The following is a 144,179-nucleotide window of genomic DNA, read 5'->3' as shown; positions in this document are numbered from 1 at the left end:
TGGGAGGGGCCAGGCCCATCCTTTCAACTCCCCTTTCCAACTATATGGCCCCTCCATTGAAGGGCCCCCAATCTGTACCCTTTGCTCACTGCCACTCTGAACAAGTAGTAGCATTGCTGCTGGTCTTTTCACTTTTTCTCTCCCCTTCCCTAACACACCTTGCAGAGCAAAGGGGGGGGGGGGAAGAGTCAAGAGATATCTGTCTCTCTGAGAGAGGGGCACATAAGAAGGGGGGGGGGACAGAGCTGCTGTGACTGCCCTGGCGAAGGGTCAGCTTGTGGAACTCAAGGCAGCTTACAGTGCCAAGAGCCCATGGCTGCCAAACTTGGTGGCCCCCTGGCCCCCACAAACAACAAATCCTGATGTGGGCCCCATCAAACATGAAATCCTGGCTATGGCCCTGAAGTGAATACATAACAGCAGCTACTTTCCATGCAATATATGGATCTACTCAGAACCCTACTCCGTTCTATTCTACCAGGAAAAAGAAGAATTGCACTATAAACTTTCTTTGGACTATATGTTGTAATTAACTGCAAAAGTTTGTTGTTCAGTCACACAGTCGAGTCCAACTCTTTGCGAACCCATGGACCAAGTCATGCCAGGCCCTCTCACCATCCTCCGAAGTCTGCTCAAATTCACGTTAGTCACATCAGTAACTGCCAAGTCAGTTTTCCACCATCTACCAAGTCAGCTTTCCACCATCTATGGATGGTGAGGCAGTAGGTCCCCTTCCTTGAACGCGATGACTTGGCAACTGTGATCCATGTTACGGTCACCTCGAGGCTGGATTACTGTAATGGGGCTTCCCTTGTCCCAAATCCGGCATCTCCAGCTAGTGCAGAACACCGCCACCAGGCTGTTAATGGGAGTTCCTTTACAGGAACACATTCAGCCTGTGCTGAAAGCGCTGCACTGGCTACCAATAATGTATGGGTTCACTTCAAGGTGCTGGTTTTAACCTTTAAAGCCCTATATGGCCAGGGTCCTGCATACCTTAGGGACCGCCTTTCCCGGTATATGCCCCAGCGAGCACTTTGGTCCGGATCTCATACAGCAACGGACTAGGCCCATAAATTGGAATTTAACATAATTCTGGACTTCCTACCACGCTATGGCAATTTGGGGTCCTATGGAACATCTAACACTGACTATCCAGCCATGCTGCTACCATCGAAACTTAACAGCATGATGAATCATTGTACTAGCATCCACTGTTATATTGTTTTTAACTGATATCTTAATATTGTTATATGCTTTATGTATTATCAATGTTTTTAGCTTGTTGATTTTTTACCCTAACCTCTGAGCCGCCCTGAGCCCACCTTGGGGGTCCTCTGGTTGAGTGGGGGGGGGAGGTTAGGGCGCCTGCCTTTGGGCCGGCAGGTGCAGGGCTCCTCGCGAGTAGCCCCGTGCCTGGTGTCTACTCGTTAGTAGCGCCTGCAAATTAGGTGGTTGTCTGGGGGGGGGGGAAGCCCGCGGCAGGTGCAGGGACTCAGGGGTGGGCGGAGCTGTGCTGCCTAGGGCGCAGGAAGGGCTCGGGCAGGGCCTGCTTCCACATCTTCCCCTTCTATTTGCTAAAGAATGATGGGACCGAATGCTATGATCTTAGTTTTTTTGATGTTGAGTTTCAAGCCTATTTCTGTGCTCTCCTCTTCCATCCTCAACAAGAGGTTCTTTAGGTCTTCTTCACTTTCTGCCATTAGTGGTGTCATCTGTATATCTGAGGTTGTTGACATCCCCCCCCCCCCCCGGCAATCTTAATTCCGGCTTGTGCTTCATCCAGGCTGGCATTCCGCATTATGTACTCTGCATATAAATTAAATAAGTAGGGCAACAATATACATCCTTGTTGAACTCCTTTTCGTATTCTAAACCAGTCAGTTGTTCCATATCCTGTTCTGATAGCTGCTTCTTGACCCTTATACAGGATTCTCAGGAGATATATGAGGTGGTCTGGTACTCCCATCTCTTTAAGGATTTGCCACAGTTTGTTGTGATCCACACAATCAAAGGCCTTAGCATAGTCAATGAAGCCGAACTAGACGTTGTTCAGGTACTCCCGTGCTTTCTCCATAATCCAGCGCATGTTGGCAATTTGATCTCTACCTCTCCGAAACCCAGCTTGAACTTCTGGAAGTTCCTGATTAACATACTACTGAAGCCTAGTTTGTAGGATCTTTAATATGACCTTGCTTGCATGTGAAATGAGTGCAGTTGTGCGATAGTTTGAACATTCCTTAGCATTACCCTTCTTTGGGATTGAAATATAAACAGATCTTTTCCAATCCTGTGACCACTGTTGTGTTTTCCAAATTTGCTGACATAATGAGTGCATCACTTTAACAGCATCGTCTTTTAGAACTTTGAATAGCTCAACTGGGATACCGTCATCTCCGCTTGCTTTGTTATTAGTAATGCCTTCTAAGGCCCATCTGACTTCACACTCCAGGATGTTTGGCCCAAGATCAGCGATTTCACTGTCGTGGTTGTCAAGGTCATTGAGATCCTTCATGTATAATTTTTTTGTGTATTCTTGTCACCTCTTCTGAATCTCTTCAGCTTCTGTTAGATTCCTACCGTTTTTGTCCTTTATCATGTCCATTTTTGCATGAAATGTTCCCTTGCTTTCTCCAATTTTCTTGAAGAGATCTCTTGTCCTTTCCATTCTATTATTTTCCTCTATTGCTTTGCATTGTTCCTTCAGGAAGGCCTCCTTGCTGTTCTCCAGAAATCTGCATTCAGTTAGGTGAATCTTTCCTTTTTACCTTTGCCTTTTGCTTTTCTTCTTTCCTCAGCTATTTGTAAAGCCTCATCAGAGCCACTTTGCTTTCTTGCATTTCTTTTTCTTTGGAATGGTGCTGATTGCTGCCTTCTGTACAATATCACGAATCTCCGTCCATAGTTCTTCAGGCACTTTGTCTATCAACTCTAGTTCCTTAAACCTATTCTTCACCTTCACTGTATATTCATAAGGAATGTGATCAAGGTCAAACCTGAATGGCCTAATGGCTTCCCCAGTTTTCTTCAGTTTAAGCCTGAATTTTGCAATGAGTAGCTCATGATCTGAGCCACAGTCAGCTCCAGGTCTTGTTTTTGCTGACTGTAAGGAGCTTCTCCATCTTTGACTGCAGAGTATATAATCAATCTGATTTCTGTGTCACCCATCAGGTGATGTCCATGTGTAGAGTCACCTTTCAGGTTGTTGGAAGTGGGTGTTTGCTATGACCAGCTTGTTCTCTTGACAAAACTCTATTAGCCTTTGCCTGGCTTTATTTACCTTGGTTCATAGATCTTACATTCCATGTTCCAATGCAGTATTATTCTTTGCAGCACTGGAATTTCTTTTCACCATCAGACACATCCAGAGCTGAGTGTCCTTTCGGTTTGGCCCAATCGCTTCACTCTTTCTGTGGTTACTTGTACTTGCCCTCCGCTCTTCCCCAGTAACATATTGGACACTTTCCGACCTGAGGGGCTCATCTCCCAGCGCCATATCTTTTAGCCTTTTGTTACTGTCCATGGAGTTTTCTTGGCAAGAATACTGGAGTCATTTGCCATTTCCTTCTCCAGTGGATCGCATTTTGTCTGGGTTCTCGGCTGCAACCTGTCCATCTTCGGTGGCCCTGCATGGCATAGCCTGCAGCCTCACTGAACCGCACAAGCCCTCTCACCATGTAAATGCAGCAATCCATGAGAGAGTACTTTACTATAAATTGAGTTTGACCAAGTGGGTTCTTGCCTCAATCATGTTGTGAAATTAGGGCCAATTGAGTCTCAGTCCTCTGCCTAAGTCTATACTGTTTCAATTTCTATAGTAATTAGCTTTATAGTTGAAACTTAGGTTCTATTTCCCAGGAGGCTTTAGGACACTTCATGTGATGTGACCTTCCTAGTACATATAACATTGTACATGTCTTTTTGCCTCACATGTCTTTTGACTTTTGTAATATTTAAATACACTATCAAATTCTAAACAGAGTATCAGAACCTAGCTTCCTGGACTCTTGGTCATTCTAGCTCTTTCTAGGTTTCCTTGACTCTCTTGATCCCAAGCATTAGAAAGAAAAGGAATGAGCTTTGTTGTGTACATGAGAAATGTATGTCAGATGCTCGTCACAGAGTTTATTGACAGTTACATTCGCTCCTATGGATGGAAAAAGGTACTTAAGGTTTGGATTTATTCTCATCCCTTGTTCTGAGCCAACCATCCTCAGAGCCTTTGAGTCAGAGCCACCAAGAATATCCTTTATAAAATTACTGTGCACAATGTTTATGTATTGAATTTTGATGTATGATTTCTGTATGTTTTAAATGAATTTACATTTGGGATTGAATAAATAAGAGGTTATTTTAGAACTGTCTCTCTTTCTTGATGCAGTTAGGAAACCAGCTTCTCTCCCTCCCCAAATGAACACAGTGAGGATGAGAGTGCATGAAAAGGTTCCTGCACCCCTCATTGCTCTGACAGTGCCCACTAGGATTGTGAAAATGGCCTTGACAACATCAGAACAACTGGGGGTGACTCTAACAGTGGAAGAGGGCAAGGTGTGGATGACAGGGATCATATCATTGAAAAAGATCCAGGGAAGTTTCTTTGGGCAGAGCCAGTTCTCTACTCAAACAACCTAAACAGTTGCTTGGGGCACCAAATCAGCAGATGGCATCAAGGTGGGAAGTTATTGATGGGTACTGTTTGGACTGGCCATTGTGTCCCAGATTTGTGCAGTCGCTGACTGTGTCCAAGAGGCATGAGAGGAGATGTATGCTCCCCCCCACAGGCACACAACCAAGTGCTGGAAGGACCGCAGAGGTGGAGCTCAGTTTGGACCCAGGAAGGGCAGAGGGGGAAGAGGGCAAAATGCCCTGAGCCAGCCCTATCACTGGACCATACGAGTCTCTCTTGAACCCAAACAGCTTCCTACTAATTCTTCCAAATCTACTCAGCTCTATTCCCTCTTGACTCAGAAACGTTTACTATGCATCTCAGGAGGAGAAATCTTGGAGTGCCAGGCAGCGCTTCAAATTGCTGGAAGTGTTGAACCTACGCTGTTGTCAAACTGTGGAGCTTACACACATTATCAGTGTTGTATTATTAATCAGCTTGACATATATACTTCTGGTGAGCACTGTGGTGGTTTTATAAACACCAGGGATGGAAGGGAGGCTGAAGACCTCTTGTGCGGTGAGAGAAAGAGAGAGTTCCATTGAGGGGAAAGATGCAGGGAAGCCTGCCGGAAGAAATAAGTTCCAAGGAAAGGTTGATGAATGGGATGAAAGATGACCGTTCCAAGCATTGAACTACCTGATCATCAGAACTGGCACCAGACATTTTTGGCATCTGAAGCAGAAACTCCAGATGGTCCCTCTCCATCCCTCTGGTAGAAGAAATGCAGAACACTCAATTAGAGAAGTGAAGATTGACTTAAAAGAGGAGAGGGAGTGAATGGGGTGGAAGAATTTATTTTAACCCTGGAAAGGAAGCAGGTGGGCAAAAAAGTCACACTGAATCCTGAGCACTGGAACATTGCAGAGGCTGGTGTCTCTCTCGCTCTCTCTCTCGGCTTGGCTTCGCGAACGAAGATTTAAGAAGGGTGCAATAGTCCACGTTTGCTGCAGGCTCGCTGGTGGCTGACAAGACCAATGTGGGACAGGCAGGTCCGGCCACAGCGGCTGCAGGGAAAAGTCTGATTTGGGGTTGGTGCTGTAGCAGTGCGATTCTTCCTCAATCTCCTTTTGTATCTAGTCAATATTCTACATCCTCTCAGCAGACACAGGAGTATGGTGGAAAGTGACCATCAAGTCCCAGCTTGCTCATGGTGAGGTGACCGCATAGGGTTTTCAAGGGAAGAGATGTTCAGAGGTGGCTTCCCATTGCCTGCTTCTGAGTAGCAACCCTGGACTTCCTTGGTGGTCTCTCATCCAAGTACTAACCGGGTCTGACCCTGCTTAGCAGCTGAAATCTGACAAGATTGGGCTAGCATACAAGACAACAAAGAAAACTAATGCATTCATGTGGACAGGATTCCGCTTCTCCTTTGTGAAAAATTAACCCAAACATCTTTATTTTCACACCAGCATTTCTTTCCTTATGCCAATTTCCACGTGATTAAAACAAATGCATTTTTCAACATTATGCATCAGCTGCCTATAAATTACATCTAATGTATATAAGCAGCATAAAAGAAATAAAAGGATAATTAACAGCATCAATGAACATGAGACAACCAATGGCAGCAAAAGCACACCAAATCACAAAGGAACAGAAGTAGCCATCTCAGGTGATCCATAACAGATACCCTTCTGCACTGAGAAAATACACACTCTCAGGCCCATACATTTGCCATGACTGAGATCTGCCATTAACCTCAACGTGTAGCATGAACTATGAGCTGTGAAATCCCTGGTTCAAATGTCATTTCAGAAAGGGTGATCACAGGCAAGCCATTCTCTCATCAACAGTGATATGTGGACTGTGGAACAAGCCTACTTAACTGGGTTGTTGCAAGCGGCATCAAGTAACTGCTGTCACTTTATGCAGTACTAATGATAGCAGAGTCCAGCATTGAAGCTAAACAGCTGACCTATGAACTAGAAAGTTTGAACCTTTTTTCCTGCAGTGAATTTATCCCATCCTCTTGGGCAGACCACTCTTTCTCTCTCAGACTTAGCCCCTTCTCTCCATTTGCTATATGGGGGTAATAGGACTGGCCATATCATATGAGGTTGTTGTAAAGATTATGGAGAATATGTACATGACACGCTTTAATCACACACACACACCCAATCCAGCTAGAGTTAGTTGAAAGCAATGGAGTAGTCACAATGGAAATAAAGGGCAAGGATGCTAATATTATTACAGGGGACATGGATTTCTCTTTACGCTGCAAGTCAGCCTATTCCCCCACCCTATGTCTCAACTGGTGAAACTTTTTTGTGGGTCCTCATGTACCCAAAGGTCACTGCCCTATGTTTTTCCTGAACATACAGTCCCCATGAGGTGCCACTGGAAAGGAAACCTCACTTCCACTGGTTGATATAACAAAAGTCACCTGGTCTAGTTTTGGTTCTGCCTTGGTACAGGTCCTGATGTGAAGGATCACTACTGCTAAGGGGTAGGACTGTGACTCAGTGGTAGAATACCTGCCTTGCATGCAGAAAGTCCCAGTTTTATCTCCTTATTGTTTCCAGTTAGGTAATAGACGATAAGAAAGACCTCTGAGAGCCAATGCCGTCCTGAGTAGACAGTAATAACCTTGATAGACCAGTGGTCTGACTTGGAATTAGGCAGCTTTATGTGTCCATGTGATCAGGAAGGATCATTAGTCAAAACTGGGCACGCACCTAGAAGTATGAATGCTCTTCATGGTGAAGCATACCCAAAGCAGAAAGTGTGAGGTCCTTTCTCTAATTAAGACAGGGCACAAGTCGCTGTGAAACTCTCCTGCCCAAACACCACTAAAATAAATTTACAAAAGCTGCACAATAGGGCTTGTGCAGGAGAACTTCCTGATGCCCCCTAAGGATTGGATCAGTCTGTCTCTCACTCTGGCACCCCAAATCTGTTCCTTGAAGCTGCCTCATGGTAAGGCAGTTTCTGCTTGCTTGCTGGGGAAACTGAGCCTTCCATATTTCTATGCTGTGTGTCCTTCAGCAACGAGCATGCTCAGTACATGCTTGGAGCTCATATTCCGTGCAGCTCTGCTTCATGAAGACAGCAGTGGCAGCCTGCTCCTTCGCAGCCTGTGTCCTCAGTTGCCCTCAGATGCTCTTCCATCTGTTCCAACCCTTTCCCATGAATGAGCGCGCCAACAAAAGGATTAATGGACGTGATCAATACAGACCTGAACACTGGGTAGCCACAGGGTTTCGGATACCTACATGCTATCAGTAATGAGTAGCCAGGGTGGAAATGAAAGCATGCTGCAACTGAGGGGCTTTCTGCTGTTACTCAGAATTGCCACTCCACTCCTTCCCCCACTCCAAATCGCGCAAACCCAAACCACATTATAGTCTTGCTTCTATTAAGCATTTCCAAATTATACTCAAAAGAATTGCAAATCCTGTGAGCACAGCTCAGTCTGCTCTCACCCCTCCGCCTCCTAGTTCTGCAGTCTTAATTGGTTATGTATATCCAGGCAAATTCTGGCTACAAAAATTGCCTAAGGCAGCACACATGCATGGAATCCCAGGGAGAGCATAATCTGAGATATATTTTCATGCACACATATGATTCTTGTGATACCTGCATGCCTCTTCTGGAGTGGAATGGTTTGGGGAATTTGATGCATGAGCATATGCTCAACACACTGCACATATAATAAATAATCTAAAAAGACCGTCTCTTCCCATATATCCCCGTGTGCCGACTACAGTCCTCAGGCTGCCACCTGCTGGCTGTTCCCTTACTCGAGGTCGCCTGCCTGGCATTAAACAGAGCCTGAGCCTTCTTCCCTGTAGCTCACACTTTGTAGAACAGGCTCCCAGAAGAGAGGGGGCACCATCTTTAGACATTTCAAGAGATGCTGCACTGCAGGGCCATTTTATGTCAGGGTTTTTAAAGGTATAGATTTCAGGCTTCTTTTGGAGAGAAAGTTTTATTCTGTATTTTTTAAAATGGGGGTGTTGTTAATTATGATTTGTAAACTGCCTTGAGCCAGAAAGAAAGACAGGATGTAAACATTTTAATAAATCAGGGAGGGACACTACCCCATTTTAGTAAATCAGGTACCCCATTTTAATAAATCAGTTAGGGAGGGGACACTTACAGTATTGCTAGCATGAACTATGAAACTTACGGTATTGCTAGCATGAACATGAGTGAACTGTCCCAAAGATAAAGCAACTTCTGCAGCCATAATCAGGGCAGAATGTGTGAGCTGGACCTTTCTCTCCAAATCCTTCTGATTGGCTGGAAGGCAGATGGGCATTTCCTGTCTGTAGGAAACATCTGGAATGTCAATTCATACACTCAGCATCATCAAATAGGAAGGCTTTTCTTGCATGCTACCATTCTGGCTGTAATGTATTACCCTGCAACTCCTGTCTTCCCAATCTCTGCATACAGAAAACGAAGTGTGAACAATGATCAAGTTTAAGCTAGCTTGCTTCCTGACAGCCTAATTTGCTATTTGTGAGGAATTTTATCTGATGAGAAGAAAACATGGAAACATGAACTCACTCCCTCCAAAAGCCTAACCTAGTTGAGTCTCAGGAAAAGCAGATGGTATAAAGCAGTTTTTGGTCCTGGCCAGTAGAGATAGAGGTGTGAGAATGGATGCAAATCAATGAGGAGGCTTTGTACATTTGCATATGCAAATTAATAAAGCTTTCAGGATTGTTCAGAGCAGTATGGCAATGCTCCCCAGTGTGGCCAACAAACCTCAGGCAAGAGCAGGTACTGGGGAACATGCTGGGAGGCTGGTCTCCTTTGTGTGGCTACAAATGCTGCCCAAACCAGGGGTGGCTTGCTATGCAAAGAAGAGTTCCTCTTGTGTATTCCATTTCCAAAGTAGTCAGACCTATAGCAACAAAGTGTGGCTAGACAGCTTCCTTTCCTTTCTTCTTCCCTTTCAAGTTGTATCAGGTCCCAGCTTTCTATGGTGATGCTGGTGATCCCTGATCACAACTCCAGATGTATTATTTGGCCTCAAAAGGCACTTGTGGTGCAGTAAAATGCTATCAATCAGAGCAGTGGGATGGAAGGGGAGAATAATTCTTCCTCCCATAGTTTCCCCCATTCACATGCTCCCTTCAGGGGGGAAGAAAGGTAGATTACCCATATTATGCCTCCTGTGTTCCTTTCTGGGACTTAAGGCAGCCAGAGGTGGGGCATTTTTGTTATTGCTTTTAAAAGCAAAATAATGTCTGCCCTTCCAGCCACCAAATGTCTCTTTTGTGTGTAGTTTAGCTGTAAGTGGATTGCAGGATTGCTTACTCCTCTGGCAATGGGGCTAGAGCCATGAAAAGGCTGAGTTTCCATTGCAAGAGAGAAGATGGATACAAGCAGAGGGAGCAGAGGAGAACCTGACACCCTTTTCAATTGGACTAGGTTTGAGGGGCAGCTAATGTTGCTGCTTGAGGTAAAAAGTAAAAACCACTGTGGGAGGATCAAACTGGAAGTGGCTTAGGGGGCATCTGTCAGAAAAGAGCAGGTGGAAACAACAGGTGAAGTTTCTTCCCCTCCCACATACAAACTCCAAAGAAAAGCTAAACATTTCAAGGCTCTGGGGTCCAAACTGGTAATCCAGCAGCAATAGAGCCCATAAAGCAAATTTATAGCAAGACAGACCACAAGACTATACCAGAAGGGGATTTGCTGCTTCAGTCGTGCTCTAAGTAATTTTGTATGGGACTGCACAGAAACCACGAAGAAGATGAGATAATGACAAATTCCCGTGGATTCATTCCCAGAACTCTACAAAATAAGTCTGATCAGCAAGTGCTTACTGCAAATGGATTTACTGACTACAGGTGGCCAGAATGGGGCTTTTACCCAGGATTCAGTGTGTGAACTTTTTAAAGTGTGAATTGATCAACAACTGAACTTGATTTGCTAATGGATGAATTTGTTAATTAATGAACTCATGTATTGATGTGTATTTTGTTGACGTGTTTACTAATGAACTTATGTTTATTAGCTTGTAACCATAAAGATTTTTTGTATGAAACTATTCTCAAATATTTTTGTATTATTAGGGTTAGCATTTTTGCTTCTATGCACTTTATAGTATTTTCATTTAATAGATAAATTTATTTTCATTCAGTTTGGCACTATTGCAGTATTTTCCTCTAATATTATATGGTAGACCACAGGTTCAGCCAGCTCAACATTGTCTGCTTCAGGGGTAAGCAATTTTGGAGGGGCCCAAACAGTGAAAAATGTGAAGTTGTTGGTATGCTAGCAAACAAAATGGGGGTGGGTGGGTTGTTTTGTGTGTGTGTGTGTGTGTGTGGAGATAACGGTTGTACTTGTCCAGACACACTTGGAGCTAGCTAAGCCTATGAGGTCTAGCCAGCATTCAAAGGATTTGCCTTGAACTCTCAGCAAGTAGCTGTGCAAGTCTGGGAAGTGCTGATGGGCCTGAGCCATGTCTGCTGCCATCTCCCACACTGCCTTGAGTGCTTGGGTGGAAATCTGGCCTTGGGTGCCAAGCAAAAGGTCAGTCAGCATGTGTGCTAGGGGTTGCCTACTCCAAATGGCAGCTGCTCTTCTGGGCCTCTTTTACAACGCAAACTACCAAAGAGTTTTGAAAGCAAGATACCAGGGATGAAATCTGACACCTGCAGCATGCAAAGAATGTGTGAATCAGGGCCCTGCCTTAATCAGCTGTTAATAAGCTACCTGAAGCCAAGACCTCCTCTGGGCCTTCCAATCCCGTAGGATCCTGCCTTCCTGACCTTTGCATTCCTTTCTGTATCCTACATGCCTGAAACCCAGCTGAGCCCACTCCCTGTGGAAATGTTCTTGTTTGTGAAAAGGAAACCTAGCTAACATATCCCAGGTGTCAGAGCTGAGCTCACCTTTGGGGGATTTTTCCTGTTGGCAAAAGGTACTATATGCAAACCGATTACAGCAGGCTCTCTCTGCATGAGGCTGGGTGCAGAGATCAATGTTCTGTTTCCCCTCGTCCAGTTGACTGGTACCTGAGGATAGGCTGCCACCTCCTGGCAAATATGCGGGTTAATAAGAATAATATCAGCTGAAATCCTCTGCCCAAATACTTGGGATTAGGCATCACTGAATTTAGTGGGACTTTCTGAGGAAACATGCATAGGATTGGACTCTTAGTCATGTCCACAGAAGTGGATGTAAGAGCAAAGGCATTTTCATGGGTGTCATAGCACGCTCTTCACTCATGGATGGTGTGAGCTCAGATTCACAACTTGTAGTACAAGCAGGCATTTCAGCAAATCAAATGCTGAATCACCTGCTGGTCTTACCCCTCCTCTCAAGCACTGGTGGACTTCTGGCTCTTTTTAACGTGGCAGACATATGCTTACTCTTTAAATGTCTATGCTTCACCTTGAAAAGCGCCCCCCCAAATAAAAAAACCAACTAAAACAGCTGCGCAACTGCTCCGTAGGAGGAGTGTTTGGGTAACATTGCAAGAGGTAGCCAACAGGCATCCTACAGAGTCAGCTTTCCTCCATTTCAGACTGGTCCTGCTGGAAATTTGCACAACTGGTGTTTCAGAGGCCTCCCAGAACAGAAAGGTGTATGTTTTGCTGAACACAGTGAGGAGGTATTGAAACTGGATCCACGACTCTAAATTGTTATACCTCTAACAAAAGGCCGTATACTTTTTAGACAAAGGGCATCTCTTCTGCATTACCCACCTAATCCAATAAAGCTCTACTGAAAAGGGAATAGGATCAAACACTTCCTTAACTCCATTATCTATAGATTCCTTTCTCCCTTTCTGTTTCTTAATCCTAATCAATCCCATTTTCTTTCCACCCAGGAATTACATGCATTGCTTACCCAGTCCTGTTTCTACTAGGCCAACGATAAGGGTCAGTCTCTTATCTCTCAGTGCAATTAGCTGCACCCTTCCCAATTAAGGAAAACAAACCAGCAGACCTACAGCTAAGACAACGCTTTGTTCCTCCAATGATCCATGGGAAATTCAGGGCACAGCCAAGGCCAGCTCCACTGTATGAGCATGCAAAGCAGTTCTAGGGTTGCCAACCTCCAGGTGGTGGCTGGGATTACAACTGATGCCTAGGCAACGGAGATCAGTTCACCTGTAGAAAATGGCCATTTTTGAAGGTGGATTCTATGGTATTATACCCCAGTGAAGTCTCTCCCCAAACCCTGCCCTTCTCAGGCTCTACCCCCAAATCTACAAGCCAGCTGTAGGGGAGTGGCTTATGCAGTGAGCTGGCTATCAGGGAAGAGGGGGTGGGCTCATGCAGCTGTCTCCAAGACTGCTGGACAGGCAAACACTGCCACCCCAAGACAGCTGCAGGAGGATGGGCACATAATGCCACCCCTCAAGGGGCATGAATGTGCAGCAGCAGCAGCAGCAGCCTGTTCTCCTCCCCCTGTTTTTTACCCCTCCATGGAGGGGGTCCATAGGGAGTCAGGGTCCTGACCAGCCCAGGGCAGCTGCCATAGTTGCTCAGTGGTTGAGACCACCCTTGGAAGCCAGAAGTCATAGACAGTGTTCCCTCTAAGCTGAGTTAGTGTGAGCTAGCTCACAGATTTTTAGCCTCCAGCTCACATATTTTTGTCTTAACTCAGGAAGGATGACCACAGAGCACAATAATTTATGCAGTAGCTCACAACTTTAATGCCAGTAGCTCACAAAGTAGGATTTTTGCTCACAAGACTGCAGCTTAGAGGGAACATTGGTCATAGAATGTGTGGCAAGAAGTTAGTCTGACTTAATGGGCTCCCTTTTTTTCACCTGAAAGGATCACTAAGCTTAAACGTAGCTCTGTGGACAATGGAGATTTGTATGGGATCTGTGGGTGGAGGCTCATGCTTGGCAAGAATCAAACACCACCAAGCTTGGCACAAGACATTTTAGGTCCTCAGATAGAAAAACTGCTTTCAGGCAGGGATGATTCCAAAGGCATTTGCAGTAGCAATGAGTGAGTATATGGTATTCCTCACACTCACCATTTTCTCCTCCCCTCACTCCTGAAGTGTTTTTTGCCTTTAAAAAATCAGTAGTAGGTTAATCACAACAATGACATTATGGCATTGATATTATGGCAATATACCAACTACAGTATTTCTTAAAAGCTGGCTAAAAGTCTACTGGGGGGGGGGGGGAATAGGGTAGGCATGATAAGCTATTAATAGAAAATGGTGTCAGGTGTGTGGGTTTCTCCCCCAAAAAACTACACCTTCCCATCCACACTGCAGGCAAAACTGCTATGACTCAGGTTTTTCTGGAACAGCAGCAGCAAAGCAGGTTTGGGGAAGCATCAGGCCAAACCATGGCAGGAAACTGACTGGAGGATAACACACCATGCACACTCTAGAATGAAGGCCAAACTAGAGATGATAGAACCCTTGTCGCTGTCACAGGCACATTGCTGCCATTTTGAAGTGATTTTAAAATACTGTGATCAAGATGAGGCCTGCAGCATTGTACTCATTTCCCCTGCACACACCTTTTCAAGTACTGAAACAGCCGCGGGGGGGAGGGGGGGGACAAGCCCCTTTGGCTGTTTTGGCACTTGACAAGTCACAGGAAAGGGGGGGGGGGCAACAGCATCATTACTGTGGGCCCATTTGGACTTCATGGCATTTTAAACTCACTTTAAAATGACAGTGGTGTCCTTATGGTGGCCATGATGATGTTGTCACATCTAGTTTGGCCCTGAGAACCAGGATAGAACAACTTGTCCATGTGGAAACAGCCAAAGTACAAATATGTGCTTTCCTTCTCCCATTAGTGAATATATGGCAGAAACCAGTACACTTTCATGTGCAAGTCTCATTGAAATGAATGTTGCATTACAATTGGACCCCCTCTGGTGATATCCAGAAAGACACCCCTGTACTGATTCCCAAGCCATGCACCCCTAGAATGTAATATTGCAATGTAACCCTAGAATATTAATATGACACAGCATTGCCCATTTGAATTGGAATGGTCTTTCTTGCGCATAAGGGAGACAAATCCAGTTCCTTCTAGGCCCCAAGCAGGCTGGCATGATGCCAAGTCTGGTTGACAGACTGGGCAAATGTGGTAGCTGTGCTGAAAGGCTAAAGAGCATCTATCTTTCTGCTCCTGGAAATGAAAAATTCCAGGCCCAGAAAGGGACACTTAGTGGGCAGAACTGTAAAACTTCCTTCACTCCTTCTTGGCAACCTTTTAAGTCTCAAAACATAAAAGCAATATAAGGGTTGCAACACAAACAAATGATTTGTATATATGTTCTGTTATTCTTCAGGGCAAGACAGCAGAAACACAAAGGCTAAAAGTTAAGTGGCCATCTTGTGTGAATGTGTGGTATACCTTTAAACTGGTCTCACATTTCTGCCAGGGAATCTGACTTTTAATAGAATTTCTATTTTTCTTTAATTACTACCAAGGCTATCAAAGTCAACCAATCTCCTGAACACTTGATGGATGCCTATCCATGTTGACATTTAGGGCGAAATCTATCACTTTTGGGGAGTTTCAAAGGAATCAGTTTGGAAAAACAGGGCCATAAAAACTCGTTTGGCTAGTGTGATTAAAATTCCTCTATTGGGGTATGGGTCTATGACACAATGATCTCTGATTGGATATTCAACATATGACACCCTGATTTTCCATTGGTGTCTTCCAATGCTTCCTCATTGGGTAACTGAATCGCTTGATGTGACGTAACTGAACCTAGAAAAACAGGCAACCCTACCTGTCAAGATTAGATTTTTCCACCCTCCCCTCCATCCAGGAATTTTCCCAATCTCCATGGCATCTTCCCCTCCCTCCATCCCTTCCTGCCTCCATTCTCCCCCCACCCCTCTTCTCAAGAGAAATCTCCCTCCAGAGGCCTCGTGTTTTCTCTGACTGAGCCTACTCTGCAAGATCTAGGTATTGTATCACTTCTCCCCCATCCACACATTCAGCTAACCACTGTATTCCTCTTGTATGCTTGAAATTGTTTGACTGGGATGTAACTATTTGAAAATCATTTCCTATAATAAAGTCCATTATCTCTGTAAGCATTGACAGAGATCCTTGCTCACCTCACCTCTTGAAGGCCTACCATTTTGAGCTAAGAAATATTAATATTGCCCAATAAAAGGTTAGTTGAGGTGTAACACTGGTGCTCAGTTCCCTACTTGTCTTTGTGGTCATTGATGAAAAGTTCTCTGTACATCTTCAGAGGGACTTGATCACATTTATTCAAATATTCCAGGGCTTCCTTGTGATGCTGAGAAAAAGCTTCTGCTGTTCCCAGTGAAATCTTGCCTCTACACAAAGCTCTTACCAGTAAAACACAAAAGGTGCAAAATTGTCTTAAGCTGTCTTACCAGACATTTTAAAAAGCAGCTGTCCCCCACTCTCCCTTCCTGCATTCTCTGACCAAAATCTGGGCATTAGCATCTCCTATTATCTTCTACCCATATCCCACTAACCATTTTATGGCCTTCAGATACCAAAGCAGGAAAAAACCCCCACCAGAGCTGAGTTTTTTCAACAGGTGGTGAGGGTGGAGGCTGTTGAGCAAGTGGTTTTCCCCCTCCCCACACCTTCCACAGAACAAACTTTCCTCCCATCCCTATGGGGGGGGGGTCTTCTGTTGCTATCACCCCCCCCCCCCCCACTTTGATGCCATGGGATTGCCACAGATGCTGGCCACTCTCCCAGAAGGGCAGGTGCAATGGAATCCTGTGAATGTAGTCTATTGTGTGTGGGTCTCTGGCACGAGTGCAAAATCTGACAGGACGCACAAATTGAATAAGCCTGGAGTTATGCAGGCGGGTTCTGGAAAGCAGGCCAATGTCAGCTGCAGCAAAATCTTGGGGACAGATGGAAGACATCCGTGACAGTTCTTCATCGTTCTCTCCTAGCTCTTGTCTTTATCCAACTCAAGTACAGAATCAGATATTCAGCGAATGTCTGGCAAATATTAACATTTTCAGATTGTAACTGAAAATTATTTGGTGTCATTGTTTGCCCAGGAGAAGCCTGCAAAGCTTTTTGGGAACAAACTAATTTCTGCTAGTATGGGAAACGTCACATGGTGGCCTGCCTGTTCAGTCTGTTTGTTCTTTGCAGATTGCTAGATAGGGTTGCTAGCCTCCAGGCGAGGCCTGGAGATCTCCCACTTTTACAATTGATCTCCAGCTGGTAGAGATCAGCTCCCCTGGAGAAAATGGCTGCATTGAAGGATGGACTCTATGGCATTGTATCATGCTGAGGCTCCTCCCCTCCGCAAACCCTACCCTCTCCCAGATGCACCCCCAAAGTCTCCAAGTATTTTCCAACACTGACCTGGCAACCCTATTGCTAGGTTTCCTTACCATTTGGCCAGTCAGGTGGTAGGATACTGAAAAGGCACCAGGAAAGAATGGTTGCCAGTAATGGTTGCTAATATACAATGGCATCAAGGCACAGGGAAGAGGGCACTAAAAGGGGCACAAAAAACTACTGCTTTCCTTCTGTTTAAAAAAATTGATAAGTAAACAGTTCTGCCTGAATTAGCATTAAATACAACTCCTGCCCTTCAAAACTGCTCAGGAACACATGCCAGTGGACCAGGAATCCCCAATGTGGTGCCCCTGGGCACCATGGCACCTGCTGATACCTTTCCTGGCTCTTGCCAAGTGTTTTTAGGAAGTGGGTGTGGCCAGATGTGGCTTTTGCCTAGCAAGGTTTCTGATTGGCTGGGCAGATTAAAAATTACATTGCTTTGGTAGCAGCTGCTACCACAGCTCAAGGATTTTCACTGCATGCCTGAAGATAAACTATGTGTATGCATGAAAATACTTTAAAACAATATGTTCATTTAAAAAGGCATCCTGTTAAGCAGAGCATCTGCCTGAAATGCTGACGGGTTATCATGCATAGCCTCACACCCTGATGTTTTGTGTGGTTGGCGCTGCCTCCTTTGGCAGCCATTTTGTAGTTCTGCCCACCCTGCCCTGTGTCAGAATCCCAGTGGAGCCCACAGGTTCTGAAAGGTTGGGGATCTCTGCAATGGACAGTGGATTGAAGTCATGGGATTTGGCCTCTGCAATCTGCTTTGGGGGTTCATCCTCTATCTTATTTACACATGCTGATTTATTTAAATATGTTCAAGCAAAAAGGAGAGGCAATAGGCAAGCAAAGACACTGCCACACATCTATGCCTAGCTGGGCTGGGCTCAGATTGGTCCATTCTATTTTTACCTTCCTCAATTTTCCACAGATATCAAGAAAAGTGGTTTGGGTTGACTATGTAATTTGTATTTTGTTTCTGGGTCTCTTTCATTTTTTAGTTCAGTATTTTCAAATACTGTTTTTCAGTTCCAACCCTCTCCCCATCCTCATTTCTTCTTGCAGGTTTACCTATCAGTTTCTTTTACTTTTAAAAAAGAAATGTTCTTATTCTTTTAGGATGGAATATTATGTTTTATGAATACTGGGAGCCACCTCAAGACAGGTTCACGAGCCAAAAGACTGAAACATCCTTTTACAGCTGGGGTGTCAAACTCGTTTGTTATGAGGGCTGGATTTGACACAAATGAGCCTTTGTGGGGCTGAGCCATGCATGTCATAAAATGTAATGCCAGGTAGCAGAGATAGAAACTTTATAAAGAATACAGATAAACACAATTAAATATATTATTTTTTACTTAAAATACAAACATGCTTAAAACTCTTGCAATGTTTTGTTTTAAATGGAATAGTGGGATTTGGCAATGCAATTTTTAAAATAAAACATGAAGAATAAGCACAAGGATCACAACAGAAATTAAAAATATAAAGTGCTCTGAATCTAGGAAACATGAAATGGCTGGACATTGCAGGCTTCTTCCCCACCACACCCCGGGTCTACTCAGATTGACAATAGCTCTCCAGTATAATACCCCCCTTTGGTTGTGGGTTCCCAGGTTAGAGTACTCACTAGGCACCAGTTCTCAGGTCCGTTCAGCATAGACAAGCTGGCTCAAAGCATCAACCCTTTATTTTCAAGCAGCTTCAATTAGCCATAAATGCTGCAAAAAGTAAAATTGCCTTACCTCCACCCCCTGGGTGCAGCTACCTTAATGGAAAGTCCATTCCATGTTTTCCTTGCAGCTGTGCAAGCCCAGAAGCCAGCAAAGACAAGGCAGAAGGAGTTGAAAGATTGTTGTGTTGGCAGCTGGGAGCTTCAAAGGGGGGAGGGGGGAGGAGGGGGAGAAAATTGCCATGGGTGGGTGGGCCAGGTGTGGCCTGTGGGCTGGGAGTTTGACAGCTCTGTATTAGAGGCACCAACCCATCAGGGGGAAGCAATGTGGGAGGAACAAAGAGAGGCTATGCAGAAAATGTCCTCACTCCTGATGGCCTTGGATCCTCTCCAGGAGCAGCAACACAAGAGGAAGTGCACACCTCATTGTGTATGGCTGCTGCTTTGGAATCTCCTGGAGGCAGCATCAAGGAGGCTGGCACAGCCTCTTAGAAGGTTCCAAGGTGGTTTACAGACAGCAAAAATTCCTCCACTGCACCATGCCTTGGACTCAGCAGGGACACACAACATGGGATTAAAGAGTAGAGCACTTGGTATTAGTTATTAGATTGGTCCTGCGACACCTTGGGGCTCTACTTAAAAATCAAATGAATGACATACAGATTATACTGTTTTTACTGCATTGATTCTAGTTTATAATCTGCCTTGAGTCCCGGGTGGGGGGGGGGGGGGAGGCAGAAGTCAAAAAGCATGTTGAGAGAGAGAAAAATCTAACCACCCAGTAGGGATGCCAGGTCTGTGTTGGAAAATACCTAGAGACTTTGGGAGTGGATCTGGGAGAGGGCAGGGTTTAGGGAGGGGAGGGGCCTCAGCATGGTACAATGCCTTAAGAGTCCACTCTTCAAAGCAGCCATTTTCTCTAGGGGACCTGCCAGCTGGAGATCCACTAATGCAGCTGAGGAAACTGACAAACAGCTAACCTGTTGTAATTAATTGAGCACTGGCTCCAGATATTTGAAATAATTGTGTCAGACAAAGGTTGCTACCGAAACACATCAAGATACCTAGGAAGCATGTCATTATTGCTGAAGAAACTTATCAGTACCTTCTTGGATACTTCATGTATTATAGAGCTTGTCTCTTCTATTGTGGACTTTTTGCACCATTCCTTTTGAAATAGGGAATTGGTTGCATTTTTCCAGTTCAATGTTTGTTGTTTATTTTACACTGATGTTATAGTACTGAGTGTTATCAAATTGAACTATTGTGAATCTTGTTGAATTATACAATTCTGATATTAATATGACTAGAAATATGAATATTAGTAGAGTGCATGAAATTGATTTGTTAGTGTATTTGTTTGTGTACACGGTTTTCTCCTGGACCTAAACCTTACCATGTTTTCTCGTTGGTTGCCCCACCTGGAAGCTGGCAATCCTGTTTGTTCAACACCAACTAAACATCTAGATTTTGTACTTTATTGATAATATATTGATACATTGTGATTGTATGGGCGAAAGTGGCTAACTGTGTAATTATATTTTTACTGATTTAACAGCATACTTGTAAAATGAAAAAGTTGTTTGAAAAATTAATAAAAACACTGAGTTACAAAAAAAGAATTGTGCTGGCACATGACACTGGAATTGACAGAGTTGTTGATTTTAAGGTTTTAATGTTGTGTTTTAATAATATTGTGCTGGTGTTTTTAACCTGTTGTAAATCACCCAGAGCCCTGTGCTGTCAGGGATTGGGTGATTCAGAAAATTTAAAATATGACTTAAATAAATATCTTGTATTAAACTTTGTTGGTCTAAAAGGTGCCACTGGATTAAAACTTTGGTTTGCTGCTTCAGATCAACAAGGCTTACCCAAATGAATTTGATAAATATAAAAATATGCTCTCTTTCTTTTCCTTCTAAAATATACGCTGGTCCTTGCAGGAGGGAAGCAATGAAGGCCAGGTTCTATTCTTATGTTTGAATTAATTAATTAATTAATATTATGCTCAGAAGCAATGGGTTCCTAAATGTATGGGTGGCAGGAGGGTGCTGTTATTTAGCTAGCACTTAGTACATTCTTCAAAATACTTTCCCTCCAATTTCTTTTCTCAGTACTGCTACTGAAAACAGACTGCTGAGGTTTTGGCACCAAATAAATCAGGAAGGAGAAGAACAGGCAAGGAGAGCTTATCTATAACAAGAGAAGAGAAAGAAGAAACTTGTTACCGTAAACTCTGGAAGGAAAATGAGTGGATTATAGAGGGAACTGTGTGTGTGTCTGTGTATGAGTGAGAGAGAGAGAACACCTGTGTGTGTGTGCACATGCCTAGGTTGCAGTCTGCTGGTGGGACCTGTGCTTTCTAAAACAAGAGGTGCTGGTGTTTTCATCTGTGTAGAAGATATGCCACTGTTCTGTAAACCTCCTATCTTTATTCTAAACCTATAAAAGTAGAAGAGCTTCTAGATGTTCAGTAGTGAGGGGAAAGCATTCTGCATATACTTAGATTCTTTATTGTTTCTGCTAAGAATTCTGAGCCATGGCCTCACATAACAACAGCCAGTGATATTCAGTGCCTTGAAACCCACTTGTGGATTTTTTACACATTACTTGTGGCTCTTCTGAGCATTGTTTTCTGCCCCATGTTTCAGGAAAGTGGCTAAGCTATTGCCTCCTTGGGTTTGTAGATGGATAATTTCCATCTCAAAACAACTACTGCTGGAGGAATGGTAAGCTGTGATACTCATGCCTAGGAGGGAAGGTGGATCTTTTGGTCAAGGGAAACGGCAAATGTGGCCAGGCCTGTAGCTATTGGGGGGGGGGGGGGCTGTGAGGGCCCTTCCCCCTGGCTTCCTGTTGGGTGACTCCAACCTTCCCTCCCTCACCCCTGCCACCACTGTGGGGGTGAAAGCTGAGAGTCTGGGGGCTGCCCCCATGATTTAAATTGCATGGGAGGGGTACCCAGGAGCAGCTGCTGCCCTTCCCATGGCATTTAAAAGGCCCTCAAGTGGTGGTGATAGCAGGAGGGAAGGTCAGGCACCCTGAACCGGGTGCCCTGAGTGGCGGCTGCAGTCAGGGGAGGGGAGCTGTGCCCCCCTACTTTTTACATGCCCACCCTTTTAAAATCCTGGCTATGGGCCTGAATGTGTCTCTTTATGAGCCACAGAGTGAGCACCATTGGATAGTTACATTGCTGTGCTTCAGTAGCTATACATGAGGACACTGACCTCTGAATACCATGTGTTTGTATAGCACATACCCAGGTTTGTGGAAGAGATCTGAAACAGGGATATTGTGGTTCACAATTCAGTCTATTAGAATGAATACAAATGGGCAACTAAAGCATTGTTCTGGTATATTAGCTTACTATTACTTACAACAATCCTGCCAAGGTAGACCACTAGCATAACAGCACTTAGGATGAAAGAACACTGACTTGCCTAAGATCAGTACATGAGTTGTAGAAATAAGCCATGATTACACAAATGCTCATGGGCCATAATCATTCACCACAGCAATTCACTTTCTTATGAAGTTCAGTATGTTTCCCAAGGAACTGTGAACTACCCTCACTTGGGACTCCATATTTTATGTGATCATTCATTCTGCAATGAAAAGGAGAGTAAGTCAGTCACTGACTTTCAGCTCTTTAACGTTTATTTCTTGAATATGTAAACATATCAGGGGGTCATTAATTTTGCAGAAATGCTTTAGTAAGGGTTCTTAGTGTTCCCTGCTTGCTAGTTGGCCTCGGTTCAAGATCAATGAGATCTTGTGGCTCTGTGGTAGAGTTTCTGCTTTGCAACACATAGGAGGTCCTAAATTCATTCCCTTTTAGTTCCAATTTAAAGGAGCAGGTGATAACTTATGTGAAAAGGCCCGAGATCCCAAATAGCCTCTGCCAAACTGTACAGACTATACTGAAAGACCAGTGCACTGGTTCAGTATAAGGCATCTTCATGGGTTCAATCTGAATCAAGTTTTGCACACAACTAGTTGTTGTCTAAAACTACAGGCCACTGATGATCTAGAAAGTTGGTCTAGTGTACTGGCTGTGTAATTTGGGAAGAGTGGAAGATGAACAGCATGAGGAGGATGGATTCACATCTATAAATTCACAAGATGGTCTTTCAGTAAGCTACTGTCTCTGATCTTCAAATCCAAAATTTGGAATAATACTGATTTGTATTAACTGGGGTTTACCAGATGTCCTCCTTTTAGAAGACATGTCCTCTTTGTGTATGTGTATGTATTACTATTTAAGCTGTGATAATTGCTACAAACTAGGAATATTCTTAACCTTCCTTGTTTTTAAATAACAACAATTGTAATTGATTTATTCATGCTAAATCTCTCTCGGCTTGACTTCGCGAAATCTTCGTTCGCGAAGTCAAGCCGAGAGAGATTTAGCATGAATAAATCAATTACAATTGTTGTTATTTAAAAACAAGGAAGGTTAAGAATATTCCTAGTTTGTAGCAATTATCACAGCTTAAATAGCAGGGGTATTTAAAAAGAGATTTGTCATAATGATCAGTTGTTTGAAGTCGTCAGTTGGGAAATATGTCCTCTTTTTTGCAGTTCAAAATATGGTAACCCTACAGAAAACTGTAGATTGATTTTTATGTTCAAGAACTAATTTGGGGGGAAGGGTTGGGGGGCAGAGGAAGTGTACCTTGGTTAGGATGGCAAAATACTTTGAAACAGCATTGTTTGCATTTTGGCATGCCTACTACATAAAGTATCTTTGAATTGAAAATATATGGTTGCTGCTCCCTCTGGTGGCTGATCCAGACAATAACATAGTTAACATTTATTGGCTGCTGAAACTCAAAGGCTCTTTATCACGTAACCTGTACTTGGAGCAAGGTGTAATGTTGACACCCAGATGGTATATAATAAGCATTTTTAAAAGAAATGTAATTCTCTGGTATCTACATAGAATACCATGTCATGGGGGTATTTTGACGGGTCATGGACTGCACAGATACTAGCATAATCTGGAGTTAATTGGATTTTGAGATATATCAACTGGGTTGCAACTGTTTTTTAATAACTGTTTTCATTGATTTTATGCGTATTTCCTTGTTATACATTGCCTAAAGGCCAGCATTGGCCAGGATGAGGTGATTCTTAAATTTAATAAATAAATAATAATAAATAATGGACAAAGGAGACCCGACAGATGTTGTTTACCTTGACTTCCAGAAAGCTTTTGATAAAGTTCCTCCTCAAAGACTCCATAGAAAGCTTGAGAGTCATGGAGTAAAAGGACAGGTCCTCTTGTGGATCAAAAACTGGCTGAGTAATAGGAAGCAGAAAGTGAGTATAAATGGGCAGTCTTCGCAGTGGAGGACGGTAAGCAGTGGGGTGCCGCAGGGCTCGGTACTGGGTCCCATGCTCTTTAACTTGTTCATAAATGATTTAGAGTTGGGAGTGAGCAGTGAAGTGGCCAAATTTGCAGATGACACTAAATTGTTCAAGGTGGTGAGAACCAGAGAGGATTATGAGGAACTCCAAAGGGATCTGTTGAGACTGCGTGAGTGGGCGTCAATGTGGCAGATGCGGTTCAATGTGGCCAAGTGCAAAGTAATGCACATTGGGGCCAAGAATCCCAGCTACAAATACAAGTTGATGGGGTGTGAACTGGCAGAGACTGACCAAGAGAGAGATCTTGGGGTCGTGGTAGATAACTCACTGAAAATGTCAAGACAGTGTGCGTTTGCAATAAGAAAGGCCAATGCCATGCTGGGAAGGGAATTGAAAACAAATCAGCCAGTATCATAATGCCCCCGTATAAATCGATGGTGTGGTCTCATTTGGAGTACTGTGTGCAGTTCTGGTTGCCGCACCTCAAAAAGAATATTATAGCATTGGAGAAAGTCCAGAAAAGGGCAACTAGAATGATTAAAGTGCTGGAACACTTTCCCTATGAAGAAAGGTTGAAACGCTTGGGACTCCCCATACCAAACCTTTAATGGCATAATATAAAAAATATGGAACGCTTCACGAATTTGCGTGTCATCCTTGCGCAGGGGCCATGCTAATCTTCTCTGTATCGTTCCAATTTTAGTATATGTGCTTGGGACTCTTTAGCTTGGAGAAACGTCGCCTGCGGGGTGACATGATAGAGGTTTACAAGATAATGCATGGGATGGAGAAAGTAGAGAAAGAAGTACTTTTCTCCCTTTCTCACAATACAAGAACTTGTGGGCATTCGATGAAATTGCTGAGCAGACAGGTTAAAATGGATATAAGGAAGTACTTCTTCACCCAAAGGGTGATTAACTTGTGGAATTCACTGCCACAGGAGATGGTGGCGGCCACAAGCATAGCCACCTTCAAGAGGGGTTTAGATAAAAATATGGAGCAGAGGTCCATCAGTGGCTATTAGCCACAGTGTGTGTGTGTGTGTGTGTGTGTGTATATATATAAAATGTTGCCACTGTGTGACACAGAGTGTTGGACTGGATGGGCCATTGGCCTGATCTAACATGGCTTCTCTTATGTTCTAATAATAATAATTTACCTGAGAGAACATAGCTTTACTGGTTGTACTGGCATACTGGTTGGACTGAGTTGTCTGAGATACTGGTAAACACCATGCTGAACATATTTCCTTTGTAGAATAACTGAAATATTAGATGACATATCAGAGTCAGCCCAAGACACTTTGGAGCCTAATGGAAAATCCAAATGGCAAATCTCTGGTCCCATCTGTCAACTTCCATTAAATAGCATAGAGTGCAATCTACTGAGAGTCCTCTTGCTTGAGTGCATGGGCATCTTTTCAGAGGTGCTTGTGTAGGGCAGCCTCACATCCAGCCATGTTCCATGCATCAGATGTCTCTCTCTCCACTCTATGAGTCTTAAAGGTTTGCCAAATCTGCCACTATACATATGAGATAGATGTATAATCAATGTTAAGTTTATAAAATGGTGTGCCATAATGTTCCATTGTGTTCAAGTAAACAAAGCATTTCTTGTCTGAAGACCATAATGGTTTATATGCCCCCCCCCAAAAAAAGATTAGTACAGCATCTGGAAGTCTTTTTGATGTTCTAAGTCATTGTAGTCTCTCTTAACAATATGTGCTACTTTGGTCAATTAATAAAGAAAAACACAAATGAAAGTTGTCAGATGTAGAATTCCACACTAAGATTGTAAGAAGAGCCCTGCAGGATCAGACCAGTGGTCAATATTGTCCAGCATCCTGTCTCACACAGTGGCCAACCAATTACTCTGGAGGGCCAACAACATGGCATAGGGGCTGAGGCCTTTTGTTGTCTGCTGGTACTGGCAATAAGAATTTTACTGCCCCTGAATGTGGAGGATCCCTCCATCAACTTGGCTTTTGCTTTGGACCAGTTACTTCCGTTACAGTTACTTCCTTACAGATACATCCATCCCTGGCACCAGTCTGGTGGAACTCTCTGCCAAATGACATCTGTGCCCTGCAATACCTAATGCAGTTCTGCACAGTCTGTAAGACAGAGATGTTGCACCAGGTGTATGGTTAAAGACAGCAACAGCTGACATCAAGCCTGGCCTCTTTTATCCTTTAATCTTCATCACCCTGCTCCTCGAAAGGGTAGGATATAAATATTTTAACACCATCTTGAATCATTTGATTGTTGTTTACATTTTTGTTTCCATGATTATTTACTGGAATAATAGAATATATTTATTGAATGTTGTGAACTGCCCTGAGCCCTACTTGGGGGAGGGCAGTCTAGAAACCAATCCAATCCATCAATAAAATGCAGAATTTGCTGCCAAACCTATCCCCCATGAATCTGTCTAACCCCCTTTTAAAGCCAAAAACAGAAGCCATGGGATACCTTTTATTAGGAACACCAACCAAAGCAAAATTGTGTTTACTTTTTGTCTTCTTGATGTTCAGCTGTAATCCTGCTTTGATATTTTCTGCTTTAACCTTCATCAGTAGTCATTTCAAGTCTTCATTATTTTCTGCCAGCAATGTGATATCATCTGCATATCTCAAGTTTTTAATGTTCCTTCTGTTAAACCAGTTTTATGATAAATTCTGAATACAAATTGAACAGATAGAGAGATAAAATATATCACTGTCTGACACCTTTGCCAATCAGAAACCATTCTGATTCTCAATATTTTGTCCTGACTTCACTTTCTAAAATCGCAGGTTCATTTTTAAGATTCTTCTTGGAATCAATCTGTCCTCCTTTCATCTCTTCAGTAGAGTTCTTTGGTGTATTGTTCCCATCTTTATTTTTCCCTGTTCAGTTAAAATGCTTCCATGTTGATCTTTCATCACGCCTAACCCTTGGTTTAAATTTGCCTTTTAATTTCTTGGATCTTGTGGAACAGATCTCATTATTCATGCTTTGGATGAAGGAACAGAGGAAATGCTTATTAAATTTGCAGATGATACTAAATTGGGAGGGGTTGCAAACACAGAAGAAGAAAGAAACAGGATACAGGATGACCTTGACAGGCTGGAAAACTGGGCTAAAATCAATAAAATGAATTTTAACAGAGACAAAAGTAAAGTTCTGCATTTAGGTAGGAAAAAATCCAATGCATGGTTATAGAATGGGGAGACTTGTCTTAGCAGTAGTATGTGCAAAAAGGATCTAGGGGTCTTAGTGGATCATATGCTGAACATGAGTCAACAGTGTGATGCGGTGGCTAAAAAGGCAAATGTAATTTTGGGCTGTATCAACAGAAGTATAGTGTCCAGATCATGAGATGTGATGGTATTGCTTTACTCTGCTCTGTTAAGACCCCATCTGGAGTATTGTGTTCAGTTTTGGGTAGCACATTTTAAGGATATAGACAAGCTGGAACGCGTCCAGAGGAGGGCAACGAAGATGGTGAGGGGTCTGGAGACCAAGTCCTATTAGGAAAAGTCAAAGGAGCTGGGGATGTTTAGCCTGGAGAGGAGGCGGCTGAGAGGTGATATGATTACCATCTTCAAGTACTTGAAGGGCTGTCATCTAGACTACAGGATGGTGTGGAATAGTTTTCTGGGCCCCCAGAAGGTAGGACCAGAACCAATGAGTTGAAATTAAATCAAGAGTTTCTGGCTCAACATTAGGAAGAACTTCCTGACCGTTAGAGCGATTCCTCAGCGGAACAGGCTTCCTCAGGAGGTGGTGGGCTCTCCTTCCTTGGAGGTTTTTAAACAGAGGCTAGATGGCCATCTGACAGCAATGAAGATCCTGTGAATTTAGGGGGAGGTGTTTGTGAATTTCCTGCATTGTGCAGGGGTTTGGACTAGATGACCCTGGAGGTCCCTTCCAACTCTATGATTCTATTCCCTTTTTGTTCTCTTCTATTTCTTTACATTGGATACTGTAATAGTTCTTTTTTGTCTCAATGTGTAATGCTGCAATTAGACATCTGATTCCATTTCTATAACCTCTTGGTTCTTATCTATCTTTAGCAATTTTAAGAGTTTGATCAGTCATGAATCAAGCCTTTTTATTTCCTTTGGCTACAGGAAAAATCTTTGTGTATTCTTTCTTGATAATACATCTGGTTTCAACCCATAGTTGTTTTGGTTCATGTTTGCTTTGACTTAGTAAATGTTTTTTTTAATAGAACAAAGTTTGAATCTATTGGCATCTTTAAGGCCAACAAAGTTTTTTCAAAGTATAAGGGTTCATGTGGCTCAGTGGTAGAGCATCTGCTTGGTAAGCAGAAGGTCCCAGGTTTATTCTATAATTTATATTCTATAATTATAGGTTCAATCCCCGGCATCTCCAACGAAAAAGAATCCAGGCAAATAGGCGTGAAAAACCTCAGCTTGAGACCCTGGAGAGCCACTGCCAGTCTGAGTAGACAATACTGACTTTGATGGATAGAGGGTCTGATTCAGTATAAGGCAACTTCATATGTTCATATGTTGTATGTTAACTCCAAAAACCAACATTTTCAGCAGTCTCCTTGGGAATGGCTGTTTTGAGCCATGTTGTCTCTGCTGAATGGACCTGAGAACAGGTGTCTGAGCGAGTACTCTAACCTGGGAACCCACAGCCAAAGCCAAAGAGGAACATTAAACCTGGAGAACCACAAGCACTTTGAGTGGATGGTGGGGGGTGGGGGGGAAGAGAATCTTGCAGTGCCCAGCCATTTCATGTCTTCCTAGGCTCAGAGCATTTTATATTTTTAGTTTATATTTTTAGTTTCTGCTATGATCTTTGTGCTTTTTCTTGCTGTTTTATTTTTTTAAAACTGAATTGCCAAATCCCACTCTTCTCCCACCTCTCCATTTTAGGCAGGCATCTTTTAAGGGGGGTGGAGGCCTGGGACCAACCACAGTTAAAATATAGAGTTCTACAAACTCAAGGAATTTTGCAGTATTACTTTTAACACACACCCTCCTGATATGGGGGTCTAATGCAGAGCAAGTGCTGATGAGAACAACTAAAATTATTATTTCATATTAACCTGTAACACCCTCCCCTCCGAAATCCTGGAGAGCTACAGCCACTCTGAGTAGACCTCCTGGAAGGGGAAGCCTGCAATGCCCAGCCATTTCATATTTTCTTAGGCTCAGAGCATTTTATATTTTTAGCTTATACTTTTGGTTTCTGCTGTGGTGCTTGTGCTTTTTCTTGATGTTTTGTTTAAAAATTGCATTTCCAAATTCTGCTGTTCCCCAACCCTTCCATTTTAGGCAGGCATCTTTTACAGGCAGGTGTCAGTTATCAAGATTATTAAATAAACAAGACATAGCAAGAATGTTATTGTTTTAAGCATGTTTGTATTTTAAGTAAACAAATAATATTTTATTATGTTTGTCTCTGTCCTTTACAAAGTTTATTTCCATGCTGACACTACATTTTATGGAACGTGGCCTAACCCAACAAAGTCCCATTTATGTCAGATCCGTCCCTCATAACAAATGAGTTCAATACCTCTGCTATAGATAGAGGGTAAATTATCATACAACATAATGAAGATGTTTAACAGATTCAAGGAATAACAAGCTTAGTTTATATGTTTGTTTGGGGTGTGACATGATGTGCAAAAAATAAATATGTCAAAATTGGATGAGTGGATATATCTTTATTTGTGGAATGCAGAGAATAATTGAGACTCTGCCATTATACTCAATCCATCTCAAGCATGGAGGCACTTTACAGTATCTTCTTGTGGCCGTTGGCTGAGTAGAGTATCTCCACTGTCACCATACTAGAGAAATACATTCCAATCTACCATCCCAAATTTATTCTAAGTTTCTATATTAACCATTCATGGTCTATACCACAATCTATACCATGGTCTATACCATGTCTTGTTTTAACAGAGGGAGTAGAACTTCAGCTTCTTGATCTTCTGCTTCCAATTATGTAATCTATTTGATTTTTTGTATTGGCCATCCAGTGATGTCCATGTAAACAATTATCTGGTCAGTTGCCTGAAATATGTGTTCACAAGGAAGAATTTGTCTTCACAGAATTCTCCTGTTTTATTTCATGCTCATAGCCCAAATTTTCTTACAATATTTAATTGATTCCCACTTTTGTGTTCCAGGCACCTATGATTAACAGCACATCTTGTTTAGCTGAATGATCAGTTTTTTCCAGGACACTTGCATAAAAGCTTTCAATTTCTTCCTTTGCAGCATCTGTAGTTGGGGTATAAACCTGAATGACGTGTGGATAGGTTTACCATTAAGTTTGACTGATAATATTCAATCAGACTTTGCTTGTGCTATATCTCACCTCATTATTAGAGCAATGCTGTTTCTTCTGTGTTTGTAAATTTCAGAGTAAAACTTTATAATTGACTGAAAATGTCCTAATCCAGTCCATTTAGGCCACATTCCCAGGACTGTAATATTTAAAAGTTCCATTTCTTGTTTTACAATTTCAAGCTTACCTTGATTCATACTTGCCATGTTTCATGTTCCTATTATATGTGTTGAACAGTTTTGGACTTCCCTTTTGCAACCACTCATATAAATAACTGAGCATCCTTTTGGCTTTAATCCAGTTGCATCATTGAGAACTGTCCATTCTCTTCTGCTGATTGGCTATTTATTCCTGAAAGGGATGGATGCGGCTTAGTTTGGTGTCTAACCTCTGACCATTCTGTCTTGATTAACTCTGTTAGGAGTTTAACCTCTTGACAAAGTCTAAATTCCTCACAGTATTGGTTTTAGTTTTGCTGACAGATACAAACCCTCTCACCACATTAAGGTGCGCATCAGCTTAGGTTGTAGTGGCCCGTATATGGTTTGAGACCAACATACCTGCCTACTGCCCTATGAATCTACCTGATTGTTATTGTCAGCTTTTAAGGCCCTCCTGAGATTAGGTAGGTGGTGACCTGGGAGAGGGGGACCTTCTTGATTACAGCCCCAAAACTATGGAACTCTGTCCTCAGAGAGACTTGCCTTCTGCTGCTGTCTTCTGCTAGCAGGTGAAGACTTGTTTTGTCTGGTATTCCTTCAGTGATCCCTCCAATCCTATGTTTTCATTGCTGTTGTTAGGGTTTTGTATGTGCATTTTAGCTTGGTTTTCATCATTTTAATGATGTGTTTTTGTTTGGTTTTAATTGTTTTTATGACATATGCTTTTAATCTATTAGCCACCTTGGTGGCCTTAATGAGGACAGAAAGGCAAATCTTGTAAATAATTGTGGTGTCCTGGCCACTTTTCCAGCTTGGCACTGACTTTCAATAGCTGTCAATGTCCTGTGCCCCCATGAGTTTGCTTAGTCTTCATCTTTTCCATTTAATTTACAAAGACATTTTTTCCTGCATACCTCACTAACTCCCTAAATACGTAACAACTCCTATTTTGTTTGTGGTTGACCTCACCTTGCTGCTTATCCTCACAGATATTTAGCTGGCCACTGAGTATGCTACATTCCTGGACTCAGCTATGGACATATTCAACCAAAGGGACCTCAAGGACTTGCAGGGTGCAGTCTCATTTTCCCCTCCCCCATTGTCTCATTTCCTTTTCTTGAAAGCCTCCATTACTTTCCCCTTTTTCCTGCTTCCTTCCCTACTTTTCTTCCACCATCCAGTCTACCTTTTATGTGCTCCCCATTTTCAACTATAATTATTTACTTCATTTATTCCCCACCTTTCTCCACAACACACCTTACATAATTTTCCTCTTTTCCATTTCATCCTCACAACTACCCTGTGAGGAAAGTTGTGCTGAGTGTGTAACTGTCCCAAGATCACTCAGTGATCTCCCATGGCAGAATGATGTTTTGAACCTTGCTTTCCCAGATCCTAGTCTGAAGTTCTAACCTCTGGACAAAACTGGCTTTCCTGTAGTGGCTGCCCTGTTGAACAGCAGTACTGCCAAGCCTGGATAAGACTAAGAAGATGAATGGTGTCAAGGCAGTGGTTGGAGCCAGTCCTGACCCAGACAAGGGAAAGCAAAAGTCCCCTCTGCAAGCATCAGTCGTTTTCGACTCCGGGGTGACGCTGCTTTCACAACGTTTTCACGGCAGACCTTTTTACGGGGTGGTTTGTCATTGCCTTCCCCAGTCATTACACTCCCCCCCCACCCAAGCTGGGTACTCATTTTACCGACCTCGGAAGGATGGAAGGCTGAGTCAACCTCGAGCCAGCTACCTGAACCAGCTTCCGCTGGAATTGAACTCAGACCGACAAACCGTCCCTTTAAAGCTGTAAAAGCCCTGGAACTAGTGGACTCTGGGACTGACTTTCAAAATTAATTGAGATTGCAAACGATCTCACCAGAGAATCTGGCAATGATCTATGAGATCTCCCTCATAGGGAACAAGGGAATATTAATTTTTATCTGTGTAGACAGTTTTTGGCAGGGCGGGGAAAGTTGAAGCACCTCTTCCAAAAGCTGATAATTGAGAGGGCGTCGAAAAAAACCTATGATTTCCATTAAGGATATCGACGTGATGACAATGAACTACACACGCTAAACGCTCTGCATGAAGATAAGATACTTGCCCCCACCCCGTGAAGTCGCCGACTCCATTTTTTTCCTCCGCGCAAACAAACAAGTGGGGGAGGGGGAGCACAACATGGGCGGGAAACCATCCTTGCTTCGGATTGGTTTAGAGAACTGTTATTTCAATAGCACAGCCTACTACACGGCAGTTTCTTTCTATTACTGGTCAAAAGGCCCGCCACTCCAAACTCTTCCCACCCGCACGAGCAACAGTTTGTCCCGCCTCCCACTTCTCTCGCTCTTACGTGCCGTGTGCAAAGAAAGAGTGGGGGGGCAAAAAACAGCCGTTAAACGGGCCGCGGGGCGGGACTTATCCGAGGAGGTAAGAAGCCGTAATTGGATTGGTCAAGGCGGGAGGTTCAAACTAGCATGGCTTGTTCTGATTGGCTCGCCGTGGCCGCGGCAGGCCAGGCTCCCTCCTCGCGCTCAGGCGGGTTATTGTCTTTCGACTTTCTGAGGCAGCTCTAGCGCGGAATCGGGACCGGACCTTACAGGGCAGCGTCGGAACCATGGTGAGGGCAGAATGATAATGGCGCGCAAGGTGAAGCGTTTGAGAAAATAAGCCCAGACGGTCAAGCAAGTAGTGCTTGCGGGGCTCTCACTTATTTCTAGCACCGGCAGTGAGGGGACGATGTCCAGCACCGCTTGGGGCAGCTGTGTGCTTCTCAGTGCGTAGTCATATCTCTTTCTTGTCTGGATTGAGGTTGAATCTTTTCCTGTCATGAGATGGAGTTGAGTGACCTCGAGCCCCAGCTTGTTAAGGGAGTTGGGTGGAGGTCCGGGAAGTGGCCGGCTGGGACATCCTACCTCTTTACAAGGCGCTATCGAAGCCCCCTTGTCTCGTGGACTTTTTATGTATTCCGCGCTCATGTATTCATTTAAAAAGTAAAGTGTGAATGCGCCAAAACGTGTACCATATGGGTCAGGGAGCCAGGTTTCGGTTGCGGCTTTCCCCTCTGGCAAGCCCTGTTTTAGTCCTGTGTCTAGAGAACCTAGAGCCATAGGGAGTCTTGTGGGGCGGGTGGGAATTGCGCGCGGATAGGTTTTTCCTTGGAAGCTGTGCCCGTATGTCACTGACATGGCAAGGCCTTCAAGCGTCCCCTCTTCTCCCAAAGGGTGGCTTCGAGCGCTGCCAGCAGGCTTGCGCGACGCTTCCTCCGCTGCGAAGAGATTTCCTAGCAACAGAATATGGCATAAATGTCAACTGCTTCCTCACGCGGGCGTCAAGTGAAGTCTGGAGGGTCCCACCAGGAGCAGCTCTCGCTGTGACAGCCTTGCGCCCTATCGCCGCTACTTCGCGCAGTAGCCCTGCCCCCTTTCCGCTGTCAGTTTGCTCTAGGCCGGTTCTCGCGAGTGTCCCGTAAAGATTTGCGCTGCATATTTTCTTGGAAGAATCTTCCACTGGCTTCACTGAGACCTGTTTCCGAGTGACTTAGTGTAGAATTGCGGCTTTATCATTGATCCTGTGCACGTTAACTCAGATCTAAACACACTTCAGTTCACTGAGACTTACTCGCGAGTAAACGTGCACAGGGTTGGTCTGCAAATGGGTATTGCTCTAGTGACTGCCCGTATGCATGGAAAAGGTCTGCCTTTCGTTTTCCATCCCAATTTATCGCCATTCCCAAGAAACACATTCCAGATGACAAACGTATTCTTTACTTATGTCAGGAAAGCATTCTTAATATTGCTGGTTACTGCAGAAATTAAGGGAGTTGGGTGGAGGTCTGGGAAATGGACCATAAACACCATTTCTGACATTTCTGTATTCTATTAAACTGGTGGTTCTTGAGATATCCACTTAAAATTTATTGTCCTTTTGCGTACCCTATGTTAAATGTACTTTAATTTTGGGACCTACTTGCAAAGTAACGTTCATTCTCCCCCAGTGTAGTCTCAAAATTGTTAACACTGAACAAGTGTATAATAGTTGTTACATATATGGCATTACTGTATTTTATGGTCATTCTATGCATTCTGTAAATGCAAACCACATATGTCTCCCACCTCACCTTGTTTCACCTTTGGGCTTGCAGCTCACCTGTAAAAGTTACATGATCAGTACAAGCTACTAAATTAAATAACTTACCTTGCCTGTTTCTTACAATCCCATCCTATACAAAGTTAGAGAAGTTTAAACTCTTGAAATAACTAGGCTTAGATATGCCCAACTTTGTATGGAATTGTAGCCGTAATGAAAATTCATGTGAGATTCAAAAGTGATGTGTTGCCTGAATTTTTCTTTCTCCATGTACAATAAACACAGTTTTTTAAGGTATGAGTTTCACTGAATTCTGAGACATTTCATAATACATGTACTTTTAAAATTGTACCCTGCCATTTCATTAAATGTTTAAAGGTATTTACATAAACAATTTAAACTTGTAGAAATATAAATTGGCAGAAAATGCTTGAAATAGGCATGTCACTTTAAACACTACCCAGTTTAATCTTACTGTAAATTTCAGTGCACAAAACCGCTTTTATTTTCCTAAAAACAGTGAAACATACATTAGATATATATCTGGATATATTATTTAGCAGACATTGTTACTGTTGTGGTGAAATTTATACAAGGGTGCCGCAGCAATAAAGGCCCAGTCCCTGGTAACTACCACCTAATTTCAGGAAATCCATAGTGGTATGGCTTCAGCTCGAGATCTCAGGGAGTGGACAGATTCACACAGAAGAATTTGATTATACTAATGAAAGTGTGTGCTAGTATAATATCTTATTGCTTTATCCAATTGAATGCTTAGGATAAGGTCTACCAACATGTTCCCCTCCCATGACACAAAATACAGTGTTAACAGCAGCAAGGCAGCTTGATCTGTTCATATGCAGGACTGGTAATTTCATGCAACTCAAGATGTTGCATTTGGAACTGTAGTCTGTGTAGTCTAGGAGTGTACTTAACTGTATATTCTGTGTAATGTACCGGTATTTAGCAGAGGGGCTGTGGCTCAGTGGTAGAGCATCTCCTTCTTGTCATGTAGAAGGTCCAGCATCTCCAGTTGAAAGGACCAGATAGCAGGTGATGTAAAAGATCTCTGCCCGCGACCTGGGAGAGCTGCTGCCAGTCTGAGTAGACAGTACTGACCTTGATGGACAAATGGTCTGATTCAGTATAAGGCAGCTTCATATGTTTCATATTCCAGCAATGGCCTATCTGAAAGAACTGACATAGAAAATATATTGAGAGCAAGAAGAACTGAACTTGGCAGCTGGGACAAGTTGTTTCTGTAAACCAAATGTGTCTTCTGACTGTGCAGGACTTGTGCAAAGTAAAATGCATATTTATGAAAGAAAAAGAATATTCATACTTTGATATAGATGTCTTTTGTTGGATAGGGAAAGAACTCTAGAACTGCAGCTAGCTTTCAAAAACTTATTGAAATAAAGTATAATTTGAGAAATATTAGTTGATCATTTGAAATCTTGTGCCAATGATCTGAGAGCTTTGCTTGTCCCATTTTCCTTCTATCTGAATTGTGATAGTAACACTTTGCAAAATCAAATTAGGCTTGTATTTGGTGACAGGCAAGTTTTAAGAATGAGATGCAGCCCTAAGATCATTTATAGGAAGGAAAGCCCCATTGAACTCAGGGATACTTCTTGCAATTAACTTGATTAGGATGAGACTGTAAGCATTTTCTTAGGTGAGAGGTCTTGGACTTCTTCTGTTTTGGTATTTCGTGTGTGTGCGTGTGCACTTGGAAGTCATAGTGACCTCTGGTTACTGACCCTAACTAGGGGCATGGAGGATTCTCAGATAGATAGCTGAATAAAGCCTGCCCCTGGCTCCTAAGTCTGGTATTCCAAGGACATCTCCCATCCAAGTGCTGGACAGAGTTGACCCTGCTTAGCTTCTGAGATCTGACAAGATCAGGCTTTCCTGGGCTATCCAGATCAGGGCAGGTCTTGAACATCTTGAATTGCTGATCAATCTGAAATGGTTCCTAGTGACAGTAGTTTAAATCAGGGGTGTCAAACATGTGGCCAAATCAGGCTACCAGAGGGCTACTATCAGGTCCCTGAGCAACTGGCTGTCATCTGCTTCCTTCTCCTGTCTTGCTTCCTTCTGCATCACAGAATAGCTTACTTTGCCAGGCTCTCTCAATCACACAGCACAGTTACTGAGCCAAGCCTCTCTTCCTTTTATTGGCTGAGGCTCCTCCCCCCCACCTGGTCCCCTGGGGAAGGAAGGAAAGAACCAGAGCTTCCTTTGCTCAGTTCCCTGGCTTGCACAAGACACAGTGAAAGCACCTTTAAGAACAACAAGTGCTAAAGTTTTAAGCATGTTTTATTTTAAACTCTAAAAAAACTTTGTTTGTCTGTATCCTTCATAAAGTTTCTATCTCTACTACCTGGCATTACATTTTATGACACTCATGGCCCAGCCCAACGAGGTCTCATTTATGTCGGATCTGGCCCTCATAACAAATGAGTTCAACATCCCTGATTTGAATCTTATTTTACTAGTATTTCAGCATTCTTTAGCAGACATTGTTACTGTTGTGGTGAAATTTATAATTGAAAACCTCACAGTTCTGTCAAGCTGTTTTGCCCAGTAGTCAGTGTTCTTGTGGTGGTTGCCTTTCTTGCCTCTTAACCTTTAAGGTCCATGGAGATGCAGCATTCACAGTGAATACCTAATGCAAGGCTTCCCTTCCTAGGTCAAACTGATATGAGTGAGCACTTGGTTAATTGCACCTCTGAAAAATCTAGGCAATACTAATAATCCTCTGAAACTGTCAAAACCTTAGCTACATCTGTTGAACTTAATTCTTAAACCTTTCAAGCATGTTTTGTTGTTGGAGGGAATTAGGAAAGTCAGCCTTTGAGTTGTTAAAGCTCTAACTTTGTCCCTAGAAATATGAAGTTTTGTGTGTATGTGTCATATGAGAACACAACATGGAGATGCATATAAGAGATGCTTTCTTTCTGTCTTGACATTATTCAAAACTAGACTTGTATAACATGAATATGAACTTTACAGTTTGATTTTTGTCTGAATGGAGTGAAGGACAGGATACAGTTGCAGTGTAAGTAATGGTGTAAAAGTCTGAATTCCAAAACAATGATTAGGAAAACACCCTCCTCCCAGTTTATGCAAGTGTTTATATGCCATGCCTATCTCTACAGTATTTAGGTAGGTTGCAAGCATTTGTGCAGCATGCTGCTTTTTAGTTATGGTGTAGGTTAAGTCAAGCACTGTATTAAGTTCTGTTGAAGGGAAGTGGTTCCCTTGCTGGTGAAATTGAGTACAGGCCTGTTCCTCCTGATTTGCAAGTAGTCTGAATAGGATGAGATGGTTACTGAAGGGATGATTACTGAATGAGATGGTTACTGAATGCACCTAAGCTGCATGGTGAATATAATAGTTGTGGCATCTTATAAATATAAATCCTGCTGCATGGTGAATATAATAGTTGTGGCATCTTATAAATATAAATCCTGGACACACAACCATGTATCATACAGTATGTCACAGTACACAGTACAGTACACCACCTCACATTTTGTAAATATTTAAGTATATCTTTTCATGTGACAACACTGAAGAAATGACACTTGGCTACAGTGTAAAGTAGTGAGTCTACAGCTTGTATAACAGTGTAAATGTGCGGTCCCCTCAAAATTACGCAATACACAGCCATTAATGTCTAAACAGCTGGCAACAAAAGTGAGTACACCCCTAAGTGATAATGTTCAAATGGGGCCCAAAGTGTCAATATTTTGTGTGGCCACCATTATTTTCCAGCACTGTCTTAACCCTCTTGGGCACAGAGTTCACCAGAGCTTCACAGGTTGCCACTGGAGTCCTCTTCCACTCCTCCATGATGACGTCACATAGCTGGTGGATGTTAGAGACCTTGCATACCTCCACCTTTCATTTCAGGATGCCCCACAGATGCTCAATAGGGTTTAGGTCTGGATACATGCTTGGCCAGTCCATCACTTTTACCCTCAGCTTCTTTAGCAAGGCAGTGGTCGTTTTGGAGGTGTGTTTCGGGTCGTTATCATGTTGGAATACTGCCCTGTGGCCCAGTCTCCGAAGGGAGGGGATCATTCTCTGCTTCAGTATGTCACAGTACATGTTGGCATTCATGGTTCCCTCAATGAACTGTAGCTCCCCAGTGCCAGCAGCACTCATGCAGCCCCAGACCATGACATTCCCACCACCATGCTTGACTGTAGGCAAGACACACTTGTCTTTGTACTCCTCACCTGGTTGCTGCCGCACACGCTTGACACCATCTGAACCAAATGAGTTTATCTTGGTCTCATTGGACCATAGGACATGGTTCCAGAAATCCATGTCCTTAGCCTGCTTGTCTGCAGCAAACCGTTTGCAGGCTTTCTTGTGCATCTTCTTTAGAAGAAGCTTCCTTCTGGGACAACAGCCCTGCAGACCAATTTGATGCAGCGTACGCCGTATGGTCTGAGCACTGACAGGCTGACCCCCCATCCCTTCAACCTCTGTAGCAATGCTGGCAGCACTCATACATCTGTTTCCCAAAGCCAACCTCTGGATGTGACGCTGAGCACAGGCACTCAACTTCTTTGGTCGACCATGGTGAGGACTGTTCTGAGTGAAACTTGTCTTGTTAAACTGCTATATGGCCTTTGCCACTGTGCTGCAGCTGAGTTTCAGGGTCTTGGCAATCTTCTTATAGCCTAGGCCATCTTTATGTAAGAGCAACAATTCATTTTTTCAGATCCTCAGAGTTCATTGCCATGAGGTGCCATGTGGAACTTCCAGTGACCAATATGAGGAAGTGAGAGTGATAACCTGCTCCCCCTTCACACCTGATACCTTGTACCACTAACGAGTCACATGACACCAGGGAGGGAAAAACGGCTACTTGGGCCCCATTTGGACATTATCATTTAGGGGTGTACTCACTTTTGTTGCCAGCAGTTTAGACATTAATGGCTGTGTGCTGCATAATTTTGAGGGGACAGCACATTTACACTGTTATACAAGCTGTAGACTCACTACTTTACATTGTAGCCAAGTGCCATTTCTTCAGTGTTGTCACATGAAAAGATATTTACAAAATGTGAGGGGGTGTACTCACTTCTGTGACATACTGTATAAGGCAGGTTTTATGGTTTCTTCTAATAAAATACATGGTGGCCTATGGTCTTTGTACTACTCCTGTCTGTTTTGCTTCAAAACAGATAAAAAATAGTTACCGATGCTAAACAGATAATGTGAATAGGTCTGTAGGTTTCCTATAAATTGATCTGAGCATCTGGATTGGCATAATAGTGTGTAGTGAGAATTAAAAATTCCAAACACAGATGCAAGGCCACAGCTATCATTGTTAGCCTCAAACACACAAATTTTGCTAAGGGCAGAGAAAAAAAATCAGATACCCATCCAGCCCATGGAATATGTGATGGCCCTCTGAGTATACTAGATGCTAATGTTAACATATAAAGAGCCCCATGGCGCAGAGTGGTAAAGCTGCAGTACTGCAGTCTGAACTCTGCTCACGACCTGAGTTCGATTCCGGCGGAAGCTGGTTTCAGGCAGCCGGTTCAGGTTGACTCAGCCTTCCATCCTTCCGAGGTCAGTAAAATGAGTACCCACCTTGCTGGGGGGAAAGTGTAGATGACTGGGGAAGGCAATAGCAAACCACCCCATAAAAAGTCTGCTGTGAAAACCTTATGAAAGCAACGTCACCCCAGAGTCGGAAACGACTGGTGCTTGCACAGGGGACTACCTTTTTAATATTAACATAATCCCTTGTTTATACTACTGTACCTGAAGCACATCTGTTGGATTGTGCTGCCTGTTACATTTTATAACTACCAAATCAGGGGGCACAGACAGTACAGGACAGAAAAGTAGTAGTAATTGTATACTGTGGTAATATCCATTTTCAACAATGTCAATTGCAACTAAACTCTAGTTATTAAAAAGAATTTCAATGTGTATATTTTCAAACAGCCTAACAATAACACCAGAATACTATAATCATGTTAGTAAGGTACATATCATTGCTCAAACATAGAAACAATTTTATAAAATATGAAAATGTATCTGTAAAAGTCCAATTAATTTCACTCGATACTGTGAAATTCCACTCTCAAAAGTGTGTCATAAGAACTGCTGACAAGAATCCTAGGTCCATTTCTTGTTGAGTAGAATCTTTATCAGAGTATATCTTCTTCAACAGCACAATGACAATTTAAACTGGAACCAACAATTTTACAAAATTTTTCTAAATCCCAGCCAATTATGAACTTCACCAAGAGTAAACTTTGTCTTCTGTCTTGATAAAGTTGGCTATAGGTCCTCATTACAGCAATGAAGTAAGTCAAGGGCAGAAAAGTTAAGGTGGGACACTGGCATGATATGAATAATCGTGTGTAGTTTTATGTCCTGTTACAGCTTACTGTAAGACTGTTATCCAGGCAGCTGGTCATGGCATGAACTGCTCTTGTTAGTTGTTATGGTGTCTTAATATTAGGGTTGTGCTCAGATTTATTGACAGTTTTCAAACTGTATTACAAAACCAAGCAAAATAAAAATCTGTCAACTTCAGAAAACCTCGCAGCACAGTGTATTTCCTTGTATTGCCACATAATCAGTTAGCTCATTTTGTGAGCAGTGTTTTAATTCTGAATTCAATGGTAAATTAAATTCCAATCATTGAGGTTTCAGATTACGAAGTATTCCAATTTTAGTATATGTGCTGCAGAAGGGAGCATATTGTGAAAGATTTGAACTTAATTTTGTTCTAGAAGTTGTGTATGTTCATTTATATCCTACTTTTCTTCCTATTTATGCCCCACATATCTTACTTTTCTTCCAGAAGAGTTCAGGATGGTGCATATGGGTTCTCTTTTCTTATTAAATCAAGATGTCTACATTACAGAAGCATTATATATTAGCTATAGTGTTCCAGCTCATGCATCAGAAAGGACCTCAATGCCTAAATAACTACCATTTAAAAAGGACAAAATTAGATTGAATGTGTACATTTTACTTTTTGTGCAGGAGAATCATTTCTTTAAAATGGGCTAGATCAGGGTTTCCCAAACTTTTTATTTCCTGTGGCCTGGTTATTTTTACACTTCTCCCTCAGAGGTTGTCGGACATCTCTGTGGGTTATTCCTACTATTCCTTCAGGGAGGCAGGAACACTTTTTTCAACTTCCTGTTGGCGCCTTCGGAATAACCCCGCCCTCAGTTTTGTTCCTGCCTCTACAGGGAGCAGCAGCACAAGGCTAGGCTCAGCCTTTTTTCTCTGTTTCTTCTTCTCAATTTCCATTCCATATCCTTTCCTTTCCATATCTACTTATCCCTCCTTTTCCTTCTGCCTTTGCTGATCAAAGACTACCGAGGAAACTTGTTCTGGGTCGTTTTAGAATGGCCTGTAGTAGGGACGGTTTCCTATCGGACGAGGAGGGAGAGTCGCGCGCCGCGCTTCTAGCAGCGCCGACTCACGTCGAAGGAGCCGACCTGCCTTTGCGGCTTGTTCGCGCCCTTCCTGACGCGGCCGCAGACGAGCCAGCTGCCAGCGCCAAGAAACGGCGCGTAATGAAGGCCCAGGCTACGTCCCTCGGGGCGGCAGCAAGCAGCGGCGGCCATTTTGGAAGTGCGGAGCGTAGCTCTCAGACCTTCCAACCCCCAGGAGCAGGCACTCCGGAGACTCGGAACTACCTGCAACCGCGCATCGAAGGCTTCCAGGACGGGGGTAACGTACAAATGGGCAACCCTCTGAATCCAGAGGCTATGCTTTTTATTAGAAGAGCTATGCAGGAGGAAATGGGCTCCTTTTGCGCCCGGCTGGGGCTTCTCCCTCAAGGATCAACCTTTCCTGCAGACCCTCCCCGCTCTTTCTCCTGGCCCACTAAGGCAGCGCGAAAGGCCCCAGTGCAGTCTTCCCAATCCTTAGAGCTCGAGACTATGGCATCTGACTCTGACCAGGAAGACAGGGAAGAGGGGGAATGTTTCTCTGAGGAGGAACAGGAGGAGGTTAAAATTCCTGAACAGGCTAGTCGTTTCTTCCATCAGGAAGATTACCAGTTCCTTCTAGCCAAAACGCTTTCAGCCTTAGAAATTGAGGAGGGCCCTATTGATGAGGAAATCAAGGTAGCTAAATCTAAGAAGTTTAAGTCAAGAACCAGTGGTAATTCTGAGTTCTTGCCCAGGGGGGAAGCTTCTGAACAAGTCTTCCCTTTTCCAGAATACTTTGAAAAGCAGGTTAGAGCAGAATGGGAAAAGCCAGCTTCCCTTAAGCAGTTTCCTCACTTAGTAAAGAAGTTATATGCACTGCCTGCCTATACCAATGAGTTGTTACAAGCTCCAACTGTGGACGGCCCAGTAGCAGCTCTACAGTCTTCGGGACTGGTTTCAGAGCACGGCCAGGGTTCTCTTAGAGATCCCCTGGACAAAAAAGCTGAGGCAACCTTGAAGAGATTGTACGAATCTGTGGCCATGATAGTTAAGGCGTCCTCCGCGGCCTCCCTGGTCTCCAGGGCGTCCATTGTTTGGGTACGTAAGTTACTCCAGATGTTACCAGAGGACAACAGACGCATGTTAGAGGGCGCCTCACGCATCCTTAAGGCAGCGTCATTCACAGCTGACGCAACCTTAGATATACTGACCTTTGCCTCTAAAACAATGGCTTCCGCTACTGTGGCTAGACGCCTCCTGTGGCTTAGGGCTTGGCAAGCTGACTTCCTCTCTAAATCCACAGTGGCAGCTTATCCCTTTCAAGGGGATCGTCTCTTCGGGGACGCTTTGGACAAGATCCTAGTAGAGACTAGGGATAAAAAGAAGGCCATGCCCAAATCCATTCGGAGGAATGAAAAGAGGGGCCCTCAGTCCTTTCGGACCCAACATTCCTTGGCCAGATATCGTTCTGAATCAAAGAAGTTTAATTGGGAAACACCAAAGAATTCCTTCAAAAGAGGCTCATTCGGCTCCAAATTCAATCGTAATAACTTCTCCAAAATGGACAAGCCTGACAGAGAGGGCAAGTCCAAGCAGGCATGACTACGGTCACGTACCGGTGGGAGCTCGACTACTCCACTTTGCAGAAGCCTGGGAGGCCTCTCAGGCAGACCAATGGTCTTTAGAAATTGTAAAAGAGGGGTATTCAATAGAGTTTCACCGCATTCCACCAGACAGATTTGTCAGATCACCTTCCCCCAAGCAGAAGCACAAACGTCTCATCACCTCAAAAGCAATTCAGCATCTTATCGACATTCGAGCAGTCGAACTAGTCCCAGGGTTGGAGAAGGGGAAAGGCGTATACTCCATCCTTTTCACCATACCCAAGAAGAATGGCGACTGGAGGGCCATCTTGGATCTCAAGTTTCTAAATCGCTATGTCAAAGTACGTCACTTCAGAATGGAAACCTTGAGATTCATTATGGACTCTCTATTGTCAGGGGAGTACCTCACTTCCATAGACCTGACCGAAGCTTATCTCCACATCCCTATCCACCCTTCTCATCGTCGTTTTCTAAGGTTCGTGGTACTGAATCAGCACTTCCAATACAGGGCCTTACCCTTTGGCCTGTCAACAGCGCCCAGAGTTTTTTCCAAAATGTTAATTCACCCAATAGCCCAGCTGAGGAAGCAGGGTATTCACATTCACCCCTATCTGGACGACCTCTTGGTCAGATCCAACAGCAAGGAGAAATCCCTTCGGGGGACAACTCTGGCCATTCAGTGTCTTCAGTCTCACGGATTCCTGGTGAACAAGGAAAAGAGTTCACTTCAGCCGAGTCAGAGGTTGGAGCACCTAGGCGCAATGATCGACTCCACTTGCAATTCGCTATTTCTACCTCTGTCCAAGGCCAGGGCCATCAAGGATTTGGCTTCCAGGGTCATCCAGAGCAAATCATCACCTCTGATGTTGCTTGCCAAACTAATGGGACTTTTGATATCGACCATAGACATGATTCAATGGGCCAGATTCCATTCCAGGCCTCTTCAACTGTTCCTACGACCATTTCAACTTCAGATAATGGAGAGAAAGGCCATAAATCTGATAATTCCGTTGTCAGTCAAGAGGAGTTTGCGATGGTGGACGGACTTGTCTCATCTTCGCCAGGGCAAGTTGTTCCATCCTCCCTCATACCTGGAGGTATTCACAGATGCCAGCCTGGGGGGCTGGGGAGCTTCTCTTCAGGACAAGCCAGTCCAAGGCAGGTGGTCTCAGTCCGAGAGTCTGCTTCCCATCAACCTGCTAGAAATCAGAGCCATACGTCTAGCCCTGGTTGCATTCAGGACCCAATTGTTCCAGAAGCATGTGCTTGTCAGAACGGACAATATCACAGCCAAGGCGTATCTGAACAACCAGGGGGGCTCCAGGTCTTCTCAGTTGCACCGGGAAGCATCAAGAATTCTGACATGGGCAGAAAAACATCTGGCCTCTCTAAGGGCGGAACACATCAGAGGCCAGGACAACATACAGGCAGATTGGTTAAGCAGACAGGAAATCTGCGAGGGCGAGTGGGCCCTCAGCTCAGACATATTCGACCTCATATGCCAGCGTTGGGGTCTACCAGAGGTGGATCTTTTCGCTTCAAACACAAATGCGCAACTACCAAGGTACTTCACAAGGTTCTCCCATCCAGAAGCCGAACAGACAGATGCCTTGACAGCCATATGGCCTCCAGGTCTCTTGTATGCGTTTCCTCCGGTCCCTCTAGTTTCTCGAGTACTGCGGAGGGTGAGAGCTCTACAGGCGGAAATCATCATGGTAGCTCCCTATTGGCCACGGCGTCCGTGGTTCTCAATGTTGACAGAGCTATCAATAGACCTTCCAATGTCACTTCCAGTTCCTCCCGACATGCTTCATCAGGGTCCGGTGTGGCACCCCGACCCGGGGTGGTTTCATCTGACCGCGTGGAGATTGAGCGGGAGACATTCAAAAATCTAGGTTACTCTCCGGAGGTGACGGACACTATGCTAGCATCAAGAAGGCCCTCCACAGTTCGCATATACAACACCACCTGGAAGGCCTTTGACCGATGGTGTCGTAGGAAAAAGGTTCCTTCGCTTTCCCCTTCCATTGCGGAGATACTAGCGTTTTTACAGGAGGGCCTGGAGTCCAGGTTAAAACCAGCTACGCTGAGAAGGCAGATAGCTGCCCTGTCCACTGTCTTACCGGTCGTTGGAGGGTATAGGCTATCTCAACATCCACACATCCAATTATTTTTGCAGGGGGCAAAATCGAAATCTCCTCCGACAGTCCATCGCTTTCCGTCTTGGCGGCTCCATACCGTTTTATCAGCGCTTACCAAGAAGCCATTTGAGCCCCTTCGAGAGGTGGACTTAAAATGGGTGCGAATGAAAACTCTCTTCTTAGTAGCCATCACGTCTGCACGTCGAGTCTCGGAACTGGGGGCCTTATCAGTGAAGGCGGGTCTTTGCGTGTTCCACAAAGAAAAGGTGGTTCTGCGCACGGATCCCTCCTTCATTCCTAAGGCTGCTTCTAGGTTCCACCGCTCACAAGAAATCTACTTGCCCACCTTTTGTCCAGAACCCAAACACCCAAAGGAGGTAGTCTGGCATACGTTAGATGTGCGCAGGGCCTTGAAGATTTTCATTCTACGATCTGAGTCAATTAGAAAAACTGAATCCATGTTCATCAACATCTCTCCTCCAAGAGTGGGAGACAAGATGTCTAATTCATCCATCAGTGCAGTGCTGAAGGCCTGTATCAGCGAAGCATATAGGGCATCAGGGTTACAGGTACCTGGAGGAATCACGGCACATTCTCTTAGGAGTGCCTCCACAAACGCGGCACTGCTGAATAGGGCTTCAGTCGAAGAGGTGTGTAGAGCTGCTACTTGGTCCTCTCCGTCTACATTCATAAGACATTATAAGATCCATTCCATGGCATCAGCAGATGCAGCATTTGGGAGAAAGGTATTACTGCATGTTCTGGGGGAGGTCAGCGATGAAGACCCACCCGATTAAAGGGGACTGCTCTGATAGGTCCCACAGAGATGTCCGACAACCTCTGAGGGAGAACGGCCCATTGGACTTACCGTGAGGGGTCCTTCTCCTCAGAGGTTCGGAGGACATCTCGCCACTCCCAGATTCATTTCATCGCTTAGGTTTCTTTCTATAGCCTATCTCCCTTGTACTGTGTTACTTTCAGTATTATCGGAGTTCAAGTTTACAGTTTACATGTTAAAACGAGTTGTTAGTTGTGTTTATAGTCCTTCTAGTTAGAGGGAAGACGACACTGCTTTCGGAGTCCCACAACTGAGGGCGGGGTTATTCCGAAGGCGCCAACAGGAAGTTGAAAAAAGTGTTCCTGCCTCCCTGAAGGAATAGTAGGAATAACCCACAGAGATGTCCTCCGAACCTCTGAGGAGAAGGACCCCTCACGGTAAGTCCAATGGGCCGTTCTCCTTCATGGCCCACTAAAATTTGGGAGTGGAGCTAAGAGACTTTTTGGGGTGGAGCCGGGAGACAGGAATTTCCTGTGGTGTCAAGGGCCCAGTGATGTCACTTCCGGGGCACACTGAATCAAAACTCCACCTTTTCCTGTGATGTCACTTCCAGGGCACTCCCTCAAACATGCCTCTTCTTCTGAAGTAACTTCATTTTCAGAAAAATCTCTCTGAAACTCATGCTGAGCCAAAATGGGGGTGGAAAGTGGGCGGTCCTCTCTTTCCACTCTCACACCTGCATGCACCTAACTGTTCGTGTGTTCTTCTCCAGCTTGCAAGCACTCCTAATGCCCATGTTTAATTGCCTGCACCACCTACACACCCTTCCTCAACAGTACTGGCCAGTGTATGCAGCTGGGAGTGCTGTTGCCATTGCCATCAGGAATGCCAGCACTATGTATCACCCACACTGGGCCCTGGCAGCTGCTCTACCTCAAAATATGCTGAAACATTTAGTAGGCCCTTCCTTCAGCTGCTGCTACTGGAACCCTGACTCAAGCTATAACCAAGCTTGCTTGGTTTCAAGAAAATCATTTGACAGCTATTTTTCATGCTTTTCTTTGGCTGAAACATGGAAATTGCTGTGAAAGGTAACAGAGAATTGTACTGCAATTAAGGAATTAATTTCAAGTTATATGAAGTTCATACAAGCTTTTCTGCAGTTAACGCAAAAAAAGGATATTTATGAGGCATTTGCAGCTTTTTACTGGTTGTGTTTCCCATGCCTTTAAAAGCAACCTGTTTTGCAGATATTTAGCCAGTGAACTTCTTTCATCCTTTTTAATATCTACAGGAGGAGTTTAATTTTGGTGTCAGACAGCTATTAAAAGCAGGACCAGTAAAATGGTGCCAAGTTCATAGTACCATCACTTCCAGTGCTGTTGAGATATACTGCCGTAATCTCCAATAATCTCTTTCTGCCCCACACCTCTCACTCTCACTCACACAGAAATCTCATAGAAAGGCCAGCTGGCTACAACTGGGGGTGTCAGCTTTTTATGGGCAGAGCTCCTATGTCTGCAACAACAGTATGATGAACAGAAAAGTTTCATCCAGTAAAAATGGAAGGAGAGAAAGGGAAAGAATGAAATGGAAGGAGAGGGAAAGAAAGACATGGAAAGAAAGAACATAAGAGGAGCTATGTTGGATCAGACCAGTGGGCTATCCAGTACAAAATTCTCTCATACAATGCTCCAAAAGCACCAGAATGTCCACCAGTGGGGCCAGGGCACTAGAAGCCCTCCCACTGTTGCTTCCCAGCACCAAGAATACAGACAGCATCGCTTGCAGGAAAAGGAAGGAAGGAAGGAGGGGGAACTTCCTCACCATCAGATGATCCCAGCCAGCAACAATTCTCCCCAGGGGTCATTTGGGAAAAAAATAGCTATTGGAATGCCCACTTGCCGCTCAGACCTCCCGGCGAAATCTCCCCAAAAGAGCATACTGCAAGGCACATGAAAGTTCATACCTTGAAGAACACTTCATGGGTCTAAAGTGCCAGTGGACTCCAGCTTTTCTCTTAAACACTGGGAGGAGGGAGAAGGAAGGAGAAGGCAGCCCAGCTCCTCTCTGCACAACACAGAGATGGGGGAAGGAAGGAAGCCAAACAGAGCTTTGCAGCCTATTTCAGTCTTCAAGGCTAGCTTTTCTCTGCACAACTGAGAGGGGAAGGAAGGAAGGAAGCAGACCAGAGGTCATGCTTTGCTGGGGGCGGGGCTAGCTTTGGCTTTTCTTGTGATCTGGTAGTGAGGCTTCCGTGGTCACGACCCTGCAAACAGGCTAGATGAAGTTGCTGTTCATGTAAAATATAACATCTTTATTAACCCTAATGCAGTTTTAAAGATTTTTTTTTCAAGTCACAGTTGTGAAAGAATTGTGGATTAGTTTGCTTAACATAAAACCACCATCTTCAGTTTTAGAAAATGTATTTCAGTTCTAGCTCTAGTAAATCAATATGAGACATTTGCTACACTAGAAAGTGCAGCAGCATAAGAGGCTACAAGTCTAGTTTATGTGTTAAAACTGTTTTAATGTCTCTTTATAAATTATACAGGTGATGATAAAATGGAGCACTCTTAAAAGTATACTTGACTTTAAGATTTGAAATTAGATACTATCAAGTTTTGGAACAGATATACGTTGTTAGTCTTATTTTTTAAGTTCCCCCTGTTTTTATGGCCTTAAAACATGGAAATTGATTATTAAAATAAAACATAGTTTTGGCTGTTGAAATATTGATAGTACTTTAGTATCTGCTTTAAGTAGAATGAATGAAAATGTTTTAATGTTTTTGTACATTAGGTATGTACATTTTTATTTTTTATTTTTATTGGATATATATCACACCCTCCTTGCAAGTGGGCTCATTTTTTAACTCATTTAACTATATCAAAATATTATCTTTGGAATATTTAAACATTAACAAACTTCAACAATGGATAGGAGGTAGGATTGCAGATCCAGGTTGGGAAACTCCTGGAGATTTAGAAATGTAGACTGGGGAGGGCAGGGGTCTCAGTGGGATATAATGCCATAGAGCAGAGGTGGCCAACGGTAGCTCTCCAGATGTTTTTTTGCCTACAACTCCCATCAGCCCCAGCCATTGGCCATGCTGGCTGGGACTGATGGGAGTTGTAGGCAAAAAAACATCTGGAGAGCTACCGTTGGCCACCCCTGCCATAGAGTCCACCCTCTAATCTAAAGCATCCATTATATCTCTGTAGCCTGGAGATGAGCTGTAATTCCATAGGATTCCCAGGTACCCAATGGAGGCTGGCATCCCTAATAGAAGTGGAAGAAACAAGAAATTTCACAGGTGCCCACTGAAGAAACATCAAGGATTTTCTTAAGAGTAAATACTGAGGCCATCACTCAGATATGAAGCAAGTCAGCCTGAGGATTTCAGATTATTGTTTTTAAATGCACACATTAATCTTTGGTTTGAATTTATTTATTGATCTCACACTTAACCAGTTTAGTTCTATGCACAATTATTTGAGAAGAAGCCCACACTTACTTGGGATAAGAAAGCAGCACGTGCAGCAGGTGCACTTTCACTCTGAGCATGTGCATGTCTTCTGTTCCTTTCCTTCCCCACTAAGAGGAGAGCCAATGAGGACCAGGAACTTGCTTAACTATATGTTTAAACATTTACAGTAATATATAAATGATAAACAAATCTTTACTATTTAATCTTTTAGTATTTTGCATCCTTATTGCAAATCAAAGCTCCTCTGCCATTTATTCTCAACATTTAAAAGAAATCACACTCCCTCTTGTTAACTCGAGAAGATGGACAAATGTACATTGCACAGGCACTTTGCAAAAGTGCTTCAACTGAATGCTTGCATATAATACACCACTTGCTTTAAGCTAGAGACAGGGTGGATGAGGGTTTCCAGTTATAATGTCAAGCAACCAATGACAACTCTATAATATCTAAAATTTGAGAACTTTTTTCTTTTAATAATGTGTTATTTATTCTTTTTAATTCACAGAATTTATAAACCCCCCTTTTTGCCTTCATCAGGACCACCAACATGGCTAATACATTAAAAACATACATAATAAAATCACATATTTACATATTAGACTTTAGTTCAGTAATAATGGTGGAATTCTTTATTTATCAAGTGTCAGAAAAGAAATGCTCACGCATAAGTTAAAAAAAAAATCCTGCAAAGAGGATTCATGGTAGGATTCCATTACTTGAGAAGAAAACTTGCCATATCTAAACACCCAAACAAAGTCATCTGTAGATTTAATTCTTGCTCACAGAGTGCTTATCCTTTTCTGCAAGGAAAGTTAGTGCATTTGGGGGAAAGGTGGACCGAGTTGGTGGCCATATGTAACTGTTTGCAGGACTACATTGCAATCCTTAATGGAGTACTAGAAGGGCGTTTAAAAAGTGCATGTAGGTCAGCTTTCATATGTGAACAGGTCACTTATTTTCTCCATGTGAGCATGGGACCCATGCTCTTTAACTTGTTCATAAATGATTTAGAGTTGGGAGTGAGCAGTGAAGTGGCCAAGTTTGCGGATGACACTAAATTGTTCAGGGTGGTGAGAACCAGAGAGGATTGTGAGGAACTCCAAAGGGATCTGTTGAGACTGGGTGAGTGGGCGTCAACGTGGCAGATGCGGTTCAATGTGGCCAAGTGCAAAGTAATGCACACTGGGGCCAAGAATCCCAGCTACAAATACAAGTTGATGGGATGTGAACTGGCAGAGACTGACCAAGAGAGAGATCTTGGGGTCGTGGTAGATAACTCACTGAAAATGTCAAGACAGTGTGCGTTTGCAATAAAAAAGGCCAACGCCATGCTGGGAATTATTAGGAAGGGAATTGAAAACAAATCAGCCAGTATCATAATGCCCCTGTATAAATCGATGGTGCGGTCTCATTTGGAGTACTGTGTGCAGTTCTGGTCGCCGCACCTCAAAAAGGATATTATAGCATTGGAGAAAGTCCAGAAAAGGGCAACTAGAATGATTAAAGGGCTGGAACACTTTCCCTATGAAGAAAGGTTGAAACGCTTGGGACTCTTTAGCTTGGAGAAACGTCGACTGCGGGGTGACATGATAGAGGTTTACAAGATAATGCATAGGATGGAGAAAGTAGAGAAAGAAGTACTTTTCTGGGGGGGCGGAGCGTCGCTGGTGCATGGCAGACGCGTTTTGAAGAGGCTCCTGAGCTTCCCCCCTTATGTCTAATAATTAACGACACCAGACTTTACAGTTGAAGTCCTCCTGATGGGACAGCAAACAAAAAACAGAAAGAGATCATCTTCCAAAGGTGGAAAATCGGTTGCTGACTTCTTTAAAGCAGATAACTCTGAAAAGGTTAGTCTCCCCCGTACTAGATCAGTTTCAAACATGGCCGCCAGCAATCCTCCCTCCCCGAGATTGAGCCAGGAAGACGAAGAAGCGCCTCTATGTAAGAGGGACCTAGATGGCCTGAAGGCTGATATCCATCGTTTCTTCACAGAATCGATGGAAAATTTTCTTAAACCTATTCAGTCCCGTGTGCAGGAACTCTCGGAGGAGCTGTCAGTAACAGCCAAACTGGCTGAGCAATCAGCGGAGGCCGCCATGGGGCTCAAAGAGGACATTAAAGCTATGAAAAAATATGAGTCCTTGCTGGAAAACAGAATTGCGCTGCTGGAAAACCGTTATAGAGCAGCTAACCTCAAATTTCGAGGCATAGAGGAGGGGGAGGAAAAAGGCACAGATCTACCCATATTCATAAATAAATGGCTGACAAAGGCCTTAAAAATGGAGGAGGGGTCTTCCGTCGCAATAGCAAAGGCCCATAGACTTGGTGTAATGGTGGCTGCAAAACGCGGGAGACCACGAGACATCTTAGTGAGTTTTGTTTTCCCAAAAACAAGAGACATGATTCTGAGAGAGGTGAGGCTGAATGGGGCACTTCTCTTTAAAGGAAAAAAAGTGTTGGCTCTACTTGATTTACCCCCTGAAGCCCTGATGAAGCGAAGGAGACTCAAGCCCTTTGTTGCAAAGCTGCACTCAGCAAATGTACGCTTTAGATGGAGTCCGTCGTCGGACATTTTAGTTTTCAAAAATGGCGTGATGCACAAAGCTTACAACGTTGAAACTGGGAAAGAACTAATGAACTCCTTAGCACTAAAACTGTCTCCTGCTGAAGAAGAAGCCCTATCAAATGAGGAAGACTCTGGAGAAAATGCATCAAACGAAATATAACTGACTTAAATTGTACTTTTGTTTTAAAATAACATCAGCAGTCTTTATTTGTTTTTGGCGCCATTTCCGTTAATGTTTGATTTAGGAGAGACGGTACTTTGGCGCCCTTTGAAGCAGCGCGTTCGGCGGCTCAGCACTCATTTTTTTGAATATTTAGTTACATGGTGCCTAATCGGTATATTAGTATAATAGTGGCAGGAGTGCCAGTGATATGTTTGGGCATAAGTAAGAAAGATGTAATATTCCTTACTGGAGTAACTGTAGTGGAGTGCTATGAAGGAGCTTTTTATGTATGGTATTTTTTGATTGCCTGACTGTTTTGGGTCTGAAGTCTGTTTAATTAAAATAGTATTTTGTGGGTGATGTTCTGTGAGAGATGTGCGCGTGGGTGAATTGGTAACTGAGGCTGTTAGGGGGGCGGAAGTGAGAAGGTGTGACTGGCAGGATGGTGTTTATATGTGGTATAAGGTGAGGGAGGGAGTGTAGGATGAGAATGCGTGTACTGAATGAAATGAATAAGTGTGTAGTTGAGTGAGTGAGGGAATTCTTTATGTTAAAATAACTAATGAAATATCTGGGGTGGGATGCTATTAATGAATTGCTCTTTATATCTAGACACTGAGAGGGAAATCTGCTAAGCATATACTGGGTGGAGTTTGAGTGAATGACTATGGTTATGTGTGGCTGGTTTTTATCCTGATGATTGCACTCTAAAATATTCTTTTTAAAGCTTTAACTTTCTACTCTGTATGCTCAGCATCTTTAGAAGCTCCTGGAAGATCTGAGCCAATGTTATTTCTTGGAAGAGAACCTTGAACACTGTTGGATATTGTTTGCTGTTCATAATCTGACCACAATGTCAAAGAAGTTTGGATATGTATTTTTCTTTTCTTTCTCTTTTCATGGGGGGGGGGGGGTGACGGAGCTTTAATACTTAGATTGTGTACGTAAATAGCTATACTTATTGCTCCCCAGTTGGAGTTAAGCAGTTTCACGTTAAGGGAGTACCTTGCGTACTTCTCCCTTGTTCTCCTAACATTGGGGGTTGGTGAAACTACTCCTCTGAAGTGGGGGAGTTGTGTTTCTTGTTATATATATAATTTAACTGTTGGGTGAAGCCCTTTTTATTTGGGTGCATTGCCTGGTTCTTTTAATATTTAGGTGTTGGGTGCTTTTGAACCCAGAATAGAGGGTGAGAGTGTATTTGGACTCATTACTTATTTAACCTCTTTGAAACCCTCTCTATTTAAGTTGGGGGGGGGGGGTAGGGAAAATTTGGAATATTTTTGTGTTTCCCTTTTTGTATTAACTGTTTGTTAAGAGTTGGGCTTTTTGACCCAGGTTAGTTTTGTATGGTTAGATGGCTGGTCACATCAAAATAGCCTCATGGAATTGTAGGGGGTTTAAAAATCCTATAAAACGTAAACGCATCTCTAATTATTTGGAAAAGAAAAAACTCAATATTGTATGTTTACAGGAAACTCACATCAAGGAAAAAAAGATCCATATCCTTAAATCGCGGTGGTTTGTCCAATCCTTCCAGGCTCCAGGTACCTCGAAAGCGAGAGGGGTAGCTATACTAATTTCAAAACACACTCCTTTTGTCTGCTCTCAAACAAAGCTAGACCCTAAGGGAAGATTTTTATTCGTCAAAGGGACACTAGATGGGGTACCTACTACAATCGCCTCAATTTATGCCCCAAATTCTGGACAGATTGACCTTCTTGAGAATGCGTTCTTGGAGCTGCAAAACTTCCAAGAAGGCAATGTACTGATTGGTGGGGACCTTAATTTGGTGATAGATCCTTTATTAGATAAATCAAACCAGCATGGATCTGTCAAGAGACATACCCCCTATTCTCCAGCCCTAGGTACGCTTCTTAGTAAATTTAAGTTAGTTGATACCTGGCGTAATCTACACCCTACGGTGAGAGACTATTCTTTTTTCTCACCGGTACACGACTCTTATTCGAGAATCGACTTCCTACTTGTATCACAGTCAATAATCAATAGTATTGTGAATGCAGATATTGACATTAGGAATATCTCGGATCATTCTTTGGTGGAATGTGAAATACTAGCCCAGGATTCTGATGGGAAGGGACCCAACTGGTCTTTGAATAAACTGTTATTGTCTAATGAAGAGGCTCGTCTGAGGATAGAGAAGCAAATACAGACGTATTTTGACCTCAATGCCAACTGTGGGGTTCCCCAGACGATTGTTTGGGACACTTTCAAAGCGGTTATGAGAGGCAATCTCATTTCCCTTTCCTCAGCATGCAATAAAGCTCGTAGGAAAACCATCACTGACCTGACCTTACGTATTGCAGAGCTCCAAAACAAGCACCAGAAATTTTGGGGGAAAAAAACTTTAAGAAAATTAGATCAAGTAAGGAAGCAATTAGAGCTTCTAGAGTCTTCCTCTGTTCAGAAGAAATGCATGTATCTTAAGCAAAGATATATAACTAAGTCCTCCAAATCAATCAGATTCTTGAAATTCCGTATAGCACAAAATAAATCCTCAAACCCTATTCATGCTATACGTGACTCCAAAGGAGTCCTTCATTCTTCGTTGAAGGAAATTTCAAGGGGTTTTTTTGAATATTACAAAAATCTCTATGAATCTGGAAATCCCAGTTGTCAGAATATTGAAACATTTAAGATCTATTAATTTCAACTCCATTCTTACAACTGATCATGCAGAATTTCTGGACAGACCTTTTAATTTGACGGAGCTGACTGCAGTTCTTTCAAAAGTTAAAAACAATAAAGCCACCGGTAGGGATGGCTTCCCATCAGAATTTTATAAATTGTTTAAATCCTCATTATTGAACCCCCTCCTTGAAACTTGCAATACAGTCTTGAAGGAAGGGAAGCTACCCCCCAGTTGGTTGGAGTCCCGAATGATTCTTATCCCCAAACAGGGCAAGGACAAGCTCAATCCGGCTTCTTATCGCCCCATTTCAGTTCTAAACCACGACTTCAAAATTTTTTCAACTTTATTAGCGGAACGGTTAAAAAAAATCATCACACACTATATACACCCTGACCAAGCAGGATTCATACCTGGCCGTTCCATTACGGACAACATCCGCAAATCTCTAAATTTGATACATTGGGCAAAATTGAACACGTCCCCCTCTTTGATTCTTTCGTTAGACGCCGAGAAGGCATTCGATAAGGTGGAGACTAACTATTTAAAAACTTTATTGCAATTTATGAATTTTGGCCCAGGTTTCCTTAGAGCAATAACTGCAATATACAGTGCCCCATCGACTCAAATACTTACAAACTCCTTCAGATCGGAGGAATTATATTTATTTAGAGGCACCCGTCAGGGATGTCCCTTGTCCCCATTATTATTTGCTCTTTCCGTAGAGCCCTTTGCCTCGCTTATTAGGAACTCCCCAGAAATTTCCGGCATCCAAATTGATAAGTCTGAATACAAAATAAGTCTTTTTGCCGACGATATGGTTTTCTATTTAACTAACCCCCTTTCTTCTTTAAGGCACCTCAGAACTAATTTAGATAAATTTAGTAACCACTCTGGCTTTTCTATTAATTTTACCAAGTCAGAAATTTATCCCATTAACCTCCCCACAAGTCTCCAGGTACAGATTAAAACTTCTCAACCCTTCAAATGGGTAACCAAAACATGGAGACACCTTGGTATTCAGATCCCATTACACTTGGAAAAACTATATCAAGCCAATTATGGTCCCCTTTGCAGCTCTATGGCCGATACTTTAAGAGAATGGTCTAAATTAAACTTTTCATTACTAGAGAAAATTGATCTCCTTAAATCTTTTTTATTACCGCGGTTGCTGTTTTTATTTCAAAACTTACCAATTCCGGTACCCAAAAAAGAACTCTCCAAATGGCAATCGCTCTGGTCATCCTTTCTGTGGAGCAACCGTAAACCTAGAATTGCTCTATCGCTGTTGGCTAAACCCTATAATATGGGAGGTCTGGCTGTTCCACTAGTGGATAAATACTTTTTGGCCGCACAATTGAGAGTTATTGTTTTATATGCTTCCCCATACTCTAACCCGGCATGGGTACAAATTGAAAAGGCTAGCATACCTAACTTACTCTCACATGAGTTCATTTGGTGCTCGAGAGCAGACAGAAGAGAGTATACCATCTCAAACCCTTTTCTGAAGTTCACCCTACAGCTTTGGGACCAATGGAGGAATGTTATCTCTCCAGCTTCATCACCAGTAATGGCATTCCTAGGCCAATCTTGGTTCCCCCCGGGTAGAGACAAGACTCAATTTAGAATTTGGAGGGAGAATAACATTTTTAAACTCACGGATATTACAATCAATGGGAAATTGTGTTCTCACCCTCAATTGGAAAATAAAATCAAGGCCTCTATTCCGTGGTTTCAGTATCTTCAGGTGCACCATGCATTGCATCAAGTAATACCTATTGTAATGCACAACAGACCACTAAACCCGGTTGAGAAACTGATAAAAAAAGGCATCTCCTCTATTAAAGGTGTTATTTCTTTGCTATATACCCTTTTAAATCAAAATATTTGGAACTGCTCCTCCAACCAGCAAAACAATTGGCAAAAAGACTGTCTAATTTCAATAAATGACGACCAATGGAGTAAGCTCTGGTTATCTCCTTTATTTAAATCCAAATCACTTTATTTTCGACTTCAAAATTATAAAATATTCGCAAGATGGTATGCGACTCCCCATAGACTTTTTAAGGGCAAGGCAAAGGCTGATCCATTATGTTGGAAAGGTTGCGGTCAACTGGGTACATTCGTCCACTGTTGGTGGGAATGTCCGATGGTAAATAAATTCTGGAAATCTATCCTGGAAATAATATCGAAAATAATAGGGGTTAGTATTCCATTTACGCCCGCAGTGGTTCTATTAAATCTATGGCCTGACCAGGAGCTTTCTACCTTAAAGCAGGAACTAGTCGCATTACTTTTACTTGCTGGTAAGATAACTATAGCCACTTATTGGAAACAACCTAATTGCCCCCCACTCCAGAATTGGTGTAACAAGGTGTGGGATGTACTAATCCATGACAAGATGATAACAACTATAATATTGCTAGACAATGTAAGGGCGGGTGACTGGTTCTTACAAAAATGGTTTTACTTCCTTGAGTACGTGAATAGTGCTGATACCATATTTGGGAAACTACCGGCTAAATATTTGAACTTTATGATTTATTAACCTTTGACTGTCTGTAACCCTCAGCCTAATGACCTACTGGCATTTATACAGCATTTGTTGTATTTGCATCCAAATGCTAACTAGAAATATCTGATGTGACGGTTCATACAAAGTTTTTGTTGTGATTCCCTATGATAGGGAATGTTATTTGTAAAAAATTCCTTCTTTTTTCAATAAAATTTAAATTATAAAAAAAAAAAGAAGTACTTTTCTCCCTTTCTCACAATACAAGAACTCGTGGGCATTCGATGAAATTGCTGAGCAGACAGGTTAAAACGGATAAAAGGAAGTACTTCTTCACCAAAAGGGTGATTAACATGTGGAATTCACTGCCACAGGAGGTGGTGGCGGCCACAAGCATAGCCACCTTCAAGAGGGGTTTCGATAAAAATATGGAGCAGAGGTCCATCAGTGGCTATTAGCCACAGTGTGTATGTGTGTGTGTGTGTATATATATATATATAATTTTTTGGCCACTGTGTGACACAGAGTGTTGGACTGGATGGGCCATTGGCCTGATCCAACATGGCTTCTCTTATGTTCTTATGTACTGAGTATAAAACCATGTAGATGTGCTGCGTGAACACAGGCTATATGTGTATACAACCAGCAACTGCTATTTACATCATGGCACTGATGTTTCTGTGACTGCCATGATTATGGAAATGATCCTCATGACCTTGTACATGGAAATTAATGCACTTACAAAATAAGCAGTGAACTCATGTGTATGAACCATTTCTAATCACTTTTGTTTGTATTTTTATCACATTACAATGATGAGCTTTTTTGATAAGTATTGTAAGAAATATACAGATCATAGATTTTTGAACATCTTGGTGTTAGCAAGCTAAATTTAACTTGCTAGACAAATTGCATTAGGTAATTTATATGCTGTGAAATTTAGATCCGATTAAAATTCATTAGCAAAATCCTAAAATAGTTTTTTTTAATACATGAAACTGAAGGTGAAATCTATTCTATGGTACAGTTGAAAGTAAACCCTAACATGTATCTATATTCAAGTTATGTACTGCCTGGTTTTGCTGGTAAGTACATATAAATATGTAATGTCTGGGTTCTTTTGAAATAGTCTTGCCTTAATTCTCTTGTTTTGATAAGAAATTTGGGGTACATTCCTTTAAGAGCATTTTTGAATCTGAAATAGTCCCTAAAGACTGCATATGATGATTTCATGTTTTAAGTTTGTAGAAGTGTGGCTGTTAAAATTGAGCAGAATTTTCCCCCTCCCCCCTTACACATTGGATCCTTAGTTTTGGAATGTCTTCTCTGTCTGACTAATGTCTTAACATATAAACTTTGTGTGTGTGTGTGTTTTTAGGCTGGAGGCAAGGCTGGCAAGGACAGTGGAAAGGCCAAGGCGAAAGCAGTGTCTCGCTCACAAAGAGCTGGACTTCAGGTAATACAGTCAGATTTTATTCAAATTTCTTGAGCAGTATTGCTACATTGTTTTTACAACAATTGTAACATTGTATGCTCTGCTTTATATAACTAGAAGTTTGCATAAACAGGAGGTTCTGATTCATAAGTCTTCCTTTAACTCCCAGGTAAATCTGGGAGTTAATAGCAGTGCTCACTGTTATTAGCAGAGTAACAAAACACAGGTTTCTCCATTAAATGGTGGACTCCCCAAGTATGCAAAAAAAAAAGCTTGTAAATAAAAAACATCTATTTTAATGTCAGCTAATAGAAGCATGGAGGGAAAATTGGTCTGCTAAAGTCCCTAGCAGTTGCGGGGGGGGGGGGGTTGATGACATGCATCCCCTAACCTTAATTCACCCTCTCTGCCAGTCGAAGATACTGTAAGCTTCTAAAGACTCTTGCCACTGTGAAACCAAGAATCCCAGTTAAGGAAGTAATTAGGACTGGAGGAAATGTGTTGGGATGGTGTCATGACTGCATACAGTGTTGGGAGGAGCAGGTTCAAATCTGAATCTGCCTTGAGTGACCTTGGGCTCTTCTTTTTCTCCCTATTTTATTCATTTTTCTTTTATTTCAGATTCTTAACCTAAAATACCTTTTACAAGTCGTCATTAAAGGAAAGGAATGGGTGCCTTTTTTCAAGAGGGGTGGGTGGGTGGGTGTGTATGTAGCAACCTCTGAGGAAAGCTACAAAAAGATTACATTGTTTGCTAGCACCCCATGACTTCCAATTGAGATCAGTGCTTGAAAAAAATCCTCATTTTTTGTACAGCTGATAATTGTATGCAGATTTTTTAAAAATTGACTTTATCCAGAAAAAGCCTTATGAATACAAATGTTTCTTTGCTTCTAAAATTTAGCAACTACTATTCTAGCAGCAATGATGCCAGACACTCTCTGTTGTCCTGAATTATGTCTCAGGGTTGTTGTCAGGATCCCATGTACATTGTCATGAAGGAAGGGTAGAATAGTCTGGAGTCAAGCATCTATCTAATTGCAAACACGCACAAAGACTTTTTCAGTTATAAAGAAAGCAGAGCTTTGCTCTTTTGTACTGTTTTAACTGTCTTGCAATCGGGACTGAAAACAAAATTAGGGTGCATGCTGTGAAATTCTGTCTCCCCTCCCTAGCTCCCTATAATGTACTGTTCAAGTCCAGTGCTAGATTAGTTTCCTCCAGCAGTTAGAAGAACTGTTGTTATAATAATATAAGATGGCTGAAGTTCAGGGCCCAGTGAACAAGAAGCAACTTGTGTAGTTGAGCAGTAAATAGTACTGTTGTGCTTCCCCCATCACCACCTTGTGATTCCTGACAGACTTCAATTTGTATTTTATTAGCATACATCAGTGTTTTATAACTAGTTAAATTGTAGTGGGCTTATTCTTTACTGGTCTTAACTATGTTTTTCAGTCAAGAGAAGAATTTCTAGGAAAAAGAGCAGCAACAAATGGCCAATTTCCATGGAAAATTTTCTCTTCTTAGCCAGTTTATTTATTACCTTGAGCTCTCCCAAGCCAGCTTAGTAACAGCTTTTAAAAAAATGAATTGGTAGTTTAAAAAAACCCAAAAAACCAAAGGAATAGCTGAGATGTCTCCTCCTCCCCCCCCCCTTTTCTCTGCTCCCTTTCCATAGTTAGGCATAGTAGGCCAGGCAGTGTTTTGTTTTTATAATACTCCTATTTTGATTGCCCTAGATTTGGGGGAAATTCATGAGGGGTGGTCTGATTGCTTACTGGGGTGTCCAAGCTGCAGCAACTGCCAGACTGCAGGCCTTTTTCATCTGGCCCTTGCAGAAAAGATGCTGGAGCTGGAAGAAGTCAGCCAGGTGTGGAATAGGTTCTAGTGTAGATTAATGCCCATTTAATTTGGGCTGCTACTACTTTAGTGGGCCATATTCACTGGCAGATGTCTGTAGAGCCACAACCTTGCCACCAGTCCATATGTATGGAAAACACTATCAAGTGAACACCTGATCTTCAGCGGATGCAGCTTTTCAAAGGAAGGCACTGTAGGGTGTCCATAATTTGTAACCGTAGTTAGGCTCTTTAAGGACTCTCCATCAGTACAGTAGGTTTTGTAAATTTCAGAGATCCCCCCCTTCCTAGGGAGTTTAGCTTACCGCTGCATTGTGTTGGGGAACTGCCTGATCTACCCATATCATTGGCAGGTACCCTAAAAACCTGGATTGCATCTGGCTTTCTTCAGTGTCTTGAAGGGTCTCCTTAATGCCAGTATCTATTCTCTGTATGGAGAGTGGCTGCTTTTACTTTTCACTGTTAAACTGTTGTTTTCTTTCTTCTATTAGTTTGTGTTAAGGAGTTACTGTTGTTGTTAAAGATTCCTTTGGTTTGTCACAGAAGGAAGTCCTATTCCCCTGGAACAAAGCCTATTGTCCAACTAGGGGACTTCCTTCAGATGTTAAAATTGTCCTGCTCCAGATAAGAATAGAGATGTATAGATAGGTTAACAAAATCCGGATTTTTGCTGAAACACTTTCTTCTTGGGAAGGAATATGTTTATCACATTACAGAAAATGAATAGTGTATCTGTTACTATTCATTATAATTCTCTAAAGACTGCATCAGTATTACTTATTTTCACCAGCTTATGAAACTTCAATAACTACTTGTTGAATTTCATTGGAAATATATTAATTTAACATAGTACGTAGCTCTATGGAAATTATTATGTGCCTTAGAGTAATGGCACACAATCTTTTTTAGCACTGTGATTAATCTCTTAGAGGTCAATGTTGGATTGGCCATCATTATTGATAGCCCTGCTGTCAGGCAACCCTGGGCTCTAAGAAAGACTGAAATTTTTACAGCCATTCTTTTCTGATCTTAGTTTTAGGAAAGCATAGGCAGTAACAACAACAGTGCATCACTTGGCACTGGAGAGCCAGTTTGGTGTAGTGGTTAAGTGTGCGGACTATTATCTGGGAGAACCAGGTTTGATTCCCCACTCCTTCACTTGCACCTGCTGGAATGGCCTTGGGTCAACCATAGCTCTGGCAGAGGTTGTCCTTGAAAGGGCAGCTGCTGTGAGAGCCCTCTCCAGTCCCACCCACCTCACAGGGTGTCGGTTGTGGGGGAGGAAGGTAAAGGAGATTGTGAGCCACTCTGAGATTCAGAGTCTTCTTCATTGACTGGTCTGTAAAAACTATAGTTCAGGTCCTAACTACAAATTACTTATAGGGAAGATTACCATATTAAGTGTATCATTTTCTCTATAAAAGGTTCACAGATTCACTGTTCAGACCTTGTAGTAGGCTCTGACCATAAATGCTGAACAGGTCTGTCTTCTTTCAGTTCCCAGTGGGCCGTATCCATAGACACTTGAAGACTCGCACCACAAGCCATGGACGGGTTGGTGCTACAGCTGCTGTGTACAGTGCTGCAATTCTTGAGTACCTTACTGCTGAGGTAATAATCTGGAGCCCTGCTGGCACTTCAGAAGTTCCATCGTTCAGCTGATCTTTTTTCCTTAAAACCTGGATCAAATAATTGTTTGATCCTTAATAGCTAATAAACTCTAGTATGGGTTGTTTGTATACCTTCTCTTTAATCAGGCTTGATACAAAAGGTAAATGACTCACCAAATATTCCATGAAGCCAACAATGCCATATTGAATTATGACAGTAATCACAACTGCTTGACCTACAACAGAGTGAGGGAAAGCTTTTTTCTGTTTTTCTTTTTTTACTGACCATAACTTCAGGTTTCAAAAACAGGTAGACTTCTGTTTTTTAGCTGCTTTTACTTGCCCCTTCTGGTTTAATCTCATTTTTAGGTTTAAATTAACTTTAATGTTTCTGAATAAAAGTTTTTTTGTAAAACTATTAGGGAATCTTTTCTTTCCATCTGACTAAGTAAACAACTATCATACCTCTCAACAGAATAAACTATCTTGTGCACTTCAGGAGAAGGCAGAACTTCCTTCAGGATCACCAGCCAATTTAACCTAGAGAAGACACTTTACAGTTCTAAGCATAGGATCCATTGTACTATGAGCAGAGCCCTATTATCCAGCCTGTGAAGTCAATCTTTGTCCTCTAAGACCTCTGACATCTTTGGCTATAAAGAAATTCTTTGGGGAAAGGAAAGAAACTTTTTCCCTAGAAAGAAAATAGTTTTTAAAAATTTTTATTCAGAATAACACTGAAGTTAATTTAAACCTAAAAATAAAATTAAATCAGAAGAGGCAAGTAAACCCAAACAGTTACTTAAATGTATCTTATTTATTTTGAAACTAATCATGTTATTTATTGATTAACTTAGGATGTAACTTTTATTTTATAGTGGTACATTCAAGTATTTCATGTTACTAAGTGTCACTAAATAATCAAGTTTTCAATAGGCAGCATTAAGTTTTCTGGGTACCTGTTGGAGCAAAGGAGAAATGTCATTTTAAAACACACACCAGGAAAATTAATTTTATAAAATCATGATATTTAATGTTAAACAGAACATTTATAGTAAATTGTAGTTGTAGATGTATTCTAGTGTATATGTTTTGATTCCAAAAGCCAATAAAAGGACTGAAATAAAAATGCTTTTAGAAGCTATGCTAATTCAGATGTGGGCTGGTGAGGGATGAGATTAATTTTTCCTCCATTGGGTTTTGCCATTCAAAACAAAATCCTCCCCCACTTGTTAGCATCAAAAGGAGAAGAGAGGCAGTTCTGCCTGTCTGTTTTCCTTTAAGGGCTAAAAGTAAAGGGTGGTGGTTTCAGCTGGCAAAACTTCATCAGGCAAAATTTAAACCCCTGTTCTTCTCCTTGCTTTCTCCCCCTGGCATGGTCTCATCTTTGGAACTGTACCGATAGGGAGTAGTACTCAGTATTTGTTCTGTCTAACTGTGTCTTCCATTGCAAATTGTAATGTGTTATTCTGTTGTTTTACTATTTTACTCAATCAGAATCTATTATGCAACAAGCTCACTGCATGGTTAATATGTTTGTAGCAGCTGTAATATATCATCTTGAACCTTTAAGATAGATATTTGTTCTAGAGGCCTAAAATTATTCTAGATATTTGTTCTAGAGGCCTAAAATTATTTTAGTATCTCAGTATAAGAAAGTAGGTCCATGTTTCAAATAGTACAAGATAAGCTTTGTTTTCCAAAAACAGATGAAGTTGTACCCTTTAAACAGCTTCCTATTTCAGTCTCTCCTTTCTCCTGACAGGTTTTGGAATTGGCAGGTAATGCTTCCAAGGATCTCAAGGTAAAGCGTATCACTCCTCGTCACTTGCAGCTTGCTATTCGTGGTGATGAGGAATTGGATTCCCTTATTAAAGCTACAATTGCCGGTGGAGGTATGTAGTCAAAGCATTTCTGAAATGATTAGATTACTGTTGATTACAGATTATCAAATGGAAGTTTTTCACAGTATACTTGTATATACATGGTAAAATGCGAATCTGAAACATCCTGTCAAAAAGTGAGAAGTTAGTTAATTCCTGGATTTTTGTGTATGTTGGGATGTGCATAAAATTCCCCTCATTACTTGACAGAACAGTAGTTGGTTTAGCTGTGAGAAACTGCTCAACTGTGGTAAATGATTGCTGTTTGTATTTGACTGTATGACATAGTTATAAATGGTCATACTTATTAACGTGACTCCAAGTCGCTGCTTCAGATGCAGCTTTGTGACAGAAATGGGTTGAGATGTGTTCTTTGCTGTGAGTTTTTCAAAATATGCTAATATGTTAAACAGCCATTTGTTTCTAAATGGTGTTACTCTTGACAGAAAAATAGAGTCACTCTCATGGTAATGCTTTTTGCATCACCAGTGTCCTGCACATCAATCCTTGAACACCTTTTTACAAAATAATATTATTTTTAATTAGGGCTACCACAGTAGATCAGGGAGTGAGAGATATATTTTCATGATACATCCCTCACAGCCCAGTTGTCTGCATGTCATGAAGAAAACCTAACCTGAGAAGAAAATCTTGTTTTGTTTTGTTTTTTTAAGTTTGTGTAGTAATTCTTCTCAGTTGTGTATTTTCTTTTGACAGAGCCAGATCAGTCCCAAAAACTAACATTAAATGAAAGACAACTGCTTGTTACTTTCTGTGATGTGTTCACACGGGATTTTGGTAGACATTTGCACTGTTGAGAGTATAACTTGAACACCTCAGAGCTTGCAAAATGTGGTGCTTTTAGCTTGTGAAGGGAACTGGAAAAGAAGGTAACAATGTGAATGGCTGCCAAAAGTCAACTGCTAATTCTGATCCATTATTCTCTTTGCAGGTGTAATTCCTCACATCCACAAGTCTCTGATTGGAAAGAAGGGACAGCAGAAAACTGCATAGAGAAGAGTTTTAAACAGCCCTCTTCCTCCCTGTCATTGTACTGTAACTGGGACAGAAGAAATATGGGGATATGTGGAATTTTTTAAAAAATAGTTAAATGGAAGAGCATAGACAATTGACTGTAGACTTAAAACATTTGTATGTTCTTTAGATTCAAAGTTGACAAAAAAAAGTACCTTGTTATGTGGCAGCAATTTGTGTGTTGATTGGCTAGGTTTCTCCCATGTGTTTTATACAAAAATGGAACTGATAAAACCATTTTTTACAAAATTTGTTTTGTGTGTCATTCTGGTGGTGTGACAAGTCAATGTGGTCGAGACTCCATATCTTAGCTATAAAGCTGGTGCCTTCAAATCCTGTTGAGCATTGTTTTTTTAAAAAATAAATCTCTTCCCAATTTGCAGTCTTTAACATTGCCACATTTATGATTGGGTTGCCTTTTTCTTTGACTTAGGTAATTGAGGTAGCCATATGGAATCAACAGCTAGAATTTAATTTAACCTGGAAGAATGTGCAGTTTAATAATAATGCAACACTTTTACAGAGGTATCAGATAGCAAAAGGTATGTTCCAGTACATAACATGTTGGTTTCTGCTTTAGTTAATGCTTAGATGTGCTATAAATTATTTATAGTTCTCAGTTACTCAGTAGTTATAAAGGCACTGGTACATAAATTAAAACCATTAAATGTATCCAAGTTATTACTTCTGCAACAAAATGCTACACTAGTGATGCTGCCATTATAATGGCAACTTTATTGTTATTTGATTACTAGTATTGGGTTTTTCAAAATATGCTAATGTGTTTAACAGCCATTTGTTTCTAAATGGTGTTGATCTCGACAGAAAAACAGAGTTTGAAAAAACCCAATACCAGTATTATAGTGGCAACTTTATTGATATTTGATTACTGGTTTGACCCTACACAGTATAATAACTTTGGGGCAGGGTATACATATTAGCAAACTCTGAATTAATTTTCCTGCAGATGTTGTTAATCTGGCTAGTTCATACAGTACAATTGCAAGCATACTGGTGACACATTATAATGGCAGAATTAGACTTGTTTTATAAATACTTGTGCTCAAGTTCCCCTGGCATGTCAGTGTCTGTCCATAAATAACTGTATCAACTCATGAGTTATTATTTCATATGGAAACTAATGTCCAGAAGCACTTTGACTTAAAACTACTATAAGAGATGCAGTTTTTAAGTTAGAGACTTGTCAGAAGTTTTGGGAAGGAACTTTCTGAATGAATTAGGCCATATAAAGTGGGGCTTTAGCTGCATCTCTGTTGCTCACTATCTTAGATTTCTGTCCACTATCTTCTGTTATAATAATGATCATTTAAAATGTATGCCAGGTTCTGGTCAAGGAGGACTAAGGATATACCTTGTGAATACAGATAAAGATTTCAGAATCAGCAAGCAGAGGCTGGTGGTGGCACTTAAGATGAGAAGAAGTTATATTCTTCCCATGGCCCATTTTTTTATTGGTTTGTACAAGACAACAAAAATGATCACTTTAATCAGTGTTTTCAGAAACTTCTTTTACTAAAAGGTGCAGTGGTATAACAAGATGATAAGATAGAAAAGTGGCATATTCAATTAGGGAAGTGTAGATTGTAAAACGGTATTTATTGACTTGAGTTTCAAGAATGGCACCCTGCGGAACAATAAGCAACTATAAGACAGACAAGACTGCTTGTCTGTCACCAGCCTTCAGTAATAAGCATCCTACTTTCAGTCTGTCTCTGACAGACTGAAAAACAGTGAATTCATTGCTTATTAGGGACTGGTTCTCTAAGAAGTAAACAAGAAAGGAAAACTCATGTTGGTGTGCATCCTTACGAAGAGAAGATTGGTGTGAGGAGTTGTCCTTTATTCTTGTTCTGTGTTGAAGAGCAGAATCCTGTTGCAAGACTTTCTTGTGAGCAGAGTGCTTCAGTCTATGATATTTGACCCACAGAACTGCCAGATCACAAGTGAATTACTTTCCTGTAAGACTGGATTGGTCATAAGCAGTGAAAATGAGTGCCTGTCAGTTTTTCAGGAATAGGTGTGAAGTCTTTCTCTGATGTCTTCTTTACACCTTTATCCTCTGAAGAAATGCACTGTAAAAGCATAAGAATTCTTCAGCAATCACTGGTGCATCTTCAGCTTTCCATTCCCTCTTGTTCTTACCATGTCTTCTTTTTGCAGAAATCATACTTGGTTTCCCACAAACAAAAGTATTGTTTGGCAGGGGTATAGAGCCAAACTGGAAGCAAATGGAGTTCCACAGAAGCAGCTACATCTGCAGTTAAATCCACAGGAGTTCTAGGGTATTCTCTTCCAGTAGTCCGTGTGATTTAGTTCAAGGAAATACTCAAAGCATGCACCTAAAGTTTTAGCTTACTTCTGCCACTTGTGCATGCACAGCATAAATTAGGTATATGGCCTAATTCTGTGAATGCTTTATGCAGTCAAATACAATAGTGTTTACTCCCATGTAATTGTACACAAATTACAGCCTTATTACCATTGAAGAAGACTAGATTTATACCCTACCCTTCTCTCTTAATCAGTCTCAGAGCGGCTTATAATTTCCTTTATGTTGGGACATAAATAGTGGAATGATTCTGTAACCTTCCTGCCCTATTCTTGTTTTCAGCAACAACTGTGTGTCAAAAAAATATAAAGCAATTTGTTCTTTGCCCCGGCTGCAGCAATCTTCAGAGCAGCTGCAGTTGGAACAAGCTTTGGCATTACTAAAAGACAACTTCTGAGGACCAGATAGTTTAATGGTAGGAAGGGCACCGCTGCAAGTTCTTCCTGCCCAGAAAGCTCAGAAGGCACTGGAAGAGGTCATAATCCCATGCACAATCAACATTGGAATAAGCCTCAATTAATTGGACACTTGAGCAAACATGCTGTAGCCAAATCTCTCCCATGTAGTCTTTTCCCTCTCTTCTCAGACTGATGCACGGGCTATTCATGATAGGCTTTGCAGCCACAAATGCAACACAATGGCAATTTTTTATAATAATAGTAATAAATTTATTTTTGTATCCCGCCCTCCCCCGCCAAAGGCAGGCTCAAAAGAAATTATGAGAATTATGATGAGGAATTTGAGCTACCATGTAAAGACTGCCTCAGAGAATCTCTGAATTTGTCAGACCTGTGTCCCAGCTGCAAAAGTCAAGGGGGCTGCAGTTCAGCAGTCATTCTCACTACAGAATATTGTATACTGTTAAGCAGCCCAGATCATACAGAGCAGTATAAATCTTATTGCATGAAGAACTGCTGCCCTCTGTTGAAAGGAAATAGAATAGCTTGATTTCCTGAGGTGAGCATGAAGTGAATAAAGCTGAATGTTGTTTCTTACAGTTGCTTTTGGTATGAGAGAAAAAAGGAGGAAACATTTATTGCATAAACAAAATGGGGTTGTATTTTTTGCTTTTGGCTCATCCCAAAATTGCTGGAAATATACCAGTGAGAGTTGGGTTGAATCTCTGATAACCTACAATGTGGCATCTGAATACCAGATACTGACAAAGAACTCATTGTCTAACTAGCTGTGAGATCTGGAAATAAGAGCTAACTATCATATTAAAAGGCTCTGAACCAATTGGGGTGGATGGATAAAGTCTCTAGTGTATAAGCTATTTCCTGTTGTGCTGTTTTTCTTGCAACTCAGAGACCACTGAATTTCTTCTCCATGGTAGTGGTCCATTTCCAGTTAATTGGAAAGCAAGGGGAATAAACCTCTACCATATAAAGCTTTGTCCAGAGAGGCCTTACTCTACATCCTGTATCAGTCCCTATCTTAAGATCTCATCAAGCTTCAAGGCAGGGCTCAGCACCAGTTGAAGGTCCGTCCCACCATGGCAAAGAAGTTCTCATTATGCTCACTGAAGTATGTGCAGAGTTGTTCCAGCAGTAGTTCATCTATAATAGGATGAGGTCGCCCTTTGGATTGGTCCAGGCAGTGCTGATGCCCTCTGGCCTGCAGGCAGTAGAAGCCCTTAGTTTGGTTGAAATAAAAGTTGTCTGGGCCTAGGTAAGGCTCCAATCCTAAGAAATGCTCTACTTGGCTCATTTCTGAGAGTGGCTCCCGGATCAGGCCACCTCCATCCACTATATGAATCTGGGTCCTGGGAAAGAATTCTAACCATCGAGCCAGGTACACAGCATAGAGGCTACGCTGCATGGCCTTATACTTGGTGTTGAGTTCTCGGCCGTTCTTCAAGAGGATCTGTTCCAAAGACTGGTAGGGCTTGTGCTGTGCCTTGCGGTTGTGGAGGATCTGAGTGTAGTCTGAAACCAGCCTTTCTACAGGGTCCCGGACAATAAGCAGGAGCTTCACAGAGCTGTCCATCGCATGGATCCTTTCTGGGGCCTTGAAGGAAGAGAAATAGCCTGGCGTCTTTTCTATAGTGATTTGCCCAGAGTGTGAAATCGGCATCTGTTGCCTGTACCAACCCAACCCCTTGTTGTAATTTTCATCTAGGTTAAAGAAATGCATTTCTGAATCAGCAGCTGCCACCTGAGGGTGCAGACTCAGCATTTCCAGTAGGGCTCTTGTGCCTCCTTTCCGTACCCCTATAATTATACTTTGGGGTAGGCATTGCTTCCAAACTTCACTTGGGAACTGAGAGTTGTTTCTTTCCCACTGAGGGTCCCCGCTATGATGGCTCCTTGTTTCCTCCTCTGTGTGAATTCCACATGTCTTCAGAAGTAACAGAAGCAGGCAGGCCTTTCCCATCTCTGACACTGTCTTGAGATAGGAAATGGCTGAATATGTGTTGATGTGGATTATGTGTGCCGCCTCTAGTGCAGATGTTCCATCTCTGTGCTTGTTTGCAAGAAGCTCTTCTCACTCTGCTGGATGTGGAAGACTTTCATAAAGTAAATTTTCCTACAGTCCACAGCTTCTTGGGGCTTTCCATCTTAGTGTTACAGTGAGTTCTTGCCAGAAGGGCATCCACTCATCAACAGCCTGGTTCACGACAGCTGTACCTGGAGAAAGAAGAATATTGTGAATGACTGTCACTTTGTTGGTCTTTCAAGCTTCCACAGAGAGAGAGAGAGAAATAGTTATTGGTGATCTGGAGTGGTAGCTGAAGCCAAGGGCTGATGGCTATCTGACGGTCTTGAACATTTCCCTAACCCCATTGCTTTGGAAATGAGTGCATTGTATAATTTATTGAATTTTTGAAATCTCTGTGTTAGTATTAACTATGAAATGGAAAGAAATGGACTGTCAAGGGTTAATGCCTAACAGAGTCTGAGAACCTTTGAATGTTGTCTGTTCAAACAGAATTCTGTGGAGAAAGTCAGTTAAGAAATGGCAGTTGGGCACTGACATTTGAAAAAGAGACAGTTAAACACTGACTGTGGACTGGGGAGGAGGCAAAAGGAGCGAAGTGAGAGGATCCCATTCAGACCAAAAAGGGAAATTGCTTCTAGTTAAGAGAAGGAACTCCTGTCCAACGAAAAGGGAGACAGTCTTTAAAAGAGGAGTGATCCCTTGTTTGGGTATATAGAAGAAGAGATTGGATTTATACCCTTCCCTTCCCTTGGCGTCTCAGAATAGCTTACAACTAGGGGTGTGCATTCGGTTCGTCTGAACCAAATCAACCGTTGATTCACCCCTGATCCGGCTGTATACGGAATTGCATACAGCCGAATCCAATTGGGGCCCATTATGCGGGAGCCGAGTATGGCTCCCCGTATACTTCCATATAGATATTCGGAAGTATACGGAAATCCATGGAAAAGGCGGGAATGGGGCTTCTGCAGCCTCAGGGGAGCTGCTTGCCTTTCCCGCCTTTGGTAGCCTTTTCCCGCCTCTCCCATAGCCTCCCTGGGATCAGGGAGGGGGGGGAGTGGGAAGAGGAGCCTCAGCAGCCAATCCAAAGCATGCATTTGCAAAATGCATTGCAAATGCATGCTTTGCAGGGCTGTTGTGTAGCTGATCCCCCAGCCATCAGCAACATTTTTGATCTTTCCTTACTCGGGTATCCAAGTAAGCACTGTTGTCTAGCCAATCACAGAGCAGTGCTATTTTTTGAAACTGTTATCTGTAGGGCCAGAGAACCTTTTTAAGGAGTCTGCCTGGCTGGACTCCTCCATTGCTGCTGTGTTGGTGTGTATTGGTGTGAGAGAGATTGTGCTGTGCTGGCCCTTGGCCTCAGCTGCTGCTGCTCTCTCTCAGCCTTACCAGACTTGCCTGGAGTAGAGAAGACGTCTAAAGTAAGACAGTCTTGGGGTTCTTGTTTTTATTTTAGTTGGTAAAAGGACTTTTAAAGACTCAGAGTCCCTTTACTTATCCAGATTTGGGTGGTGGGTAGCTTATTTGGGGTTAGGGTTAGGGGGTTCTGCTGGGGGAGGGGGCATGGGGTGGGGTTTTTTTGCCAATTTGCCCATATCTTACTTTAGTGAGAGGACTTTTAAAAGTGCAGTGTCCTTTTACTTTTCCTGATTTGGGTGGCTTGGATTTCTTGGGGTTAGGGTGAAGGGTTTTTTTGGGGGGGAAGGGGTGGTAAAGTTCCTGTATTGTTAAAACTTAAGTTTTTTACTGTTTTAAAAGGATTTTGTGTTTGATTTGCTGCTGCTGTGTTGTGCTGCTGTTGTTCCTTTTCTCTTCTGGTTCTGGTTCTTGGGGGGGGTGCTGTTTGGCCTAATTTTCATTGTTTAAAAGGCCACTTTTTTAACAGTTGAGTTTGTATTGGCCTTCTGTTTGGATCTATTCTCTATTGCTGCAGGTTTTGCATCCGCCTGTCCTGTTGTCCCCCTTTTCCTGGTTCTGGTTTTGGGGGGGGGGGGTGTTGTTGACTGATTTGGCCTGAGGTTTCTTATTGGTGAAAAGGCCACTTTTTTAACAGTTGAGTTTCTTGGCCTTCTCCTGTTGTCCCTTTTCCTGGTTCTGGTTTTTTTTTTGGGGGGGGGGGAGCTGTCACCTGGGTGAGAGACCCAGAACCAGCAGGCTTGTTGTACTTGGCCAGCTCTCCCTGTGTTGTTTGGGGCAGGGCTGGAGAGCTGGCATCTGTAGATTGTGTGTTCTGTGGCAGGGAAGCTGGCACCTGGATGAGAGACCCAGAACCAGCATGCTTGTTGTGCTTGGCCAGCTCTCCCCGTGTTGTTTGGGGCAGGGCTGGAGAGCTGGCATCTGTAGATTGTGTGTTCTGTGGCAGGGAAGCTGGCACCTGGGTGAGAGACCCAGAGCCAGCATGCTTGTTGTGCTTGGCCAGCTCTTCCCGCGTTCTTTGGGGCAGGGCTGGAGAGCTGGCATCTGGGTTTGCTGCAGCCTGGTCTGCAGAGCAGACATTGAGCAGATTGTGTTTTGTGTGGCAGGGTTCATAGAGTAGATAGATGTATATAGTGCATTTGGGTCCTATAGAGATTCTCTGGTGTGAAGTTAGGTTTGGCTTTGGGTGCCCCAGGAATTTTACCCCCTGGCCCAATCTTTTGGGGACTTGGGGGGGTTGTAGGGGAGAGTCCCTTGCAGGTCCCCTGCAAATTTGGGGGCTCTCCCTCAAACCCCCTCCCCTCCAGGCGGCTTCAAATATACCCTATTTGCCATTGATTTCAGTAGCCCATAGGGTATGATGGGGCTGTATATTCAGAAATAGCCATGCATCTACCGTATATACGGCTATTCCAACTACGGAATTCAGAAATATACGGGATTCCGTATTCCCCCCCCCGCCCCCCCGTATATTTCCGAATCCGTGTACTACCGAATTTTTTTTTTGCACATCCCTACTTACAACCTCCTTCCCCTCCTCTCCACACAACAAACACCCTGTGAGGTAGATGGAGCTGAGAGTTCTTTTGAGAACTACACTTGAGAAAACAGCTCTGAGAGAATGGTGAGTAACCCAAGGTCACCCAACAGCTGCATGTGGAGGAATGGGGAATCAAGCCCAGTTCCCCAAATTAGAGTCTGTGCTTCTAACCACAACACCAAACTGACAAAAATTTTGCGAACTTGGTTTTATGTTCCTTGTAGACTTTAAGAATTAGTGGAACTCAGAAATCTATGCTTGAGTGTTTAAGCAGAAACTGAAAAGAAAGCCTCTCTACTCAGTTTTAAAGGCCTTTTTGAGTAGCAGAAACACTTGTTGGCAACAAATTATATGAAGTTAGTGTGATTACAAAGTTACCTCAGTTTTATTATTGGTTCACCTCATATGTCCTACCACGGATTCCACCTAACCTTTTCTCCCTTTAACTTAAAATGAAACATTTTGTTTATTTTGAACTTTCAAAAGCCTCTTGTGTGCCATTTCAGAAATTGAATATAAGAAGGTGATTGTGTCTCTTCCCTCCGTTCCCTGGTTATATTAAAGTGACTGGGTGGGACAGCCATAGACAAACAAATAAGAATATTATAGATATAGGAAATGCTTGGCAAGAAAGCAAGAAAAAAGGAAAAAACTTATGTGTGAGGGAGGGAAGAGGGCGAGATCACCACAGTAACAATTTGAACAATGTACTCTATGTCAAAAGAATAAACAGACTAGATCACATTTAAAAAGCAGTTGTGCATACCAGTACATATACAAAAGGTGCAAAGCCTAGAAATCTATCCAATTCTGAGTAAGTGTTTACATGCTGTTCAAAGGCTGAATGCATAGCTGGGCACCAGGAATGTGTGAGTTGTGGGAGGGTGTGTGTGTGGCAAGTGCTGAAACATCATTTTTCAAGTGCTCACATCATCTTCACTGCAGTGAAGCAGGGCCAATCAACCTGATCTCAAATCCCAGAGATCTTCATGTGTGAGCAGGTGACCCATAACATATTTTGGGCCCAAGCTGTTCAACTCCTAAAGAGCATTTTGAAATGGACATGAAAGCTGACTTGAGAAGCTATGTACACACTGCACGTTTAGCTTCCCTGACCAGACTCTGGTTAGAATCCTATGGAGTAGTTCTCTCAACCATCCTAAAAGGCAGCCCTCATACAGGGGTCTAACCTTTTCCCAAAGCTTTTCCCATGAATGTTGAAGTTGGGAAACCAGCCTTAACTGCTAAAAGGTACTCAGGGCCATCTGCTCATCCATCAGCAGAGATGAGTCTAGCAATACTCCCATGCTACTAGTTTAGGTCCCCTCTAGAAAAGGTTAAGCAGGGTCAGCCCTGGCTAGTATCTGGATGGAAGACCTCCAAGGAATACCAGGGTTGTGACACAGAAGCAGGCAACGGCAAGCCACTTCTAAATGTCTCTTGTCTTGAAAACCTTATGGGGGTTGCCATTAGTCCACTGTGACTTGACAGCACTTTCCACCGCCACCGGAAAATATTATACATTATTGCTGAACTGGATTTTCCCAAATCTCATTAATCTTGTCTGAATTAAATAATTGATCTGCATCCAGGCCCAGACTGACCCCCAAGCACCAGTTCAGGTTTCCACCATTTCCCAGAAAGGAATCTTGGTTGTCAGCATATTGATGAAGTTCCAGAGCCCCTGATGACTCAGTGATTCCATGTAGATGCTACACGGCATAGGAAACCAGAGGAAACAATATGTCACTATGGCCAACCAATGGAGCAGCAGTGACCCAACACTCCCTTCTGAGTCTTACTTTCTAGAAAGAAGCAGGGCTGCTATGCCTCCTAAACAGGGATGCAGCCAGAAAATTTTGGGTGGTGGGGCATTGAGAAATCCTATGGGACAGGGGAGCCAGTTAAAAGAAAGAAAGAGAAATAAGAGAGCTGGAAGCTGCTGACAGAACAACTCCCCTGCCTGCAGCCTGCAGAAGAGGACTTGCCTTCAAAGGGGTGGAAGGCTGCCATCTGCTCCTCCCCATAAGCTGCCCTCATGAATCTTCTGGCTTCCTCATCTACATGAATCAGGAAGGGGGGGGGGTGGAATCTCTGACTCTTTCTTTTGCATTTTGCAATTTAATTTTATTTTTTGCAACTTAATTTTATTCTGCATTGTAAAAAAACCTATTTATTTCCTGCTCGGAAAAAAATAAAAGAAGACTGAAGCCTGGGATATCCTGACTGCTTGGGAAAATTGTGGAAACCTTGTGCACATCTTACATTTTTAAAACATTCTTTATATATTTTAATGTTTTTTATTTTTCAGTTGTCCATGGGGGCATTGCTCCCAAATGCCCCCCTGGCCATGGGCCTGCTCACAACCCCATCTTGGCCGGACACTCAGAAGAATACCCAGATCAGTGGTGCAGAAACTAGAAACAAGAGGAACACTGTCCACCTGTTAGCTGGCCAGCACAAATAATGCAGATTTCAAATATCTACGCATAAAGTTACATTATGCTGCCTCAGGCTGTTAGTCTAGCAAGGTCAGTATTGTCTGTTCTGACTGGCAGCAGCTCTCCAGGGTCTCAGGTAGAGCCTTCCACATCACCTGCTAGTCATCAGATCAGAGTAATCCAGCCAATGCTTGTCCCTTACGTAGTTTGGAAGCCAACTTAAAAGGGATCCAGAAATACCTGGAGCTAAAATGTCATCTCTCTTGGCCATTAGATAAATTTGTAGCAGTTAGGTTTTTTAGCAGCTAATACACCTTTGAAACTATGTTGGGTCTGATCTACACGTGTTGCGCAATCAGCATCCTGCTATGGTACAGTGCACTGTTCCACTTTATACTATGGGTGGGATGCCTTTTTAAAAGTGTTGTCCCATAGGAGGGGAAATCCCTCCCCACCCTAAGCACATCAAGTAGCTGGTAGTCCAACCTACTGATTGCTGTGCTGATTTTCTATTAGGAGGGAAGTTTTTTGCTTGTTTTTATATAAGCAAGTTCTCAAAAGATGTGCTTCCCTAACTGCTGCATCCATTCTGCCACCTCAGAGTCAGGACTCTGTACCTGATTTGTACCACTCTCTACTACACGGGGAAACCAGGCTTAAGATGGGGCTGCTGCCATATCACATGGCAGCAAATCACATATGTTTATAATGCATTTTGTGAATAACTGCTCTTTCACAAGTCGTTAATAACAATAAGGCATTACTAATTTTTTGCCATTCCATAAGCTGACCTGGCCAGCGTGAAGATACAACTGCTGGTGACCAAGACAAATTCTGAAAATTTGGAAGGTGGCAGAGAATAGAGAGAAATTCCACACAAAGTATTTGGAAAACGCATCATTCTGCTGGGAAGGAGCATGGTTCACCAGAACTCCTGGCCCAGGGGAGGACAAATATTTCAGCCTGGAGGGGACAGCTTTATGTCTGTGTTAAAGGGCTCTGAGCTGGATGCCAGCTCTTCCAGTTTATAGTGGTGCTTTATTCTACACAGGAATAGAATCTGAATCTGTGGGTCAGGGTTTGGAAAAGATGGTTTATGGATTAATAAATTGAGAAAGGAAAGGCCATTCACTTATAATACTGCATTCTTGGGGACAGTGGTAGATTAAAGCTTAAGAACTACTACACCACCTAATGTAAAATTCTTGGGATGCTGATTTTGGTGGATTTTTTCTTCTTTTTCTGTCCACCCTGCTGCCCTTGGGTTTCATTGCAGCATACAGACAGCTGCGCCTACAGCCAAGGTGAGCTTTGCCATGAGGCAACAGTTGCAACTTGAGATCTTTTATCAGTGTTTATGTTTCTGTCTTTTATTCTGAGCACAGAATTTAGGTGATGGAAGAGCAGAATGGGGATGAGGTGTGGTAAAGGAATAAAGTAGAAAATAACATGTGCTAAGTTTCTTGCACAGGCAATCCGCTCTCCACAGCAGGCAGTTCAACAAGCCTAGTGCTTATTGCACAACCATTTCAGTTGAATGACTGTTGCCCAGCACCAACAGTGAAACTTGGTGTGTAACTGGCATCTCCTTGGCTCACTGAGCCACCCATTGCTGCAGCTGGGTGGTGTCCCCTGCTGCTTTTCCAGAGAGGAGAACAGTTGTAAGAATGTCAGTGTTGCTATGGTGACACACTCATGCTCAGGCCAGCAGGTCTCCTGAACCATCCTGGAGTGACTCCTGCAGGATGGTCCCATGTGAAATTCATGCACAGGCACCATCTCAGAGATGCCACACACACACAAACACTTCAGGGCAACAGGAGGCTGTATCTGGCTGGAAATTAAGGGGCAAACAAAATAAAGATTCCCCTCCCCATTTACTAGACCTAAGTTGCATGCCAAATTTGCTGCCAAATTTACCCACCTTTCCCTCAAACCAGCATTGCAAATTATGTACCAATAGAAGGACTACATAAGGTTGCTGCTGTGAGCTGATCCAGTCATAATGTCCTCCTCTCTCTCTCCCCACTCCTGCTCCTGTTATTAATGCCCCTTTCCTTTTCTTCCTGCTAAACAAGACTCCAGAGGCCAAAGCCTAGGAGTCTTGCTCTGGGGGTCTGACTAAATTCCTCTCCCGGGACCAGCATGGCGTCACTCAGTGCCACACCGATGCTCTAAACAGTTGACAAACTCTGCGGCAATCCTCTGGGGCTCTTGCATTTCCACGTTAATGCTTTCTCTGAGTTCCGGCAAATTTCACACTGCAGCTGCTAAGATAAGGGGAAGGGGGAAAAGAGAGTTCTTGGATTTTTCTCAACGGAATGCAGAATTACAACTCAGAGAGGCTAATTACTGTGGAGCACGGCCCACTGGAAAAATGCAGCTCTTCCTTTCGATTAGGGATCAGATGGGAGCGCTTTCCAGGTAAATTGCACCCCTGACTTACAACTAGCTGTCTGCCCTGAACAACACCCAGAATCCACACGTCAAGGTAGCCTCCTCACCAGGGCTTCTTTTGTAGAAAAAGCTCAGCAGGAACTCATTTGCATATTAGGCCACACCCCAGTGTTACCATTGTTTCACACAGGGCTTTTTGGGTAGAAAAGGCCCAGCAGGAAATCATTTGCATGTTAGGCCACACCCCTGATGCCAAGCCAGCCGGAACTGCGTTCCTGCTCTTCATGTTGCCTTGTGGCTAGGTCTCCTGTGGCTGCCAGAATGAGCACAATCCACCATCCAGAGCCTGTGTCAGCTCAACTGTGCTTACTGCCATGATCTGTCTCAGTTGGTGGCTGGGGTGGGTACTGAGGCTAGTCACTGGTGGGGCTTGGCTTTTGCTAAAAGTTGTTTTCATTAAGACCTGCTTTGTTATAATGAGACGGATTCATCAGGGGATGCTTGCCACTTCCTAACACTTGCTAATGATGGGGTATGACACGTTTGGGGGTCCCAGGGGTGGGAAGCAGGAGTAGAGGCTGTCACTGAGGTAACAGGAGATGCAAGGGATGCAGGACAGGTCTCTGGGAGTGGAGAATGTAGTTGAGGAAAAACATAGCTGATGATAGAAACGTGGCACTGCTAGGCATGTGGGGTCTTGAGAAAATAAAAGAGATTTTTAAAAATAAGATTTCTAGGTCAGGGTTAGGAGTATGGCAAGCTGTCTTGATGGACAGGGAGGAAAAAGCTGTAAGGCAAAAGCGTCAAAATGCCAGAAGCTCTAAATGCTGTGCAACAAAACTGGAAAAAGGAGGGGGGGTCCAGATGTGAAAGGGGACAAGAGTTCATTTGCTTTTAAAAGATGCATAGAAGTTCAGCAAGAGTTCCATGACAAACAGAACCTGCCAAGATTCTGTCCCCTGCACAACCTTTAAAAGCAGAGGCCTCATCCTCCTACACATCTGATCATCCTGGAGTGACAGAAGTAAAATACAGAGCTTTAAAGGTAAAACTGAGATAGGTAACTGGCAGCCTGGGAGCCCAGTCTGGCCTTGGAGTGCTTTCCATCTGGTGTCCATGTTATGTACCATAGTTGAGTCCAGCACAGCCCTCCCCCCCACATTCCCAGGAACTACTTTCACTGTCTGTCCCATGCACCCGCTGTTGGCAGCACTCACAGGCAACTGGACTCTGCCCCTTCTCAGCAGCTCATCCTGAATAGGAGTAAAAACCAGGAAGCTGGAGTCTCCTTTTCTTATGGGGACAAGGCTCAAAGAGCCCTTTGCACATCCCTGGATGGAGCCATTGCTGGCTTTTCAGCCTTTTCCATCTGGAGCAATAGTTGCAGTGTTGGACATGTGTGAGGAGGTGACTTTACATTGACAGAACAGGAGGAGAAGAGAGGGGTTCAGAACAGATCAATATCTATGGCATGTTTACTGGGTGTGAACAGGAGATTGTTTCTATTCTGCCTACATCAGCTTGTGGCAGAGACTGCTGTTTTTATACCATACACAGAAAGGAAGTGTTGAAGAGAAACCTGCAGTTGAGTCTACTTGTGGATTTTACACATCAGATTAGCATCTGGATTTGGAGCAATATAAGAGCTGCTTTATTCAAACAAAATGCTATCATTCCTTCAAAAAAAAAATCTAATTTCAAGATTCTCAGTGTGCTTGTTTTTGTTCTATAAACACAGAGATAAATATATTTAATGCTTAATATGCCCCCATTTGTGAATAAATCCAGATATTGGAGCCATGAACAGATCAGACAGATTTTTCCACAAACCTGAGAAATTCCCCAGGGTAGAAAAATCTGAAATTAAAAAAAAGATCAAAAATTGGGGAACTACCCCTCCCCTAAATAATAGAGGCAGCTCCTGTCACTTTAAGAAACAAACGCTATCTCAGTGGCCATTGTAGTCATATTGCCAGCCTTCAAGACTTCATTTATGTCAGTAAAAGGCAGGGGGAGGACATAGCCTGTTTTAACCTTTGAAGAAGGACTCATTAGGACCAGGCCTTCCAGCAACCACAAGGCTTAGCATGCAGGTATCAGTTTCAGTCCTGTCAAAAAGAGACCTCTAGGCATGACCCAGCCAAACTTAAGCACATAAGTTCCACTGAGTACAATGGAACTTGTAGTCAGGCTATTGTGCAGCATCTGTTCAGTTCAAGTAAATGTGCAGGAAAACTTCTTGTCATGCCCTAATGGGAAGAGGACCTCTTGGCTTTTCTGCCTAAGTCACCCAGGGTGCCAACTTCTTCTACCAGCCCTTGCTCCAGCACCTTTTATACCTGCTTTGTCTACAGATGCTTGGAGATTATCTTTTCCCCCTTTATACCAGGAAAACCATCTTTTGTAGATCAAGCAGATGTTGAAGCAGAGTGGCAGGTCAGAGCATCCCCCCCATTGGTGTTGGCCTTCTAATGGCAAACAAATACATTGGCCCAGCAATGAGTCCCCTTTTGAACGCAGGAGGAATGGGCCCCACCTCTTGGGGAGGGGGGTCTACCTTCATGAAACTTTGAAAACAAAACAAAAAAGTTTTATCTGGGATTCTGAATTAGGCAATGAGAATGACTCTGCCGAGGGTGGGGGAGGGGGGTATGGAAATTGCCTTTGCAATTACTGTAAGGATGAAGGGATCAGAAAGGTCAACACTGGACCCAATTTGCCTCCCTCATCTCTATTTCAAAGACTAGTTCTCAGCTAGTTCCTCTGTGCTCTGGGACATGATTTCATTACAAGGAATTATGGTTATTATTTCCTAGAGTTGAATATATTGAACACAAAGCTCTCGCTTACAGATATTATCTAGAGATGAGATACACAAAGGAAGGGCAAGAGTAGAAGAAACAAACAGAAGAAATATATGAGATTAGTTAGAGGAAGAAATAAAAATTTAAAATAGTATGTCAGAAAGAAGCCAGATTTCAGGAGTTAAAAAAATCCCAAAATTTAAGTAGCAGCAAAAGAAAACAGATGCAGCCAGGGGACAGAGGATAGAAACTGAGTCACTGGGAAAATGTGGACAGATAAGGGAGAAAGAGTGAGTGAAGACCTAGGAAAGTCAATAGAAGACATTTAAATAAGATACAAGAAAATAAAAGGAAACAATACAAATACAGGCCAACTTTAATCAGGACTAGTACCTCTGTCTTCTGCTTCACACTCAGATGCCAAAAACCATGCCTGTCTAAAGATTACAAGCTTCCATAGCAGGTGCAGTTCAGTTCCCACCAATGCCAACATTGAACTCTGCACATGGCAAATGGCACTCAGACATCACTCTGTGCCATTGCCTCCATGTCTACCACTTATGATGACTACAAATTCAGCTCCAAATCCTTACCTGTCAAATTGCAGGGCTCCAAAATCAGCAACAGTCTAGACAAGCCACTATGCTTTCCCCAGCTGTTTTGCCTGGTGCCAGCGTCTTTGTACCGCTTCTCCTGCCCGCCCACAAGCACATGGTGCTCTCTAAGCAGTAAGTAATCCTTGTCCTACCCTCCCTCTGTGGAGAGAGAGAGAGATTATTGCAGTCTTCAGGGGAAGGTGCTGGAGAGAACAACAAGGTACGAGATGCTCTGAGTCATCAAAGCACAAAGGGTGGAAAAGGGTGAACGAGGTGAATCCAGACAAGTGAATTTGTCAGAGATTGGGGAGAAGGACAGGACAGATCAGTCACAGGCAGTAATGGATGGAACCTGGTGGTACTTCAGATAACTTACAGCGTTGGGTTTGAATCTCATTTAGCCACAGCCCGAGTATACTGTTTCTGTTTGTAGTTCTTGGCTCCTTATTCTCCAGTCCCAGCACAAATATCAGTGATTAAACAATGCAGCCAAATGGAATTTCAGGAGGCAGCCCACTTTGGAGCACCATGCAAAAAAAAAAAAAAAGGTTTGGGGCTTTACACCAGGCATCATGGCCCTTTGTGGAGCACACTGTCCTTATCCCAAGAATGCATGAGCTGGTGGTCAAAAGTTTAGTTTAGGGTGCAGAGCTGTTTCACTGTCAATAATATTTGTGGTCAGTTTTGAGAGAGAGGGAGGAGGGAAACCAAGCTAACCTCATCCATATTAGAAAATACATTGATCTGATAATCTCAACAACCCGACTATGGTATTTTTAGTTTATTTTTTTATTTGCCCTTCCTCCACAAACTCCAGTATCAGACATAGGTCCATCCTTAGTTTTATCCTCACGACAACCTTGTAAGTTAGGCTAAACTGAGAGAAAGCTGCTGGTGCACTGAGCTTCCTGGTAGGTTGAGGATTTGAATCTGGGTCTTCCTGTGCTAAATCCAACAACATTCTATCTCACATTAGTTATTAGTTTAGGATGCAAATCTGATCTACTTTACAAGATTCTTGTGAAAATTATTGAGATGGTGCAGGTAACTAAACAGGAAGCATTAATAATAACATAAGAGACGCCATGTTGGATCAGGCCCATGGCCCATCCAGTCCAACACTCTGTGTCACAAAGTGGCCAAAAGAACCAGGTACCATTAGGAGGTCCATCAGTGGGACCAGGACACTAGAAGCCCTCCCACTGTGCCCCCCCAAGTACCAATATTGCCTTGACCTGCGCTGGAGGGCCCAGGCTGACCCAATCTTGTCAGATCTTAGAAGCTAAGCAGGAATTGACCCTGGTTATTACTTGGATGGGAGACCACCAAGGAAGTCCAAGATCACTACACAGAGCAGGCAATGGCAAACCAAGTCTGAACATCTCTTCCTTGAAAACTCTACAGCAGGGGTGGCCAACACTAGCTCTCCAGATGTTTACAACTCCCATCAGTCCCAGCCATCAGCCATTTTGGCTGGGGCTGATGGGAGTTGTAGGCAAAAAACATCCGGAGAGTTACCGTTGGCCACCCCTGCTCTACAGGGTTGCCATAAGTTGGGCACAACTTGATGACACTTTCCACCACTACAAATAAAATTAAAAAGACAGTGCTACAGTCAAACATGCAAAACTAAACTGTGTTAAGAATTCCTTTAAGGGCTATTCAGGATTAAGCTCTTTACTCCTCAATACCCACCTGCCTGATCAATTTGTGGGCTGACAAAGGAGAGTTGGGCTATGTCCTAATGACCCACAAAGCAGCTTGTGCAGGAGAATTTCCCAGTGGATTTTGGCCCCTCTTCCTGGGAGGGGGGATTTTCTGCCTAAGGCATCAAATTGTCTTGGGAGAAGCATCATGAAGATGTTAGCAGCAGGTTCAACCATAGTTCATAAACTACTGACCTCAAACTCACCCTCCCAGAGGTGCTGACATTTCAGCAGAAGAGTGCTAAATAATTCAAGAAAAAAATGATGTAAAAATTAGTGTCACAAAGATATAATCTGGGTATTCACATGGAACTTCTGCCCCTCCCCATTCTTGTATTTTCAGCTGATTCCCTTAAGTAGTCTACTTTTGACCGCCCCTTATGCTTTCATTGCGGACTTGGGGGCATGTATTATCTTTAAAAGCATAATCTACAGGCCTAGGATATGTCCAACAATGGACCATCATATGATTCAGGAAACCCACAAGCAGGTGAAGAAGGTGATGTTTAGCAGGTGTTCAGAGCTATCCTACCTCTGAACGTGGAGGTTCCATTTAGCTGTTATGGCTGAATACTGTTGCTGTTGAAAACAGTCCTCTAAAACGTGCTTGGAGCCATCCAAACCAGTAACCATCACCATCTTGTGGCCATGAGTTCTGTTAGATGATCATGCAATGACATACTTTCTTTATCTAAATTTACAACTAATCAGTTTCATTGAGGGACCCTGGGTTCAAGAATTATGAAAAAGTTAGAAAGAAATCTCTCTGTCCTGTTTATGATTTTATAGGCCTCTATTGTTTTTCCACTGTAACATCAGATGAGGTTTGTAGGGTCACCACCTTCATCTTGGGAGATTCCTGGATATTTGGGGAGGGAAGGGATGTGATCTTATGGTACATCATAGATTTTGCAACCCCAAAGCTGCCATTTCTTCCAGGTGAACTGATCTTTGAATCATAGAGATAAATTGTAATTCTAGGAGAAATTCCAGATCCGACCTGGAAGTTGGTAACTTTATTTGTGGGACAGGAACTTTGACCACAAGAAGTGAGGATACAACTAATCTTATTGGTCATAAAGATGTAAAAGAGTACAAAGAATAGAGGAAAGCTAATCTCCCCTTTTGATTACATACAGATACACCCCAGGGACCCCGGATGACTGGTTATTTTCCCTTTAGATGGAAGCCAGACCAAGACCCTTTTTGTTGGGTCCAGAGTAAAGCCACACAGATGTTTTTGACAGACTATATTGGGACACTATCAATCAAACACAGGCAATCTTTGCTAATTGCTGATGAAACATTACCTTCTCAGTACCTATGGCACCACACACCACAGGATTTTTTTTTGCTTAGTTCCTTTGTTCTCTGAAAGACTGTTTTCAAGTCACCGATCCCCAACACTGAATTGAAAAGCCTCACACTCTTATACTTTCCCCACAAGAAAGGGGCTTCAACCAGTGTGCCCTCTAAGCTGAGTAGCGTAAGCTAGCTCACAGATTTTTAGCCTCCAGCTCACACATTTTTGTCTTAGCTCAGGGAGGATGACCCCAGAGTGCAATCTATGCAGCAGCTCTCAACTTTAATGCCAGTAGCTCACAAAGTAGAATTTTTGCTCACAAGACTTTGCAGTTTAGAGGGAACATTGGCTCCAATCCTTTGATCATTCAGGTCGCCTTGTTTTGCACCCCTTCAGGCTTTGTAATTCTTGGGGAGGGGCAACCAGAATGATACACACAGTACACAGGAAGTATACTGTTTATAAAAAGGCACTGCAATGCTGGCCCTTTTATTTTCAGTTCTTGCCTTTGCAAGAAAGCACCCTCTGCTGCTTCCCCGTTATTACAAAGCTCAGCTGTCCTGTGTCTAAAAACACACAGACATCCTCCTTGTGGGGCAGCCCCTTCCGCTTGGCTGACCCACTTGTTCTGCTTCTTCGCAGAGAACCGAAAGGAAGGCAAACAGACAGACAAAAAGCAGGGTCAAGGGTGGAGACTTGGTGTCAGATGCCAGTTGAAGTGGCAGGCTTGCTCCACATAGACACACCTTAATCATACAAGGCTGGTTCAGACATGCATATATCACTTGACCATAATTCCAGAGGAGAAGCCTGGTTAGTTTGGAGCAGCAGAGTGAGACAGGAGTCCAGTGACACTCTAAAAACTAACACAATTTACTGCAGTATGACTCAGAGCTTGCTTCATCTTGATGGCTGCAACATGCCATGTTGACTTGTCTGTGAACACCACTGCTGGGCCCTGGCATGCCCAGGCAGACCTTTCACATACACCCCCCTCCCAACATGATGCATAACAGTGGAATCAGCTGACATGGTCAGTTACTAGCAAACAATTATCAGTGCAATCACAAAGACAGAGCCAACAGGGTATAATAGAACACTGGATGAGAACTTGGGAGGGCTGGGATTTGAACGTCCACTTTTCTATGGAAGCTTCAGGTGACCTTGGATTCATCCTGCTCTTTCAGCCTGACAGATCTCACAGAGCTGTAGTTTTGCCAGGATGGATGTGGAGAAGGGGAGAACACTGTGAATGGGCACTTTTGAATCCCCAATAGGGAGAAAAGGGGGATGTATATCAAAATATATACAATTAGATTTACATCCTTCTACCCCTTGACTTCAGTGAAACTGAAAGGTTAGCTCTGCTTAGAACTGCACTGTAAGTCTTGTATATACATGTGTAAATTGACTATTGATGACTGGAACATCAAGCATGTGCTAATGTGAGACCCAGCACCACATACTGATTTTCCACACTGTTTCCATGACAGTGCTTTCCAATGGCATCATCTCATAGATCTGACATTGGATGTAATCAAGACAGCTAATTTGGTGTAGTGCTTAAGCAGTGGACTCTTAATCTGGAGAATGGGTATCCTACTCCTCTATGCAGCTGCTGGGTGACATTGGGTTAGTCACAGATCTCTCAGAGCTCTCTCAGCCCCACCTACCTCACAGGGTGTCTATTGCGGGAAGACAAAGGGAAGGAGATTGTAAGTTGCTCTGAGATGCCAACTGAAGGGCGGGGTATAAATCCAATCTTTTCTTCTTCCATACAGGTGTGTGAATGAGACCACCATGACTGAACCAGAAACAGAGACATATTGTGTGAATGCTTTCCGCCACCTGATACAGGTAGATCTTATTGATGTAATTATGTTTGTTTTTATTTATGTAATTATAGAAATACCTTAACCTGGGTAGCCCAGGATAGACCAATCTTGTTAGATCTTGGAAGCTAAGTGGGATGGGCCCTGGAAAGTATTTGGATGGGAGACCTCCAAGGAATACCAGGCTCATAAAGTGGAGGCAGGCAATGGCAAACCACCTCTGAACATCTCTTGCCTTAAAAACTCTACAGGGTCACCATTAGTCGGTTGTGACTTGACAGCAAAAAACTCCCCAGAAACACTTATCACCAAATACGCTTGACATGCATCTGAGTACAGTTTGACAGGAGGAATGCATGCTGGGAAAACATAGGCTAGCCACCCCCCCCCCCAAAAAAACCAATTGGATTCTGAAGGCAAATAAAGGTGGTGTGAGTACCTTGCACCTACAGAAGTTGCTGATAAAAATGACTATAACATGATTGATATGTTCAACACTGGAATGTTCTGGAAACTACACTGAAGAGTCCTGTAACTGGCACAGATTCAAAAAGTGGTGAGGTTTCACACAAGCAACAGAATATGCCAGTGCCAAGAACTGCGTTACCACCTCAGAGAGATCTATAGAATCATAGAGACATCCAAGCTCAACCCCTTGCACATTCAGGAAATTCACAAATACCTCCCCACCAAATCCTGCCTAAGTTCACATAATGAGCATTGCTGTCAAATGGCCATCTAGCCTCTGTTTAAAAAACTCCAAAGAAGGAGAGCCCACCACCTCCCAAGGAAGCCTGTTCCACTGAGGAATGCTCTGTCAGGAAGTTCTTCCTAATGTTTAGCTGGAAACTCTTCTGATTTAATTTCAACCTGTTGGTTCTGGTCTGACCTTCTAGGGCAACATAAAACAACTCTGCACCATCCTCTATATGACAGCTCTTGATGTACTTGAAGATGGTTATCATATCACTTCTCAGTCATCTCCTCTCCAGACTAAACATACCCAGTTCCTTTAACCTTTCCTCTTAAGACTTGATCTCCAGACCCCTCACCACCTTCGTTGCCCTCCTCTGGAAATGTTCCAACTTATCTATATTATTTTTAAATTGTGGTGCCCAAAACTGAACACCATACCCTAGGTGAGGTCTAACCAGAGCAGAGTAAAGCAATAAGAACATAAGAGAAGCCATGTTAGATCAGGCCAATGGCCCATCCAGTCCAACACTCTGTGTCACATAGTGGCAAAAAAAAATATTATATATATATACATACACACACACACTGTGGCTAATAGCCACTGATGGATCTCTGCTCCATATTTTTATCTAAACCCCTCTTGAAGGTGGCTATGCTTGTGGCCACCATCACCTCCTGTGGCAGTGAATTCAACATGTTAATCACCCTTTGGGTGGAGAAGTATTTCCTTTTATCCGTTTTAACCTGTCTGCTCAGCAATTTCATCACTTTGCATGATTTGGACACTGTGCTTCTGTTGATACAACCCAAAATCTTATTTACCCTTTTAGCTGCTATCACACTGCTAACTCATTTTCAGAGTATGGTCCACTAAGAGCCCTGGATCCTTTTTGCACACACTACTGCCAAGACAAGTCTCCCCCATCCTATAATTATGCATTTGATTTTTCCTACCTAAATGCAAAACTTTACATTCATTCCTGTTAAAATTCATTCTATTTGTTTTAGCCCAGCTTTCCAGTCTCTCAAGATCATCTTGTATCCTGTCTCTGTCTTCTACACTGTATTTGCTACCCCTCCCAATTAAGTATCATCTGCAAATTTAATAAGCATTCCCTCTGTTCCTTCAGCCAAATCATGTATAAAGATATTAAACAAAACAGGTCCGAGGACAGATCAAGGCACTCCACTTGTCACTCCTCTCCAAGCGGATGAGGAAACTTGACATGTAGCCTGATGCTTCTTTGGAGAGATATCAGACTATTCAGTAGGATGTCAGGGTCCCACCATGACTCTCCCATCCTATCAACGATCCCATAGGATGGGCCACTATGGAGTGAATGTGTTAGGGTTGCCAATCCCCAGGTGGGGGCAGGGGATCCTCCGGTTTGGAGGCCCTCCCCCCGCTTCAGGGTCACCAGAAAGCGGGAGAAGGGGAGGGAAATGTCTGCTGGGAACTCTGTTATTCCTTATGGAGATTTATTCCCATAGAAAATCATGGAGAATTGATCTGCGGGTATATGGGGCTCTGGGGGGGGCTATTTTTGGGGTAGAGAAACCAAAATTTCAGTATAGCATCTAGACCCTCTCCCCAAAATACCCCCCAAGTTTCAAAAAGATTGGACTAGGGGGTCCAATTCTATGAGCCCCAAAAGAAGGTGCCCCTATCCTTATTTCCTATGGAAAGGAAGGAATTGAAATAGTGTGCCGTCCCTTTAAATGTGATGGCCAGAATTCCCTTTGGAGTTCAATTATGCTTGTCACAGCCTTGCTTTTGGCTCCACCCCAATGTCTCCTGGCTCCACCCCCAAAGTCCCCAGATATTTCTTGATTTGGACTTGGCAACCCTAGAATGTGTAAGTATGATTGGGTAGGTACCACTCTGAACTGGAAGACATTTTAGAAGTATTTAAAAAGTTAGCACAAATAGTGTAGCCTTCCAAGTAAACCCAGTCTTTATTTGATCCTGAAATTATGACATTATAAATAATAGAACAAGCCATAAAAACAATACTAAAACTATACTAAAAAAATACTAAACAGCCTGAAATTATATTCCTTATACAATCCTCAGGCTAGAAAATCAGGGGGCTTTAGAAAATGAAACACCCATTAGAAGCCTGGATAAAGACAAATATTTTGGCTTCATACCCCAAAGCAAGTAGGCACCAGAGCTAAGCTGAGTTAGTGTGAGCTAGCTCACAGATTTTTGGCCTCCAGCTCACACATTTTTGTCTTAACTCAGGAAAAATGGCTCTGGAGCAAACTTATTTATGCAGTAGCTCACAACTTTAATGCCAGTAACTCACAACTTTTGTTGGTCTTAAAGGTGCAATTGACTCCTATTTTGTTTCACAACTTTAATGCCAGCAGCTCGCAAAGTGGAATTTTTGCTCACAAGACTCCATGGCTTAGAGGAACATTGGTAGGCACCAGGCTAGTCTCATGAAGAAGGGCATTGCAAAGGCAAGGTGCCACCACTGAGAAAGTCCTGTCTCTGGCTACCATCCATCTCACTTCTGCAGGCAGAGGCACAGAGATTAGGATTTAGGAAGAGGCTCCAAACTGGCAAACTGGACGCTACGTACAGATTAAGCTTCCAGTGGCTCCAGTGTTGCTCCAGTGTTGCTCAAATCCTTTGGAGATAGTAGATCCCTAGATTCAGGTTGTGAGCAAAGGTGGCTTTTCAGAAACTTGCAGTCTAAACAGTTACACTTTTCTAAATCCTTTGTCCTCAATGGACCTAGAAGGGCATAATTCTGTACCGGATGGTACTGTTGAAGGCTGCTTTGAAGAATCGCTTTCAGTTACACACTTCTTGCTGTGGCCTAAAAAAAGACACTACAAGCTGCAGAAGTGTAACTAGTATGGCTTTCTGTGTTCTCTTCCGTTTCTCACTCTCTTCCCCACTTTCCTTGATGTGCATCAGATATGAGAATTTGTAAGGGCTCTGCCACTGAGCATATAAAGATGAATATAACAATTTATGAATCTCTTAATATACAGAAACAGCTTTCAAAATTTCTCCCACACACAGCTCAAAGAGGTGCTTTATTATTTTAACTATTCTTCCTGTTAAAGGAAGTACTTCTTCACCCAAAGGGTGATTAACATATGGAATTCACTGCCACAGGAGGTGGTGGCGGCCACAAGTATAGCCACCTTCAAGAGGGGTTTAGATAAAAATATGGAGCACAGGTCCATCAGTGGCTATTAGCCACAGTGTATGTGTGTATATAAAATTTTTTGCCACTGTGTGACACAGAGTGTTGGACTGGATGGGCCGTTGGCCTGATCCAACATAGCTTCTCTTATGTTCTTATGTTCTTGAGTAAATTGGGAGTGATGCAATTATATTAGGAAAGGGGTTCTGAATTGTGTATTGCTCATACCATTGCCCACCATGCAAACAAAGTAATGCACACTGGGGCCAAAAATCCCAGCTACAAATACAAGTTGATGGGATGTGAACTGGCAGAGACTGACCAAGAGAGAGGGGGTCTTGGGGTTGTGGTAGATAACTCACTAAAAATGGCAAGACAGTGTGTGATTGCAATAAAAATTCCATGCTGGGAATTATTAGGAAGGGAATTGAAAACAAATCAGCCAGTATCCTAATGCCCCTGTATAAATCAATGGTGCATTCTCATTTGGAATACTGTGTACAATTCTGGTCACCGCACCTCAAAAAGAATATTATAGCATTGGGAAAAGTCCAGAAAAGGGCAACTAGAATGATTAAAGGTTTGGAACACTTTCCCTATGAAGAAAGGTTAAAACGCTTGGGGCTCTTTAGCTTGGAAAAACGTTGACTGCGGGGTGACATGATAGAGGTTTACAAGATTATGCATAGGATGGAGAAAGTAGAGAAAGAAGTACGGTACTTTTCTCCCTTTCTCACAATACAAGAACTCATGGGCATTCAATGAAATTGCTGAGCAGTAGGGTTAGAATGGATAAAAGGAAGTACTTCTTCACCCAAAGGGTGATTAACATGTGGAATTCACTGCCACAGGAGGTGGCGGCCGCTACAAGCATAGCCACTTCAAGAGGGGTTTGGATAAAAATATAGAGCAGAGGTCCATCAGTGGCTATTAGCCACAGCATATTATTGGAACTGTCTGGTGTAGTGATGCTCTGTATTCTTGGTGCTTGGGGGAGGGGGGGTGGGCAAAGTGGAAGGGCTTCTAGCCCCACTTGTGAACCTCCTTTCTTTTTTGGCCACTGTGTGACACAGAGTGTTGGACTGGATGGGCCATTGGCCTGATCCAACATGGCCTCTCTTATGTTCTTATGTAATCCTTGTTCTACCAGACTAAGCTGTGGCATGGAGTACGTTCAAGGACTGACCACTGACAACACTGTCTTAAAAATAAAGCTCCCTTGCTCTTCTGGATCTAGGATTAAAGGGCAAGACTCCTGACACACAGAAGCTTTCCAGCTTCTTCTGTGATAGCCATGTTAAAAAATTAAAGGTAGTCTCCTGTGCAAGCACCAGTTGTTTCCGACTCTGGGGTGATGTCACATCATGACGTTTTCATGGCAGACTTTTTATGGGGTGGTTTGCCATTACCTTCCCCAGTCATCTACACTTTTACCCCAACAAGCTGGATACTCATTTTATTGACCTCAGAAGGGCTGAAGGCTCAACCTTGAGCCGGCTATCTGAACCCAGCTTCCGCCGGGATCAAACTCAGGTCGTGAGCAGAACTTGGACTGTAGTACTGCAGCTTACCACTCTGCACCACGGGATCTCCAATAGCCATATTAGTTCATAGTAAAATCCATATAATACCTTTTATTAAGACCAGCCCAAACACCATATCCTACAAGCTTTGGGGTTCTCCAGAATTCCTAATCAGGCTCGATTTAAGAGTTCTGGAGAACTCCAAATCTTGCATAATGTGTTGTGTTGGTCTTAATGAAAGTTAATACATGGCTGTTGTTCTTCTCTTGGATCCTAGTCTCCTAATTTCTAGGGCCAGAAACACAGGAGTCTTTATTTTGAATGTACCCTTGAAACACAGAATTGACTCCACAGAACAAGCAACACACAGGAAAAAATGCTTACTGGTCTTGGGCTTTAACTTCGTCACAATAAAGTGTTCCTCAGGTCAGAAAAAAAGGGAAGAATTTAGCAAATTCAATGGTGCATTGTTCAACTGATGTCTACCTAACCATGTCTCCTGTCTGGCAGGACAAAGGAACAGGAAGTTAATAAATGCCAAAAGCAGATTGCAGAGACCGGTTCTGGTGGTATGATTCAAGCGGTAGAGACAAAGCGATTGTTCAACAAATGCATTTCTATAGCAGCAGCCATCAGTAAAAGCATGGATTTAATTCTAGCACCATTCAGGCCTTGTTGTTGTTGTTGTTCAGTCGCACAGTCAAGTCCGACTCTTTGTGTCCCCATGGACAAAGTCACGCCAGGCCCTGTCTTCCACCATCCTCCGAAGTCTGCTCAAATTTGTGTGTTAGTTACATCAGTAATACAGTCCAGCCATCTCATCTTTTGCTGTCCCCTTCTTTTGCCTTCTGTCTTTCCCAGCACATCAGGGTCTTCTCCAGTGAGTGCTCCCTTCTCATATGGTGGCCAAAGTATTTGAGCTTCAGCCTTGCAGAATCCCAAAGCACAGGAAAAACAGAAGATGCAAATATGCTACATCTAACAACTGCCAGCCACAGACACTTTCCATTAAGGTGTCTGTACCAGAAGTGGAATAACATGGAGATATGCTAAGCAGTGGGTTGGGATATTTCAATATCTGTGTTATGCTGATCATTGCCTCTCTGCCCAAGAGAATTGCTATGCCAGTAAAATGCATATGAAAATTTCCCCACATCTGATGCCTTGGGCTCTTTGGAGAAGAGCAGGCTACAGGTGATTTGACAACTAAGGCAGGTCATTCACAAAGTCTACATAGCAGACACATGGATTGACAGACATGGCCTCAGAGGTCTAGACTGAGAATGTAATTCCATTTGCGGGGCATCACCACAAAATGGGCCCCTGAAGCCTTCTTTCCGCAGGTGGGGACAAACACAGCAAGGTGCCTGTTCTTGTCAAACAGGAACATATAGGTGGCGGTGGTGATCTTTCAAGAATTTTAGCTTAAATAGTGGAATATATTCCGTGAGCTTTTAGACAAATGCACAAGAAAGAAATCAATACATGCAATTAATTCTCCTATGCTTTATGATGCATTTCTTCCCTTCCTCCAGCAGTTATCATCGGGCAGGGGTAACAAGAAAGGGACTGGTGAACTTTGTTCACAAACTGCAAGCATGCACAAAAGACTGCCCAGGTTCTCACGTCTGCCAGAAATCCTTGTACAGATAGAAGTCAGAGAGTAGCACAAAGGAAGAATGACCCAAGCTGAGTTCACCTAGGATAATATCTGCTCATCCTCTCAAAGATTGAGCAGTTTCTTTCCCTGCTGATTCCAGTTTCACACTGGGACTAATACCCCACAAACCACTATCAAGCAGGCTTCTTGTCCTCTCTGCACAGACACTATAGGTGTTCTGCTTCAAGGAAAAGTACTGAACTCCAGCTGACCCAGTGGAGAACTTGCTTCCCAATTTCCCCTTCCTCTTGGCTGTGCAAAACACTGCTGTATCCATCAAGGTAATGACACAGTAAAAAGCCCTTTGCCTCTGTCCCATTATCTTGAGTGTGCACTACCATAAATAATCTATTTGGGAGGAGGGGAGTGGGTTATGTCAAAAAGGCCTGGGCACAGGGTCACAGCAGCTGCCACTATGAAATATTCAAGACCCCCCTTGCAGCCTGTGCAGAAGGAGAGTGGCAAACACTTATTGGATCTGACTGGGCAGATGCCCCAGCGGAGGGTGGTGGTGGTGGAGGCACCAGCTTCACTCACGGAAACAGCTATGGCACTGAGGCAGTCAGTCACGCAATGGTGCATTGTCTTCGGCAAGCTTTAGTGGGAATGAACATAGGTGACTTCAGCTCAGGAGATGCAACTCCCGGGAAGAATTCTCCAACACATCTATGGCTCTGCCCTCTACTTCCTGCTCTGTTGACAACACTGTAGCTGGCAAGAGGATGGGGGCAAGGTGTTGTATCTGCTTTGCCCCAGCTAATGGACTGGGCCAGGGGGAAGCATCAGAATCATCTCTCCCCCTGTGCCTGGAGCTGCCTGGCTACAGATGGGATTTTTCTGTATAGGGCTTTCATCAAGGGTAGCCTAGCAGCAGAAGTACAAGCTTAACCAAATGCACTTACGGCATTCCTCTGTAAATGTGCATTCACATATACAGGAGAAAATAGCTTACACTCAAGAATACCATTCCAGAGAGCACATGAACTTTTGTTTGCTCAAGGCATCTGACGTGTTTGTCTGTCTGCAACTTTCTACAACATTCTTTGTGCTTGCATGGTGGATTCCACAGGCCAATGAATGATAGATGGCCCTCCTCTTTGAACATGTTGGACAAAGCCAGCCTGAGATGAAGCTGGAATAAATTGGTAAACCCATGGAATTGGTAGTCTAACTGTTACCACCAGGGTTTAGGTCCAGAGATGCCCAATCCTTTGAGGAAAGGATGCAGAGCTGGTTCCTTGTTCGGGTGACTGCTGGCCAAAGTAATCACTTCCTCATCATTCTCTATTCACAACAGAGTCCCATTTATCATTGCAGTAGCCACTTGTGCAGCAGAAAACGAGTTCTGCAACCTCCCTCCCCACACTTCAGAGAAGACCAGTGTAATCTGTGTTTTCCCCAAGCTCCACTTTTGGTCAAAATCCTGTGATCTATGACCTCAAAAAAAGGTAAAGAGTAAGATGATATCATGGGTGAGGGGAACACAGGAGGAAGAACCAAGCTCCAGCTGTGATAGAGAAGTGGAACTGAGTTGCTGTTTTCTTCTTTGTACAGTTTCTATGCTTTTGACAACTGCATGGTACAGCTTAGGATTTCAGCTTATCATCTCATGTTCTGAAGAGCTTTACCTGCTGAACTTCTGCCTATCATACAGCAGCAGTTGACAGCACAGGAATTCTGCCTGGATGAAAGCCAATAAACCCCAGCTCTGACTGGCAGCAACTCTCAGGCACAGCGCCTTGCAACCCAAGAGAGTTTTTAACTGAAGGTGCCAAAGCCCACCTCTCACCCCCAGCCCTGGCCCACTCTCAGAAACTGACTGTTCAGATCAGCTCCAGCAGTGTCCTTTGGCTCTGCAGAGATTTAGAAAGGTGAGAGTAGCCAGCATAGGATTTTCCCACAGTAGAGAAAAAACTCAGACACAGACAAGGAAGAAACATAGCAAAAAAAGAGGTGAATGTGTATTTCATTCGATTCCCATCAGCATCACAGAAGAATATGTCCAAAGGAACCCTTAGGTGCCTGTCTCCTCACACAGGGAAACAAAGAGCCATGTTCAAACATGCCCTCTTATGACTCAGTGCAAAAGATAACAGGCCTTTTATGCAATTGCAGGAACAGGTGGCTCCAGATCATTCACAGGAAGGTGGGTGGGTGTGGGAAAGTGTAGCTGAGGCACACCTGCTTCTGCTTCGAAGACCATGGAAGTTCAGAAGGACCAAGAAGTTTCCTTCTTTGCACAACAAGTATCAAGCATTTCTCTGCTCTGGAGATATGAAGTCTAATCCTAAATGCTGGAAGATTTCTTCCTCTGAGGCAGCTGACAAAAATATTTTCTGGAAAGGATTTAAAAGAAACAGAAACTGTCACATTTTTAGACCCTTCACCTATCATCCTGCGGTTTTAAAAAAATCTGCTTCTGAATTCTGTGATCTGTCTAAATTAGCTAAGCTAAGCATAGGCATTGTCATTTCATTTCTTTGCATCACCTTCCAAATGGAGGCAGTGAACTTGAAAACCACTGAAGGCACCCTTTGCGGGGCTACTCTTCTTTTGCTTCCTCTGGTTGCATAATCCTGCCTGCCAATTAGGAAGGTTTCTCAGCCCCGCACCCCCAGCTTCTGAGAACTAAACAAGACAATAATTGAGGTTCTCAGTTTAAGAAATCCATTATCAGGTGAGAGAGGGCCCAATCTGAGTTGAGACCATGACACCAGGAAAGGAAGGGTTAAGCTTCCCCCTGCCCTTTTCTGGTTCTGAAAGAGCCCTGGGGAACTGCTATTTGCCTGCTCCATCCCTTTATGCTGTCTGTTCCTAGTTCAAATATGGGCCCTGTATGCCCAACAAATGAATTTTTAGAAACACTGGGGGCTCTGATCAATATCAGGGTTTGACCCTGAGTTTCCAAAGAAATCTCAAAGGACACACACATTCCAAGTTCTGTGAATAGCTTTCAGGGTTAAAAACTTGCTTGCTGAAACCAACAGGCTGCTGAATTATGTGTGTGTGTGTGTGTGTGTGTGTGTGTCACAGCAGCAAAAGCAACAGCTCCAGAACATGAGGTTTCCCAATCAACAGACATTTCCCAACACTCCTCATGGGTGAAACTGATAACCTTTCAGAGCTATCTTTTTAAAATGGCTCTTACAGTGTCAGAATCAGGATGCATCTACTGCATTTTTATCCTGCCCTATCTCCAAGGAACTTTTCGCCTCAAAACCTCGTGGCATAGCTTAGATTCAAAGACTAGATAAAGGTTAACCCAATGACCTTCAAGAATTTGAACCCAGACTACTCAGGCTGCTATGATTTGTGAAACACCAAAAGCTGAACACTGACTGTTGGCAATCTTTTCTGGGAACGTGAATTCTCAACAAGAAAAGAACTTGAAGCTAAAGTCAGAGCGCCTTCCTCCTGAGAAGTCTCCTCAGAAGTCATCTACCTTCTCTGTGTGATAAAGTGCATGACTGTTGAGCACCATTTTCTTCTCACGCTTGGAGAAGCGTCGGAGATCTCGCTCAAAATTCTGAAATGTAGTTGTGGAAAAGGGAGAGAAAAGAAAAGAAGTCAGCTTCTTCTAAGGCAGTAATTCCCAATCTGAGTGTACTAAGAATTAATCCAAGGCTCTAGACACTGAGGATACCCAATTACAAAGAAGGTTGCCTACGGCATCCCTGCATAAGGCACTGTTCTGACCTGGCCTCCTTCCAAACAGGAAACCTGCATTGGATGCAGTCGGATTGTTCAGTTTATTCCCAATATACAAAAGCAAAAGACTCAGGAAAAGCCACATGTCTAAGTAGGTATTCTACAGAGATAAACCAAGTGCAATAACTGCTGAGATCATAAAAGGCATTGATGTCTCCATAGCAAGGGAAAGCAGTGTCATTCCCCAATTAAATCTCTAGGTGGGAGGAAACACAGGGCCGGCCCTCCCAGCAGGTAAACTAGTCATTTGCCTAGGGTGCCTGGCTGGGGAAGCACCAAATTGGGCCCTCCTGGCCCGGAGCCATAGGCAAATGCCCAAATTTTGCTGCCTGGCCTGCATGCAGTCTCTTTATTGCTCCCTGAGCATCCAAGGAGCGATATAGAAACTGTGCACCAGCCAGGAGCCCACCCTGCCCCCCTCTGATGACTGGAATCATCAGAGAGGGGCAGGGAGGGCTTCTGATCAGTGTGCAGTCTCTGTATAGCTCCCCAACCGTGAGGATGGTCAGGGAGTGATACAGAGACTGTGTGTCAGCCAGGAGCCCTCCCCGCCCCTCTCTGATGATTCTGATCATCAGAGAGGGGTGGGGAGGGCTCCTGGCCAGTGTGCAGTTTCTGTATCAGTGGGGGGGAGCACAAGAGGGGAAGGGGCAGCCTGGGTGGCTGGTGCCATGGAGGGGGCAGTGGCTGGCAAGTCTGCCTGGGGCGCCATGCACCCTAGGGTTGGCCCTGGGGAAACATAGATACAGATCATCATTACAGAAGATAATATCCAATAGGATGACAAACTGGCTCAGGCTCTTCTCAGGCTTAAAAAGAAAATCTTGGGATGAACATAATTCCATCCCAATACAAGATCAATTAACAGACTCACCTTTGAACCAGTCCAGCCCAGCAAAGCAAATGCAAATTGACTGTAGGGGGTCACAACCAAGTCAACCCTGACAGCTTTCCTGCAAGGGGCACCTCCAGCGCCATTCAGTTCACAGCCAGGCTCCCAAGACATGGAGCTGAGGCAGAAAATAGAGAAACAACGTTCAAACCGATCCATGGTCGTTGCACTGACTGACAGCTCTTTGTCTTCAAGGGCCTGGAAAGTGTTTCTGTGGGTACTGCAGTACAGCAAGAAGCCCTAAGAAAAAAGGGGAAAGGGAAGGCAAAGGCCTTTTGAGAAAGGCAGCATCTGTAATAATCCCAATCCCAATGCATTATGTTGTTTTAACTAGTCTCTCTGCTGACAGATCCAAATGTTTTGTAATCTGCTTGCTGATTGACTGAATAGCTTTGTTGTGCTAGGAACCTTTACTGTTAGATTCAAAATATTGTTCTCATATTTTGATTTACTGAATAACTATCATACTTGTAATTCACCTTGAGTTCCAATGAGAAAGGCAGACCATAAAAATAAAATATAGTGCCAAGATTCCTAGACTCCAGATAGTTAAGGCATCCTTTTTTCTCTGAAATATAATTAGTTGGTGCAACTCAACTGATGCAACCCACTCATACACCCCCAAAGATATAAGCTTTAGAGAGTTTTATCAGTAAAGATTACCTCCTCTCAGAGGTGCCCACTCTTTGTTTACAAGTCACTGATTTGCCAGTGAAGATGCCTGTCCAGATCCAGGGCAATGGCTGACACAGAGATGCAACAGGCAGCCTCTTCTGAGAGGAGGCAGATCTACTGTGCCTCTAGAGTGGGGTAGAGTGAATGATCCGATCACATCTGAATCATGAGCATATTAACCTGCTCTCAAACAGAAGCTATTTGGAAAAGTTGAACAGGGATTGCATGTCATGTGATGTATACAAATGCTTTTTAAATGATATAATTAAGAGGGGGGTTTTGTGGCACATAGTTAACAAATTACACCAAGAGGTCTCTAGATTGCTTAAGCTCTTCATGAGCACTATCTGACTAATCTCTCCTCCCTTTCCACCACAACCAAATGTTCTTCCATCCCAGGATCTTCCCACAGCTCCTCACTCAAATGCAAATCTGCTCCTACCTGACTATCCAGCCAGCTGACAACTTTGCTCAACAGCCCCATCTCTTGGCCTTCAGTAGGGTGTGTGATGAGCAAGTCCACATCATGCCCAGTTTGTTTTCCCCTATTGGAGAAGCAGAAAAGCAATCATTGATGAAGGAGAAGGAACCAGTGGCTTTCAGCCAACCCCTTCTCCATCATTTACGCAGAACTAGAAGCATCAACATCCTCTTAACCAGTCCAGTGCAGAACTACACATTTTGTGTGGTTTCCCCTTTTCTTTTAGGGACTTTATAAAAAAATGTAGATGCTGAGGCTCTGATTTGAGAGAAGAGAGAGGCACAGAAAGAGATATTTCCTCCAAGTCATTTTTTCTGCTACAAACCACCCTCACCAAGATGCTTCATCCCTGCTGAGAGAAATACACGAGGACCCTGGGACTTGGCCTAACAGGGTTAAAAGCAGCTTCAGCAGAAATAAACGGGGGGGAAGCAAAGAAGGCCCTCTTCCTCTTTACATTGCAGCCTCAACAACTGTATTTTGCAAGGGAAAGGAAATCTGCCCCAAGCCAGATCAATTTCAACTCTAAGTGCAGGAGGTCATATGTGTGTGCATGTGCATGTTAAGTGCTGTCAAGGCACTTCTGACTTATGGCAATGTTATGAATTAACATTCTCCAAAACACCCTATCACTAGTAGCCATTCTCAAGCCTTGCAAACTCAGGGCTGTGACTTCCTTGACTGAGTCAATCCATCCCCTTTTCCTGCGGCCTTCAATTTTTCCTAGCATTACTGTCTTTTCCAGTGAGTCTTGCTTTCTCATAATGCGACCAAAGTATGATAGCCTCAGTTTAGCCATTTTAGCTTCTAGAATCATAGAATCCGATGGAATCTACATCTAGTCCAACCCCCTGCACAATGCAGGAAATTCACAATTACCTCCCCAGTGACCCCTGTTGTATGACCAGAAGATGACAAACACACCCACACACTCACACCCCCTCCAGGATTCCTGGCCAAACCAGCCTGGAGAAAAATTGCTTCCTGACCCAAAGTGTTGATCAGTGTTACCCCAGGCATGAAAAAAAGGGTCATGAGAACTAAGCACTGATGCAACTCTTTCTGCCTTCCTTCTTATTCTCTACCAAAGCTCACAGAATCAGCATTGCTGTCAGATGGCCATCTAGCCTCTGGTTAAAAACCTCCAAAGAATGAGAGCCCACCAAGCCTGTTCCACTGAGGAACTGCTCCGTCAGGAAGCTCTTCCTAATGTTTAGCTGAAAGTTCTTTTGATTTAGTTACAATCCATTGGTTCAGGTCTGACCTTCTGAAGCAACAGAAAATAGCTACATCCTCCATATCAGGGGTTCCCAACCCCTGATCCGGTCTGTGGCCCGTTAGCAACCGGGTCATGAGTTGTATAATTATTTCATTATATATTACAATGTAGTAGTAATAATAATACATTGTATTTATATCCTGCCCTCCACTCAAAATCTCAGAGTAGCTCACAATCTCCTTTATCTTCCTCCCCACAACAGATACCCTGTGAGGTGGGTGAGGCTGAGAAAGCTTTCAAGGACAACTCTGTGAGAGCTATGGCTGTCCCAAGGCCATTCCAGCAGCTGCAAGTGAAGGAGTGGAAAATCAAACCCAGTTCTCCCAGATAAGAGTCCGCACACTTAACCACCACACCAAAATAAAATGCACTATTATATGATCCCAAAACCATTGCCCCCCCCCCCCCCCGCTTGTCTGTGGAAGAACTGTCTTCCACAAAACCGGTCCCTGGTGCCAAAAAGGCTGGGGATTGTTGCTCCATATGACAGCCCTTCAAGTACCTGAAGATGGTTACCATATCACCTCTAAGTTGTCTCCTCTTCAGGCTAAACATACTCCACTCCTTCAGCCTTTCCTTGTAGGACTTGGTCTCCAGACTCCTCCCCATCTTTGTTGCCCTCCTCTGGACACGTTCCAGCTTGTCTATAACTTTCTTAAATTGTGGTGCCCAAAACTGATCACCATACTCTAGGTGGGGTCTAACCAGAGCAGAGTAAAGCAATACCAACATTTCATTTGATCTGGACATTTCACATGATGTATTGAAATCATCAGTTTGGTGATGAGCCAGTTTGGTGTAGTGGTTAAGTGTGCGGACTCTTATCTGGGAGAACCGGGTTTGATTCCCCACTCCTCCACTTGCACCTGCTGGAATGGCCTTGGGTTAGCCATAGCTCTGGCAGAGGTTGTCCTTGAAAGGGCAGCTGCTGTGAGAGCCCTCTCCAGCCCCACCCACCTCACAGGGTGTCTGTTGTGGGGGGGGAAGGTAAAGGAGATTGTGAGCCGCTCTGAGACTCTTCGGAGTGGAGGGCGGGATATAAATCCAATATCATCTTCTTCTTCTTCTTCTTGATAACAGCCCACAATTGAATTTGCCTTTTAGCTACCACATCACACCGCTGACTCATGTTCAGCATATGGTCCACTAAGACCCCTAGATCCTTTTCACACATACTACTGCCACCTTCATCCCCAGTAATTCCAGACTATCATTCAGCTGTCTGCACCAGCTGCCGGCATAGGCTTTGTTCAGGGTTTAAGCTAGAGTTTAACGGGATAGGTTGCCAACACACTGCAAATCTTTGTCTATTTAATGTGGAAAACAATCACACCACTCTTGCTCTCTTGGTGGAAAATGTGCTGGACTGTTAAATACTATAGTAACATTACAGGTTTTTTTTACACATCATCTTACCTACATGGGTGCAAAGACATCAACAGAAAACAACATAGCTGCTTTGTGCCCCCTAACAGGAACCTGCTGATCCCACAATACTTGCCATTCTTCCTGGATCCAAACTAAGGATTAATTCTTACACAAAGTAAATTGGATCAGAGAACACATCTGTGCTATAACATCTCAGGATAATCCCCAGAGATGTTAGCTGGGGGACATAACAGTCAAAATGGGTTTGAAAACTCATTTCCATTAGTCTCCAGAAAGTCAGAGCATTCCTCCATTTTACTGAAGGAGAAAGGGTTCCAGGAATGAGAAAAGCAGATACTAGTGCATTATGGGAGCCAGATATCAAGAGTCCGTTAACTAAATCAGCTCACCTTCTAAAACCTCCTGTCAGAATCACAGATGCTCCATGCAGGAACTGGTTCACTGCTGTTTGCACCACCTGAACAATGGCTTCTGCCTCAGAGCGCTTCACTGGACTGCTGAGGTCCCTGTTATGCAGGAGTCCTGATGGGAAACCAGGTCACACCAAGGAGGAAAGGGATCAGTGCTTCAGGAATAAAACAATAAGAGGAAGCCAAATTTCTGTCTGTTCTGTACTGATGTCTTTCACTTCCCGTTCTTGCTTCAGGGACAATATATACTCCAGTTTTGCCCAGAAGCCCTTGAAAGGCTTTCAAGGTCACTCAGGACAGACTCCTCCAATGCCCCACAAAGCAGTACATAAGCATGGCTCGCCCTTTCCAGCAAGCCAGGTAAGCAGGCCTTCTCAAATTCAGGGCATCATTAAAAGCAGCTGCATAGCTGAAAAAGATCTGACCTACCAATAATCCAATGCCATCCTAAGGAGAGTTACATCCTTCTAAATCCCATTGAAAGGCTATAATTTAAGATGGCACTGACAATCTACTATGATGTTCAATAGTACACAATGCCACAGAAATAAAAGGAAAAATGACAAAACAAAGCTGCAAGTAAACTAGTTAACAGCTAAAAACAGAAACGGAAGTTTAGAAGTCATTACCCAAGGGGTACAGACAAAGCAAACACACACCCTCTAGAACAGGGGTGTCAAACATGCAGTTCAGGGGCCGAATCAGGCCCCTGGAGGGCTATCAAGCCCCCAGACATCTGCTTCCTTTTCCCTCTCTCTTGCTTCCTTCTGCATAACGGCTTGCTTTGCCAGGCTTGCTCAATTGTATAGGAGCTACAGAGCAAAACCTCTATTTTCTCCATTGGTTGAGGCTCACCCCCCCTAGTCCCCTGGGGAAAGGAAAGAGCCAGAACTTCCTTTGCCCAGTTCCCTGGATCCCATGGTAGAAATACAAAGAAAACATCCTTAAGACCAATGAGTGCTAATGTTTTAAGCATGTTTTAAGTTTTTCTTTAAAAATTTGTGTTTGTGTTCTTTATAACATTTATATCTCTGCTACCTAATCTTAAATAGGTACACACATGGCCCCATCCAACATGGCCCACCCCAACCTGACATGGCCCGGCCCCTCAAGGTCTCATTTATGTCAGATCCGGCCCTGCTCTAGAATCACAAACCAACACTATCAAAAACTTGAGTAAAGAAAAATTATTTAATCCATTGTCTAAAACAGGTACTAGGATGGCTGAAAGGGGGCATTCCATAAGCAAAGTATTATTTCCAAAAAAAGGGTCATTTCTCTGGTAGACCCACTTTTCTTCCAAAGGTAGGAGCACCAAAAATAAAAACACTGGGAAGACAGTCCAGCACATTTGGGTGTCAGTGGTCCTTTAAACACCCAGACCACAGAAGGTTTCAAAGGCAACACCACTGCTTTGAGTTGTGCCCAGAAGTGGACAGCCAGCCAGCACAGTTCTTTCAGTACTGGAGGGATGTGCTTCCAATAATACATGTCCATCAGCACTCTGCATGGATTACTCACCGGCTTGCTGTGCATTGGTCAGTTTTGCATGATGCACCTGCAGGTCATCAATGGTCCTCAGTCCTTCCTGATACCATCGGCCAGCAGTTTTCACCCCAACACCAAAGATCTTTGTGAAATGCTGCAAAGCAAAAGCCATTTATTATAGCCTTCTGCTGTATAGTTCCAACAAACATGCATTGTGGTTTTCTCACTTTCCATTTGGAGAGAAGCCTTTCCATATTGACTCATTTGGTGAGGGACTATGGTTTAGGGGCAGAGCATCTGCTTGGTGGTCCCCAGGTTCAATCCCTGGCATCTCCAATTAAAAGGATAAGGTAGTAGATGATATAAAAGTCCTCCACCTGCAATCTTGGAAAGCTACAGCCAGCCTGAGGAGACAGTACTGACTTTGATGATGATATTGGATTTATATTCCGCCCTCCACACTGAAGAGTCTCAGAGCGGCTCACAATCTCCTTTACCTTCCTTCACCACAACAGACACCCTGTGAGGTGGGTGGGGCTGAGAGGGCTCTCACAGCAGCTGCCCTTTCAAGGACAACCTCTGCCAGATCTATGGCTGACCCAAGGCCATTCCAGCAGGTGCAAGTGGAGGAGAGGGGAATCAAACCCGGTTCTCCCAGATAAGAGTCCGCACACTTAACCACTACGCCAAACTGGCTCTACTGATTCGGTATTAGCCAGCTTCATGTGCGTTCATGTATATGTGTTCATTTGGGAAAAAACAACAACTGCCTGCACTGCAAAGGATTCTGGGGTATATCATTGGGTGCCCACTTAGTTCACACAGGGTAGGAGCCAGATCTAAACAGGTTTTGCCATCACTTCACAAAAACCCAAAACACACCCCAGCTTTTTGGTAAGGGTGTGACATCTTCCTTTTAAGCATTTTTATGTGGACAAAGTGTAGTAATGCTAGAAGTAACAGAATCTTTGTGCTTGGGGGTGGTGGTGGTGGTGGTGGTGAGATGGTGGTGAGAGAGAGAGAGAGAGATGTGAAAGAAGCGATGGCCATACAGAGCATTCCATTCCATTCTCACAGAAATCCCAAGAGACAAACTTCATGACTGTTTTATAGAACAATGGCTTATAAAATGCACACAAGTGAAGGCATTTGTAAATATGCACAGGCTACTATTTCTCTGGAGCAATGGGAATGACTTTGGCTTACTACTACTTGTGTTGGCCCTAGACTACACCCTGTATAGAAAGTCTTCCTTCACGTAGGTGGTTCCAAGTGGAGCTAGTATCAACATTGCTGCTTTAACCCTCTCCAAAAACAGAGGAAATAACAGCAGTTTCCAGTTGAAAACATAAGAATCAATAACTGGTATGGCTGACCCAAGGCCATTCCAGCAGCTGCAAGTGGAGGAGTGGGGAATCAAACCTGGTTCTCTCAGATAAGAGTCCGCACACTTAACCACTACACCAAACTGGCTCTACTTGCTTTTTTAGGTTACTCTAAAATAAGCACTTTTATTGAAGGACATCCATCCAGTTAACAATGCAATCCTAAACAGAGTCCCACGCTTCTGAACTCATTGATTAATTCTTCTTAGTAATGCATTGGTAAACTAATACAAACTTAAATACATGTAAACTCCTCTTAACATCAAGGGGTGGAAGAAGAATTGAATTACCCATCATGAAAAGTACCCAATAAGGGCTGACATTGGCTGCATCGAGATGCATGGCTCCATGCAGTGCTGGTCAGACTTCTGGGTTCTCAAGATGCTTTTTTCAAACTACAGCTTACAGAAACAACAGTTTGTGAAACCAATCTGATAATAAAGCATGGCAGGACACAACAAACAAATCCACAGGCCATGAACCATGGAAGACCTATAAATACTGACAGCCACCAGAGGGCAATAAGGATAGGCACACCAGAGAAACAAAGGCATTTTGCAAACAGACAGCCTCCTCCATTTGCACAACTCCTTTCCAAGGCTCCTCTAGCTATAATTCTATATGGAGCTTCAAAGGTCACCCAGTTCAAGAGACGTCTGCATTTACTCTGAATTATTTTTAGCAAAATTTAAATTTTGTACTCAAAAATGGTATTTATTATTTCCATAAATTATGCAAATTCAGCACACTCATATAGACCTATCTACATTTTTGTAATTTATTCGGATTTTGCTAACTACTGGGAGAGGTAAGAATTAAGCAGGCACAGAAACTTTCACCCCTGATTCCCAGACATTTCATTAGCTGGACACCTCTTCTGGGCTCTGGAAATTCCGCCAAGTTTTGTCCCACACTCTTTAAAGTATATCTGCACAATTTAGAAACCTGCTTTCCCCCCTTCAAAGCAAGAAAGAAGATTATCTGGAAGTTAAATTCCACACTCAATGCCACAGGCTAAACTTTACCTCTCCTGGAGCCAAGGCTCCAAGCAAGTATGGGAGATGGGAAACTTGTCAAGTTCCATGGCATTCAGTGGCGACAACCACCCAAGCCACACAACACCTCATCCAAGCACCACTGTACCTTCATAGTCTGGTATCTCTCAGACTGCCTTATATTCTCCACCTCTGCTGATGCACCATCTTCCAGCACTTCCTGTTCAAGAGACACAAACGGGCTGAGATTGCTTAAATTAGCAATGGCTAGCTCAACATCAACATTAGAGCCCCATGGCGCAGAGTGGTAAAGCTGCAGTACTGCAGTCTGAGTTCACGACCTCAGTTCGATCCCGGCAGAAGCTGGGTTCAGGTAGTCGGCTCAAGGTTGACTCAGCCTTCCATCCTTCTGAGGTCGGTAAAATGAGTACCCAGCTTGTTGGGGGGGAAGTGTAGATGACTGGGGAAGGCAATGGCAAACCACCCCATTAAAAGTCTGCCATGAAAACGTTGTGATGTGATGTTACCCCAGAGTCGGAAACAACTGGTGCTTGCACAGGGGACTACCTTTACCTTTTTAGCTTTTTATCTTTGGGGTCCTGAATATTTGATTCCTTTTAGTGGACTTGCTCATATTGAGTACTACTGAATGCTTGATATTATATTGACAGCTTGAGTTTTCTCCAGTTCAGATGCTTGCGCTATCCTTCTAAAATAAACTTGGCTTCACTATACCAAGATTCTCAGGGTTTCATTTAACTTGCCACTTTGTGGAGTATCCCTTACTGTTGTTGGTGTGGGTCCCTGCCCAGAAAGGGGGTATTCCTTTAAGCTAGGCATGCAATGCAAGCCAGGAACTGTCTGAATGGAAGACCGAGGCCGAGGTCAGATGCACATAAACTGATGAGATGGGCATGGATGAAAGCCAGATGCATGTCGGATTTTATGCAGTTGTCCAAACATGGTCATTGGCTCGTTTGTGTCCCGAATTGCCACGACTGAGACGCGGACTTTTTTGATAGTACATTAAATCCGGAATAAGAATGCTTCTGACGACTCCCGCACGTACTTTCTATGTTTGAATGCTCCATTGTAGCCGACTCGTCGCAAGCGCACATCCACTTCCCTGCGAGAGCCCACTCCAAATGATATCATTGGCCAGCAATTGTTGACTCAGCCTTCCATCCTTTCGAGGTCGGTAAAATGAGTACCCAGCTTGCTGGGGGGGGGGGGAGTGTAATGACTGGAGAAGGCAATGGCAAACCACTTCATAAAAGGTCTGCCGTGAAAACTTTGTGAAAGCAGCATCAGCCCAGAGTCGAAAACGACTGGCGCTTGCACAGGGGACCGTTCCTAAATGGGGGGGGGGGGAGCAGATCACCCACATTTGCTGTCTCCCTGCCAGGGGAGGAGGATGACCCACCTTTGCCGTCTCCCCACCAGGCAGAGAGATAGCAAAGAGAGTTGCCGTGTGCCCTCCCCATTTAAACACCACAGAGGGGTATTTAAATGGGGGGGGGGAGATCCCGCATCTTTGCTATCTCCCCGCCAGGCAGAGAGACAGCAAAGAGAGTTGCCGTGCGCCCCCCCCCATTTAAACACCACGGCAGGGTGTTTTAATGGGAGGGGGGGAAGATCCCGCACCTTTGCTATCTCCCCGCCAGGCGGAGAGACAGCAAAGAGAGTTGCCGTGTGCCCCCCCCCCATTTAAACACCACAGCGGGATGTTTTAATGGGGGGGGAGGAAGATCCCGCACCTCTGCTATCTCCCCGCCAGGCGGAGAGATAGCAAAGAGAACTCCTGGGCTTCCCTTTCCTTTCCGGGTGTTTAAATGGGATGGGGGGCAGATCGCCCACCTTTTTTGGCACCTTTTTTTAAAAAAAAGCCAAGCACGATGGTACTGTGCTTGCGTGAGTGTGAAATGCCATCTCAAAAAATGAGGTCCGGTTGAGCACTCTGATTGACCAGCGACGGGACCCACATGGGATAGAACGGTAGCCTGGCTGTTGGCTGATCGGGAAATTGGTTGTGCGGATTATAATAGAGGTGCGTTGCAGATGGATTTAATGGTAAGTGTGACCGCACCCCAAGAGGTGTATGGAAGAGGCTGTTCTTCCTTTCACTCAGGTTACTTCAGTGTGGATTTTAGATTAGGCTGGAAGATGGTCTGCATTCAAAATACATATCTAGTCTTTGTAACTGCACATGGCAGTGGGCTTCACTGCCTTTAATAACTGCAATGAGCAAAAAATTCTGAATCTTCTCCTGGAATGCAGAAAAAGAGCAGGAAGCTGGAAGCAGAGTGTGCTGAGAGAGAATAAGTAGCCTTAGGGTGAAAGTTACCTGGATTATTTTCCTGGAGTGCTCTCCAATGCCAGGAAGGGAACTTAGGTCTTTAACACTTTGGACAGTCCAAGGTAAGGACTTGAGCACTGAGGCAGCCCTGGAAAAGGCCAAGCTGCGTCCTTCACTACCACAGAAGAGTGTCTCTGCAGCCATTGTTTCCAGAGCTTCCTGACAAATGAAGGACAATAAGGAATAACTTCTGGGAGATGCCAAAAGTAGGTTCGAATGCTTAGAAGAGAGCTACACCATCTTAGTTCCACATAAAGGAAACAGTAGGTGTGAATGCAGTCATATATTCCACAGTCTCCTCATAACAAAATCTTCCCGCATGTATAAAGTTAGCAAATACAGGGGAAAACTATGATAAAATCCTCCTCCATAACATGGTAGTTTTGCATAAGAAGAGAGTCCAGATTAGGACTGTCACCTTTTCTCCCATTTTATGGTTCTTTTCTCATGTGCCTATAACAGAAACCTTGTGTACAAGAATGCAGTAGAAGCAGTTAGGGCCCAAAAGGGCAAACAGCATTCCCCATTTCAGCTCATGAAAATGGGAGAGGGGGGGAGGAAAAGAGGCCATGACATGGATCAGGGAACCCTGACTCAGCTCATTTATTTTTTTAAAAAATGCACTGTGTTGTTCGTTACTTAATCTTCATCTGCTGCTTTTCTTCCTTTTTTTTTTTAAACACTGCATTCTTGGAAGATGTTTAGAGTACAGTGGCTGAGCCAGCAAATGAGACACTCCTATTTCTGAACTGGGGCAGATTCAAATGAAAAATCCTCCTTTCACATGCACATACTGGAGGCAGACAGTCCTGCCAAGTTGTACTGTATACCCAGTCCCGGAGTCTGAATCAGCTTCAATGCAGCCACTGACATAGCAGGGATCTTCCGTGACTCCCCTTCATTTCAATGAAGCTGGTACAGGAAAATTTCCAAGTGACTTATTTCCCTGTAGTCACAGGGATCAAAGACGGGGCACCACCTGGCCTCATCACCTTGGCTACCAATATGCTTTCTGTAGGCTCTGACCCTGCCACTATTTCTATTTCAGTTCCCCGATTCAATGCCTTCCAGTTACCAGATTTAGTCAAATTACCGTGAGCAGCTGATTCTTGTGGGCAAGTGGAGTTTGGCGTTGGCAGGCATAAGCAGCCACCTGACATCTGTTCTCAAGTGTTTCTGCATGGACGGTCACCTGAAGAGGAGGAAGCAGAAGATGTAGTCCCATGATTTGTAACCTGTCCCCTTCCAAATGGTCAAGGTAAGCATTTACTTATTTTTCAGGGGTGAGTGGGGAAGAAAAACTGGCCCTTGAAAAGGGACCCACTCTCTGCCCTCCAAAAAAGGAGGGAGAGGCAACCTGCTTGCCCAGTTAGCCAATGGCCTACCCAGGGCTTTTTTTGTAGCAGGAACTCCTTTGCATATTAGGCCATACACCCCTGATATAGCCAATCCTTCTGGAGCTTACAGTAGGCCCTGTACCAAGAGCCCTGTAAGCTCCAGAACGATTGACTACACCAGGGAAAAGTCTAATTGATCACAACAGACCTCCCACTCTCACTATTTAAATACAATAGCCAGTTCCCAATATTCTGTCTGTTGTGCTAGAGAAGTCATACTCACCTTCCTGACAAAGGAGGAAAAAAAAGAGAAACAGAAGCTGGGAAACTGTTCATAGGGCACATGGTATGCAAACTCTCAGAATGGCATTCCCAAACCTCTTTTTCTGAAGCAATTTTGTGGGTTGTTGTGGCAATTAGTGACATACAAGATTGTACTCTATTCTTCATTCTACCCATATAGATGAAAGTTTAATACGGTCAAAGACCAATCAATTAAATACAAATAACTTAATAAGATACAGTCAGGCAATACTATAATGGGAATAAAACATACACAGTATAAAATATAATTAGGCAATACTATAATGAGAATAAAACATAGACAGTATAAAATATAATTTCCTCCCCAAAAACACTGATTATAGGTTAGAGGACATCAGAAGGGCATGCAAAGACCAAGAGAGATTGAAATGCAGTGAAGCTCTTTCTCTGTGCAAGCACCAATAGTGGGTCACACAAGAAACAGCCTCTCTGGATGCAAACACCAAATAAGAGCACAGCAAACCTAGCTGCTGCCTTGTCACTCTTTCACAGCAGCTTCCATCTCCATGCCAGAAAAAAAGAGCTTCACATTCTAAACACCTGCATGTAACATTGCTAATCTGGAAACAGGAGGAGGACAAAAACTTGGGGCCTATCTTCCATGGTCCACATGCCTCCTAGTAAAACAGAGACTAATTCAAATATCAAGGTGTCCCTTTGACAGATAAGCTTGACTCACCCCCAGACAGTGCCTGCGTTCAATCTCCACAGGCTGTCCAGCACTCATGCTCTCTGTGAACCAGCTGAGATCAAGCAGAGCCAGGTCACTTCCTGCAGCACCCACAGAGCGGCTCCCATTCCTCTTCATCCACTCAACCACCTCATCTCCAGAGTTGCCTTCTGATACTACATGAGTTACTCTGTCACTAGGGAGGTAAAGAAGAAAGGGCTCAACTTGCAGGCCCAAACAACACAGCTCCAGCCAGCCAGCCTTGTACTGTACAGTACACATGGTTCAGAGAGATGGAATAGGCTGAGGCCTAGTCCAAGACAGCCAAAGTCATTTTGGTGCCAGAGATGAAATTGAACAATCCAGCCCTTCACATACTCTGTCATGATCCTGGGCCTAGTGATGCCTATAGGCTTCAGAGAAAAGCCTAAAAGTTATTACAGAAAGCCTACATTTTCCAGGATCCCTTCTGTCACTCTGATGGGGTGGCAAGGTTTTGGAGGGAAACTAGCCCAGAGTGAGGTGGGATCTGGGAGGAAAGCATAAAAGGGCCAAGCACAGGCAGGGTGTGTTCTTTCCTGAAGAGGCTGTAGGCAGGGAGGTTCTTTCCTGGTAGGCTGAGCTGGAGGCAGGCTGTAATCTAGAGAGCTTGCAGCAGGGAAGATCCCTCACCCAAGGGAGGTGGCAGGTTTTGGTATTAGAGCAAGGAATGTCTAGCTAAACACATCAGGGCATCTGTTTATTTGCACCCACCTTTACTGTATATATATTTGACTAATTTTACCCACATTATTTGAGCACTGTAAATAAACTGTTGTTGTTTGCGGTGGGTCATCTCCTTGGTTAAGAGGTATTGACTAATAAGGAAGACACAGGGTTGGGTGCTCTGGGCCCTCTCATGCAGACCCTTACCAGAGTGGTGGCAGCCAGTAAAAGGCCCTCCTAAGCCCCTGCTGTGTGACACACCCAAATTAAAAGGACACAATTCATTAGGAAGTCTTCATGCAAATACCCCATGAGTTGTAACTCTTGTCAAATTCAAAAGGGCCTACAGGAGAAAACTCCTCAACAGACCGTGGCTGTTATCTAGGGTTACCAGTTTTGGGTTGGGAAATTATTGGAGAGTTTGGGGATGCAGAATGGGAAGGGGAGGGACCTCAGCAATGTACAATGTCACAGAGTCCACTCACCAAAGCAGCCATTTTTTCCAGGGGACCTTACTCTAACAATCACTTTCCTTCTCTTTGAAGACGACAAGGGAAACCCACTGCCTGAGGTAGACGCTTCACATTGCCCCATAGCAGGACTTCTCTGGAAACAGTCCCTCTGGGTCCTGCCAGTTGTAGTCCATGGCTGATTTATACAATCCTGAAAGAGGCCTGAGATGCGGACTGAAACTATTTGGGCCAAATCTGGACACAACAGTCAATGTGCTAACACAACTGATAATTCCACTTAACTTATGGAATGCACTGCCACAAATGCAGTGACTGCCACTGATTACAGAGATTTTAAAAGAGGAATTAGACAAATTCATGGAGGTCTACTGGCATCTATAAGCCACAACTGTTAAATGGCACCTCCAAGCTCAAACATAGTTACTGATGACAAAGAATTTGCCTGTCTACTGTGAGAAAGAGGATGCTTCATTAAACAAATTCATAGCCTGATCCAGCACAGTTCTACTTGTGTTCTCAAATCAAGCCCCATTTTTTTTAACACCAGCAGAGAATTCATGGCTCAACCATTAAAGCCTTCAAGAGTTTCAGATAAAATGCCCTCTTGAACTAAATAAACAGACAGCAACATTAATACTAATGCTTTATTTATTGACACCTGACACCTGCTCTGACTTGGCCCAGCTGCTTTTTACCTATTGGCACCTTCCACGCAGAATCCTTTGCGGCGCGCCAGAGTAGTGAGGAAAGCCTTACGACTGGCACCCATCCTCTTCTCCACCAGACAGAGTACCACACCTGGGAAACAAACATGATCTTCTGGGTTGGCTGGCAGAGTGGGCTCAGACTGGCGTTGACGCTTTTTTTTCACAGGAAGCTGTGACATCATTGGCTCAGTGGAAGAAGACCTTTCTGCCCAAACACAGCCAATAGAGCTGAAGATTATGGCTCTGGCATTTCAAGGAAGGAGAGGACCTGGAAACACAAAAAATGAAAGATACCTTTCCTGGGGGCTTAGCAGGACACTCTGCTGTTGCCAGGTTTCTTATTGAGCAGAGAACCACTGTCTTTACCCAGCACATCAGAGCAGATGAAGCATCTCCATCATTGGAAGAACCAGTCTACTACAGAGTGAAACAAGCCGATGTAATTAAGAGTGCCAACTTCTTATTTGGTCCCAGCTCTTACACTCTTAACAGCAGACTTCTCTGTATGTATTAACTCCTAATAACATGAACAGCTTGAACTCCAGAACACACTGCCTAATGGAAAATATTTACATTGCATATTGTTATGTTTGGAGGTTTTAAGTATTTGGTTTCCTTAGTAATTATATTGTAAGGATCTCAAGCTCATGATAAAGAGAGATATTGAAATGACCCATATTGATAGATTGTTTGGCTATCTAAATCCTATTGATGTTGCTACATATTTTGCTGAAGAGAAGTTCAGTCAGACTTGTATTACATACAACAGAGAGACTTTACATATGCTGCACACTCCGTTTTAGGGCTCTTTAAAATTGCATTTGGGATGGGCTTTAGGATAATTTCTTATGCCTATAGTTGAGGTATTTACTAACATTGTGCAGACTTTGTGGTAGTTGTTGTTCAACAACTCTTTGTAATTTTGTATAACTGTCTCCATAGTATTTTGTATTTCTTTGTCTTGGGCTCTTATTAGCAGACTTTTCTGTATGTCTTAACTGTTAATAATATGAACAGCTTCACCTCCAGATCAAGATGCATTTGAAAGCACAGAAGAAGGCCAGACAAGTACAGTGCTAGGAACTACAGTCTATAGTTCACAACTTAACTCTTACCACAATCACTAGGCAGTCTTTGGAAAGCCTACTCAAACTCAGCCTCCCATCTGCAATACAGGAAAAATACTGTGCTATCTTGAAATGTGATATTGGAAAGAGAGTTTTACAGACTCCATTGACCACCAAAAGGGCAAATAACACTCCCTAGAAGCTAAAATGACTAGACCATGGGCAGGGCATATTTCTAGGATGGAAAACCACCGCCTTCCCAAGATTGCTCTGTATGGCGAACTTTCCACCGGCCATCGAAATAGAGGGGCACCAAAGAAGAGGTACAAGGACTCCTTGAAGAAATCCCTTGGCACCTGTCGCATCAGTCATCACCAGTGGTCTGACCTAGCCTCAGATCGCAAAGCATGGAGGCACACCATCCACCAGGCTGTCTCTTCCTTTGAGAACACACGCATAGCTGGTCTTGAGGACAAAAGGAGATTGAGGAAGAATCGCACTGCTACAGCACCAACCCCAAATCAGACTTTTCCCTGCAGCCACTGTGGCCGGATCTGCCTGTCCCGCATTGGTCTTGTCAGCCACCAGCGAGCCTGCAGCAGACGTGGACTACTGCACCCTTCTTAAATCTTCGTTCGCGAAGTCAAGCCGAGAGAGAGAGAGAGAGAGAGAGGCTATTGTTCTATGGCCATGTTATGATAAAGCAGGACTCAATGAAAAAGACAATTATGCCAGAAAAAGCTGAAGGCAGCTGGAAAAGAACCAACATAAGGCAGATTGACTCTATCAAGAAAACCACATGGCCCTCAGTTTGCAAGTCCTGCACAGAGGATGAATGAGAGGACATTTTGGAAATAATTAATTTACAGCATCATCTTAAGTCATAGTTAATTTGCTTGACAGAACTCAACACACATGTATACCTTACCAGGATATTACGTAGAATATTGTAATAATACTCATAAAATTCTGAGCACTTGACATGCGCTATGGAAATTATTTACTTATACTGCTGCTAAAATTCTTTCTTCCCTCTACACATCTATTGAAAGTACTGGCAGACCTAGATATAATGGGGGTGGGGGATTCTACTTCAGCATTCTGGAAAACCAGCACAAACACAAAGCAGATGTTCTACTAACCAAGTCATAGATTCTTCCCTAGCAGCAAGGACAGACAACAATTTGTAAAAGGACTGAGAAACGCTGAGGGCATCATCAACAAAACCCAGACTAGGCCCTGGGAGAATCAGGTTCAAACCCACATGCAGCCAGAAAATGTACAGGATAATCTTGCACCAACCACTCAGTTCCAAACAACCGACCTGACAAAACTGTTGTAAGAATAAAACTTATCCACCATTCACAGCAAGTTCCCATGGCAGAGCAGGGATTATAACCTGTATCTCCCAGATCGTAATCTTGACACCCTAGCCACTTCATCAGGTACACCGCCCTAAAAGGCGCGCAAAACACAAGACAGATTTGGCGGGGGAAGGAAGGCGAAACATCCCATTACTGGTAATACAACTGATACTGCAATTCGACGCACGAGGATTCACGCATAAATCCAACTGAGCTCAATACAATTTCCTTACAAGTCAACACTCACAAGATGATGATGCCCCAGTACCAGAATCACTCGCACACACTTAAATTACTGAATAAAAAGGCATGGAGAACTAGCAATCAGTACTCATCCCCCAGTTTTGAAAAAAGCACCAGCAGCAGCCCGGCCTGCGCAAAACGCAGCACCCACTCTCAGGCCACTCCCTTTAGGAAAACAAGCCCCTCCTGGGGGTGGTCCTTAATCACACAAAACCCCACCCACCTACCCACCCACTACTAGTGACCCTCTCACTGTGCGCTTAGAAATACTTGCAAAAACAGCGCGAGCTGCAACCCAACTGGCGTGGTTGGCTAGTAGTGAAACTGAAGGCTCTGCCGACCAGCGCAGCCTTGGGGGTGGGGGGAGCACGAGAGAGGCAGGTGGAGTTTGTGCGCATCATATGATCAAGTAGAAAGTTGCACTTCCTGAAACTCTGCAAGTGTGAGCTTGGCTGCTAGGAGTAGCCTTTGCTCGGGCGGGTGAGGGTATGCCAGTCCTTCCCATGGGGAGCTTCTTAAGCGGTGGCACTCTCTTATGTCTCTTAACTGCTTGCCTGCTGGCCGTGGGGGCAGTGGTAGAGGCAGGAGGTGGAAGGAGGGAGAGGCACAACATACTGCTAATCCTGACAGATGACCAAGACCTAGTGCTCGGGGGCATGGTAAGTAACCCAGGTCCGTCTGCTATGGGAGTCCTCCCTCCCCCCCTCCCTTGCAACATGGTTGTTGAAAGTTTTGCAGTCTTAACCCGAAGTGACAAGACTGAAGGAAGTGCTTTTGGAGCTTGCTATGTGCCAGGGCTCCGGTGTGAAATCCATGACAGAGCATATAAAGAGACCATTTGCCTTACCATTTTCCTTCAGGAGATGCTGCTTCTAAGCAAATATGAACTCTTGTTTCAGTTATTTGTTTTTAAGAGGCCACACAGGTGTGATTGTATGTGAGTACTCACACAATGTTGCAAGCAGGGAGATTTCTTTAGTGTTATGTTACAAAAGACTAAATAAGTGAGAAATCTGAAAAGTAATAAGTACCTGGCAGAGTAACTAGCTATTAAAAAGATCCCTGGCTGCAGACTTCTACAAGCTTACCTTGTACTAGATTTTCACTGGGGTAATGTAGTCCATGTATGTGTGTTTAATCACATTCTGCATCTCTGCATGTTGATATGGAAATTTTGGAATCTAGTTTATTTCCTTTGGACTTGCTCTGGAGTGACAGCATAGTGCAGTCAATAAAACTTTGCTAGTTTTTAAGGAGTTGCAAGTTGTAAAGGGCTCTTTTGGCTACTAAATGTTAGTTTGCAGCAGGGGGAAAAAAGCAGATTTCTAACCCAGAGGATTGTGTACTAAGCTTCCACATTTCCATATCCTGAGGCATAATTGGTGGTTAAAAAGCAGAGAATAATGTGGTTCCTGGTTCTGGAAGTCATAGTTCAAAGCAGCTTTCAAGCCAAGCAACCCAAAGGAATTATTTGCTCTCAAGTCAGGGTGTTCTGGGTGCTGTTTTAGCATGTACCGTTCTCACCCCCCCCCCCCCCAGTGGCTAATGGAACTTCATTGAAGACTGTCCAGAAGCATGTCATGGTGGCAAGGCCTTCTAAAGATTCCAGGTCAGGATGACTCTTTAGGCAAGGTGACTAAGCTTGCTTTGCCCTGCTTGACTGACCTTGGATAATAAGGTGGTGTGAGGCCAAGTAAATGTGACTTCTACCATGCTGTAGCATGTGCTGCTGAATACTTTATAAAACGATGCTACGCAAGACGGAAATGTTAACACAAGAAAATTCCTTCTAATATTGGGTGCCTGTTTACAACAAGGGCACTCAAAATGGCCTCTGTTCTATATTTCAGTTACTTGCTGAGAGCAAGTAACTACCCAGTGCTTGATGCCTCTGTCTTTGGCTGGAAGTGATGCAATGGGAGGAGGGCTTAGTTCTATGAAAGATGCTCTGCTGTAGAAAAATAGTTAAATTAGATGTTGGTCTCTGAAAATTGACTTTCCGAAACTGGGGAATAAATAATATTACATTTCTTGAGCCTTTGTCTGAAGGGTCTTGGTACTTTAATTTATGCAGTAGGATTTAAGACTACATGAAATAAGAGATTATTGGGGGGCTGTGATTAATATATAATAGTGTTCAAAACCAATTGAAGTGTTTGCTGATGACTTTGATGCTGAATTCTGATGTTGAATCACAATAAACTTGACTAATGTTCAAAAGGAGACACACTAAGCTATATAAATAGTATGGAAGTATAAAGCATATGTCAGTTGCCTTGCAGGACTAGATAAAATGCTTCCAACTGTTTCAGGCCAAGGAAAAAAATTCCCTGCCAAGTTTTGTATTATTACTAACTTCTTGAACAGATTCCTCCCCTGTAAACAAAGTGTTAATTCTGGATAGCAGTAGAAGGCAAGGGCCAGATGGCACCAGAGTGTTACCTTAGCAACATGTAACTGTAAGGTCAGATGCATTCACCGCAGAACTTTCCTACAGCTTGTACCAGGTGAAGATTAATTGTTTTGGACTCAAGCAACCCTCCCATTCCCCACTTTGAAGACTTTTCTTATAGAGAATGTAATGTACTGAAGTCGGAGACGTCCAGATGGCAACATGCTTTATTAGCGAGTACATCACAAAGACAACATGGCGGGGCCGGGTCCCCTCTTACATTTCCCGGAACAACCTTATTCCTGATCAGGTCCAATCCTGGCCAGTTAAATTTCCCGCCACTGATCGTCATAGGCGGGCTGCGTTTGTCCCTTCCAGGCACCGCCCACAGGTGCGCTGTGCTGTACTTTCCAGGACAAATGCCAGACACAACAGAGAAGATATTAAAGAGCTAAACTCACTTCTGCCTCAGCAGTAGATAGCCAAGGACACCAAATGAAGCAGGCTAATCTGTTGGCATGCCAGTTCTCGGCTGTCCTACAAGAACAATCCATCTCATTTTCTGTTCTTTCGTCTGAAATGAGGAAGTGCTGTGGATTTTGATGATGCATGACTTCTCTCTGGATCATGGGATTGTGGTGGGTGACTGAGGTGGTGGAAATCATTGCAGTGGCGCAAGCTTGAAAGATTGCCCACCAAAGCGAAAGATAACTTGAGAAAGATTGCCTACCATAGAGTTCTTCAGTAGCTAGCTAGGTAGTTGTCCAGAGATTATCTTCTAATTTGCAGAAGCTTCTGGCACCATCTTGACTTTAATAAAGGTCACCAGCTACTTGAACTGCAATTTGCAACACATGGCCTGCTCTTCATTTTAATGGTGTAATGTCCATTTCTCCCTCTCCTTTCACATTTTAAAAATGTAAATAGGATTGATTAATTTTGGGTTTGAACCATCTGATAAAGACCCATGGTTCAAGCTATTATTGAGCCACAGGTGGCCAAGGTTAGCAGTTTAAGTAGGGGCTAGGGGAGAGAAAGATTTCAGGTTATGATAAGCAAATGTTCCGTATTATTCCTCCTCCCATTTGTACTTAATATTTTTGTCAAAAGCTTCAGCTTTGTGTAGTTCTGTAGTTTCATTTTCCTTGTGTGCATATGTGCATTTTAGATGCACAGTGTATAATATATTTGCAAATACATGTTTATGTGCATAATGCATGTATAATTTGGATTTATTAATACACAAATATTGAAAAATGCTTACATTTTATGTGGGAAATTTGGTTCAAGGGAACAAAATTATGCAAAAGTAACCTCTGGTTCAGCTTGTGCAACAGAGGAACAAAATAAAAAAAGGTTTTTTCAGGTTAAAAGAGTACGAATGAGAAACTTAATTAACCCTTATTTCAAAGAGTAATGCCTCACAGCAAGATTCCAAGTCTTGCTCACAGAGTTACTTGTTGGGGGGGAGATTTCAATGTATTTTAATAACCTCTCAGGTTACTTTTGAAAGTCCTGTAGAATGTAATCTTGTGCTTTCATATACCAGGTGAGTGCCCCCCCCGCCCTTTGCCATCATTTAAATGCTGCCACTTGACATGATTCTCATAATGATGTATGTGCAGATGAGATAGGATGCATATTAGATATACATTAGATAATATAAATCAATGCAATCAATCTATATATAATCTATATAATCCTATTGATTGCATTGATTTACATTGTATGGAATATGAATAACATAAACTAAAATTTAACATTTTTATATAAGTTCTTGTAGGCTCATCTTCAAGGTGTAGGCCATGACTGGACTGTTTGTTTTGATTTCCAGACTCCCATGAAGAAGACCCAAATGTTGATTGGTCAGTCAGGAGCCTCCTTCGCCAATGCTGTAAGTATCCCACTAATGTCACTTAGGATTGCTCTTTTGACTTATATTCAGCAATAAACAAAGTGTTTAAAATACCCAATGTTAATTCTATCTTCCAATAGCAACAGATTGATTGTACTGTAATATTTATTGGAACACTCTGTCTGGGGCTCTATATTCTTGGTGCCTGGAGGGGGCACACAGTGGGAGGGCTTCTAGTGTCCTGACCCCACTGATGGACCTCCTGATGACGCCTGGGGTTTTTTTGGCCACTGTGTGACACAGAGTGTTGGATTGGATGGGCCATTGGTCTGATCCCACATGGATTCTCTTATGTTCTCGTTTAAGAAAACAATAAATCCAATACAGCTTCAATGTTACATACAAACAAATTCAAAGCTTTATGAGGAAGTTATTTTTAAGAGATCAGCTGGTAAAAAACTTAAAAGTGGTCTTGCATATGCTTCTTACATTGTTTAAATTTCAGAACCCTGCCTAAGGTACTAGAAGCTGTTGACACACAAATTTTATCACACCCAAAGAACTGTGCATGATATGTTGCAGATATCACTACACATCTCACAATTTCAACAGAATTTGACATCCATGGAAGCTCACTGTCACTCTCCATGGCATCACTTGCCTTACTTGTTGGTTCTGTATCAGACTGATGATGATTATCTTACACCTTGGGAGAGGATTACCTGACCTGCCCAACCAATCACGTGAACTTGATTTTTTACATTTGGATTGAACATATATGAACATATGAAGCTGCCTTATACTGAATTAGACCCTTGGTCTATCAAAGTTAGTATTGTCAGACTGGCAGCGGCTCTCCATGGTCTCAAGCTGAGGTTTTTCACACCTATTTGCCTAGACCCTTTTTTGGAGATGCCGGGGATTGAACCTGGGACCTTCTGCTTACCAAGCAGATGCTCTACCACTGAGCCACTGTCCCTCCCATTGTGATTAGGTACTTGTTGTTCTGTTTCTCTTTCCTTGCCCAAGTTAATAAATTATACACAGGATCTCACTCAACTTGTAGGGTTAATCACTCAAACTTCATTCACATTTTATTATATTTATTTTATTCAGTTTGTAGCCCACTCTCCCCGAATCTGGCTCAGAGCAGGTGATAACATCCTATAAATATACAATTAAAACTTTCTAAATATATAATTACACAAAACCCATAAAAGCAGTAAAATAAATATGACAATTTCTGTACAAAATCAAAATGGCATAAAAAATTCATACAGGGTGTGCAGAATGACTAGGAAGGGGGGAGAAGAGAAGGTGAAGAAGGGACAGTGGGGGAGGCGAGACTTTAGTTTAGTCTATTGGCTAGGAGTCTGGTACTGACCTCAAACATAGGCCCGGCAGAACAACTCAGTTTTATAGGCTCTGCAGAATTGTACCAGGTCCCCTAGGGTCCTGATCTCTCCTCGAAGAGTGTTCCATTAGGGGCCAAAAAGGCCCTGGCCAGGGACAGTTAGACATACTGTGAGACAGGGACCACCAGCAGATTTTGATTACCTGAGCGTAACACGCTATATGAGACGTGACAGGATGGGTGGTCCCAAAGGTATGCTGGTCCCTGACTGTTGAGAGCTTTAAAAGTCAGCACCATAACCTTGAACTTGATCAGTCCTCAATCTGAAACCAGTGCAGCGGATAAAGCACTAGTTGGATATGCGCTGTAAAGGGTGTTCCTGTCAACATCCTTGCAGCTGCATTCTGGACCAATTGCATTTTCTGGATCAGCTTTAAAGGAAACCCTACATAGAATGAGTTACAGTAATCCAGCCTGGAGATGACCATTACATGAATCAGTGTGGCTAGATCAAAGAGTGACAGGTATGGGGCCAGCTGTTTAATCCGATGAAGGTGGTAGAATGGCAGCTTAACTACCTTTGTGACCTGGGCCTCCATTGAAAGGCACAGCCAGGATCACTCCCAGGCTCTTGACGGACAGTTCTGCTGTCAATGGCACCCTGTCAAGAGAGGGCAGTTGTTCCAGCCCCCACCACCTCCACAGGGCCTTCATCTTCAGTGGATTTAGTTTCAGTCAGCTCTGTTTTAACCAACTAACCACAGCCTCCAAACCCATGGCCAGATGTTCTGAAGTGGTCCGCAGCCAACCACATCAACAGATAGAGCTGGGTATCATCAGTATACTGGTGACACCCCAGCTCATGATTCCATGCCAGCTGGGCAAATGGGGTGTATAAAGTTGTTGAATAACACTGGGGATAGGATAGCCCTTAATGTGCTTGGGGCTTTTATAAGGTCAAACCCAACACTTTGAATTTGGCCTTGAGACAAACTGAGATGCAATGCAATTGACTTAAGAACAAAATTTTAGTATTATGAAGAAAAAGTGCCTGTTTCCACTCTTCCTGTGCATTCATAATTTCACATACTGCTAGATTGTAGCTTCATCTTACTTTGGTAAACTAAAGAACAGCAAAAACTTGTAGAGATGAAAACAATACATCTATTGTGGTTTCCCCACTAGTTCTACACTGGCCGACTAAGGTGGGACTAAGGTGATGCTTTGAACAGCCCTCATGGAGGGGGGGGATGGATGTCACAGTGGAGGGTGGAGAAGGTGGTAGGAACAGATAGTATGGATTAAAATGTCTGCCTTCAGTTTGCAGTCACTCCACTGTGCTGTCCCAGCCGCAGCAGCATCTTGACTGGCTGCTATCCTCACAACCACCTGGTGAGAAACAATTCCTTGGATGGCAACTGTAGCAGTCAAGCCTGGCAGAAGTTTCAGGAGCCATTTACCTTCCCAGTGTATCTGCAAAAGCAAGGCTACCAAACTTTCTACGCTGGCAAATATCTCAATCAGGTAAGGCTGGTACACTTTGTTCACATGCCCCAAAGGGTTTGAATCACAGCTCATGTTGTTTAGTAGCATATTTCCCAGCACACCTCCCTTTTGAAATCACACTCCTTGCCTTTAACTGGGGATTCCTCTTTGCTTTTTGTAGTACGGCGATCCCAAAGCAGGAGGTGTTCAGCATATCCCTGTGGGCTGGGACTACTGGCTAGGCCTGGTGAGTCTGTGACATTCTTCTTCTCCCTGAATTTTGCAGCTGAGAGGGTGGTGCGTTAGGTAGGCTGGTGGTTGTGGAGGACCTGGGATGTGTTCTCATTCAACTGGGAAGCTTGTTAGGCTGATACATAACAGCCACATTCAGACTTAGTGACAAATTGCCATTTGTTCTGTGAAGCATACAAACGCAGATGCTCCCATGCTCTTGTCCCTCCTTGTACACAGAATGCAATTGAAGGCATCCTGATTTGGGAAGCCTTCAATCAAACTCTAAAGTCCAAATGTTGGTGCATAAGCAAATAAAATTTTGCATCCTGGGTTTCATCCCAGTCTAGAATCTTGGTTTGTGGGAAGGAAATAAGCTCTGGTTTGTACCAGTGGCAGTATTTAAATGTTGCAGTGGACTGGCATTTAATTGAAGGCTTCCTTAAGAGGAAAACATTTGGTGGCCCATGTGAGGAGGGAGGGAAAGCACCAGTGTTGTTGTGCCCATCATAGATAAGCAGAACAAGGCAACATGTAGTCTTCTTTCCCATAAGGATCTTGAGAGAAGAGAAAACAGAAAACAGAAGAAGACTGTATTGCAGTATTAGAACCTTGGAATATTGTGTAGGGGGGAAGGAAATGGAACTTGGCTAGGAAATGGCTAGGACTTGGTTGGCTAAACTTGAAAGAAGCTTGCTTGTGAATAACTTTGGTGCATATGCCCAACAGGTGGGGAATTCCAAGTATTATAACTACACCCTTTCAGCCAATGGCCGTGAGGAGAAACATGGAGACCACTATGAAGAAGATTACCTCACTGACCTCCTTGTGAGTCTCTCCACATCTCCTTCCTGTGTTCCCACTGCCTGCAGCCCTCTGAGGCCTGAGTAATTCATGACCCTCTCCCACTCTCAACCTCTCTTTCTCTCCATCCATCCCCATCCCCTCCCTGCCACAGACAAACAGGAGCCTGGAATTCCTGCAAAAAACCTCTCGCTGTCCCTTTCTCATGGTGCTAGCCACACCTGCCTCACACTCTCCCTGGACTGCAGCCCCCCACTACAAGTCAGCCTACAGTACCATCAAAGCACCACGTACTGGAAGCTTCAATGTCCATGGCAAGGTGAGTGACAAAGCAGTGGAAGTGGGCAGTGGTCTTATATGGCTTGTAAGCAAGGCACTGTTAAGGCAAGGCAGGCCACCAAGGGCTTGTGGCATCCACGCTGTGACTGGGGATAACATGGTGAAAGTTACATCCCTTCTGTGGCATCCATGCTGCCCCATGTGAGGAGGGACTGCTCAGAATTCATGTTTCTGGGGATTGCTCAGAATTCTAGTTATAACCTGTAATTAGTAAATGGCTTAGAATCATAGAGTTGGAAGGTACCTCAAGGATCATCTAGTCCAACCCCCTGCACAATGCAGGAGTTTCACAAATACCTCTCCAACACATATATCCCCTGCTCCATTCCCAGGAGATGGCAAAATTCCATGCCTAACTGGTGTCCAGGATTCCTTGCCTAACTGGCGTGGAGAGAAATTGCTGACTGACCCCAAAGTGGCAAACAGCAGTTCCCTGGTGTGTAAGAAGGGGCCCCAAGAACTAAGCATTGATGCAACCCTTCCCGCCCCCCTTTCATGATCTGCCTGATTTGCAGAATTAGCATTGCTTAGGCCCCCCCAACATGTTGGCAGACATAAAATGAGAGGCAAGCTGTTAAAATCCACCAAGGATACTGGCAGTGCATCAGGTTCTGCCAGCAAGGAAGATGCTTAGCCTGTGGCACCTCTCCCCTCCCCCCCATCCCATGCAACTTCTCAGTGCAGGCTCTTCTAAGGTCACACCTGAGCAAGCTCAAGAACCAGTTATAAGACCCACTTCTTTGGAATGGCTTTTAGAGATCAGGATGAAATTAGGAAAAGGTGGTCCAATTCTGTTCTGGTTTAAATTTGTGTCCTGCTGTGGACAGGAGAGAGTGCTTCTGTTACAAGCTATAATTTTTTAAAGTTACCATCACATTATCTTTCTGCTGTACGCTGGTCTTTAATATGAGAATGTAAAGAATTTAAGTAACTTATGCAAGGTATTGTGAACACTTTGGCGTATACTATATATATGAAAAGTATGTAGGTGGCTGTGGAGATGTGAGGAGACAATGGTGGTGGTGTCTCTGACTGTGAAGAGGAGTCATGCCATAGTGGTGGAACACACCTTCTGCTTGTAGAGTATCTCAGGCATCTCCAGGTAAAGGATCTCTGATACCAAGCACTGGGATGGGGAAAACCTTTCTGTGCCTTGGGTCTTCCAGTCAAGAGTAGACAGTACTGCATGAGATGGACAGTGGTCCAAGTATAAGGCAATTTTGTGCATCTTGTAGCACCTCATGACATTTTCTGGCTGTGAAGAAAACATCTCTAATCATGATCTTGTTTGGCAGGACAAGCATTGGCTGGTGAGGCAAGCAAAGACTCCTATGTCAAACACATCCATTGAGTTCCTGGACAATGCCTACAGGAAGCGGTAAGAATGGATTCAGGATATTTAGGGTGCTCTTTTTTGGAACAAAAGGCCAGCCCAGCTATACCAGCAAATGAGGGCAGCAGACACCAAATTAGACAGAAGTGGATTTCTTTTACCCACTTAAAGATATATCAATATATCTGATTTTTCCTCTATATTGGATATATATATGAACTCCTGGGGTGCCAAAAACTTTTGAGCCAGCCCTATTGGAGCAACAGAGAGACAAAGTTAGTGGGAGCATAATATGCACAAAGAGATAAGGAGAGGATCAGAGACAGTGTCCTTTTGGCTACTGTTTAAAGAATTTGGGTAGAAAGAGGTTATAACTGATACCCCTTTAAAAACTTTTTAAAGTTTTAACACCCAAAAAAGCTTTGTTAAGTTTTTAACACTCATGAAACTGTAACGGAAAGTAAAGCCACAGTGTCAGGCCTAATATGGCAACCTGAACAATTCTAGACAAGGTTGCCACCTGTATCTGTGGCCAGACAAGACTAAGTATTGGACTTGGACACAAGAGACTCAGGCTGAAATCCTCGCTTGGCCTTAAAATTTGCAGGGAGACCCAGGGGCAGTCACTTTCAGAAATATCTGGATGCTTAAACAGGGTGCCCGTTCCGTGCATGCAGTCGGAAACTTCTTGCAAGAAAGGCAGGATGCAAATATAGTTCATTTTACAGTTTATATAGTACTTTGACTGGGAGAATTTCCTCTCGGTCCCATTTTGTAGGTGGAGACAGAGGCTGAGAAAGAATGACTTAGAAAAGGCCACACAGGGAGTTCAAAGGGCAGATGTGGAGCCTAGGCTCAGGTCAAGTCCAGTGTTCTCATTGTCTTAAAAAATGAAACACCAGAGTAGTGGTCACTTGGCTTGGATCCAAGAACAAATAATGAACAGATGGACATTGGTCTGACCCAGCAAGGCAATGCTTGGTACTATATCTAATTCTGCAGTGTTGGCCCATGTGCAAATAGTAAGTCACTACAGTGGGGCCAAGATGAAGGGGGATGAGTCTGCACATCTGGGAGAACCCCTTAGCTTCCCTTCTCCTTAAGCCCCACATTGGGATCAAATAAACCTTTAAAGGGCCTGCTGTGCATCTGGCGTACACTGTAGGCTGGTAGGTTGTAAAATTCAAGCATAATATTGCCTGAAGTTTTGCAAGACTTAGGGCACACTTTTGGGTTGCCCTAGCAACCTGACTAAATCCTGAAGCTTTAAAGATCTGCCCTCAAGAGTACAGAACCTTCTGCCAAGGCCCAGTGCTTGGCCGAGGGCAGTGCATTCTGCAGGTAAGCCCCATTGTCGGAGGGCTGTCATTTTGGGATGCAACAGCAAACAGTCATCAAGGTCTAGCAACATGATCTTAAAAGCCTTTGGCTGTCATTTTTTTTTAGGTTGCCTCAGCAACCAAGCAAATGCCAAGGACAGTTACGAAGAGGGGGAAGGGAAGAGGAGCCTCACCCATGCAGTTTGTCATGAATCATCTACTTGTTTTGTTATTTTTGTTACTGTGGGAGCATGGAATAAGCAATATGACCACACAGCTGCCAAATACGTGTGAATGCCATATAAGCAGTGTTCAGACTGTCTGGGTTGGGAAAAGAGGAGTGGGTCAAAATATCCTGTTAATGTAATGTGTGAGTAAATCTATACTGAGGCAGATAGCTATGTGTGTCTCTCTGGTTGCAGGTGGCAGACTCTGCTGTCTGTGGATGACATGGTGGCAGCAGTGGTGGGTCAGTTGGAGTCTCTGGGCTTGATGAGCAGCACATACGTGTTCTATACCTCCGACCATGGTTACCATGTTGGTGAGCTGCAAACTACTCCTATCTAGATATCCTCTAGCAGGTGGTGTGTGTGCATCTATGAGGAATGGTAGCATTAGAGAAGAAAAAGCTTTCTCTCTTTTTCATTAGGGAACTGGTGGGACATCAGTCATGCAGTTGTAATGTGAAGTGCAGCAGCATGTAAATGGAAAGTTTTAAGTGCTTTTAAAACCCGCTAGTCTGAGTGGAAAGTAAGGATGTACTTTATTCTCGCATTAAAATCTATGGGATTTAAAAGTACATACTTCTGGCTGGCTCATACCCAAGTGGTTCAAGTAAGCTTTAACCCAAATGTAATGTAGTTAAATGTGAAGCACATGCCAAATCATGCTGGTGCCTTTTTACTCATTGGCTGCAACTCTGCAAATTGGGAGCAGGTTGCATTCTTAGTAAATACTCTGCGTGGTTTTCATTTTACCTGTGTAAATAAAGGGGGCTTACTTGGGTGTGCAGTTAAATCAAAGCTTAAAAATTAAGGAAAGCATCCTGGAATATGATAAGGTGGCAGAAAGCCCCTAAATTCTCACCCATAATTGCCCTCTCATAGGTTGGGTAGAACTGGTTCTGGGCATCTGGGGCTAAGTAAAGAGCCAAAGAAAGTTGCTGAGTGGAAAATCCATATATGAGAATTAGGAGTATGTATTAAATATATATATATATATATATATATATATATTTCCAAGCATCCTGACCATCTTTCCATTGATGTTACCTTTGGAGGTAAAAATCAACAAGGACTTACTTGACTTTGCAGGTCAGTTTTCCCTGCCCATCGACAAGCGGCAGCTTTATGAGTTTGACATCCGGATACCATTGCTTGTGCGAGGCCCAGGCATCAAACCAAATCAGACCCGTCTGGTAAGTGTATCACTTCTCATCTCTTCCCAACCCCTCCTTACCTTGGGCTAAAGGTCTCAGTTGGAGGTGTCAATAGCTTTTCATGAAGAAGTTCCCAGTCTGGATCCTCAGGACTCCCTGTTAAAATGATTTCCAGCGGCCCGGTGGAAAAACCCTTTTTCAAACCAAGGCCAGTTGGAATAGACAACAATGGGTGAGAAGGAACCTGTGATCTGCCTTTGTATAAGACAGCTTCATATGCCTGTATGAATGTAAAGGATGTCTTCCAAATCTCTGATTGGCCTTCTTCAGTGATGCACATACGCTGAATGGTTATTACAAACATGATCTTTATCTCTGCTACTGTGAATGTTTTATGAGCAAAACTAAGGTAGGTTTTGTAGTGATAAGCTGGAAGCTTACAGATGCTAAGATTGATGCCTTATGAGCTAGTGAAAACTTGTATTAGAATTCTTAAGCCTGATATGTCAGCTTTCTGCAGGAGCTGTTGCCATGAGGAAAAGCCTTCAGTTGTGTTTTATCAAGAAGGATTTTTTATATTGAGTTGAATGGTCTGTGTTATTCTGTAATTTTTCCTCTCCAGGAGCCCATCCTCAATATTGACCTCGGTCCAACCTTCCTGGATATTGCAGGAATCAATATCTCTCAGACTCACATGGATGGACAGTCCTTCCTGCCCCTGCTGGTAATAACTTTCCCATGACTTCATTCTAGAATGTTCTGGGCAGCAAACAAGAGAGTCATTGTTAGGAAACCTATAGACTTGTGGTTTTCAAATTTTACGCTTTCTAAGGGACTGTTCTCAAAATAATCCTACATGTCTGTTTGGGCAGAATCTGTTTGGGAATAATGCTTAGGAGTTCAGAGAACAATGATGTAGGTTTTCTTTAACTGGTTAAAGAATGGTGTCTGAGAGGGAGGGATAGACTATAAGAGGTTAAAGGCAGAATTGTCATGGCAGAATTCTGCCCTTTAGTGAGAATGGGGAAAGAAGCTAGAATTCTGTTTTAAAATGTTGTATGTCACTTGGAGGATATTATGGTCAAAATTAAATACAAATATAACAATTTTTTGTGCTGTTGCACCACCTGCCATGGAATCCCTGTGTGTTGTGAGAAGGTATTGGGCAGTAATATAGTTGGATGTAAGTTTGTCTATCATCACTGAATTTCCAGGGACAAAGTCTGAAAAGCTCTGCTGTAGATTCAACTCTCAAACAGGCAGTTACTTGCTAGAGAATATTCTTCCTTATCGCTACCAGTCCTGTTCTTAAGGGTGCATGGATTGGGCCAGAACTTCTCACATAGATTAAACTGTAGGATGGCAAGTTTGGGATGTCATGGTGGAAAGCAAGGGAAGGGCAATGTTACAGCTGGGATGCTTCTTCATGCACATGTCTCCTTTGCTGTAGGTGAACAAGACACACAACAGTAGCTGGCGATCTGATTTCCTGGTGGAGTACACTGGAGAGGGCAGTGATGGCAGAGACCCCCATTGTCCTAGTTTAGGAGCAGGGGTATCGGTGAGTATTCCTACTGTTAATTCACAGGGCTGCATTTACTCTTCGTTTGGGGAAAAACAGAGCTTCTGCGATGATAAAAACTGGATTATTTATTTATATCCTGCCTTTCTCTCCAATGGGACCCAAAGTAGCTTCCATCATTCTCTCTTCCATTTTAGCCTCACAGTAACCCTGTGAGATTGATTAGGCAGACAGTGTGATTCGCCCAAAGTCACCCAGCAAACTTTTATGGCAGGATTTGAACTTGAGTGTTCCAGATCCTAGTCCAACACTCTTAATCACTATTGTGAGGGTATTATTATGAGGATAAAATGGAAGAGTTGAGAGTGATGTAAGCTCTTTTGGGTCCTCATTAGGGAGAAAGATGGGGTATAAATGAATGAAATAAATAAACACATTGTTACCAAGAGCTCAGTGCCAGATGTTTACAAAGCTTTTAGAGTTTTTATAGAGTTCCAGTAGCTGATTATATAGCATAAGGAGCTACCCCTTAAAGCTACCCTATAACATGTTCTCAACAGTTAAACTTCTCAGAGTCAGCCTGTTCCTCAGTTTTGTTTTCTGTTGGCTTAGGTAGCCTCAGTTCAGAAGTAAAATTAGGCTTTGTTTATAAAAAGGATGGTTTGGGTCAGGAACCACCCACATATCTCCAGCCATCCCTTTAATTAATATAACCTTGTTTTTCCAAACAAAAACGTTGTGCCTGTAGAACATGCAAACCCTAATATTTTCTTTCCGCCACTCTGTCATCAGGGGTTTTACTCTAAGGACTCACTAGGTTTAACATTTGCCTATGCAAAGTGGAGTTTGTTCCCAGCCCTTCCTGTAATTTTCATACATGCCAAGCTAGCCTTCCCAGTTGGCAGACGCTATGCTCTTGGCCTCTTTTCTGTCAGTGTCTTGTACCCTTGTAAATTTATAGTATACCAAGGAAATAAAACAGATGCAATTACCCCAGATCATCTCCCACTCTGTGTTCCACACACTCTCATGCCAGTGCAATTAAAGTTTTTGTTTTGTGTTATTTATTTAACGTATATTCAGCTGTTTCCTCATCAAGTAGTGCTCAGGGTGGCTAGGGAAGGAAATCTCTCCTCTTTTGTATTAATCCAGATATCTTCCAAACATTTTGAAAAGGGATTAGAGGGATGATGTTTCAGCCCTCTGGGTGGGACTAGGCAAGTCATGTGATTTTTTTTCAACCAATGGTTGAGCTAAGTCCAGTGTTTGTGAGCAAGGGTCCAGGGGTGGGGAGTCTTTACCTAGGGTCGTTTGGGAAACACTTGTTGACAAGGATGTTTTAGGGTGTTTCAAATTCTTGGCTAGATGCTAGTTTTTTGTATAAACTGTTTTGCTCTTTTTTTCTACTCTAGCATTGCTTTCCGGACTGTGTGTGTGAGGATGCCTTCAATAACACCTATGCCTGTGTGCGCACATTGAGCCCCGTCAGTTTGCAGTATTGTGAGTTTGCAGATACTCAGGTGAGCTTGGCCACCTTCTGCATACCCCCCTTTCCTTCTTAATGGAGGTTTTAATGAGCTAGGAATTCTGTACTGCAGTTGACACATTAGCAGTCAGGCAGTCTTTCAGAGCTGTCCATCTTGAAGGAATCTGTTTTCCCATCATCCCAACCAATCACAAAGTAGTGAGCTAGCTTACATATTTCCCCAGAATTCTTCATCAGGCTGGATGTTCTATAGGGAAAAAAAGTGAACTGGAGGCGGGCAGAGAGAAAATATTTCTGGTCATAACGAAAAAGCCCCATTTCATAGCAGTCTTAAAATGGAAGACATCTTAGTACCAAAGTGAGCTTCAGTTTAACTCCATGTATCTGAAGTGCTATCAAGTCATAGCCAACTTACGGCAACCCACTAGGGTTTTTAAGAAAAGACACAGAGGTACTTTGCCATTGCATGCCTCTGTATAGTGACCCTGGGCTACATGTCTGCTTGGCTTCTGAAAGCTGATGAGACTGGGCTAGCCTGGGCCATCCAGGTCAGGGCCAGTGAACTACTAGCTTTGACAAATTAATGCATAGGGGGGGTTATTTATTTTGCTTTTCTGTCCTGACAGCCTTTGGTGCAACTTAAAAGATATGTGTGTTGTCCCCAGCACCATTTCATCTTAGGGTTGCAGAAATCTCCCCCCCTCCTTTTTTTCATCATTACAGTTTTGTAATTGTGAAAATATTGTCCTAAGTGGGAGAGTTAATGAAGTACAGGAAAGGAAAAAAGGAGTAATTAAATTCCCTTCCCCAGAAGAAAGAACATGATTAAGCAACCCTTCACCAGTGCCCAGAATAAGCAGCAAGTTAATTAAGCATGAATAGAAGCTGCTTTCTTTTTTTAAAAAAGCAACTCTAATTTCATTCTTGCCTTGAAATGCCCCCACAGAAAGCTTCAGTAATGCTTTGCCAGCCTGTGGTGCAATTGCATTTCAAGTGGTGGTGGGGGAATTGCTCCATCACATCTGAAAAGTCAAATAAAAACACTAGAACATAATAAATGTGACAATGATGTAATCTGGATTTTTCTTTTAAAACAACTGGATGAACACCTATTCCAGAATAGATAGCTTGTGTGGAAGCATCCATGCTCTCCAACACTCTTCCACTTGTCCATTTTAAGATGCTACCAATAGCAAGTTTGGCTTTTCTGTCATCTCCAGGAACTGTTTTTCTTTTTTTATTCCTAACTCTACATCCAGCCTGATCAAGAGTTGGGAACCTGAGAGATTTATCATTTTTTTTGCAGGGAGGGGGGAGAGTTGGGAGTAGAAAGCACCATAAAGTCACAGCTGATTTATGGCAACCCCATTGGGGGGTGGAGTTCAAGGCAAGAGATGCTTGGGGGTGGTTTGCCATTGCCTGCCTCCACATCATGACTCTGGTATTCCTTGGAGGTCTCCCATCCAAATACTAGCCAGGTCTGACCTTGCTTAGTGTCCAAGATCTGATGAGACTGGGCTTAATTGATCATAATAAAAGGCTTTATATGAGAAATGGATTTTGGATCCCCTCCTATAGAATAGAATACCATGGCTACTTGCTTTTTCAGTTTGTCTGCTAGAGGTTTCCTGCTCTCAAGCATTCTGGAGGATATTCTAGGATTCCCTCAGAGTGCTGAATAAGCCCACTGGTCCTTGTCTTCTGTCTTGTGTGAAAATAACCCTTTCCTCTAACTCATTGTAATGACTATATGAAGCTTCAGTGAAGTCAGACTATTGGTTAATTGAGTTCAGTATTGCTTACTTTGATTGGCAGCCCCTAAGATCCTTTTTTAGTTAGACAGCAGAAAGGGAGCTTGGGTCTTTCAGCATGCAAAACATGTGCTCTGTTACTGAACTGTGGTCTCCTTAATTTTGTGTGTGTGTGTGTGTGAAGATCTGTTTGGAAAACTTGTCAGTATTTACTGATCACTACTTTGCTGGCATTTTGAAGAAGATAAGAAAATATTGGATGTATACCATGCCCTACACAATGAATCTCAGAGTGGCTTACAATCTCCTTTACCTTCCTCCCCCCCACAACAGACTGGGGCTGAGAGAGCTCTCCTGGAAGCTGCCCTTTCAAGGACAGCTCTGCGATAGCTATGGCTGACGCAAGGTCATTCCAGCAGGTGCAAGTGGAAGAGTGTGGAATCAAACCCGGTTCTCCCAGATAAGAGTCCGCACACTTAAACACTACACCAAACTGGATCTCTTGAGAAGACTGATAATTGCTAGAGTTCAGTTAGTCCATTCCATGGGGAAGCTTAATTCAGCAACACATAAGCATTGATCTCCAGAAAACATGATTTTAGAAAAGCTGCTTCATATAGGTATGTACTGGGCTTGGTTTTTCAACCCATGCAACTTCTTTGGGCTAGTACATTGATTTAGGTGAAAAAGAAGCTTGACCACATGAAGTTGCCTTATACTGAGTGAGATTACTGGTCTATCAAACGTTGTAGTGTCTGTTCTAAGTGGCAGTAATAGTTCTCTGGGGTCTTAGGTAGAAGTCTTCAACACCCACTACCTGATCCTTTTAACTGGAGATGCTGGGGGCTGAACATGGTACCTTCTGCATGCTAAGCAGGTGGTGTATCACTGGGCCACAGCCCACCCCCTGCAATGGAGTGAGCATGAATGAGTGCCACAGCCCCTCTTTGATGCTGAAGCTCTCCCTGTATTTTGACCATGACAAACAGGAACTTCATTTATGAAATTAGTACTTCCTTGGATGGGCATCGCCATGATCTTTGCTTGCTATTCTGTATTTGTTCAAAACCATCTTTCTTTCTTCACCTCCATCCCTGAAGGTTGTTTGTGGTGAGACTGTAGCTTCCATTTGGGGAGGAAATCCTGACTCATGTCCTCTTTTGCAGGCTTTTGTAGAAGTTTATAATCTGACTTCAGACCCACATCAGCTCCTCAATATAGCCAAGACTGTGGACCCCTCACTGCTGGAGCAGATGAACCAGAGGCTGATCAAGTTCCAGGCTTGCTCCGGGGCCAGCTGCCGCTCCTAGGGAGCCTCCATGATGCTCTCACTCAATGACTGTGCCAAGAAACCTGAGAAATCTCTATTCTTTAGCTGACTTTGTGCTGGCTTTATGTTGTGGATTTCTTGGGTAGCAAGCCCAGGTCAGCTGACAGTTTTGTTGATGAGACTTGATACCAAGAGGATGGGGTGGTGAGCTGGATGAGTGAGTGGAAAGTTCTGTGCCTTGTTTCCCCCTGGACCTGATGTCATTTCCTGTTGCCACTTGTTCCGCTGCTCATCCACATCCTTTTTTTGCATCTGGGACTGGCAGGCCAAACAGCTCCATTCAGTGGACTAGATATGATCCAATAATCATCCGTTGCTGATCCTTACTCTAAACAGTAATTCATAGCCAGATAACTGAAGGATAGCCTTACCCTTCTTTCCACAGGATGAGGATAGGTTCATTTTCTCATTTAACCAATAAATCCAGTTCCCAATAGTTACTGGATTATTACCACCACCACTGTATTTTCTTCTCTTTTCCTAAGATCTGAGTGTCCTTTCTCAGTTGTTTGGTCCTGCCTTTCCTCTGTCCTTAAAAGTTTTGATTCAAATGCTGTATAGCCTATGGTGGCTCAGGAAGCTGCTATTTGATCCCACCTGTGACTTTCTGTGTTAGTGCTGTGAAAATAAATGGAATAAAGAACTTTTTATTAGGAATGAATCTTTCTTTAACATTTGCTGAACCAGCTTCTGCTCTGAACACAAGAAAACAAAAGCCAGACATGATTTCTTCTACTAAAAACTGAAGATCTGCCAAAGTCTCTTCTCTATGTTCTGCCTGTGATCTAAGGATGTAAGATAATTTTCATAGGGACAACATGTTTCATCCCTGTTTCCACTGTTAACACCCCTAAGGAAAGGGATAAAGACTGCCATGTTTAACAGACTTGTAAACAAAAAATAAAGAATGAATGTTAGAGCGTACAGGGGAGCAGCAGTTGATAAAGGACTACCAATCGACCGTGTATTGTTTGGGAAGCATAAATATTTGGGAAGCAAGGTTTGAAGAATATGGAGGACAAAACTGGTCATTATAGAAAGTCTCTCTGGTTTCCGAGCCACATTTCAATGCACATTCCTCAGTGACTGCTATAAATTAATCTACATCTTAGTAGTAGCGTCTCTTTGCTTCTGTCCATTTGAAATATTTGGAATCCAAATAGCCCATGAGGTGTAACCAATGTGGTGTAGTTAACAGTGTAATACTAGTACCTGGGAGACCTGGATTTGAATTCCCACTTGAGCCATGCTCACTGGGTGAACTGTTGGTCATGCAGTCACTCTTAGACTAATCTACCTCATAGGGTTGTTGTGAGGATAAAATGGAGGAGAGGAGAACAAAGTAAGCTAGTTCGGATTCCCATTGGGGAGAAAGGCGGGGTATAGATGAATAAAATAATTTAAATTCATTATTTAATGAATAAAAGGGATCATTTTCTTGAGAACTGATAAAGGCATTTTGTTGGGCCATGGTACATTCACATTATGCTACTTGCAATCAAAAATGCAGGCCGACTGGCTAGATCTGTGTTAGGTATCAGGCAGTTATGCCTGAAAAGATGTTTTTCCTTAGTTCCCTATCCCATTTAATATAAGATTGCAACAACGTAAAATAAAAGGCAATATGAGTATGCAAGAAAATACATAACTGCTTACACACTGTAGATCCAGGTGGGTGGCCATGTTGTTTAAAGCAGTAGAACCAAGTTAAGAGTCCAATGGCACCTTTAAGACCAATAAAAGTTTATCCAAGGTATGAGCTTTTGTGTGCAGGCACACTTCCACTGATGCATAGAAGTGGAAGTTAGCAGTTCACATATATAAGCAGATGCCTATATGCTATATAAGAGTACTTTTATATATTAGTTTTCTAATTTGACATATTTATTGCTCCGTTGTTTTCCTCTGTAATTAAATCCAAACATATTGTGAACAATAACCTTAGCTTGTTATTACTATTCAGCCTTTGCATATGTCAAAACATCTTCATTAAGTTGTATGCTAATTTGCTGTTCACCTATGTAGAGGCATCTGCCTATACACAGTATAGTAAGCAAAACAAAAATTACACATTTCTACCCCCCTGGAAGCTTGTGGGGGGAGACATCAGATTAACAGGAGAAGCAGGCAAGGCAATGGTAAAATGAAATTTTGTAAATGTTACTGATGTAAAAATTCACTGCAACTCAAGAAAAATGAAAATTCTTACAAAATATCCATCCTTCCTGTAACTACCTGACCATAAAACATGTATATAAGCATTTTTGAAAAATGCTGAAACTGGGACTTTAGTAAGTCCTTCAAGTGGGAACGTTTCAGTTGGGCATTACCTATCTTGAGATAAGACAAACATGCCATAGTTAGGATTTGCTAAACTGATTGGCACTGACAATATGTTTGATCATGTGGGGGAATCAGATGTGCCCATAATTACTATATGGTCCCCATGGGTCCACACTCTAGTTTATAGGGTTGTGAATTTTAAAATGGTTGATCTGTGGTGAGTGTGTTAGTAGACAGAACCATCTGGGTAACAAGTGGGGCTTAATTGGTCAGTGTGAGGGATCCATGGATGAGGAAGTAATTTCTCCAGCTCAAAATGCCAACTTAATAACATATAATATGAAACTCAAGTACATTGTGAGCTGGTAAAATAATTGTTGACACTCCTCATCCATTATCTCTGCAATCTATATGCCTGACTTTCTGTTATTTACAGTGGAAGGTTTTAGGATGTGGAAAGATGCTTGCCACTGTGTTATTGATGAAACTACGAGCACATGATGCTTATGAAGCATTTATTTGTTGTATTGTTGCATGGCTTTTCAATGCCAGTGTTTTCTAAGTTGTGTGTGAAACCCAAAATAAATCATAAAATGACAAAGGCTGGAGAAAAGGCATGATAAAGACGTGCCTGGCCACCTCTTCTCCTCCTCCCACCTTCTCTAATAGAATCCCAGATCTAAATTGACTGAGCTGGTTCTCTGGATACACTTAAGCATCACTGTGTTTTTGTTTTTAAAAAGCAGGTAAGACTTCTGAAGCTTACTCATTTGGGCAGCATACATTCCTCTAAAATCTTTCTGGAATACCAGTATAATATTTATAAGCTTGAGAAGACTAATGTATCTGTATTTACATGAAAGAAAGATGACCCTGAATGTAAGATAACCTTCTGTATGTAAGATAAAGCTGTTATACCCAAATATATATGTTGCATGGTATATTAAGGGGTGTCATTCCTTCAGAGATTTTTGCATACTTATCAATTATCCCCGTATGACAGAGTTAGCCACTATTGAGTTTGTGTAAGCTGAGGTAACAGTGGAACTCAGGATCTCACAGCTCATGTTTTTAGTGCCTTAAGGCAGCATCTTATTGCTGTTTCTTCTCACTTTGTCCTTTCTGCTGTCACATAATCCTAGCATCTGAGACGGATTTTATCAGCTTTTCTGCTGGACCAAGGAGAAAGGACAATCTCAGGAGACTGCCCTCCTCACTGTGATTGCCATCCTTCTAGTGAGTCAAAGGGGTCATAGTGTTGTAAAGTGTTCAAAACATTTTACTTGTCAATAATTTACTTTGTCAATAATCCAGCCTGGTACAGTAAAAAAAAAAAAGTGTTGCTGCACCTGTACTGAACATCGAGGGCTGAGAGAGAATTGTGTGCTTAGGGCCTAGCTCATAGCATTGGAGAGAGTAGCCTTAGCCACTTCCTGGTTCACAGCTGAGCCATTCACCAGGTTTCTTGAGCATTGTAAGAGAATGGGGTGGGTAAAGTGGCAATGTTGGTCTCTTCATATTCCTCTGTACTCTTTCCCTCATCCTCACTTTCTGCTGTTTCTGTTTGACACATCCGTATAGGATATGCAAATCCAAAGTACAGTGGAGTTTTGTGCTTGCCCCACAATCCCAGGCCACCATTTGCATGGGAGCTGGCACCAAGGTGGTAGAGTGAAGCTGTGTTTCTTCTCCCAAGATGGTAAGGTTGCCGTTATTCCACTTTCTGCTATTATTTTGTGAATTTGTCCTGAGAAGAAAGACGCAGAACAGAGAGAGAACTTGCTGATGGGAAACAGTTATAGAAGGGTTGCCAATCCCCAGGTAGGGGCAGGGGATCCCCTGGTTTGGAGGCCCTCCCCCCGCTTCAGGGCCATCAGAAAGCGGGGTGGGGGGTTATCTGCTGGGCACTTATTCCCTATGGAGACCGATTCCTATAGGGAATAATGGAGAATTGATCCATGGATATCTGGGGCTTGGACTGTTTTTTGAGGTAGAGGCACCATATCAGCAGCATAGCTGCCAGTGTCTTTCCTACAAACACCCTCCAAGTTTCAAAAAGATTGGACCAGGGGGTCCAATTCTATCAGCCCCCCCAAAAGCTGATGAATTATTTCCAATGCAGGGAAGGCATTTAAAAGGTGTGTGGTACCTTTAAATGTGATGGCCAGAACTCCCTTTGGAGTTCAAGTATGCTTGTCACAACCTTTCTCCTGGCTCCACCCCCAAAATCCCCAGATATTTCTTGAATTGGATTTGGCAACCCAAGGTTATAGCTAGCAAGAGATTCTGCTGTGAACACATCTGTGTAGGGATGGGATCCATCCTGGCCTGCATTATATTAATTGATTGGTAACTCATTCTCAAATGTACACTACAGAGCTCTTTCAAGTAGTCTGTAAATAACTGCACAAGTGTACATTCAGGACTGACATGACAAATTTAATCCCAGCAAGATTTTAAAAAGTCCTTTAGCCATGCAGAAACTGTTTTCTGTACTGCGGTGTTGGTTTATACTAGTGCTAGAATTGTTTTTACACAGAGAAGTACATATTCTGTCAGTTTGCGTAGGCACTGATCGAGCTTGATATTAAGAGAGAACTGTGATAGGTCTCATGTCACAACTGTTAAGTGTTGAGGACTTGCAAAAATGCCCATCATTATGATCATAGATTCAGGTGGATAACTGTGTTGGTCTGAAGCAACAGAACAAGGTTTCAGTCCAGGGGCACCTTTAAGTCTAACAAAAGTTTAATTCTGGATATAAGCTTTTGTGTGCATGCACGCTGCCCATGAACATGAAAGCTTATACCCAGAATTAAACTTTGTTGGTCTTAAAGGTGCCGCTGGACTCAAACTTTGTTCCATCGTTCTGATGACTGGAGTGTGTATGGAAGGAGTGTTTGCATATTGCTCGAAGCTCTGGATGTTAATGCATTTCTGCAAACTCCAGAAAGAGTCATATCACAGCGCGTTTGTGAAATTTCTACCTGTAAGGACCAAAGGCAACTAACATCAGTGTTGGACAGTTGGTGGGGGGCTTTCTGTGGGCTAATTTAAGACAATTTCAAAAAATGCACTTTCCTTTTCTCGTTGGTAGGGTGACCATAATGTCTGAAGGCCAGCCACAAACACTGGGGAAGGGGGGGGGGTGCGTGCGCGCGGAGCGCGCGCCCGCCGCCGGAAACAGGAAGTGACGTCACTTCCGGTGACGTCACTTCCGGTGATGTCATGCCACCACCGGAAACAGGAAGTGGCGTCACTTCCTGTGACATCATTTCCCCCGCGTCACCTGCCGGAAACAGGAAGTGACTTCACAGCACTTCCTGTGACGTCCCCAAAAATCCCCCAAATATCACCGCCGGAAACAATTTTGTTCTTAAATCCTGTATATACTTCATCAGTATATGGGATAAGGCACTTTCTCAACTGTGCTGCATAATGCAGCCTATTTATTTTGTCCTGTTGGCTCTGTTGGCTCTATGAAGTAAATACAGGATCTGAGAACAAAATTGCACTAGAAGACACAAACACAAAGCTCCCTTACACTGAATCAGTGCTTGGGTCCACCAAAGTCAGTATTGTCTACTCCAGTCACAAACACAAAGCTCCCTTACACTGAATCAGTGCTTGGGTCCACCAAAGTCAGTATTGTCACATAAGAGAAGCCCTGTTGGATCAGGCCAGTGGCCCATCCAGTCCAACACTCTGCGTCACATAAGAACATAAGAGAAGCCCTGTTGGATCAGGCCAGTGGCCCATCCAGTCCAACACTCTGTGTCACATAAGAACATAAGAGAAGCCCTGTTGGATCAGGCCAGTGGCCCATCCAGTCCAACACTCTGTGTCACATAAGAACATAAGAGAAGCCCTGTTGGATCAGGCCAGTGGCCCATCCAGTCCAACACTCTGCGTCACATAACAACATAAGAGAAGCCCTGTTGGATCAGGCCAGTGGCCCATCCAGTCCAACACTCTGCGTCACATAACAACATAAGAGAAGCCCTGTTGGATCAGGCCAGTGGCCCATCCAGTCCAACACTCTGCGTCACATAAGAACATAAAAGAAGCCCTGTTGGATCAGGCCAGTGGCCCATCCAGTCCAACACTCTGTGTCACATAAGAACATAAGGAGGGAGGGAGGGAAGGAAGGAAGGGAGAAAGGGAGGGAGGGAAGAAGGGAAGAAAGGAAGGAGGGAAGGAAGGAAGGGAGGGAGGAAGGGAGGGAAGGAAGGAAGGAAGGAAGGAAGGAAGGAAGGAAGGAAGGAAGGAAGGAAGGAAGGAAGGAAGGGGGAGGGAGGGAGGGAAGGAAGGAAGGGAGGGGGGAGGGAGGGAGGGAAGGAAGGAAGAAAGGAAGGAAGGGAGGAGGGAGGGAAGGAAGGAAGGCAAGGGAGTGAGGGAAGGAAGGAAGAAAGGAAGGGAGGGAGGAGGGAGGGAAGGAAGGAAGGGAAGGGAGTGAGGGAAGGAAGGAAGAAAGGAAGGAAGGGAGGAGGGAGGGAAGGAAGGAAGGGAAGGGAGTGAGGGAAGGAAGGAAGGAAGGAAGGAAGAAAGAAAGGAAGGAAGGGAGGGAGGGAGGAGGGAGGGAAGAAAGGAAGGCCGCCCCCCGCCCCCCCCCGCTTTCGGCCCCCTTACCTTATTCCAGGGCGGCGGAGTCCAGCGGCGGCGGGGAGTCCTGCGGCGGCGGCCTCGCGGCGAGGGAGGGAGGGAGCTGCCGGCGCTGGCCTCTGGAGGCCTCCAGGGACCAGCGCCGGCTGCTCCGCGGCTTCCCCGCGGCCTCCGCTGGTCCCTGGAGGCCCTCCAGAGACTCTGGAGGGCCTCCAGGGACCAGCGGAGGCCGCGGGGAAGCCTTCGCTGGCCGGCGCTGGTCCCGGAAGGCCTTCCAGAGGCTCTGGAAGGCCTTCCGGGACCAGCGCCGGGTGCCCCGCGGCCTCCGCTGGTCCCTGGAGGCCCTCCAGAGACTCTGGAGGGCCTCCAGGGACCAGCGGAGGCCGCGGGGAAGCCTTCGCTGGCCGGCGCTGGTCCCGGAAGGCCTTCCAGAGCCTCTGGAAGGCCTTCCGGGACCAGCGCCGGGTGCCCCGCGGCCTCCGCTGGTCCCTGGAGGCCCTCCAGAGACTCTGGAGGGCCTCCAGGGACCAGCGGAGGCCGCGGGGAAGCCTTCGCTGGCCGGCGCTGGTCCCGGAAGGCCTTCCAGAGGCTCTGGAAGGCCTTCCGGGACCAGCGCCGGGTGCCCCGCGGCCTCCCCGCGGCCTCCGCTGGTCCCTGGAGGCCCTCCAGAGACTCTGGAGGGCCTCCAGGGACCAGCGGAGGCCGCGGGGAAGCCTTCGCTGGCCGGCGCTGGTCCCCGAAGGCCTTCCAGAGGCTCTGGAAGGCCTTCTGGGACCAGCGCCGGGTGCCCCGCGGCCTCCCCGCGGCCTCCGCTGGTCCCTGGAGGCCCTCCAGAGACTCTGGAGGGCCTCCAGGGACCAGCAGAGGCCGCGGGGAAGCCTTCGCTGGCTGGCGCTGGTCCCCGAAGGCCTTCCAGAGGCTCTGGAAGGCCTTCCGGGACCAGCGCCGGGTGCCCCGCGGCCTCTCCGCGGCCTCCGCTGGTCGCTGGAGGCCCTCCAGAGTCTCTGGAGGGCTTCCAGCGACCAGCGGAGGCCACGGAGAGGCCTCCACCACTGCCGCCGGGCCCCGCGCGCGGGCGGGGAAGGCGGCGAGTGAGGGAGGGAGCGTCCCTGCGCGTGCGCAGGGACGCTCCCTCCCTCACTCGCCGCCTTCCCCGCCGGCGCCCGCGGCCCACCGGCTCCGGGGCTGCGTAAACCGGGACCTTTAATGGTCCCGGTATAGGCAGCCCGGGAGCCGGGATTGGGTGGCCAGAACCGGGAATGTCCCGGGAGACCGGGACGGTCTGGCCACCCTACTCGTTGGTGACCTGAGGTATTATAGAGTCCTGGACTAGGGTCTGGGAAACCAAGGCTCAAATCTCCACTCTGCCATGAAAGCTTGCTGAATGACTTGGGGCCACTTACACATACTTAGCCAAACCTACCACATAAGGTTGTTTGGAGCAGGGTTTTTTTTTTCTGCTGGAGCCCACAGGAGCAGAGCTCTGCTGGGCTGGCTAGGGCTCCGATTGGCCAAACCCACCATGCGGCAGCCACATGCTCCTAGGCCAGGCGGTGTGGCTTAATATGCAAATAACCTACTGGTGAGATTTTCTACCAAAAACCCCCTGGTTTGGAGGATTAAATAGAGGAGATGAGAATGATATAAGCTCTTTTAGGTCCTCACTGAGGAAAAGGGGAGGGCATAAGTGTGGATTATCACTGCTCCCAGCTCCTGGGGACCTCAGTGGTTAAAGACTCAAACCTGCTTCTATAGTTGTATCTCCATCCTAGGTTCCTTGCTTTGGTCAAGCTACAAGGTGACAATTGAAAACTGGCTTGCATGTGCAGTAGAGGTAGCTCTTGTCATAGTTATCGGTTGTTACAGAGGATGATTTTTTTCATCAGCTCAAATCCGCTAATTCTCTCCGCTTTTATTTATTTATTGCAGAACATATTTGGGAAGAACAAGAACCCGTGAGTAGTTTATTCTTATTAGATCTTGTGCTGTATACTAAAAAAATTAAAAAGAGATTACAGGAAAATGGATCTGAGTGGAATGTGAATGGAACTCTTTTGACTAAGGATGTTGGATCTTCATTAATCAAAACCTGAAACAAATAGTCCCATTCTATAATAGATTTTGCTATAACTCATCCAAACTGAAAAATTAACGACCAGCAGCAATATTAGGAAACTTTCAGATCTGGCTGTTGTTCTGGAATCTTGTTTTGAGTTGAAGAGGTTCAGAGGGTGGGGGAGAATGATAGATACGTGACTAGTCAACATAGTTAACAAGACAGATATTGCCACCAAAGAGAACTGCACGAAGTCTACCTTTCCACAGTGCTGTTTGCACATATCACATTGCTGGTCCATGTGCTCAGGGGTACAGTAGGCTTCTTCTTGCTTGTTGTCTCATTCTTTTTTTTTACTCCTAATTTTTTATAATTGTTAATTGATTTTAACTACAAAAAGAAAAAGCAGAAGCATAGATACATAAAAGGGGGAAAGGGCATATACAGAATGGGAAAAAAAGAAAAAAAGAAAAATACAAATATATCAGTTACAATTCTACCTCCAAATAAAATACCCAGTTCGTTCTACCTGCAAGTATAGAGTTCTCCATATATTTTACCATCTTTGACTTTCATTATAACAAACATTTTACTGAACTACTACTTGTAATACAAGTCTAAATGATCCTTCTTCAACACAAAGAAGTATAAAAAAACGAGCAATCTCAACACGGAACTGGCAGATTTAGCTTACCAAGTTGAAAGCACATACTAATTTGTAAGTTTAACAATATCTTCATTAACATAAACACATAAAATTCATATCTTTATCCTTAACAAGCTAAAAAAATACTACATAGTAATTTGTCTATCTCAATATAAACAGTTTCTCCAGAGAGGCGTATTAAAAGCAAATCTGCCAGATTACAAAATAATTGTGCTGTCTATCTTTGACAATTAATCCAACTCTCATGTCCCTATTGCTCTGGAAAAAACAACTTAATATAACCCAAAAATCTTACTTAACCTTTAAAAGTAACATATCAGTTCTTATCAAGAGGTCCATACCCAACTACCTACAAAGATAGAAACAGTTCAATTTATTTTATTATTTATTATTTATTACATTTGACTTATATCCTGCCCTCTCCGCAAGCGGACTCAGGGCGGCTCACAGTATCATTTACACAGTTAAACTAA

General features: G+C 43.5%; 4 protein-coding genes and 1 pseudogene across 5 annotated transcripts; 2 read left to right on the top strand and 3 right to left on the bottom strand.

The window, feature by feature from the left end:
• Window positions 1-24,596: 24,596 nt before the first annotated feature.
• Window positions 24,597-24,695, bottom strand: LOC132580814 (U6 spliceosomal RNA; annotated as a pseudogene).
• An 8,175-nt stretch (window positions 24,696-32,870) lies between these two features.
• On the top strand, window positions 32,871-65,947 carry LOC132580633 (histone H2A.V). The gene is made up of 5 exons (XM_060251605.1): window positions 32,871-33,061; window positions 59,255-59,332; window positions 62,668-62,781; window positions 64,546-64,675; window positions 65,616-65,947. Exons 1-5 carry the CDS (start codon window positions 33,059-33,061, stop codon window positions 65,675-65,677), a joined length of 387 nt encoding a protein of 128 aa, XP_060107588.1. The 5' UTR covers window positions 32,871-33,058; the 3' UTR covers window positions 65,678-65,947.
• Window positions 65,948-69,300: 3,353 nt separating this feature from the next.
• LOC132580191 (heparan sulfate glucosamine 3-O-sulfotransferase 1-like) lies at window positions 69,301-70,564 on the bottom strand. The gene has a single exon (XM_060250881.1). It carries the CDS (start codon window positions 70,422-70,424, stop codon window positions 69,516-69,518), a length of 909 nt encoding a protein of 302 aa, XP_060106864.1. The 5' UTR covers window positions 70,425-70,564; the 3' UTR covers window positions 69,301-69,515.
• A 24,942-nt stretch (window positions 70,565-95,506) lies between these two features.
• On the bottom strand, window positions 95,507-115,696 carry POLM (DNA polymerase mu). Of its 2 annotated transcripts, none has more exons than XM_060250988.1 (12): window positions 115,524-115,696; window positions 112,834-113,113; window positions 110,970-111,156; window positions 109,723-109,821; window positions 108,618-108,788; window positions 106,422-106,493; window positions 103,927-104,047; window positions 102,385-102,517; window positions 99,289-99,391; window positions 98,154-98,411; window positions 97,014-97,097; window positions 95,507-95,907 (listed from the first exon to the last, which is right to left on the bottom strand). In XM_060250988.1, exons 2-12 carry the CDS (start codon window positions 113,025-113,027, stop codon window positions 95,821-95,823), a joined length of 1,509 nt encoding a protein of 502 aa, XP_060106971.1. In that variant the 5' UTR covers window positions 113,028-113,113; window positions 115,524-115,696; the 3' UTR covers window positions 95,507-95,820. The 2 variants fall into 2 exon arrangements, with proteins under 2 accessions (XP_060106971.1, XP_060106970.1); XM_060250987.1 differs by having other exon boundaries at window positions 115,564-115,580.
• A 62-nt stretch (window positions 115,697-115,758) lies between these two features.
• LOC132580766 (N-acetylglucosamine-6-sulfatase-like) lies at window positions 115,759-134,755 on the top strand. The gene is made up of 13 exons (XM_060251831.1): window positions 115,759-116,178; window positions 119,746-119,805; window positions 122,441-122,644; window positions 122,787-122,852; window positions 123,566-123,664; window positions 123,795-123,959; window positions 125,275-125,357; window positions 127,054-127,172; window positions 127,945-128,048; window positions 128,632-128,733; window positions 129,460-129,570; window positions 130,944-131,051; window positions 133,935-134,755. The coding sequence occupies exons 1-13, from the start codon at window positions 116,008-116,010 to the stop codon at window positions 134,076-134,078; spliced, it is 1,536 nt and encodes a 511-aa protein (XP_060107814.1). The 5' UTR covers window positions 115,759-116,007; the 3' UTR covers window positions 134,079-134,755.
• The last annotated feature ends 9,424 nt before the right edge of the window (window positions 134,756-144,179 follow it).

This window comes from Heteronotia binoei, chromosome 12 (genome assembly GCF_032191835.1).
Source record: "Heteronotia binoei isolate CCM8104 ecotype False Entrance Well chromosome 12, APGP_CSIRO_Hbin_v1, whole genome shotgun sequence".
NCBI lineage: Eukaryota > Metazoa > Chordata > Lepidosauria > Squamata > Gekkonidae > Heteronotia > Heteronotia binoei.
Note: the sequence above shows the minus strand (reverse complement) of the source record. Positions and strands in the feature narration are given on the sequence as shown.

Bases quoted from the DNA above. Each gene is read 5' to 3' on its own strand.
- LOC132580633 (XM_060251605.1), top strand. The intron at 59,333-62,667 runs GTAATACAGTCA...GTCTTCTTTCAG, and splicing joins CACAAAGAGCTGGACTTCAG to TTCCCAGTGGGCCGTATCCA. The intron at 64,676-65,615 runs GTATGTAGTCAA...TTCTCTTTGCAG, and splicing joins AGCTACAATTGCCGGTGGAG to GTGTAATTCCTCACATCCAC.
- LOC132580191 (XM_060250881.1), bottom strand. From the start codon at position 70,424: ATGGGAAAGGCCTGCCTGCTTCTGTTACTTCTGAAGACATGTGGAATT.
- POLM (XM_060250988.1), bottom strand. From the start codon at position 113,027: ATGATGTCACAGCTTCCTGTGAAAAAAAAGCGTCAACGCCAGTCTGAG. The intron at 106,494-108,617 runs GTAACTTTCACC...TCTCTTGAACAG, and splicing joins ACTCCAGGAAAATAATCCAG to GAAGTGCTGGAAGATGGTGC. The intron at 102,518-103,926 runs GTGAGTAATCCA...GTTTCCCATCAG, and splicing joins GACCAATGCACAGCAAGCCG to GACTCCTGCATAACAGGGAC.
- LOC132580766 (XM_060251831.1), top strand. From the start codon at position 116,008: ATGCCAGTCCTTCCCATGGGGAGCTTCTTAAGCGGTGGCACTCTCTTA. The intron at 119,806-122,440 runs GTAAGTATCCCA...GTCTGCCTTCAG, and splicing joins GAGCCTCCTTCGCCAATGCT to TTTGCAGTCACTCCACTGTG. The intron at 122,853-123,565 runs GTGAGTCTGTGA...TATGCCCAACAG, and splicing joins GGGACTACTGGCTAGGCCTG to GTGGGGAATTCCAAGTATTA.